The 144,179-nt window shown below is 50.8% G+C and overlaps 5 protein-coding genes and 1 pseudogene across 6 annotated transcripts in view; 3 read left to right on the forward strand and 3 right to left on the reverse strand.

Annotated features, from left to right (window-relative positions):
- LOC142917909 (N-myc proto-oncogene protein-like) overlaps positions 1–11,659 on the reverse strand; it is a 20,771-nt gene extending 9,112 nt beyond the window's left edge. For both annotated transcript variants that reach the window (XM_076062252.1, XM_076062251.1), the window contains exons 1-2: positions 11,571–11,659; positions 7,599–7,714 (exon numbers count right to left, since the gene is read on the reverse strand). The gene's annotated coding sequence lies outside the window, so the exon portion shown is untranslated. The remainder of the gene's footprint in view (positions 1–7,598; positions 7,715–11,570) is intronic.
- Positions 11,660–11,870: 211 nt separating this feature from the next.
- On the forward strand, positions 11,871–31,323 carry LOC142917910 (uncharacterized). The gene is made up of 2 exons (XM_076062253.1): positions 11,871–11,991; positions 27,646–31,323. Exon 2 carries the CDS (start codon positions 27,834–27,836, stop codon positions 28,611–28,613), a length of 780 nt encoding a protein of 259 aa, XP_075918368.1. The 5' UTR covers positions 11,871–11,991; positions 27,646–27,833; the 3' UTR covers positions 28,614–31,323.
- Positions 29,350–33,186, forward strand: LOC116958727 (protein Wnt-7b-like). The gene is made up of 2 exons (XM_032981455.1): positions 29,350–29,565; positions 32,707–33,186. Exons 1-2 carry the CDS (start codon positions 29,350–29,352, stop codon positions 33,184–33,186), a joined length of 696 nt encoding a protein of 231 aa, XP_032837346.1.
- Positions 33,187–62,077: 28,891 nt separating this feature from the next.
- On the forward strand, positions 62,078–108,105 carry LOC142917905 (protocadherin Fat 1-like). The gene is made up of 16 exons (XM_076062247.1): positions 62,078–62,194; positions 75,860–79,232; positions 79,362–79,486; positions 79,591–79,783; positions 80,080–80,144; positions 86,363–86,674; positions 86,833–87,046; positions 87,538–87,677; positions 91,901–92,191; positions 96,468–96,678; positions 97,002–99,592; positions 100,433–100,832; positions 101,133–101,335; positions 101,544–101,697; positions 106,610–106,852; positions 107,822–108,105. The coding sequence occupies exons 2-16, from the start codon at positions 75,980–75,982 to the stop codon at positions 108,016–108,018; spliced, it is 8,592 nt and encodes a 2,863-aa protein (XP_075918362.1). The 5' UTR covers positions 62,078–62,194; positions 75,860–75,979; the 3' UTR covers positions 108,019–108,105.
- On the reverse strand, positions 69,003–69,323 carry LOC142917906 (selenoprotein W pseudogene; annotated as a pseudogene).
- Positions 108,106–138,375: 30,270 nt separating the features above from the next.
- The window catches only part of LOC142917911 (uncharacterized), a 7,932-nt gene continuing 2,128 nt past the window's right edge, over positions 138,376–144,179 (reverse strand). The window contains exon 3 of the mRNA XM_076062254.1: positions 138,376–141,482. Within this exon, the coding sequence (XP_075918369.1) occupies positions 140,564–141,472 (909 nt within the window). The 5' untranslated portion in view covers positions 141,473–141,482 and the 3' untranslated portion in view covers positions 138,376–140,563. The remainder of the gene's footprint in view (positions 141,483–144,179) is intronic.

Here is a 144,179-nt window from a genome sequence, read left to right on the forward strand (position 1 = left end):
CCACCACCACCATCACCACCACCATCACCACCACCATCACCACCACCACCATTACCACCACAATCACCACCACCATCACCACCACCATCACCATTACCACCACAATCACCAGCACCATCACCACCATTACCACCACTATCACCATCACCACCACCACCATCACCACCACCATCACCACCACCATCACCACCACCACCAAAATCACCACCACCATCACCACCACTTCCATCACCACCATCACCACCACCTCCATCACCACCACCACCATCACCACCACCATCACCACCACCTCTATCACCACCACCATCACCACCACCACCATCACCACCACCACCACCTCCATCACCACCACCATCACCACCATCACCACCACCATCACAACTACCATCACCATCACCACCATCACCACCACCATCACCACCACCATCACCACTACCATCACCACCATCACCACAACCTCCATCACCACCACCATCACCACCTCCACCACCACCTCCATCACCACCACCTCCATCACCACCACCATCACCACCACCATCACCACCACCATCACCACTACCATCACCATCACCACCACCATCACCACCACCACAACCTCCATCACCACCACCATCACCACCTCCACCACCACCTCCATCACGACCACCTTCATCATCACCACCTCCATCACCACCATCACCACCACCACCATGACCACCACCATCACCACTACCATCACCATCACCACCACCATCACCACCATCACCACCACCATCACCAGCACCATCACCACTACCATCACCATCACCACCACCATCACCACCACCACAACCTCCACCACCACCTCCATCACCACCACCTCCATCACCACCACCTCCATCACCACCATCACCACCAGCACCATCACCACCACCACCACGATCACCACCACCATCACCACCACCGTCACCACCACCACCATCACCACCTCCACCACCACCTCCATCACCACCACCTCCATCACCATCACCACCATCACCACCACCATCACCACCACCACCATCACCACCATCACCATTACCACCACAATCACCATCACCACCACCATCACCACCATTACCACCACCTCCATCACCACCACCACCATCACCACCACCATCACCACCACCTCCATCACCACCACCTCCATCACCACCACCATCGCCACCATCACCACCACCACCATCACCACCTCCATCACCACCATCACCACCACCATCACCACCACCATCACCACCACCATCACCACCACCACCATTACCACCACAATCACCACCACCATCACCACCACCATCACCACCATCACCATTACCACCACAATCACCATCACCAGCACCATCACCACCATTACCACCACTATCACCATCACCACCACCACCATCACCACCACCATCACCACCACCATCACCACCACCACCAAAATCACCACCACCATCACCACCACCATCACTACCACCACCACCATCACCACCACCATCACCACCACCTCCATCACCACCACCTCCATCACCACCACCATCGCCACCACCACCACAACCTCCACCACCACCTCCATCACCACCACCTCCATCACCACCACCTCCATCACCACCATCACCACCAGCACCATCACCACCACCACCACGATCACCACCACCATCACCACCACCGTCACCACCACCACCATCACCACCTCCACCACCACCTCCATCACCACCACCTCCATCACCATCACCACCATCACCACCACCATCACCACCACCACCATCACCACCATCACCATTACCACCACAATCACCATCACCACCACCATCACCACCATTACCACCACCTCCATCACCACCACCACCATCACCACCACCATCACCACCACCTCCATCACCACCACCTCCATCACCACCACCATCGCCACCATCACCACCACCACCATCACCACCTCCATCACCACCATCACCACCACCATCACCACCACCATCACCACCACCATCACCACCACCACCATTACCACCACAATCACCACCACCATCACCACCACCATCACCACCATCACCATTACCACCACAATCACCATCACCAGCACCATCACCACCATTACCACCACTATCACCATCACCACCACCACCATCACCACCACCATCACCACCACCATCACCACCACCACCAAAATCACCACCACCATCACCACCACCATCACTACCACCACCACCATCACCACCACCATCACCACCACCTCCATCACCACCACCTCCATCACCACCACCATCGCCACCATCACCACCACCACCATCACCACCTCCATCACCACCATCACCACCACCATCACCACCACCATCACCACCACCATCACCACCTCCATCACCACCACCACCATCACCACCACCATCACCACCACCATCACCACCACCACCATTACCACCACAATCACCACCACCATCACCACCACCATCACCATTACCACCACAATCACCAGCACCATCACCACCATTACCACCACTATCACCATCACCACCACCACCATCACCACCACCATCACCACCACCATCACCACCACCACCAAAATCACCACCACCATCACCACCACTTCCATCACCACCATCACCACCACCTCCATCACCACCACCACCATCACCACCACCATCACCACCACCTCTATCACCACCACCATCACCACCACCACCATCACCACCACCACCACCTCCATCACCACCACCATCACCACCATCACCACCACCATCACAACTACCATCACCATCACCACCATCACCACCACCATCACCACCACCATCACCACTACCATCACCACCATCACCACAACCTCCATCACCACCACCATCACCACCTCCACCACCACCTCCATCACCACCACCTCCATCACCACCACCATCACCACCACCATCACCACCACCATCACCACTACCATCACCATCACCACCACCATCACCACCACCACAACCTCCATCACCACCACCATCACCACCTCCACCACCACCTCCATCACGACCACCTTCATCATCACCACCTCCATCACCACCATCACCACCACCACCATGACCACCACCATCACCACTACCATCACCATCACCACCACCATCACCACCATCACCACCACCATCACCACCACCATCACCACTACCATCACCATCACCACCACCATCACCACCACCACAACCTCCACCACCACCTCCATCACCACCACCTCCATCACCACCACCTCCATCACCACCATCACCACCAGCACCATCACCACCACCACCACGATCACCACCACCATCACCACCACCGTCACCACCACCACCATCACCACCTCCACCACCACCTCCATCACCACCACCTCCATCACCATCACCACCATCACCACCACCATCACCACCACCACCATCACCACCATCACCATTACCACCACAATCACCATCACCACCACCATCACCACCATTACCACCACCTCCATCACCACCACCACCATCACCACCACCATCACCACCACCTCCATCACCACCACCTCCATCACCACCACCATCGCCACCATCACCACCACCACCATCACCACCTCCATCACCACCATCACCACCACCATCACCACCACCATCACCACCACCATCACCACCACCACCATTACCACCACAATCACCACCACCATCACCACCACCATCACCACCATCACCATTACCACCACAATCACCATCACCAGCACCATCACCACCATTACCACCACTATCACCATCACCACCACCACCATCACCACCACCATCACCACCACCATCACCACCACCACCAAAATCACCACCACCATCACCACCACCATCACTACCACAATCACCATCACCACCACCACCACCATTACCACCACAATCACCACCACCACCATCACCACCACCTCCTCCATCACCACCACCACCATCACCACCACCATTACCACCACAATCACCATCACCACCACAATCACCATCACCACCACCATCACCACCACCACCATTACCACCACAATCACCACCACCACCACCACCATCACCACCACCATCACCACCATCACCATGACCACCACAATCACCATTACCACCACAATCACCATCACCATCACCACCACCATCACCACCACCACAATCACCACCACCACCATCACCACCACCACCACCATCACCACCATCACCATTACCACCACAATCACCATCACCACCATCACCATCACCACCACCACCATTACCACCACAATCACCACCACCATCACCACCACCATCACCACCATCACCATTACCACCACAATCACCATCACCACCACCACCACCATCACCACCATTACCACCACCTCCATCACCACCACCACCATCACCACCACCATCACCACCACCTCCATCACCACCACCTCCATCACCACCACCATCACCACCATCACCACCAACACCATCACCACCTCCATCACCACCACCACCATCACCACCACCATCACCACCACCATCACCACCACCACCATTACCACCACAATCACCACCACCATCACCACCACCATCACCACCATCACCATTACCACCACAATCACCAGCACCATCACCACCATTACCACCACTATCACCATCACCACCACCTCCATCACCACCACCTCCATCACCATCACCACCATCACCACCACCATCACCACCACCACCATCACCACCATCACCATTACCACCACAATCACCATCACCACCACCATCACCACCATTACCACCACCTCCATCACCACCACCACCATCACCACCACCATCACCACCACCTCCATCACCACCACCTCCATCACCACCACCATCGCCACCATCACCACCACCACCATCACCACCTCCATCACCACCATCACCACCACCATCACCACCACCATCACCACCACCATCACCACCACCACCATTACCACCACAATCACCACCACCATCACCACCACCATCACCACCATCACCATTACCACCACAATCACCATCACCAGCACCATCACCACCATTACCACCACTATCACCATCACCACCACCACCATCACCACCACCATCACCACCACCATCACCACCACCACCAAAATCACCACCACCATCACCACCACCATCACTACCACAATCACCATCACCACCACCACCACCATTACCACCACAATCACCACCACCACCATCACCACCACCTCCTCCATCACCACCACCACCATCACCACCACCATTACCACCACAATCACCATCACCACCACAATCACCATCACCACCACCATCACCACCACCACCATTACCACCACAATCACCACCACCACCACCACCATCACCACCACCATCACCACCATCACCATGACCACCACAATCACCATTACCACCACAATCACCATCACCATCACCACCACCATCACCACCACCACAATCACCACCACCACCATCACCACCACCACCACCATCACCACCATCACCATTACCACCACAATCACCATCACCACCATCACCATCACCACCACCACCATTACCACCACAATCACCACCACCATCACCACCACCATCACCACCATCACCATTACCACCACAATCACCATCACCACCACCACCACCATCACCACCATTACCACCACCTCCATCACCACCACCACCATCACCACCACCATCACCACCACCTCCATCACCACCACCTCCATCACCACCACCATCACCACCATCACCACCAACACCATCACCACCTCCATCACCACCACCACCATCACCACCACCATCACCACCACCATCACCACCACCACCATTACCACCACAATCACCACCACCATCACCACCACCATCACCACCATCACCATTACCACCACAATCACCAGCACCATCACCACCATTACCACCACTATCACCATCACCACCACCACCATCACCACCACCATCACCACCACCATCACCACCACCACCAAAATCACCACCACCACCACTTCCATCACCACCATCACCACCACCTCCATCACCACCACCACCATCACCACCACCATCACCACCACCTCTATCACCACCACCATCACCACCACCACCATCACCACCACCACCACCTCCATCACCACCACCATCACCACCATCACCACCACCATCACAACTACCATCACCATCACCACCATCACCACCACCATCACCACCACCATCACCACTACCATCACCACCATCACCACAACCTCCATCACCACCACCATCACCACCTCCACCACCACCTCCATCACCACCACCTCCATCACCACCACCATCACCACCACCATCACCACCACCATCACCACTACCATCACCATCACCACCACCATCACCACCACCACAACCTCCATCACCACCACCATCACCACCTCCACCACCACCTCCATCACGACCACCTTCATCATCACCACCTCCATCACCACCATCACCACCACCACCATGACCACCACCATCACCACTACCATCACCATCACCACCACCATCACCACCATCACCACCACCATCACCACCACCATCACCACTACCATCACCATCACCACCACCATCACCACCACCACAACCTCCACCACCACCTCCATCACCACCACCTCCATCACCACCACCTCCATCACCACCATCACCACCAGCACCATCACCACCACCACCACGATCACCACCACCATCACCACCACCGTCACCACCACCACCATCACCACCTCCACCACCACCTCCATCACCACCACCTCCATCACCATCACCACCATCACCACCACCATCACCACCACCATCACCACTACCATCACCATCACCACCACCATCACCACTACCATCACCATCACCACCACCATCACCACCACCACAACCTCCATCACCACCACCATCACCACCTCCACCACCACCTCCATCACCACCACCTTCATCACCACCACCTCCATCACCACCATCACCACCACCACCATGACCACCACCATCACCACTACCATCACCATCACCACCACCATCACCACCATCACCACCACCATCACCACCACCATCACCACTACCATCACCATCACCACAACCATCACCACCACCACAACCTCCACCACCACCTCCATCACCACATCCTCCATCACCACCACCTCCATCACCACCATCACCACCACCACCATCACCACCACCATCACCACCACGATCACCACCACCATCACCACCACCGTCACCACCACTACCATCACCACCACCATCACCACCACCTCCATCACCACCACTATCACCACCACCATCACCACCACCATCACCACCACCTCCATCACCACCACCATCACCACCACCGCCATCACCACCACCTGCATCACCATCATCACCACCACCATCACCACCACCTCCATCACCACCACCCCCATCACCACCACCACCTCCATCACCACCACCATCACCACCACCACCACCATCACCACCACCACCATCACCATTACCACCACAATCACCATCACCACCACCACCATCACCACCATTACCACCACTATCACCATCACGACCACCACCATCACCACCACCATCACCACCACCATCACCACCACCATCACCACCACCACCATGACCACCACCATCACCACCACTACCATCACCATCACCACCACCATCACCACCACCATCATCACCACCACCACCATCACCACTATCATCACCACCATCACCACCACCATCACCACCACCATCACCACTGACCTGAGTGTTCCTGCGTGACTTCTGCATGACCTTGAGTCTCTGGTGGAGGTCGTAGACATCACTGGATCCCACGGACTTCCCCTTCGCTTCCAGACGGCAAACTCTCCCACTTTCTCCTGCAACATCATCAACATCATCATTGTCGTCAACATCGTCAACATCTTCAACATCAACATTGTCAACATCATCAGTCGTCAACATCGTCAACATCATCATTGTCGTCAACATCGTCAACATCTTCAACATCAACATTGTCAACATCATCAACATCATCATTGTCGTCAACATCGTCAACATCTTCAACATCAACATTGTCAACATCATCAACATCATCATTGTCGTCAACATCGTCAACATCTTCAACATCAACATTGTCAACATCATCATTGAGATTGACACGGGGAGACAGAGAGAGACACGGTGAGACAGAGAAAGACACGGTGAGACACAGAGAGAGACACGGTGAGACAGAGAGACACACTGGGAGACAGAGAGAGACACGGTGAGACAGAGAGAGACACGGAGAGACAGAGAGAGACACGGTGAGACAGAGAGAGAGACACGGGGAGACAGAGAGAGACACGGGGAGATGGAGAGAGACACGGGGAGACAGAGAGAGACACGGGGAGACAGAGAGAGACACGGGGAGATGGAGAGAGACACGGGGAGACAGAGAGAGACACGGGGAGACGGAGAGAGACACGGTGAGACAGAGTGAGACACGGGGAGACAAAGAGAGACACGGGGAGACAGAGAGAGACACGGGGAGACGGAGAGAGACACGGGGAGACAGAGAGAGACACGGTGAGACAGGGAGAGACAGGGAGACAGAGAGAGACACGGTGAGACAGAGAGAGACACGGGGAGACAGAGAGAGACATGGGGAGACAGAGAGAGACACGGGGAGACAGAGAGAGACACGGGGAGACAGAGAGAGACACGGGGAGACAGAGAGAGACACGGGGAGACAGAGAGAGACACGGGGAGACGGAGAGAGACATGGTGAGACAGAGAGAGACACGGGGTGACAGAGAGAGACACGGGGAGATGGAGAGAGACACGGTGAGACTGAGAGAGACACGGGGAGACAGAGAGAGACACGGTGAGACACAGAGAGAGACACGAGGAGACAGAGACACGGGGAAACAGAGAGAGCCATGGTGAGACACAGAGAGAGACACGGGGAGACAGAGAGAGACACGGGGAGACAGAGAGAGACACGGGGAGACAGAGACACGGGGAGACAGAGAGAGACACGGGGAGACAGAGACACGGGGAGAGAGACACGTGGAGAGAGACATGGGGAGACACGGGGAGAGACACGGGGAGAGAGACACGTGGAGAGAGACACGGGAAGAAGACACGTGGAGAGAGACATGGGGAGACGGAGAGAGACACTGTGAGAGAGACACGGGGAGAGACACGGAGAGACACGGAGAGACACGTGGAGAGACACGTGGAGAGAGAGATAGGGAGACACGTGGAGAGAGACACGTGCAGAGACACGGGGAGAGAGACACGGGGAGAGAGAGAGACACGGGGAGAGAGACACGTAGAGAGAGACACGTGGAGACACGTGGAGAGAGACAGGGAGAGACACGTGGAGAGAGACACGGAGAGAGAGGCACGTGGAGAGAGACACGGGGAGAGAGACACGTGGAGAGAGAGACATGGGGAGAGAGACACGTGGAGAGACACGGAGAGAGAGAGACACGTGGAGAGAGACACGTGGAGACACGGAGAGAGAGACACGTGGAGAGAGACACGGGGAGAGAGACACGTGGAGAGAGACACGTGGAGAGAGACACGGGGAGAGAGACACGTGGAGAGAGAGACACGTGGAGAGAGACACGGGGAGAGAGACACGTGGAGAGAGACACGTAGAGACACGGGGAGAGAGAGACACGTGGAGAGAGACACGTGGAGAGAGACACGTGGAGAGAGACACGTGGAGAGAGACACGTGGAGAGAGACACGTCGAGAGAGACACGTGGAGAGAGACACGGTGAGAGAGACACGGTGAGAGAGACACGTGGAGAGAGACACGTGGAGACACGGGGAGAGAGACACGTGGAGAGAGACACGTTGAGAGAGACACGGGGAGAGAGACACGGAGAGAGAAAGAGACACGGGGAGAGAGAGACACGGGGAGAGAGAGACACGTGGAGAGAGACACGGAGAGAGAGACACGTGGAAAGAGACACGTGGAGAGAGAGACACGTGGAAAGAGAGACACGTGGAGAGAGACACGGGGAGAGAGACACGTGGAGAGAGACACGTGGAGACACGGGGAGAGAGAGACACGTGGAGAGAGACACGGGGAGAGAGACACGTGGAGAGACACGGGGAGAGACACGTGGAGAGAGACACGTGGAGAGAGACACGTGGAGAGAGACACGTGGAAACACGGGGAGAGAGACACGGGGAGAGAGACACGTGGAGAGAGACACGTGGAGAGAGACACGGGGAGAGAGACACTTGGACAGAGACACGTGGAGAGAGACACGTGGAGAGAGACACGGGGAGAGAGACACGGGGAGAGAGACACGTGGAGAGAGACACGTGGAGAGAGACACGTGGAGACACGGGGAGAGAGACACGTGGAGACACGGGGAGAGAGACACGTGGAGAGAGACACGTGGAGACACGGGGAGAGAGACACCTGGAGAGAGACACGGAGAGACACGTGGAGAGAGACACGGGGAGAGAGACACGGGGAGAGACACGTGGAGAGAGACACGGGGAGAAAGAGACACGGGGAGAGAGAGACACGTGGAGAGAGACACGTGGGGAGAGACACGGAGAGAGAGACACGTGGAGAGAGACACATGGAGAGAGAGACACGTGGAGAGAGACACGTGGAGAGAGAGACACGTGGAGAGAGACACGTGGAGAGAGACACGGGGAGAGAGACACGGGGAGAGAGACACGTGGAGAGAGACACATGGAGAGACACGTGGAGAGAGACACGTGGAGAGAGACACGTGGAGAGAGACACTGGGAGAGAGACACGTGGAGAGAGACACGTGGAGACACGGGGAGAGAGACACGTGGAGACACGGGGAGAGAGACACGTGGAGAGACACACGTGGAGAGAGACATGGGGAGAGAGAGACACGGGGAGAGAGAGACACGGGAAGAGAGACACGTGGAGACACGGGGAGAGAGACACGTGGAGAGAGACACGGAGAGAGAGACACGTGGAGAGAGACACGTGAAGAGAGACATGTAGAGACACGGGGAGAGAGACACGTGGAGAGAGACACGTGGAGAGAGACACGTGGAGAGAGAGACACGTGGAGAGAGACACGTGGAGACACGGGGAGAGAGAGAGACACGTGGAGAGAGACACGGGGAGAGAGACACGTGGAGAGAGACACGGGGAGAGACACGTGGAGAGAGACACGTGGAGAGAGAGACACGTGGAGAGACACGTGGAGAGAAACACGTGAAGACACGGGGAGAGAGACACGTGGAGACACGGGGAGAGAGACACGTGGAGAGAGACACGTGGAGAGAGACACGGGGAGAGAGAGAGACACGGGGAGAGAGAGACACGGGGAGAGAGACACGTGGAGAGAGACACGTGGAGAGAGACACGTGGAGAGAGACACGTGGAGAGAGAGACACGTGGAGAGACACACGTGGAGAGAGAGAGACACGTGGAGAGAGACACGTGGAGAGAGACACGTGGAGAGAGAGACACGTGGAGAGAGAGACACGTGGAGAGACACACGTGGAGAGAGACACGTGGAGTGAGAGACACGTGGAGAGACACACGTGGAGAGAGAGAGACACGTGGAGAGAGACACGTGGAGAGAGACACGTGGAGAGAGAGACACGTGGAGAGAGAGACACGTGGAGAGACACACGTGGAGAGAGACACGTGGAGTGAGACACAGGGATGTTTGTACTTCAGGTGTACCGCACACACTGTACGCACTGTAAGTGCACGTCACAAACTGTACGTACCGCAAGCACAGTGCACACTGTACATGTTGTTGCGACTGCACTGTACACGCCGTGCTTGCTGCTGAGGAGCAGACAGCGATCCCAGCGAAGCGAAAGTGGACGAGCGAGACCACGCCCACGGGGCGGTCCGACCACGCCCATAGGTGGCAGAGACCACGCCCACGGGGCGCTCCGACCACGCCCATAGGTGGCAGAGACCACGCCCATGGGAACAGCGCCAACGCCCACGGAGACAGAGACCATGCCCACGGGGGGGGGGGGGGCAGAGACCACGCCCACGGGGGGCAGCGACCACGCCCACAGGAAACACGATCACGTAGCAATTTGGCTGCGTTCCAACCCGCTCTGAAAAATTCAGGGATTTTATATCGTTTAATAATACCAACAACAACAAAACTACAACAACAAGTTTATCCCGCAGGTGAGGTCTCTGGAGAGCAGGAGAGAAGTCTCGTGGCTGGGTGAGATGGTGGTGGGGCAGAGTGGTTAGATTATTGAGTTCAGATGATGAGAAAGTTACAAGTGCTGAATTATTTGTGTGTTTAAAACCACGTGTGAGCAAACTACGGAGACCCAGGGCAGGGGGCTAATTGGCAAAAGTTGAGTGGCTTGGCTTGAGTGAGATGGCGGGTGGGTGGGTGAATTAACCTGTGGATGATTGAGACGCTGGGTGGGTGAATCAACGTGTGGTTGAGTGGATGATTGAGACGCTGGGTGGGTGATTGAGACGCTGGGTGGGTGAATCACTTTGAGTAGTCGCGTGAAGATGGATGAGCGCTGAGTCGCTGGGTGGTGGACCGAGCAAAGATGGCGAATTTGAGAGCCACGAGGTGTCAGGGGGAGGGGCTTCAGGGGGAGGGGGGTCAGGGGGAGGGGGGTTCAGGGGGAGGGGGGGTTCAGGGGGAGGGGGGGTTTAGGGGGAGGGGGCTTCAGGGGGAGGGGCTTCAGGGGGCTTCCGGGGGCTTCTGGGCGCTGTTGATTGGGCCCGAGGTCTCCATTCTGCTGCTGCGAGGTGTGTGGTGTGTCTGGTATGTGTGGTGTGTGTGTGGTGTGTAGTGTGTGTGTGGTGTGGTGTGTGTGTGTGGTGTGTGTGTGGTGTGTGTGTAGTGTGTGTGGTGTGGTGTGGTGTGTGTGTGGTGTGTGTGATGTGTGTGTGGTGTGTGTGGTGTGTGTGTGGTGTATGTGTGGTGTGTGTGGGGTGTGTGTGTGGTGTGGTGTGTGTGGTGTGTGTGTGGTTTGTGTGGTGTGTGTGTGGTGTGTGTGGTGTGTGGTGTGTGGTGTGTGTGTGTGTGGTGGGTGTGGTGTGTGTGTGGTGTGTGTGGTGTGTGTGTGTGGTGTGTGTGGTGTGTGTGGTATGTGTGTGGTGTGTGTGTGGTGTGTGTGGTGTGTGTGTGGTGTGTGTGGTGTGTGTGGTGTGTGTGTGGTGTGTGTGTGGTGTGTGTGGTGTGTATGGTGGTGTGTGTGGTGTGTGTGTGGTGTGTGTGTGGTGTGTGTGGTGTGTGTGTGGTGTGTGTGGTGTGTGTGTGGTGTGTGTGTGGAGTGTGTGGTGTGTGTGTGGAGTGTGTGGTGTGTGTGTGGTGTGTGTAGTGTGTGTGGTGTGTGTGTGGTGTGTGGTGTGTGTGTGGTGTGTGTGGTGTGTGTGTGGTGTGTGTGTGGAGTGTGTGGTGTGTGTGTGGTGTGTGTGTGGTTTGTGTGGTGTGTGTGGTGTGTGTGTGGTGTGTGTAGTGTGTGTGGTGTGTGTGTGGTGTGTGTGTGGTGTGTGTGGTGTGTGTGTGTGGTGTGTGTGGTGTGTGTGGTGTGTGTGTGGTGTGTGTGTGTGGTGTGTGTGATGTGTGTGTGGTGTGTGTGGTGTGTGTGTGGTGTGTGTGGTGTATGTGTGGGGTGTGTGGTGTGTGTGGTGTGTGTGGTGTGTGTGGTGTGTGTGGTGTGTGTGTGGTGTGTGTGTGGTGTGTGTGTGGTGTGTGTGGTTTGTGTGGTGTGTGTGTGGTGTGTGTGTGGTGTGTGTAGTGTGTGTGGTGTGTGTGTGGTGTGTGTGTGGTGTGTGTGGTGTGTGTGTGTGGTGTGTGTGGTGTGTGTGTGGTGTGTGTGTGTGGTGTGTGTGGTGTGTGTGGTGGGTGTGGTGTGTGTGTGGTGTGTGTGTGGTGGTGTGTGTGGTGTGTGTGTGGTGTGTGTGGTGTGTGTGGTGTGTGTGTGGTGTGTGTGTGTGGTGTGTGTGTGGTGGGTGTGGTGTGTGTGTGGTGTGTGTGGTGTGTGTGGTGTGTGTGTGGTGGTGTGTGTGGTGTGTGTGTGGTGTGTGTGGTGTGTGTGTGGTGTGTGTGTGGTGTGTGTGTGGTGTGTGTGGTGTGTGTGTGGCGTGTGTGTGGGGTGTGTGTGGTGTGTGTGGTGTGTGTGTGTGGTGTGTGTGTGTGGTGTGTGTGGTGTGTGTGTGGTGTGTGTGTGGTGTGTGTGGTGTGTGTGTGGTGTGTGTGGTGTGTGTGTGTGGTGTGTGTGTGGTGTGTGTGACTGTGTGTGTGTGGTGTGTGTGACTGTGTGTGTGTGGTGTGTGTGTGTGGTGTGTGTGTAGTGTGTGTAGTTTGTGTGGTGTGTGTGTGGTGTGTGTGTGGCGTGTGTGGTGTGTGTGCGGTGTGTGTGTGGTGTGTGTGGTGTGTGTGTGGTGTGTGTATGGTGTGTGTGGTGTGTGTGGTGTGTGTGTGGTGGGTGTGGTGCGTGTGTGGTGTGTGTGGTGTGTGTGGTGTGTGTGTGGTGTGTGTGGCTTGTGTGGTGTGTGTGGTGTGTGTGTGGTGTGTGTGTGGTGTGTGTAGTGTGTGTGGTGTGTGTGTGGTGTGTGTGTGGTGTGTGTGGTGTGTGTGGTGTGTGTGTGGTGTGTGTGTGTGGTGTGTGTGTGTGGTGTGTGTGTGGTGGGTGTGGTGTGTGTGTGGTGTGTGTGGTGTGTGTGTGGTGGTGTGTGTGTGGTGTGTGTGTGGTGTGTGTGGTGTGTGTGTGGTGTGTGTGTGGTGTGTGTGTGGTGTGTGTGGTGTGTGTGGTGTGTGTGTGGCGTGTGTGTGGGGTGTGTGTGGTGTGTGTGGTGTGTGTGTGTGGTGTGTGTGTGTGGTGTGTGTGTGGTGTGTGTGTGGTGTGTGTGTGTGGTGTGTGTGGGGTGTATGTGGTGTGTGTGGTGTGTGTGTGGTGTGTGTGGTGTGTGTGTGGTGTGTGGTGTGTGTGTGGTGTGTGTGTGTGGTGTGTGTGGTGTGTGTGTGGTGTGTGTGTGGTGTGTGTGACTGTGTGTGTGTGGTGTGTGTGACTGTGTGTGTGTGGTGTGTCTCCTGGCCAAACCCCAATTGGCGGAGCCAGGAGATTGAATACCTACCCTCGGGGCTACTCCAGAAACAACGAAAAGCCACTACGGTTGGCCACGTGGAATGTTCGAACGCTCATTGCAGAGGAGAGGCTGCCACTCCTCTGTCGGGAGCTGGACCGGTACCGCCTGGATCTATGCGGCATTCTGGAGGTCCGGTGGACCGGCTCTGGCTCCTGCCACCATGAGGGGTGGACAGTCCTCTACTCGGGGCAGCAGACTGCCAAACAACAGGGTGTGGGTCTTCTTTTGAACAAAAGAATGAAGGGGGCGTGGGAGCGTGGCGGTGAGGTGTGGGAAGCTGTAAGCCCCAGGCTACTTTGGGCTCGCCTTCCCATCAACCGGAGGCGAGGAATGGTGGTCGTGGTTACTTATGCCCCCACCGAAGATGAACATCCGTGGAGGGATGCAGGCAAAGCCGATGAGTCAGATGCCTTCTATGACCTCCTGTCACAGGTGCTGGCTAAAGTGGCCCCTCGGGATAGAGTCATCATGTTGGGTGACTTCAATGCCCAAGTTGGTCATGATACTGGCACCTGGTCTGGAGTGATTGGAGGGCATGGGCCAGATCAGCTCAATAACAACGGTAGGAGGCTGCTAGATTTTTGTGCAGCCCATGGGCTTGTAATTACCAACACGCTGTTCCGGCATCGGCGCATCCACACAACATCATGGATGCATGCCGGGTCCAAGCAAGAACATCTGCTGGACTACATAGTGACGGACCAGCGAATGCGAGCCCATGTCCTTGACACCAGGACCTACCGTGGAGCTGATCTGCCCTCTGACCATCGACTAGTCATCTGTAAGATGCGCCTGCCATTCTTCCACTCCGGTGGTGGGTGTACACCCAGGACCCCATTCCAACCTAAAGTGGCCTGGTCTCAGTTATCTGATGAAAGTTGCAAGCGAGAATTTCATCATCGCTTGCGGCTGGGATTGGCATCGTCCCCGACTCCTCCTGATGTCGAGGGTAAATGGGCGAGGTTTAGGACTGTGATTCATGCAGCTGCAATGGCTGCTTTGGGTACGCGGTCCAGACCTCCCCAGACACCCTGGATGACAGAGGAGTTGTTCACGATGGTTGAGAAAAAGCGACAGGCCCACTGTCATCGGCTACAGAATCCCACGTCAGAGAATGAGGAGGCTTACCGCAGCCTTCGCTCGGAGGTTCGGAGAGCCGTGAGGCGCTGCAAGGATGGGTGGTGGTCGCGGGTTGCTGAGGAGATCGAGTCTGCCTCAGTGGCCCGTGATCACAAATCTCTATTTAACTCCATCAAAAAAGTAACCTGCAGCGCCACACCTATTACCATCATTAGGGGAAAAAACGGTGATCCAATTTCCGACCCCCAGGAACAGGTTCGCAGATTTGCTGAGCATTTCTGTGAGGTCCTGGGGGAGGGAAAATCCCTCAGCCAGGAAAACATCATGGCACAAAGTGAGGATGACCCTGCTGAGGCTGCGGTGCCTCAAATATTGGATGAAGTCACCCCCTGTGAGTGGCTGGCTGAGGTGCCATCTGCTGAGGAAGTATTGAAGGCGATCCGGAGTCTGAGACCAGGAAAGGCAGCGGGCAGAGATGATCTCCCAAGCGAAATGCTGAGGGAGGGTGGCGTTTGTGCACAGACTGCCCTATATGACATCATAACAACAGTCTGGACCACTGGACGGGTTCCGCAGGATTGGAAGGATGCCCTGGTGGTCCCCCTTTTTAAGAAGGGGGACCGCACAGACTGTAACAACTACAGGGGCATCTCACTCCTCAGTGTGCCGGGAAAGGTCCTGGCAAGGATTATTCAGCATCGCCTTGCCAGGCACGCTGAGGAGAGGCTTGCGGAGCCCCAATGCGGTTTCAGGAAAGGGCGGTCCTGCACAGATGCCATATTTTCTGTCCGTCTGCTACAGCAGAGGTGTAGGGAATTCCAACAAGACCTACATCTCTGCTTTATTGACCTGGTCAAGGCCTATGATACCATCAGTAGGCCTGGGCTCTGGGTCGTTCTTCGTGCTTTTGGAGTACCTGACCCTCTGCTCACGATCATTAAGGACCTTCATGATGGTGAGCGGGCCCGGGTAAAACTACGTGGCCGGGAGTCAGAGCCATTCCCTGTACACCTTGGGGTGCGACAGAGATGTCCTCTGGCTCCCACATTATTTAACATCTATTTTGACCACGTAGTTCGTGAAGCCTTCAATAGCTGTACCGGGGGAATCTCCATATGGTACAGATATAATGGGAGGCTAATCGATGCCCGGGTGCGGTCAAGGGATGGCTCCCTATTGCTCAACCACGTTATGTATGCTGATGACTTGGTAATAGCTGCTCAGTCAGAGGAGGAGTTGGAGACGCTGCTGCTGAGACTGGAGCGTGCCACTAAGAGGTGGGGCCTTACCATCAGCCCCACCAAAACTAAGCACCTGCCTGGGTATTTTGTACCATCGGACACTCCACCCCCACAACTCCCAATCGGTGATGGGGCAGTTGTGGAGAGAGTGGAGAGTTTCCCATACCTGGGCAGTGTGCTTATGACTGGCTCCAGTTTAACAGCAGAGGTCTCACTCCGAATCAGTCGAGCGGCAATATCTTTTCATCGGTGGCGTAATGCTGTGTGGAAGCTACCTGGTCTGTCGCTCCGCACTAAGCTTCAGGTCTTCTCGGCCACGGTCATTCCCTCCCTTCTCTACGCTTGCGAAACGTGGACCCCCCTAATGGAACATCTTCGCCGGTTAGAAACATTTAGGCTGGCCTGCCTACGATCCATCCTGGGTTTAACCAGACTGGATTGTGTGAGGAGCTCACAAATCCTTGAAAGATCTGGGCAGGGTCCCATCGGTGAGCTCCTCCGGCAGGCAAGGCTGCGATGGCTGGGTCATGTAGCCCGCATGCCCAGCCACCGCATGCCGAAACAGCTTTTGTTTGGCCGGATTGAGGGGGCTAAGCGGGCGCGGCACGGGCTAGAGAAGAGATGGAGTGATGTGGTACAGGAGGACGTGGAGCTGAGTGGACTTGCCGATGACTGGTACCAGCGGTGTCAAGATCGGCCTCTGTGGAGGAGGCTCGTGAAGGATGCTACTGGGCAGTTGGAGGCAGTCGCCCTCCAACAACAACGGAGGGCGGAGGAGCGACGCTCATAACAGCGAGCGGAGCGCCGGGTGGCTAAAGCACAGCAGGTTGGCACAGTAGGGGGCACAGGTGGTGCATCAGCCAGTCATCTCAGTCAGTCGACCCGTGGCACCTGGGTCTGCCCCGTGACCTCCTGCCAGCGGGCGTTCGACACTTCACGTGGCCTCAGGGTGCACATAGCCTGGCACAAGCGTCGTGGTGACGTCACCGCCACTTAGTGGCGAATGGCGGTTGTTGTTGTGTGGTGTGTGTGGTGTGTGTGTGTGGTGTGTGTGGTGTTTGTGTGTGGTGTGTGTGTGGTGTGTGTGTGGTGTGTGTGTGGTGTGTGCCCAGGCATGGTGTGCGTGTGGTGTGTGTGGTGTGTGTGTGGTGTGTGTGTGGTGTGTGTGTGGTGTGTGTGGTGTGTGTGTGGTGTGTGTGGTGTGTGGTGTGTGTGTGGTGTGTGTAGTGTGTGTGGTGTGTGTGGTGTGTGTGTGGTGTGTGTGTGGTGTGTGTGTGGTGGGTGTGGTGTGTGTGGTGTGTGTGTGGTGGTGTGTGTGGTGTGTGTGTGTGGTGTGTGTGTGGTGTGTGTGGTGTGTGTGTGGTGTGTGGTGTGTGTGGTGTGTGCCCAGGCATGGTGTGTGTGTGGTGTGTGTGGTGTGTGTGTGGTGTGTGTGTGGTTTGTGTGTGGTGTGTGTGGTGTGTGTGGTGTGTGTGTGGTGTGTGTGTAGTGTGTGTGTGGTGTGTGTGTGGTGTGTGTGTGGTGTGTGTGGGGTGTGTGTGGTGTGTGTGTGGTGTGTGTGTTGTGTGTGTGGTGTGTGTGGTGTGTGTGTGGTGTGTGTGGTGTGTGTGTGTGGTGTGTGTGTGGTGTGTGTGACTGTGTGTGTGTGGTGTGTGTGACTGTGTGTGTGTGGTGTGTGTGTGTGGTGTGTGTGTAGTGTGTGTAGTTTGTGTGGTGTGTGTGTGGTGTGTGTGTGGCGTGTGTGGTGTGTGTGCGGTGTGTGTGTGGTGTGTGTGGTGTGTGTGTGGTGTGTGTATGGTGTGTGTGGTGTGTGTGGTGTGTGTGGTGTGTGTGTGGTGGGTGTGGTGCGTGTGTGGTGTGTGTGTGGTGTGTGTGGTTTGTGTGGTGTGTGTGGTGTGTGTGTGGTGTGTGTGTGGTGTGTGTAGTGTGTAAGGTGTGTGTGTGGTGTGTGTGTGGTGTGTGTGGTGTGTGTGTGTGGTGTGTGTGGTGTGTGTGTGGTGTGTGTGTGTGGTGTGTGTGGTGTGTGTGTGGTGGGTGTGGTGTGTGTGTGGTGTGTGTGGTGGTGTGTGTGGTGTGTGTGGTGTGCGTGTGGTGTGTGTGGTGTGTGTGTGGTGTGTGTGGTGTGTGTGTGGCGTGTGTGTGGGGTGTGTGTGGTGTGTGTGGTGTGTGTGTGTGGTGTGTGTGTGTGGTGTGTGTGGTGTGTGTGTGGTGTGTGTGTGGTGTGTGTGTGTGGTGTGTGTGGTGTGTGTGTGGTGTGTGTGGGGTGTATGTGGTGTGTGTGGTGTGTGTGTGGTGTGTGTGGTGTGTGTGTGGTGTGTGTGTGTGGTGTGTGTGGTGTGTGTGTGGTGTGTGTGTGGTGTGTGTGACTGTGTGTGTGTGGTGTGTGTGACTGTGTGTGTGTGGTGTGTGTGTGTGGTGTGTGTGTAGTGTGTGTAGTGTGTGTGGTGTGTGTGTGGCGTGTGTGGTGTGTGTGTGGTGTGTGTGGTGTGTGTGTGGTGTGTGTGTAGTGTGTGTGGTGTGTGTGGTGTGGTGTGTGTGGTGTGTGTGGTGTGTGTGTGGTGTGTGTGGTGTGTGTGTGTTTTGTGTGTGGTGTGTGTGTGGTGTGTGTGTGGTGTGTGTGTTGTGTGTGGTGTGTGTGGTGTGTGTGTGGTGTGTGTGTGGTATGTGTGGTGTGTGTGTGTGGTGTGTGTGTGATGTGTGTGTGGTGTGTGTGTGGTGTGTGTGTGGTGTGTGTGGTGTGTGCCCAGGCATGGTGTGCGTGTGGTGTGTGTGGTGTGTGTGGTGTGTGTGTGTGGTGTGTGTGGTGTGTGTGTGGTGTGTGTGGTGTGTGTGTGGTGTGTGTGGTGTGTGTGTGGTGGTGTGTGTGGTGTGTGTGTGGTGTGTGTGTGGTGTGTGTGGTGTGTGTGTGATGTGTGTGTGGTGTGTGTGTGGTGTGTGTGTGGTGTGTGTGGTGTGTGCCCAGGCATGGTGTGCGTGTGGTGTGTGTGGTGTGTGTGGTGTGTGTGTGTGGTGTGTGTGGTGTGTGTGTGGTGTGTGTGGTGTGTGTGTGGTGTGTGTGGTGTGTGTGTGGTGTGTGTGTGGTGTGTGTGTGGTGTGTGTGGTGTGTGTAGTGTGTGTGGTGTGTGTGTGATGTGTGTTTGGTGTGTGTGGTGTGTGTGTGTGGTGTGTGTGTGGTGTGTGTGTGGTGTGTGTGTGTGTGGTGTGTGTGGTGTGTGCGGTGTGTGTGGTGTGTGTGTGGTGTGTGTGTGTGGTGTGTGTGTAGTGTGTGTAGTGTGTGTGGTGTGTGTGTGGTGTGTGTGTGTGGTGTGTGTGTGGCGTGTGTGGTGTGTGTGGTGTGTGTGTGGTGTGTGTGTGGTGTGTGTGGTGTGTGTGTGGGGTGTGTGTGGTGGGTGTGGTGCGTGTGTGGTGTGTGTGGTGTGTGTGGTGTGTGTGGTGTGTGTGTGGTGTGTGTGGTGTGTGTTTTGTGTGTGGTGTGTGTGTGGTGTGTGTGTGGTGTGTGTTGTGTGTGGTGTGTGTGTGTGGTGTGTGTGTGGTGTGTGTGGTGTGTGTGTGTGGTGTGTGTGGTGTTTGTGTGTGGTGTGTGTGGTGTGTGTGTGGTGTGTGTGTGGTGTGTGTGTGGTGTGTGTGGTGTGTGCCCAGGCATGGTGTGCGTGTGGTGTGTGTGGTGTGTGTGGTGTGTGTGTGGTGTGTGTGTGGTGTGTGTGGTGTGTGTGTGGTGTGTGGTGTGTGTGTGGTGTGTGTGGTGTGTGTGTGGTGTGTGTGGTGTGTGTAGTGCGTGTGGTGTGTGTGGTGTGTGTGTGTGGTGTGTGTGGTGTGTGTGTGGTGTGTGTGGTGTGTGTGTGGTGTGTGTGGTGTGTGTGTGGTGGTGTGTGTGGTGTGTGTGTGGTGTGTGTGGTGTGTGTGGTGTGTGTGATGTGTGTGTGGTGTGTGTGTGGTGTGTGTGTGGTGTGTGTGGTGTGTGCCCAGGCATGGTGTGCGTGTGGTGTGTGTGGTGTGTGTGGTGTGTGTGTGTGGTGTGTGTGTGGTGTGTGTGGTGTGTGTGGTGTGTGTGGTGTGTGTGTGGTGTGTGTGTGGTGTGTGTGTGGTGTGTATGGTGTGTGTAGTGTGTGTGGTGTGTGTGTGATGTGTGTGTGGTGTGTGTGGTGTGTGTGTGTGGTGTGTGTGTGGTGTGTGTGTGGTGTGTGTGTGTGTGGTGTGTGTGGTGTGTGCGGTGTGTGTGGTGTGTGTGTGTGTGTGGTGTGTGTGTAGTGTGTGTAGTGTGTGTGGTGTGTGTGTGGTGTGTGTGTGTGGTGTGTGTGTGGCGTGTGTGGTGTGTGTGGTGTGTGTGTGGTGTGTGTGTGGTGTGTGTGGTGTGTGTGTGGGGTGTGTGTGGTGGGTGTGGTGCGTTTGTGGTGTGTGTGGTGTGTGTGGTGTGTGTGGTGTGTTTGTGGTGTGTGTGGTGTGTGTGTTTTGTGTGTGGTGTGTGTGTGGTGTGTGTGTGGTGTGTGTTGTGTGTGGTGTGTGTGTGGTGTGTGTGTGGTGTGTGTGTGTGGTGTGTGTGGTGTTTGTGTGTGGTGTGTGTGTGGTGTGTGTGGTGTGTGTGTGGTGTGTGTGGTGTGTGTGTGGTGTGTGTGTGGTGTGTGTGGTGTGTGCCCAGGCATGGTGTGCGTGTGGTGTGTGTGGTGTGTGTGGTGTGTGTGGTGTGTGTGTGGTGTGTGTGTGGTGTGTGTGTGGTGTGTGTGGTGTGTGGTGTGTGTGTGGTGTGTGTGGTGTGTGTGTGGTGTGTGTGGTGTGTGTAGTGTGTGTGGTGTGTGGTGTGTGTGGTGTGTGTGTGGTGTGTGTGGTGTGTGTGTGGTGTGTGTGTGGTGGGTGTGGTGTGTGTGGTGTGTGTGTGGTGTGTGTGGTGTGTGTGTGGTGTGTGTGGTGTGTGTGTGGTGTGTGTGGTGTGTGTGTGGTGTGTGTGGTGTGTGTGTGGTGTGTGGTGTGTGTGGTGTGTGCCCAGGCATGGTGTGTGTGGTGTGTGTGGTGTGTGTGTGGTGTGTGTGTGGTTTGTGTGTGGTGTGTGTGGTGTGTGTGTGGTGTGTGTGGTGTGTGTGACTGTGTGTGTGTGGTGTGTGTGACTGTGTGTGTGTGGTGTGTGTGTGTGGTGTGTGTGTAGTGTGTGTAGTGTGTGTGGTGTGTGTGTGGCGTGTGTGGTGTGTGTGTGGTGTGTGTGGTGTGTGTGTGGTGTGTGTGTAGTGTGTGTGGTGTGTGTGGTGTGGTGTGTGTGGTGTGTGTGGTGTGTGTGTGGTGTGTGTGGTGTGTGTGTGTTTTGTGTGTGGTGTGTGTGTGGTGTGTGTGTTGTGTGTGGTGTGTGTGGTGTGTGTGTGGTGTGTGTGTGGTATGTGTGGTGTGTGTGTGTGGTGTGTGTGTGATGTGTGTGTGGTGTGTGTGTGGTGTGTGTGTGGTGTGTGTGGTGTGTGCCCAGGCATGGTGTGCGTGTGGTGTGTGTGGTGTGTGTGGTGTGTGTGTGTGGTGTGTGTGGTGTGTGTGTGGTGTGTGTGGTGTGTGTGTGGTGTGTGTGGTGTGTGTGTGGTGGTGTGTGTGGTGTGTGTGTGGTGTGTGTGTGGTGTGTGTGGTGTGTGTGGTGTGTGTGTGATGTGTGTGTGGTGTGTGTGTGGTGTGTGTGTGGTGTGTGTGGTGTGTGCCCAGGCATGGTGTGCGTGTGGTGTGTGTGGTGTGTGTGGTGTGTGTGTGTGGTGTGTGTGGTGTGTGTGTGGTGTGTGTGGTGTGTGTGTGGTGTGTGTGGTGTGTGTGTGGTGTGTGTGTGGTGTGTGTGTGGTGTGTGTGGTGTGTGTAGTGTGTGTGGTGTGTGTGTGATGTGTGTGTGGTGTGTGTGGTGTGTGTGTGTGGTGTGTGTGTGGTGTGTGTGTGGTGTGTGTGTGTGTGGTGTGTGTGGTGTGTGCGGTGTGTGTGGTGTGTGTGTGGTGTGTGTGTGTGGTGTGTGTGTAGTGTGTGTAGTGTGTGTGGTGTGTGTGTGGTGTGTGTGTGTGGTGTGTGTGTGGCGTGTGTGGTGTGTGTGGTGTGTGTGTGGTGTGTGTGTGGTGTGTGTGGTGTGTGTGTGGGGTGTGTGTGGTGGGTGTGGTGCGTGTGTGGTGTGTGTGGTGTGTGTGGTGTGTGTGGTGTGTGTGTGGTGTGTGTGGTGTGTGTTTTGTGTGTGTGGTGTGTGTGTGGTGTGTGTGTGGTGTGTGTTGTGTGTGGTGTGTGTGTGTGGTGTGTGTGTGGTGTGTGTGTGTGGTGTGTGTGGTGTTTGTGTGTGGTGTGTGTGTGGTGTGTGTGGTGTGTGTGTGGTGTGTGTGTGGTGTGTGTGTGGTGTGTGTGGTGTGTGCCCAGGCATGGTGTGCGTGTGGTGTGTGTGGTGTGTGTGGTGTGTGTGTGGTGTGTGTGTGGTGTGTGTGGTGTGTGTGTGGTGTGTGGTGTGTGTGTGGTGTGTGTGGTGTGTGTGTGGTGTGTGTGGTGTGTGTAGTGCGTGTGGTGTGTGTGGTGTGTGTGTGTGGTGTGTGTGGTGTGTGTGTGGTGTGTGTGTGGTGGGTGTGGTGTGTGTGGTGTGTGTGTGGTGTGTGTGGTGTGTGTGTGGTGTGTGTGGTGTGTGTGTGGTGTGTGTGGTGTGTGTGTGGTGTGTGTGGTGTGTGTGTGGTGTGTGGTGTGTGTGGTGTGTGCCCAGGCATGGTGTGTGTGGTGTGTGTGGTGTGTGTGTGGTGTGTGTGTGGTTTGTGTGTGGTGTGTGTGGTGTGTGTGTGGTGTGTGTGGTGTGTGTGACTGTGTGTGTGTGGTGTGTGTGACTGTGTGTGTGTGGTGTGTGTGTGTGGTGTGTGTGTAGTGTGTGTAGTGTGTGTGGTGTGTGTGTGGCGTGTGTGGTGTGTGTGTGGTGTGTGTGGTGTGTGTGTGGTGTGTGTGTAGTGTGTGTGGTGTGTGTGGTGTGGTGTGTGTGGTGTGTGTGGTGTGTGTGTGGTGTGTGTGGTGTGTGTGTGTTTTGTGTGTGGTGTGTGTGTGGTGTGTGTGTTGTGTGTGGTGTGTGTGGTGTGTGTGTGGTGTGTGTGTGGTATGTGTGGTGTGTGTGTGTGGTGTGTGTGTGATGTGTGTGTGGTGTGTGTGTGGTGTGTGTGTGGTGTGTGTGGTGTGTGCCCAGGCATGGTGTGCGTGTGGTGTGTGTGGTGTGTGTGGTGTGTGTGTGTGGTGTGTGTGGTGTGTGTGTGGTGTGTGTGGTGTGTGTGTGGTGTGTGTGGTGTGTGTGTGGTGGTGTGTGTGGTGTGTGTGTGGTGTGTGTGTGGTGTGTGTGGTGTGTGTGGTGTGTGTGTGATGTGTGTGTGGTGTGTGTGTGGTGTGTGTGTGGTGTGTGTGGTGTGTGCCCAGGCATGGTGTGCGTGTGGTGTGTGTGGTGTGTGTGGTGTGTGTGTGTGGTGTGTGTGGTGTGTGTGTGGTGTGTGTGGTGTGTGTGTGGTGTGTGTGGTGTGTGTGTGGTGTGTGTGTGGTGTGTGTGGTGTGTGTAGTGTGTGTGGTGTGTGTGTGATGTGTGTGTGGTGTGTGTGGTGTGTGTGTGTGGTGTGTGTGTGGTGTGTGTGTGGTGTGTGTGTGTGTGGTGTGTGTGGTGTGTGCGGTGTGTGTGGTGTGTGTGTGGTGTGTGTGTGTGGTGTGTGTGTAGTGTGTGTAGTGTGTGTGGTGTGTGTGTGGTGTGTGTGTGTGGTGTGTGTGTGGCGTGTGTGGTGTGTGTGGTGTGTGTGTGGTGTGTGTGTGGTGTGTGTGGTGTGTGTGTGGGGTGTGTGTGGTGGGTGTGGTGCGTGTGTGGTGTGTGTGGTGTGTGTGGTGTGTGTGGTGTGTGTGGTGTGTGTTTTGTGTGTGTGGTGTGTGTGTGGTGTGTGTGTGGTGTGTGTTGTGTGTGGTGTGTGTGTGTGGTGTGTGTGTGGTGTGTGTGTGTGGTGTGTGTGGTGTTTGTGTGTGGTGTGTGTGTGGTGTGTGTGGTGTGTGTGTGGTGTGTGTGTGGTGTGTGTGTGGTGTGTGTGGTGTGTGCCCAGGCATGGTGTGCGTGTGGTGTGTGTGGTGTGTGTGGTGTGTGTGTGGTGTGTGTGTGGTGTGTGTGGTGTGTGTGTGGTGTGTGGTGTGTGTGTGGTGTGTGTGGTGTGTGTGTGGTGTGTGTGGTGTGTGTAGTGCGTGTGGTGTGTGTGGTGTGTGTGTGTGGTGTGTGTGGTGTGTGTGTGGTGTGTGTGGTGTGTGTGTGGTGTGTGTGGTGTGTGTGTGGTGGTGTGTGTGGTGTGTGTGTGGTGTGTGTGGTGTGTGTGGTGTGTGTGTGATGTGTGTGTGGTGTGTGTGTGGTGTGTGTGTGGTGTGTGTGGTGTGTGCCCAGGCATGGTGTGCGTGTGGTGTGTGTGGTGTGTGTGGTGTGTGTGTGTGGTGTGTGTGGTGTGTGTGTGGTGTGTGTGGTGTGTGTGTGGTGTGTGTGGTGTGTGTGTGGTGTGTGTGTGGTGTGTGTGTGGTGTGTGTGGTGTGTGTAGTGTGTGTGGTGTGTGTGTGATGTGTGTGTGGTGTGTGTGGTGTGTGTGTGTGGTGTGTGTGTGGTGTGTGTGTGGTGTGTGTGTGTGTGGTGTGTGTGGTGTGTGCGGTGTGTGTGGTGTGTGTGTGTGTGTGGTGTGTGTGTAGTGTGTGTAGTGTGTGTGGTGTGTGTGTGGTGTGTGTGTGTGGTGTGTGTGTGGCGTGTGTGGTGTGTGTGGTGTGTGTGTGGTGTGTGTGTGGTGTGTGTGGTGTGTGTGTGGGGTGTGTGTGGTGGGTGTGGTGCGTTTGTGGTGTGTGTGGTGTGTGTGGTGTGTGTGGTGTGTTTGTGGTGTGTGTGGTGTGTGTGTTTTGTGTGTGGTGTGTGTGTGGTGTGTGTGTGGTGTGTGTTGTGTGTGGTGTGTGTGTGTGGTGTGTGTGTGGTGTGTGTGTGTGGTGTGTGTGGTGTTTGTGTGTGGTGTGTGTGTGGTGTGTGTGGTGTGTGTGTGGTGTGTGTGGTGTGTGTGTGGTGTGTGTGTGGTGTGTGTGGTGTGTGCCCAGGCATGGTGTGCGTGTGGTGTGTGTGGTGTGTGTGGTGTGTGTGGTGTGTGTGTGGTGTGTGTGTGGTGTGTGTGTGGTGTGTGTGGTGTGTGGTGTGTGTGTGGTTTGTGTGGTGTGTGTGTGGTGTGTGTGGTGTGTGTAGTGTGTGTGGTGTGTGGTGTGTGTGGTGTGTGTGGTGTGTGTGTGGTGTGTGTGGTGTGTGTGTGTGGTGGGTGTGGTGTGTGTGGTGTGTGTGTGGTGTGTGTGGTGTGTGTGTGGTGTGTGTGGTGTGTGTGTGGTGTGTGTGGTGTGTGTGTGGTGTGTGTGGTGTGTGTGTGGTGTGTGGTGTGTGTGGTGTGTGCCCAGGCATGGTGTGTGTGGTGTGTGTGGTGTGTGTGTGGTGTGTGTGTGGTTTGTGTGTGGTGTGTGTGGTGTGTGTGTGGTGTGTGTGGTGTGTGTGGTGTGTGTGTGGTGTGTGTGTGGTGTGTGTGTGTGGTGTGTGTGTGGTGTGTGTGTGGTGTGTGTGTGGTGTGTGTGGGGTGTGTGTGGTGTGTGTGTGGTGTGTGTGTTGTGTGTGTGGTGTGTGTGGTGTGTGTGGTGTGTGTGTGGTGTGTGTGGTGTGTGTGTGTGGTGTGTGGTGTGTGTGTGGTATGTGTGACTGTGTGTGTGTGGTGTGTGTGACTGTGTGTGTGTGGTGTGTGTGTGTGGTGTGTGTGTAGTGTGTGTAGTTTGTGTGGTGTGTGTGTGGTGTGTGTGTGGCGTGTGTGGTGTGTGTGCGGTGTGTGTGTGGTGTGTGTGGTGTGTGTGTGGTGTGTGTATGGTGTGTGTGGTGTGTGTGGTGTGTGTGGTGTGTGTGTGGTGGGTGTGGTGCGTGTGTGGTGTGTGTGGTGTGTGTGTGTGGTGTGTGTGGTGTGTGTGGTGTGTGTGTGGTGTGTGTGTGTGGTGTGTGTTGTGTGTGGTGTGTGTGGTGTGTGTGTGGTGTGTGCGGTGTGTGTGTGGTGTGTGTGTGTGTGGTGTGTGTGTTGTGTGTGGTGTGTGTGTGGTGTGTGTGTGGTGTGTGTGGTGTGTGCCCAGGCATGGTGTGCGTGTGGTGTGTGTGGTGTGTGTGGTGTATTCGTATTTTGCTCGTTGACCCAGGAAAGCCTCACAACCAAGACTTTTTTTTGTCAGGACGGGGTCCTTCCAGGTTTTTTTACAGCAGGTAGGGGATGACGTCGCCGATGCTGCTGCGTGTAACCCCGTTGAGTGATTTAATACGGGAGGTGCCAGAGTCAGGAATCGAACCCAGGCCTCCGCTTGTTTGGGCACGAGAGTGTCACCGCCGTGTGTCGCGACGTAACTTCTACGTCCGCGCGTGTGCGGCGCTCACCCCCAGGTGCGAGCGAGGGGCCCCGATGGCGGACGGGGACCTGATCTTCATCAGCCAGCCGCACGGCTCCGCCCTGTGCCGCCTCCTCAACCAGCTGCGCGTGCCGGGGCCGAGCGCCGCCGCCTTCGAAGACTTCCTGACCCCGCTCTACACGGGGCACCTGCGGGCGCCGCCCGCTCGCTTTCCGCGCCGCGATGGGGTACGCGCGCCGCCTGGAAGTGCGGTTCGTGACGGACGGCGAAGACGACGACGACGACGACGACGACGGCGACGGCGGCCCGCGCGAGCCGGCGGTTCTACGGCCCTGCAGGAACCGCTCGGACGACGGGAGAGCTCCGGCGACGGCGGCGGCGCCGGGGGCGCCCGGCGCGAGGGGACGGCGGCGCGACGGGCGCGTTTGCCGGGCGTCGGTGGCGGAGCAGGCGAGGCTCGGGCAGGAGAGGTACGACAGGAGGAACGCCGTCGGCCTGGCGGGCGGTCGCGCGGAGCCTCCCGCGGAGCCGCCGCTGAAGAAGGGGGCGGGAGCGAGCGCGACAGGCCGCCGGCACCGGCGGCGGGCGCTCCCCGACGCCGCGTCGGTCGAGCAGCGGAGGCCGGACGAAAGCGACGTTTTCGCCGGCGACGGCGGCGGCGGCGGCGACGACGCCGCCGCGGAGGGGTGCGTCGGAGCGACGGTGCCGAGGGACGGAGGCGGAGCGGGGCGTCGCGGCCACGCGGCTGGCCCCGGCGGATGCGACTTCGCCCGTGGCGACGCGGGAGGCGGAAGCGGCGGAGGTCTCGACGCGGGGAGAGCCGGCCGAGGCAGAGGCGGGGGTGGCTTCGACTGGGGTGGCGTCGACTGGGACTGTACAAGCGGAGGCGTCGACGACGATGTGGAGATCGCCGCAGCGGCGGCGGCTGACCTCGTCGCAGGTGACGCCGGTGGTACCCTGGTCGGCGAAGCGGCCGCCGCTGTCGCGTCCGTCGTCGATTGAGTACGGGGCCGGTTGCGGAGACTGCGGCGATTGTTCGGGAGGTCGCGTAGGCGGTGACGGTGTCACGGTGGTGGTGACGGTGTCACGGTGGTGGTGGTGACGGTGTCACGGTGGTGGTGGTGACGGTGTCACGGTGGTGGTGGTGACGGTGTCACGGTGGTGGTGGTGACGGTGTCACGGTGGTGGTGGTGACGGTGTCACGGTGGTGGTGGTGACGGTGTCACGGTGGTGGTGGTGACAGTGTCACGGTGGTGGTGGTGACGGTGTCACGGTGGTGGTGACGGTGTCACGGTAGTGGTGGTGACGGTGTCACGGTGGTGGTGGTGACGGTGTCACGGTGGTGGTGGTGACAGTGTCACGGTGGTGGTGGTGGTGGTGGTGACGGTGTCATGGTGGTGGTGACGGTGTCACGGTGGTGGTGACGGTGTCACGGTGGTGGTGGTGGCGGTGGCATCGCCGGCCTGGAAGCCACCTCGGATGAGACTGCACCGCCCAATTGGGCACGCCTCTGCATCGACCCGATCGAGAAAACCGGGAAATCCGCGATGAGTCTCGTCGCCACAAACGACGGCCACCACCGTTACCCATTACTCCGAAGCCGAATTTTGCCGCTTCGCCGACATCGTTGCCGGAATCGCCACGACTGCCACCACCACCACCAGCAGCAGCACCGACGGTGTCACCGTCACCGGTGGCGGAAGCAACACCGCCTCCGGCATCGCTGCGCCACCGTGCGATGGCTTTCGACGACAGGCGCACCTCCGACGGTGTCCACGTGCGTGACCGATCCAGCTGCGACGACCTGCCCGCGGTCATGGTGGAGGTGCAGCTGCCGGACTGGATCCAGCAGGGCCTGACGTCGCTCCGCCGCCACCGTCACCTGCACCACGGTCCATCGGCAAACTTTCCCGACGTCTGCGGAGGTGACGGTGGAGGTGACGGTGGTAGTGAGGTTGCGGCCACGAGCTCTCTGTAGTTTTGTGCGGATGTGCTGACGTGTGGCTATTGGCTGATGTCCGTTACCGCTACCGGGCAGCGCCATCACTACCGACAGAACCATCGCTACCGCCACTATCGCCGACACCACCACCACTATCACGACGGCCATCTCCACGGCCACCACAGTCACCGACGACACCACCACGACTACCACCACTGACGCTGATCACCACTGCCATCGTCTCAACATCCCCCACTCATTGCCATAAGCCAACAAAGAGGGTTTTTGGGTTAGATCGTGTAAATATATAAATGTTGTGTCGTTAAACCCGCCACCACCCGACACAACCAACTAGTAAGGGTTGTCACGTAAACAGAACGTGGCCAATTCGTCACTAGTACAGCACGAGTGTATAGTGTAGTGTAGTGTGTAGTGTAGTGTATAGTAGTGTATAATGTAGTGTAGTGTATAGTAGTGTAGTGTATATAGTAGTGTATAGTGTAGTGTACTAGTACAGCACACCGATTGTGTGTTGGAGAGCCAAGCCACAAATGACACATTTATATATTTACGCGATCTAACCCAAATGCCTCTAATATGGATGATATTGGTCGCGAAAGCCTACGTGTTAAACTAATTGCCATAAGTAGCACCACCACCACCACCGCCGTCATCGTCGCCATCACCGCTCACCACAACCAGGGCCGGATTAAGATTGTGTAGGCGCCTGGGCTACAGGTACTGTGAGGCCCCCGGTAAAATTTTCAAAAGGAAAACAAAGTAAAAAAAAAAAGATTATTTTTTTACAAGGCTGACGACAAACAAAATTCAGCATTCACAAACGAAACAACTTTTAACTTAACCTCTGGAAGGCCCTCCAGCTGGCGGAGGCCCCTGGGCTGCGGCCCCTAAAGCCCCCCGTGCCTTAATCCGGCCCTGACCGCGAGCGTGACTTGCCACTATCACCACGACTGCCACCGTCGCTGCTACCGCCGCCGCCGCCGTTAACCACCGCGGTGGGTGGTGGGGGGGGGGGGGGCGGCCAGGCCCGCGTCCTCCGTGTTGCAAGCCGCTGCCTTTGAACCCACCCCGTGCCGTGGTTTAGAGAAGCGGCTTGGGTGGGCGGGTGGGTTAAGCGTGTCTCGTGATACGGACGACGATGCCGAGAGCTACCTGCTCGGCAAGACGGCTTGTGACGTCGTCTGGGAAATCGTCTTGCGGTCCGCCGTGGTGTGCCGTGTTGCGTTCATTGTAAAACACACGCTCTTTTTGTTGTACTTTGTGTGTGTTATACGTATATATAGATACGTCCTTTGTTTCCCGCATTTTTGCAGGAAGGACCAACCTTGTATTTTTGTGGAAAAGCGAAGTGGGGGGGGGGTCTGTGTTTTTTTTCTCTCGAAACTACTCCGCAAAGTTAACTTCCCACGCGCATCTTGGAACGACGATCCGGAGAATACGGCGGTGCGAAAAAAAAAAGAGATTTATATTTGCCGGAAATGCATTTTTTTTTTCCAGTAAAAATTACCACGAATACATTTCAGTTGTAAACGGTAAAGGGGGGGCACTCGGTTACATTGCAAGTTTGGGTTGACGTTTTCCCCGCACAGCCCCCCCCCACCTCGGTCGAGTTGCATCGCTGCGTAGCCGCTGCCGCAGGGAGCTTGGACACCCTTCTGGTTTCTTTGGGGGTCGTCGTTTCCCCTGCGAAGATTTTGACCGAGAAATGTTTTGAAATGCGTTGCGTTGGGGTTTTTTTTGTGTGTGTGTGGGGTGGGGGGTTTTGGGGGGGGGGGGAGACACGGGTGGGTGGGAAAAAAAAATCTGCCGATATCCCAACGGCGGGAGTTTTTGTTGCGTTTAAAACAACCCGCGTGTTTGTGAACGTTGAATTAAAACGGGTTTGTCCGTTGTTTAATGCGTCACCCCCGAGTGTGTTTGCGTCACTTAACGCGTCCTGCGGATTGTAATGGGGCGCTGTTACCGCCACCCCGTATATTTTCTAAGCGATAGTTTGGGGGGATACGTCAAATAACCGAAAGTTCGATTCCCAACACCTGGTCCTGGGCCGACCCAGCGTGAAATGAGCGGCATGTGAAAACATCGCTAGCGCCGGGGAGACAAAGGCGGCCGGCCGTGGTGCTGCTGGCCACCCACCCCCTCGTGTGCCGTGTCAGCCTTCGCAAGTCGCTTCCTCAGCACTTGCCCCAACAGTCTGGAAAAGCCGGAGGAGCCGCAGAAAAATCCACGCGACCACGGGGAGAGAGAGAAGCAGTCTCCAAAATATACAGCAGCAGCACCTGCAGGTATTGTCAGGGTGGGGATCGAATCCACGACCTCCTGTAGACCAGGCGAGGTAGTCAACATCTAGTCACTGTGATGATGATGAGAGACCCTGTCTCATACAGCAGCAGGCATCGTCAGGGTGGGGATAGAACCCACGACCACCTGTATACCAGGCGAGGTAGTCAACATCTCTTAGCCACTGTGATGATGGTGATGAGAGACCCTGACTCATACAGCAGCAGGTATCGTCAGGGTTTTGGATGGAATCCACGACCTCCTGTAGACCAGGCGAGGGAGTGAACATCGGGCCACCCTCTTCTCAACACCTTACAACGACCCATCCCAACAACCAACATCCACCCCAGCGCTACCCACAAGGCACGTTCCCTCCTGTGGCTGCACTCCATCGTTTTATCTCAGCAGAGGGCCGTCATCCCTTCTAGTGAGGCGTTCTGCCCAAGCTCACACACTCCATTTCTACCCCCCCCCCCCCCCAGGCGTCCAGAACCTTCTTACCCACACTCCCTCGCTTGACCTCTCCACCCGCCACCCCACCCCTTCCCTCCCCACTCTACTCGCCTCTCCCCCCCCATTCTCCTACCTCTTCTCGTCATTTTTCCGGCACAATGCCTATTTCTTCCGCAGCATTTAGCTGGCACAAAGCGGATCGGAGAGGATCAACGCCAACAGCGGTTTTGTAAGAAACACAAAAACATTTGACCTCCTCTCCTTCACTCGTACGAGCGACGCCGCCGTTAGCGATGCCTTCACCGCTCACCTCTCTCTGTCTCTCTCTGTCCACTTGTCCCCACCTACCTCGCCGATGCTCTCCCGCCCTCTGTCTCTCTCTCCCCCACTCGGCGCCAGGTCCTGGAGGAGAAGATGAAGCCGGTGTGCAAGTGCCACGGCGTGTCGGGTTCGTGCACCACCAAGACGTGCTGGACCACGCTGCCCAAGTTCCGCGAGGTGGGCTCCGCGCTCAAGGACAAGTACGACGAGGCGGTCCACGTGGAGCCGGTGCACGGCGGCCGCTACCGCTACCCCCTCTTCCTCAAGTTGAAACGCTCGCGCGCCCACCGTAAGCCTCTCGACACGGAGCTCGTGTTCACCGAGCGCTCGCCCAACTACTGCGAGGAGAACCTGCTGACGGGCAGCTTGGGCACGCGCGGCCGCCTGTGCAACCGCACGTCGCTGCACGCCGACGGCTGCGAGCTGCGCTGCTGCGGCCGCGGGTACAACACGCGCGAGTACACGCGCTCGTGGAATTGCAACTGCAAGTTCCACTGGTGCTGCCATGTGCTCTGCGGCACGTGCAGCGGGAGGGCAGAGGAGTACACGTGCAAGTGACGGCGGCTCGCTGGGAAGCTGGCCCCGACTCTTCCACTGGCTCGATCGCTCGCCAGGTCGATTGTCGGCCGTTGCCCCCCACGAGCCTCGCCCCTGGCCAACAATCATGCCCGGACAAAAGTGTCAGCGGATGTCACTGCCTGATGGAGATGGCTGTCGTTCCGCACCTGGCAGTTGCCCTCAACTCCCCCCCCCACCCCACTCACCACCCCACCCACCGCCACCCTGCGTGATTGCCGACGGGGAGGGGCGGGGCTGCAAGAGTGAGCTCTGCAATCGGCTCCCAAGCCTGGGACAAAGTAGCCACCGAGATCTCAGCATGATGGGAGAGTGAGGAGTCTGCATATCGATTGCGAAAAAGCCAACGCTGTTTTCTTTCTCCTCGTGATTCGTCACTGTATATTTTCTCGTTTCGATTATTTATTGAGCGGCGCGGCGAGCACAGACCTCTGTAGCTCGGTGGCCCTTACCTGCTGACATCAAATAAGTATTAGATTTTGTTTTCAATACCCCACATGTCTCGCCCTGTGTCCACCCTGTGTCCACCCTTGTCCACCACGTGTCCACCACGTGGGTGCGCCCAGAGCTGGTCCATCAGCAGACCTCTGTCGAGGTGTTTGGCCAGCTTGGACGAGGGGGTCAAAACACCCTCAAACAACACTGAAGCAATGACACAACGGAGTGATGATGATGGGTGGCCATACTTGTCCTTTGTTTTTACAGTGAAAGAAAACAAAAGTGAGGATGTTTAAAGACAATGACGGCAGTGTACCTCGCCTCGTCTGTTGTAGTAATTTGCTGCAATACAAATTCAATTACCTATAAAATAAATAAATAATAGCCTGCCAGTACGCTCGCGCAGCTTAATAACCAGGCTCCAGTTGTTGGAGAGGCTGACCCCCGGCTCCTCGCTCACGTGGGATCCACTGCTCCCCTCTTCCGTGTCCTGGGGAGGGTTACTGCTCACCGACTCCCCCCCCCCCCCCCCCTTTGCTGCGGCCCCTCGGGGCATGATTCGTGGCTGGCGCTTAGCCACCTAGGATCAATTACTCACAGGCACGCCGCCCGTTCACCCCACGCACACGCTAAACAAAAGGTCGCACGAATAATCTCGCGTGTACGCCGCCCGTTAGCCTCACGCACACATTAAACGAAAGGGCGTATGAGTAATCTCACGTGCCCCGGTACGAGTCTGCCGCCGCTCACCACATGCACACGCTAACCACGAGCTACACGCATGGGCAAGCGCAAACACGTGAGTAAATACACCCTCATGCACAAACACACGGCGCACACCAACATGCATCCGTTCCACCCTCGCAGAAACCACACGACAAGGTTTATTGATCCCCAGCAGTTTATTCTCAGCGAGTCCGAGGCTAAATTACCAGAGTCAGTTTGAGTCAGCAGGGCAGGTCTAACCTATCTCCCGATGGTCTAAGACCCGATCTGTATCGCCTCTTTCAAATCACTCTCCTAAGACAATCTCCCAATGGCCTCGATATCTTACTCTCGGGAACTCACGGTTCGACTCGTACGGAGCTGCTAGGTCGGATCCTCGCTGCACTTCGACTCGTCACACGGACGTTCGAGTGGATGGGAAGTCGACCGCCCCAAGTGCTGGCTTGAGTAGAACACGAACTAACTCTCCCTACCTTCTCTACCCTTTTTATTGTACTCTACATCAAAGATAAATGAGCGCTGATCTGCTGGCCTCCCGTCCAATCAGGTGGCTCGGATTTCCCGCCACTCTCCCCGGACCGGTGCCCTCTCAGACGTCCGCTTTTCACCCTCTAAACAAGCGCATCTGTCCCACCAATCAGAGGACCGGCCCTGTTTTTCCCGCCGTTCGTGACTCCGTACCCCCCCCTACCTGCCTGCTGACCCGTGTGTGTTGTGGGTGTTTTCTATCCGCGTTGGCTCAGCAGCCCCGTCGTTGCCACATGATTACAACCCAAGTCACGGCGCCGCGGTGCACGTTAGCCTCGGGGGAGGTCGCCCAATTCCCTGGTCGCAGGAAACCGTAAAGTTTGGTCCCATGTGAGGGCTTCTGGGGGAAAACCTGTCGGCCAGGTGACCTTCCCTCGGGGCTCTATGTGGGGGTGTGTGTGTGTGTTCATGTGGGGGGTGGTGAGGGAAGAGCAGCGTCGGCCCCGTCGCTCGGAGGTGGCGGCGTCGAGGCCATGGAGTCGGCAGGAGGGCTCCGCTGCTGCGGCACCACAATGTCGTTGTCCATGTAGGGAGATGGAGCGCAGTGGATCGTATCGTCTCTGCTATGTTTCGGAATCCGTGTGATCACCCAGTCACATCGCCTACCTCCAGTCACAGCTCCTTAAACAAACTACATCTCCCCAACAAGGCAGCCTTCCCGCTGCCGTGTATTGTGTTTATGGGATAACAGAGGTGTCTATTATCCCATACGCCTTGACCAAAACGACTGATTGTCCGCTTAACACCCTAACCCATAAACCACTATTGGTGACAGTGTTGTTTGACAGCAGCTATTAAAGTCGCTGCGGCAAATGAGGTGGTGGCTGGCCGAACCATGACTCGCTGTTTGTCTCCGGCGTGATGATGGATACAGACCAGACCAAGCGGAGGCCATGTACCAGATCGGATTTTGGTTACTGATGTTAAAGTGATTGCGTTGCAAATGTGGTCACAATGCTTCTGTACGTGCTCACTCCTGAAGCTCGGCGGGTGTGGGCAACTCCACGGGACTGCATTCACTTTAAATCGAGGACATGGGGAACGTGTTTTTCCAGCGCTAATCCCATTTATTCAAAATAAGTGCGCAATTACACACTGAGATGCTCTTACATATTCAGGCATGAAGCACAATGGGCACATTACCTTTCGGTATGTTAATAGACATACGGATTGTACCTTCAAAATTAACAATCGAATGCTAATATCCTTAAAGACAAAGGATTGGATTCTAGGGGGGAGTTATAAGGCGGCTCAGAAGCAGAGCTCAATGCCATTTCGAGAGGAAACTTGATTAGGCTGGACGCTCGACTCGTCGTTCTGCTGATCGCCCTTCTACCACGAGACAACGCAGCCTGGCGAGCACAATTGCGTGGCGACAGACAGGCGACTTTGCTTCGGGAGAGTTAGTGTGGACATCTTCAGACGGGTTCCTGACATCGATACACCGTGAATCTATTTTAATGGATAATCTTTAAACATGTTCATCGTCAAATTGGCGTGATTTTCTTGTATTCGACGCGAGTGTCATTCTTGTATTAGCAGTTAACAAAATCAAAACTCAACGCTAAACATACTTGCGGCCAATAGCATATTTTTGACTCCATTACACAGCTACTGTTACGACGCTCACATGGCGCAGAAACACTCTCCACAGCCCCACGCATTCAGGGGCAAGAAGCCATTCCTGTGTACTGTGTGTGGGAAGGCATTTGCACATTCTTCAACTCTTCAAGCTCATCAGAAAACACACACGGGCGAGAAGCCATTTCCGTTTTCTGTGTGTGGGAAGGCATTTGCACGGTCATCAATTTTTCAAGACCATCAGAAAACACACACGGGCGAGAAGCCATTCCCATGTTCTGTGTGTGGGAAGGCTTTTGCATGGTCATTAATTATTCAAGACCATAAGAAAACACACACGGGCGAGAAGCCATTCCCATGCTCTGTGTGTGGAAAGGCATTTGCACAGTCATCAAAACTGAACAGGCATCAGAAGATCCACGATGATAGGAAACTGAAATCAAACGTTGAACTTCAAGGTGCTGCAATGAAACCTGAAGAAGATTCCACCTTCGATCCCATGCAGTTGGATCCCGAGAGATGGCTGGATGTAATGGAGTGGCTCGAGAGTCAAACCGAGAGCTCGGAATGACTGAAAAATAATGTTGCATGCGGTTTACCTAATTAAGCTGTATTGAGTACATTTGTGTGTTTATTTTAGACCAAGTAATACATTACAATTGAATATATCCGTAACCATGGGGACATGATGTCACCGTCCTGCCCCCTGTGCATGACGTCACCATACGTGACATCATCGTACCGGAGGCGAGCGTGACATGACATCACTAACTACTATACATCACACCTCCCCGTGAAAAAAAATCAGCCGACCCGGCTGCAACCCTTACAAAAGTGGAGCCCCGGCAACCCAGATAGATAGACATTAATGTAACAACAATGGTAACCGACACGCAAGAACGGGCAGACACGCATCAATCAGAAAACCGCGGTGTCTTAGAGCGTGTCCGTGTGGCCGGTCCATCTGCATGGCTCAAGTCCAACTTCGGAGAACAACAGGTAGAGCAGGAGTGACGAACAGGCGCTCCACTCCACCTTCAAGTCCACATCCGGTCAGCACGACCGGTGACTCCAAGCGTGGCAGGCGCCGGAAATCTGTGATGAGAGGGAGAACCCAACCTCCTGAGGCACAGCACCATAAAACGCGCCTCAGCATGTCGGACACGACAGCCACCCTGCCCCAGGGAGTAGAGAAGATTGTATACCGCCCAGCGGGAGAAAAGAAAACAAAAATATATAGATTCCGACGCGTTGGATGCACAACCAACACCGGTAATCGAACCGAAATCACACAATCACCCCATGGATGGCAGGGTCCCACACCACCCTGCCACCGTCCCATCCGTCAGGTGGTGAGAAGGCACCCATCTACACACACCAATGAATATTCCGGACGTCTGTCTACGTCCCGGGTCGAGAAGTCATACTTCAGGGTCGACCCATGTACTGGGCAAAGAAGTCGCACTTCAGGGTTGTTCCAGTATCTACATTTTAAAATGTATATATAAAATCGACATGACACAAAAAATATGCCTGCTCTTGCCCAGAAATGGCGACCGCACGCGCGAACCGCATCTTCGTGGTTTCCCGCGCTTGCGTCCCAGCAGCCCTCACTGAGGACCACCACAGACATTACATGTCACCTGTTAGCTACCATCCTAAAACCGCACGCGTCGGCCATATCGGGGGGAATTTCCATGTTACCACCCCACAACCTTTCCAACGCAGCGTCACAACCAGTTGCACGCGTCGGCCGTATCGGGGGGGAATACCACGTCACCACCCCACCGCCTTTCCGACGCGGTGTTACATTGGAACAGTTTCACGTGTCAGCCGTATCGGGGGGAATTTTAAAGCGCATTTCTCTCCAAGACTCGCATTGCAGCATTCGGTTGTACACAATCGAGCGGAGAGAGCGATGCGATCTGGAGGCAATCCACAGCCCAACGCACCCCTGATCCATACAGAACCCAAGGGGCACCCTCGAACCCACCAGCGAGTTCGAACTGCACCGGTCATGTATATTTCAAAAATCCCACACAACCGCAACCATGGGATTTCCACGGGGCTTCGGCACAAAACTCAAGAACCACGCAACACTCAGTCATTCCACCCACAATCGCAATTTTGCAACATCACAACACATACAAATGTTTTAAATTAGGATCCCCCCATGAATCAATCCAATGCCGAATGGTCCAAATAATCGACGATGTCGTGCAATGCGGTACATGCAGTATATGCAGTATACGCAGTCCGTACATTGTCAATCATTTGGAGCAATGCTCCATCCAGTCCGCACATGGCAACACACACAAGCAATACTCCAGACAATCCGTACATAGTAAATAATCACAAGCAAGTACCCAACAGTCCATACACTGTTAACACTCTCGAGCAAGGATCCATAAGTCTATAAATTGATAACAATCACGAACAAAGCTCCATATGGCCTGTACCTTGGCAACAATGACGATCAAAGTTTCTCCCAGTCACACATGAACAATCACGAGCGAAGCTCCATACAGTATACACAATAACAACCGCGACTCCGCAACAACAAAAACGATGTAACAACGCGAGTCGTTAACACGGCAACCCACAGGATGTTAATGGGGCTCGGGACACCCGACAACAAATTAATCATTAACTGCCCCCTGAAGATAACGATCCCGACGCCGTAATTAACAACAACCACTGTTACAAAGCAGACACCCGCCACACACACAACCTGACTAACACGCTCCGCAACCCAGCGAGGTTAAAACAAAACACACGCGCAAACGCAACCCGGCGCACGCGAGATGGGTGAAGTTATTTTTTTTTTTAGGGCCGGGTGCTTATTGTCATGTCACGACTCGCCTGTGAGGCTGTGACGAGCAGAGGACGCCAGGGTGGAGACTTTAACACCGTGAAAGATCTTGGACGGTGAGCGTGGCATCCTCTTGCGACCCGAACCGGCCCCCCGGACTCGAACAGAAGACGGGGGCGTCACCAAGATGGCCGGAGATCCCCTCCCGCCGGTGTAGAAAATGACGGGGACATGTTATTGGCGGTGAATGGCGGCCACTCGTGCAGCGTTTTTTGGGTTTCCCGCACGCACGGGAACAGCGGCAATGGAGCCGTCTCCCCGCGGCCCCGGCATCCCGACTCGTTCGACCGGCTCCTCCAGCTTGGAGCTCGGTGAGTAGTGCCGCCGCCCCAAGCAAAACAATAAAATAAAAATAATCGGTGGGGTGGCGCTGTGCTGCGCGGCGCTCTCACCCAGGTGTCGGCGGCGGCGTGGAGACGCAGCCCCCGACCCGCTGTACGCCGCCAGGCAGTGGGTAACCGGGCCGCAAACCCCCGGGGCCACGTGGGGAATCTTCCCTCGCCGTCTTCCTCCATCAAAGACGTCTTGGTAAGTCGTCGTCTTCTTAACAGGTTTTACTTCTGACACCAGTTGTTGAGGCGTCAATGACGGCTCGGAGGCAGATCTTCGTGCAGGGGCTTGCGCCAGTTGTTTTATTAAAGACTTCTCTTCGCACACGACTCTGTGTACTGCCCACTCACCGCTTACACTCCACACCCCAGGGGAAGGGCACTGGGGAGATCCCTAGCACACCCACAGGCTCCCCGAGCCGGGTGCTAATTTTCCCCTACCCTGGGTCCCAACTTGCAACTTCACATGTTCCTGTCTCCCCGCAACGACCTCGAACCCGTCACGGGTCCCAACCTAAATATCCCAGGGGGACATGATGTCACCGTCCCGCCCCCTGTGCATGATGTCACCATACGTGACGTCATCATACCGGAGGGCGAGCGTGACATGACGTTACTAACTACTACCCTACAGAAGTATTAGAATTACACCGTGGTCATATTAGAATCGCACTTTGCTAATATGTATGTATAGTGTACGTGCATGTGAACTGTGCTCGTATGTACGTAGTATGTATGTATGCCATTTGGCCTTGCGAACCAGGGGTCAGATATGCGAACTCTGGGGTGCGAGATTAGGATCGATTGAAAATTATTAGAATAACACTATGGTAGTATTAGAATTACACTGAGCTAGAGTGTATGTTATATGTAGATGCGCATTGGGAGTAATAAATGCATCCTGTGAGGTGCGTGGTTTAGATTAGCATCAAAATAAGTAACAATGTGGTCCTATTAGAATCTCACTATCTACTGCTGCTGTTTTGCGGGTGGCGGCTTCCGATTCTGGCTCTGCTCTTCCTTTCCTCGCCTGGATGGTGCCGCGGGACGCAGCATCTCTTCCGACAGGCGTTGCAGCAGCTGGGTGATGGCATCCGAGAGTTTGTCAACTTTCTGTTCAAGTTGAGGCCGTCTCCCTCGTGGTCTCCTGTCTCCGGGCATGCTGTGGGTTTCCCATGGCCGATGTGGAGCTGCATGTTGAATCGGGTGTAGACGTTATTTTAGCAATATATTTAAGGACAGTGTTGTGTTTAGAATGCGTCTAGACAAGGAAGGTGACTTGTTCTGCACGGGCAGCCCAAATGATTACAATTTCTGTCATTAAACAATTTACTCTTGAGTAGCATTCGTTTAGCCCCGCTGTTACGAACCTAAACGCAGTAATGTTGAAACAAAGTAAACTTTAGTCGCTCACATCTCAGCTCAGACATGATCATCGCAATTATTTCCAAAGACGTGTGGGGTCCCGCAAAAGTAGTGCCCGGCCACAAATAGCGGGAATCAGAATTGGGTGCATCACCCTCGCAGGAAGGTGGTGTTCCGTGATGGGATAACGTCTTTGATCAAAGACTCTGATCAAACGCATCCGATTGATGCCCTTGATCGATGCTTTGCTCAACTCTGACGCTGTTAACTCTCACATAATAAGCTCTAACAGTGTGAACACTGCAACCTATACACTTCAACCTATCCATTGTAACGGTATTAAAATAAATACTATAAGCTGCTAAAGTTTTGAATAACATAAATGTAGGTGCGGGATTGTAATCGCATGAGAATAATTTGAATCACACTGTGTGCGTAATGGCATCATACAAACATGGTTCCTCCAGTCTATCATATTTATTTCAATACAACACGTATTTACAGTCAATATTAACAGCTGTGCACGTTTATTGCTCGAACTGCCTGGTTGCGATACACCTGACGGTCAAAAAGGTGACGCATCTGTGGGCTTCAACTCACCGCCTTATCTGCAAACAACCAGCCGTTAGCGGCACAGTGCTAAGGTGCCAAGGAAGCATCCATCGTGTGGCCTGAGCGAGAGCCCGCAGCAAGCACTCATGAGGTGTTGGCCAGGCTTTGGCTACACGCAGGTTCAGCGCTGCTGAGAGTGAAGCCTCCTGTAGACGCTCACTACAGGGCTTAACAGTCACCGACGGTCGATCTTCATTGGTATGCACGTCAATCCAACTCCGCGGAGACATTTCCACACGTTCCTAAATCCTTTACTGGAGAAGAAGGTTCTACAGATCACCCCTGGTGCGTTCTAAACAGCGCTGCAACTGTGATTCTGTGAGAAGCCTTAGGCTACTGCAAGTGGCTATTTCTAACCCCCACAACGAGCACAGCCAAACCTGGACGAATTTCTCAGCCTAGGTCTATTAAAACGGTGCAGTAAACTGCCATAAGGTTCACCACAATACCTGTACCACAGCTCGGCACAAATACATTTCTGCCATCCGAACACAGATGCCGATTCCCGGACTGCAGGATTCAAACCTCGGTCCATTTTTGCCGCGAGGCACAAATGCCGCAAATTTCCCCCCACTTCTGATGAGCACAGTTGCCTACGTACGGCACGAAAGAAGTTTGACGTACGTCCAACTGTGCTGCCACCCTGCCACTCCGAACACGGCAGTGACTGCTTCACATCGAGAAGACGCCGATCGTTTCAATGTTGAAGACAATGTGTGAGCTAGAGAGACGACTTCACATCCCAATGCGGGTGGATCGAACCGATCGCGCGTCGTCCGGGGGCGGTGGCGGTGGGGGGGAACTCGATGCAGAACAAACCGTCACAGTCCCTGTGGCCACTTATCCACCCACTCCCAAAGTCCCCGGGGCCGCTGCCCTGACCAGCACATGCAAGCAGCATCTTCAAAGTGGGTTTGGAGTCGTTTTATTTAGAGAAGCCGGTGGGGGGGTGGGGGGGCTGTAGCGAGACTTGTAGTATGATGGTGGGGGTGGTAGGGGTGGTGGGGGAGCGATGGTGGTGGGCAAACATTGAGGGTGCGAGAGGGCCGACGATGGCGGGGGGGAAAGGAACACGGCACAGACCGCGGGGCCGTCATCTGGGGCGCCGTTCTGCGTTTATACTTTGCGCAAAAGTGCATGTTTTTTTGTCAACCTTGTGGTCTGGGCAATACTCGGCTGTTTTTAACAACTCAAAACGCTAACTAAAAACTTTCGGGAAAAACCACCCACTAATTATTCACAGATATTTATTTCGTTAAAAAAAACCCATCAGCTCTGTGTTCAATGATTACATTATTAAAGCACTATCCAAACGTCTTCACCTCAAGTATTGTGATATGGAGTTCTTTAACCCTTTCAGTGCAGGCGTTGGCCGCTGACTGGTTGGGCTAGAGCTGGCCCAACCAACGCTTCTTGTCGAGGAACTTAAATGCGGCGACTACAGCGGGCCCAGCTGTGTTGATGAGAATGTCCTACAGAGGCCGATGTGAGCACGATGCTACGTAAAGTTTTAAGTGGGCACACAGAGAAAGCTGCCAGACTACGTGCGGAATCGACAGCGAGGACACTGGACGGCCTCAATAGGTGCGCATTCAGCAGCCGTCGCAAGCTTTTAGAATGGACCATGACAAAAATGTAATGAACGTGTGTGAACAGTACTCGTGTGTGTATAGTGGATTTTTCTCTAATATTAAGATATTTTTTAAGACAAGAATGTGATTTAGAATAAGCTTGACTTGTAATTCCGATTATAATGACCTTTGTTTTTAGCACGCAATACATTTTATGTACATCGTTGTTTGCCGGCAGATTACGTGGTTCATTGTAGAGGGAATCAATAGACTGGATTCAATGTCCGTGACGATAGAAACTCAATGGATGGATCAACAGGTAATCTACATTGCTCCGTCGCCAGTGCTGCAACGTCACGGCGCACTGTGAAATCATGGTACGGGAGCCTTACTTCATGAAAATGTCTCCTTAATCTAAAACCCAACTCATTTATCCAGCACATGCTCCCAGTCAGTTTATATTAGTTTGGCGCAGGAGAGAACGGACCTCAATGGTAATACAAACGAACAACAATAACTTCCGATTTAAAACTTTTGTGACTGCAAGGATTCATCTTCTTTGGTTCTTTCGGTAAAGTCACGTAGAATTAGAATAAAATAATGAATTGATAAAATAAAATAACACAATAATATTCTCACGACGTTTCGGCCACAACACAAGCGGCCTTCATCAGGTGAAGGGACGAGACTGTCTGGAGGACAGCGCTGGAGTGAAAAAGCCACGCTCAGATCACGACCTTTAAGCTGTGTGAGAAGAAACAAAGCGCTTTGACAAAGGAATTAGCATATAATTTAGCATTGAGATGGCTGAGTGATTAGCTTGTGACTGGTCACAGAAATGGCTATGTTAAAGTTAAAGCATACACATCCGCAAAGGCACCCCTTGACAAAGGAATTAGCATAGAATTTAGCATTGAAATAGCTAAGTTAAAGTATACACATCCGCAGAGGCACCCCTTGACAAAGGAATTAGCATAGAATTTAGCATTGAAATAGCTGAGTGATTAGCTTGTAACTGGTCACAGAAATAGCTATGTTAAAGTCAGAGCATATACATTCACCGAGGCACCTAGTACAAATCAAACATGAGAATTTAGCATTGAAATAACTAGGCGAATTTAGCATTGAAATAACTGAGTGATTAGCTTGTGACTGGTCACAGAAATGGCTATGTTGAAGTCAAGGCCTACACATCTGAGCTATTCACAGTAACTGGGTATACAATACAATATATAATGAATACTACATAGTGAACCAATAAAAAACTAAAATATAAATCACCTCAATGTTATCAATAAACTCTATATTCTCCAATCAACTAAGCCACCAACAATAAGTCGTTATATATCACGATGCTATATGGCAAAAAAATGGGTGGATTCTTACCCTCAACTTTAGCAACACGGATAGCTACGGGCCCCGTTCAGACGGACGAGTTCATCCATGGTCGGAACAGAGGAGGGGGAGAGAGACAGCTGCGAGGCGCTGTTATACTCCATGTTGTAAACCATACCATTAACCGTGGTGTGAGAGGTATTAAGAGTCAATGCCAGCGAAAGAGCTGCGGTCTGAAGGTGATTGTAAGATACAATTAATTAAGAACGGAAATGGTTTAAAACATCTTTCCAATGGTTACTAAGCCAGAATCCATCTTCTCGGTTGAAATTGTCTCTGTGCTTGTATATGTGAATGGCCTCATGAACGAATCTCTCATGGTAGCCGGTTGGTTTGCAAAGAACCTCCGTCTTGGAGAAGTCAATGTCATGTGAGCCCACTGAATTATAACAGTGATCTGCCACGGCAGAGGAGTTCGTTCTACCGTGTTTCAAGTCTGCTTTATGTTCGCGGATGCGGTCCGAGATATGTCGTTTGGTTTCTCCAATGTAGCGGGTACCACAGAGGCACTTTAGTTTGTAAACGCCCGGGTACTGTATGTCTGGAACAGCATCTTTTACAGATGGAACTAGATCACAGATTTTATGTACTGTGTTGAATCGGACCTGGATCTTGTGTTTATTCAGGATTTTGGAGATCTTTTTAGTGACCCCTGCAATGTAGGGTAAGGTGATGGTTTTGAATGGCTCCACAAGAGGATCCTTCTTCATGACTGGAGTGATGGCTTTGCAGATTGTGTAGTCGGAGTAACCATTAGCCCTGAGAGCCTGGTGTACGTGCTTGAGTTCACTGGTAATGTGTTCCTGGTCGGAAATGCATTGGGCTCTATGGTATAGAGTCTTGATGAGGGAGTTCTTCTGGGATGGATGGTGGTGGGAATCCGGTTTCAAGTAAGCATCTGTATGGGTAGCTTTCCTGTAGACAGAGTGGCTCATTGAACCATCATGTCTTCTTATTCTTAGTTATTTCGGTAAAGTCACGTTGAAGGGAAACAATAAAATAATAAAATAATAAAATATATATTTTATTGTTTCCCTTCAACGTGACTTTACCGAAAGAACTAAGAATATGAATTACTGCAGTCACGAAAGCTTTAAATCAAAATTTAAAATCATGTCTTCTTTTAATTAAGACATCCAAAAAGGGTAGTTTGCCATCTTTTTCGACCTCCATGGTAAATCTGATGGCTGGGTGTATGTAATATTTCTGATGGTCTGAAATCCGTTTTAGCTAAAGGTCTAAACTTTGCTGTCACACCGAGACACTTACCGGTTAATGATATCATTGCCTATGTCGACGTTGCACTCAAGGGCTTGAGTCACATCTCTGCAGACGTAGCAAGATCTGAAATCGCTGCAACCCTCAAAAACGCTAAGTTGCCACCCAGCAACATCAGCAAAGACGAACGTTTTGAATTATCTCAATTAAAAAAGAAAAGTGATATTGTCGTCCTCTCAGCCGACAAGGGCAATGCCACTGTCATCATGGACAAAACAGAATATAACAACAAAATCAATTGAGTGTCCTTGTTGACAAGCATGTTCTGCCACTGCCGACAGTTGTGTTTGAGATAATTTAATATTTCTCTGATGTTCTTTTAGTCTTACGCGGATGTTACGTCCCGTCTGTCCAATGTAGCAGCTGCCACATAAACAATTAATCCGATATACACCTTCTGTTGATAATTTATGTAATGCATCTTTAGTGCAAGATACTAGTTTTTGAATTTTGTGTACTGTACCAAATCTTACTGTAATGTTTTGCTTTTGCAAAACACGGGCTAATTTGTCAGTTACTCTTGAGATATATGGAATTTTTATTGTTTTAACAATCTGGTCGCTTTCAGCAGTATTGCTTTGCGATCGTGATTTGGCATTCAGTGCTCTGTTAATTTGAGCATTATTGTAGCCATTCTGTCGTAGTGCATCTTTAACGTGTTTAATCTCTCTCACTAGACTCTCATCATCTGACACTGTTTTAGCCCGATGTATGAGCGTCTTGATAAGAGAGGATTTCTGAGCTGGATGATGATGTGATTCTGCATTCAGATAGGCATCAGTGTGCGTTTGCTTTCTGTAAACGCTGTGTGTTATTTTACCGTTTAGGCCATGTCCAAGCAAAATATCTAGGAATGGGAGTGTGTTATTCACCTCCATTTCCATGGTGAACTGGATGGCCGGGTTTTGTGCATTGAGATGATTTAGAAAATCATTAAGTGTATCTTTACCATGTGGCCAGACAACCAAAGTGTCATCCACATATCTAAACCAAAAGGATGGTTTTAATGTGCTCGAGGCAAGTGCTCTTATTTCAAAGTTTTCCATGTACAAATTTGCTATAGCAGGGGATAAAGGAGAACCCATTGCTGCTCCTTCCTTTTGTTTATTTACCAGCGAAACGTCCTACTCAAACTGTAAATGTGGATTCACTCTTCAACACACCGGTGGGCTAAAGTATTGAATTGTCTTTTGTCAACGTGACACTTTTTTTGCTGATTGGCCCTGTCGGGTGGTGGAAGGTTACGACACATTTATAAATAAACGCGATCTAACCCAAAAACCTTTATTATGAATACAATAACGGTACTGACTGGGCTAATGATAAAATAACGGTACTCACTGGGCTAATGATAAAATAACGGTACTCACTGGATTAATGATAAAATAACGGTACTCACTGGGCTAATGATAAAATAACGGTACTCACTGGGCCAATGATAAAATAACGGTACTGACTGGGCTTATGATAAAATAACGGTACTCACTGGGCTAATGATAAAATAACGGTACTCACTGGGCTAATGATAAAATAACGGTACTCACTGGGCTAATGATAAAATAACAGTACTCGCTGGGCTAATGATAAAATAACGGTACTCGCTGGGCTAAGGATAAAATAACGGTACTCGCTGGGCTAATGATAAAATAATGGTACTCGCTGGGCTAATGATAAAATAACGGTACTCGCTGGGCTAATGATAAAATAACGGTACTCACTGGGCTAATGATAAAATAACGGTACTCACTGGATTAATGATAAAATAACGGTACTCACTGGGCTAATGATAAAATAACGGTACTCACTGGGCCAATGATAAAATAACGGTACTGACTGGGCTTATGATAAAATAACGGTACTCACTGGGCTAATGATAAAATAACGGTACTCACTGGGCTAATGATAAAATAACGGTACTCACTGGGCTAATGATAAAATAACAGTACTCGCTGGGCTAAGGATAAAATAACGGTACTCGCTGGGCTAATGATAAAATAATGGTACTCGCTGGGCTAATGATAAAATAACGGTACTCGCTGGGCTAATGATAAAATAATGGTACTCACTGGATTAATGATAAAATAACGGTACTCACTGAGCTAATGATAAAATAATGGTACTCACTGGGCCAATGATAAAATAACGGTACTGACTGGGCTTATGATAAAATAACGGTACTCACTGGGCTAATGATAAAATAATGGTACTCGCTGGGCTAATGATAAAATAACGGTACTCACTGGATTAATGATAAAATAACGGTACTCACTGGGCTAATGATAAAATAACGGTACTCACTGGGCCAATGATAAAATAACGGTACTGACTGGGCTTATGATAAAATAACGGTACTCGCTGGGCTAATGATAAAATAATGGTACTCGCTGGGCTAATGATAAAATAACGGTACTCGCTGGGCTAATGATAAAATAACGGTACTCACTGGGCTAATGATAAAATAACGGTACTCACTGGATTAATGATAAAATAACGGTACTCACTGGGCTAATGATAAAATAACGGTACTCACTGGGCCAATGATAAAATAACGGTACTGACTGGGCTTATGATAAAATAACGGTACTCACTGGGCTAATGATAAAATAACGGTACTCACTGGGCTAATGATAAAATAACGGTACTCACTGGGCTAATGATAAAATAACAGTACTCGCTGGGCTAAGGATAAAATAACGGTACTCGCTGGGCTAATGATAAAATAATGGTACTCGCTGGGCTAATGATAAAATAACGGTACTCGCTGGGCTAATGATAAAATAATGGTACTCACTGGATTAATGATAAAATAACGGTACTCACTGGGCTAATGATAAAATAACGGTACTCACTGGGCCAATGATAAAATAACGGTACTGACTGGGCTTATGATAAAATAACGGTACTCACTGGGCTAATGATAAAATAACGGTACTCACTGGGCTAATGATAAAATAACGGTACTCACTGGGCTAATGATAAAATAACAGTACTCGCTGGGCTAATGATAAAATAACGGTACTCGCTGGGCTAAGGATAAAATAACGGTACTCGCTGGGCTAATGATAAAATAATGGTACTCGCTGGGCTAATGATAAAATAATGGTACTCGCTGGGCTAATGATAAAATAACGGTACTCACTGGGCTAATGATAAAATAACGGTACTCACTGGATTAATGATAAAATAACGGTACTCACTGGGCTAATGATAAAATAACGGTACTCACTGGGCCAATGATAAAATAACGGTACTGACTGGGCTTATGATAAAATAACGGTACTCACTGGGCTAATGATAAAATAACGGTACTCACTGGGCGAATGATAAAATAACGGTACTCACTGGGCTAATGATAAAATAACAGTACTCGCTGGGCTAATGATAAAATAACGGTACTCGCTGGGCTAAGGATAAAATAACGGTACTCGCTGGGCTAATGATAAAATAATGGTACTCGCTGGGCTAATGATAAAATAACGGTACTCGCTGGGCTAATGATAAAATAACGGTACTCACTGGGCTAATGATAAAATAACGGTACTGACTGGACTAATGATAAAATAACAGTACTCACTGGGCTAATGATAAAATAACGGTATTCGCTGGGCTAATGATAAAATAACGGTACTCGCTGGGCTAATGATAAAATAACGGTAATCACTGGGCTAATGATAAAATAACGGTACTGACTGGACTAATGATAAAATAACAGTACTCACTGGGCTAATGATAAAATGACGGTACTCACTGGGCTAATGATAAAATCACAGTACTCACTGGGCTAATGATTGAATAACGGTACTCACTGGGCTAATGATAACATAACGGTACTCACTGGGCTAATGATTAAATAAAGGTACTGACTGGGCTAATGATAAAATAACAGTACTCACTGGGCTAAAGAAAAAATAACGGTACTCACTGGGCTAATGATTAAATAACAGTACTCGCTGGGCTAATGATAAAATAACGGTACTCACTGGGCTAAAGAAAAAATAACGGTACTGACCGGGCTAATGATGAAATAACGGTACTCACTGGGCTAATGATAAAACAACGGTACTCACTGGCCTAATGATAAAATAAGGGTACTGACCGGGCTAATGATAAAATAACGATACTCACTGGGCTAATGACAAAATAACGGTACTCACTGGGCTAATGATAAAATAACGGTACTCACTGGGCTAATGATAAAATAACGGTACTCACTGGGCTAATGATTAAATAACAGTACTCGCTGGGCTAATGATAAAATAACGGTACTCACTGGGCTAAAGATAAAATAACGGTACTGACCAGGCTAATGATGAAATAACGGTACTCACTGGGCTAATGATAAAACAACGGCACTCACTGGCCTAATGATAAAATAACGGTACTGACCGGGCTAATGATAAAACAACGGTACTCACTGGCCTAATGATAAAATAACGGTACTGACCGGGCTAATGATAAAATAACGGTACTCACTGGGCTAATTATTAAATAACGGTACTGACTGGGCTAATGATAAAATAACGGTACTCACTGGGCTAATGATAAAATAACGGTACTCACTGGGCTAATGATTAAATAACAGTACTCGCTGGGCTAACGATAAAATAACGGTACTCACTGGGCTAAAGATAAAATAACGGTACTCACTGGGCTAATGATAAAATAACGGTACTCACTGGGCTAATGATAAAATAACGGTACTGACCGGGCTAATGATGAAATAACGGTACTCACTGGGCTAATGATAAAACAACGGTACTCACTGGCCTAATGATAAAATAACGGTACTCACTGGGCTAATGATAAAATAACGGTACTAACTGGGCTAATGATAAAATAACGGTACTCACTGGGCTAATGATAAAAAAACCATACTCACTGGGCTAATGATAAAATAACGGTACTCACTGGGCTAATGATAAAATAACGGTACTCACTGGGCTAATGACAAAATAACGGTACTCATTCGGCTAATGATAAAATAACGGTACTCACCGGGCTAAAAATAAAATAACGGTACTCACCGGCCTAATGATAAAATAACGGTACTCACTGGGCTAATGATAAAATAACGGTACTCACTGGGCTAATGATAAAATAACGGTACTCACTGGGCTAATGATAACATAACGGTACTGACTGGGTTAATGATAAAATAATGGTACTCACTGTGCTAATGATAAAATAATGGTACTCACTGGGCTGATGATAAAATAACGGTACTCGCTGGGCTAAGGATAAAATAACGGTACTCGCTGGGCTCATGATAAAATAACGGAATTCGCTGGGCTAATGATAAAGTAACGGTACTCGCTGGGCTAATGATAAAATAACGGTACTCACTGGGCTAATGATAAAATAACGGTACTGACTGGACTAATGATAAAATAACAGTCCTCACTGGGCTAATGATAAAATAACGGTACTCACTGGGCTAATGATAAAATAACGGTACTCACTGGGCTAATGATAAAATAACGGTACTCACTGGGCTAATGATAGAATGACGGTACTCACTGGGCTAATGATAAAATAACGGTATTCACTGGGCTAATGATAAAATAATGGTACTCACTGGGCTAATGATAAAATAACCATACTCACTGGGCTAATGATAAAATAACGGTACTCACTGGGCTAATGATAAAATAACGGTACTCACTGGGCTAATGATAAAATAACCATATTCACTGGGCTAATGATGAAATAACGGTACTCGCTGGGCTAAGGATAAAATAACGGTACTCGCTGGGCTAAGGATAAAATAACGGAACTCGCTGGGCTAATGATAAAATAACGGTACTCGCTGGGCTAATGATAAAATAATGGTACTCACTGGGCTAATGATAAAATAACGGTACTCACTGGGCTAATGATAAAATAACGGTACTGACTGGACTAATGATAAAATAACAGTACTCACTGGGCTAATAATAAAATAACGGTACTCACTGGGCTAATGATAAAATAACGGTACTCACTGGCCTAATGATAAAAAAACGGTACTGACTGGACTAATGATAAAATAACAATCCTCACTGGGCTAATGATAAAATAACAGTACTCGCTGGGCTAATGATAAAAAAACGATACTCGCTGGGCTAATGATAAAATAACGGTACTCACTGGGCTAATGATAAAATAACGGTACTGACTGGACTAATGATAAAATAACAATCCTCACTGGGCTAATGATAAAATAACGGTACTCACTGGGCTAATGATAAAATAACGGTACTCACTGGGCTAATGATAAAATAACGGTACTCACTGGGCTAATGATAAAATAACGGTACTCACTGGGCTAAGGATAAAATAATGGTACTCACTTGCCTAATGATAAAATAACGGTATTCACTGGGCTAATGATAAAATAATGGTACTCACTGGGCTAATGATAAAATAACGGTACTCACTGGGCTAATGATAAAATAACCATACTCACTGGGCTAATGATAAAATAACGGTACTCACTGGGCTAATGATAAAATAACGGTACTCACTGGGCTAATGATAAAATAACCATACTCACTGGGCTAATGATAAAATAACGGTACTCACTGGGCTAATGATTAAATAACGGTACTCACTGGGCTAATGATAAAATAACGGTACTCACTGGGCTAATGATAAAATAACGGTACTCACTGGGCTAAAGATAAAATAACGGTACTCACCGGCCTAATTATAGAATAACGGTACTCACTGGGCTAATGATAAAATAACGGTACTCACTGGGCTAATGATAAAATAATGGTACTCACTGGGCTAATGATAACATAACGGTACTGACTGGGTTAATGATAAAATAACGGTACTCACTGTGCTAATGATAAAATAACGCTACTCACTGGGCTAATGATAAAATAACGGTACTCACTGGGCTAATGATAAAATAACAGTACTCGCCGGGCTAATGATGAAATAACGGTACTCGCTGGGCTAAGGATAAAATAACGGTACTCGTTGGGCTAAGGATAAAATAACGGTACTCGCTGGGCTAATGATAAAATAACGGTACTCGCTGGGCTAATGATAAAATAACGGTACTCGCTGGGCTAATGATAAAATAACGGTACTCACTGGGCTAATGATAAAATAACCATACTCACTGGGCTAATGATAAAATAACGTTATTCACTGGGCTAATGATAAAATAATGGTACTCACTGGGCTAATGATAAAATAACGGTACTCACTGGGCTAATGATAAAATAACCATACTCACTGGGCTAATGATAAAATAACGGTACTCACTGGGCTAATGATAAAATAACGGTACTCACTGGCTAATGATAAAATAACCATACTCACTGGGCTAATGATAAAATAACGGTACTCACTGGGCTAATGATTAAATAACCGTACTCACTGGGCTAATGATAAAATAACGGTACTCACTGGGCTAATGATAAAATAACGGTACTCACTGGGCTAAGGATAAAATAACGGTACTCACCGGCCTAATGATAGAATAACGGTACTCACTGGGCTTATGATAAAATAACGGTACTCACTGGGCTAATGATAAAATAACGGTACTCACTGGGCTAATGATAAAATAACGGTACTGACTGGGTTAATGATAAAATAACGGTACTCACTGTGCTAATGATAAAATAACGCTACTCACTGGGCTAATGATAAAATAACGGTACTCACTGGGCTAATGATAAAATAACAGTACTCGCCGGGCTAATGATGAAATAACGGTACTCGCTGGGCTAAGGATAAAATAACGGTACTCGTTGGGCTAAGGATAAAATACCGGTACTCGCTGGGCTAATGATAAAATAACGGTACTCGCTGGGCTAATGATAAAATAACGGTACTCGCTGGGCTAATGATAAAATAACGGTACTCACTGGGCTAATGATAAACTAACCATACTCACTGGGCTAATGATAAAATAACGTTATTCACTGGGCTAATGATAAAATAATGGTACTCACTGGGCTAATGATAAAATAACGGTACTCACTGGGCTAATGATAAAATAACCATACTCACTGGGCTAATGATAAAATAACGGTACTCACTGGGCTAATGATAAAATAACGGTACTCACTGGGCTAATGATAAAATAACCATACTCATTGGGCTAATGATAAAATAACGGTACTCACTGGGCTAATGATTAAATAACGGTACTCACTGGGCTAATGATAAAATAACGGTACTCACTGGGCTAATGATAAAATAACGGTACTCACTGGGCTAAGGATAAAATAACGGTACTCACCGGCCTAATGATAAAATAATGGTACTCACTGGGCTAATGATAAAATAACGGAACTCACTGGGCTAATGATAAAATAACGGTACTCACTGGGCTAATGATAACATAACGGTACTGACTGGGTTAATGATAAAATAACGGTACTCACTGTGCTAATGATAAAATAACGCTACTCACTGGGCTAATGATAAAATAACGGTACTCACTGGGCTAATGATAAAATAACAGTACTCGCCGGGCTAATGATGAAATAACGGTACTCGCTGGGCTAAGGATAAAATAACGGTACTCGTTGGGCTAAGGATAAAATAACGGTACTCGCTGGGCTAATGATAAAATAACGGTACTCGCTGGGCTAATGATAAAATAACGGTACTCGCTGGGCTAATGATAAAATAATGGTACTCACTGGGCTAATGATAAAATAACGGTACTGACTGGACTAATGATAAAATAACAGTACTCACTGGGCTAATGATAAAATAACGGTACTCACTGGGCTAATGATAAAATAACGGTACTCACTGGGCTAATGATAAAATAACGGTACTCACTGGGCTAATGATAAAATAACGGTACTCACTGGGCTAATGATGAAATAATGGTACTCACTGGGCTAATGATAAAATAACGGTACTCACTGAGCTAATGATAAAATAACGGTACTCACTCGGCTAATGATAAAATAACGGTACTCACTGGGCTAATGATAAAATAACCATACTCACTGGGCTAATGATAAAATAACGGTACTCACTGGGCTAATGATAAAATAACGGTACTCACTGGGCTAATGATAAAATAACAGTACTCGCTGGGCTAATGATAAAATAACGGTACTCGCTGGGCTAATGATAAAATAACGGTACTGACTGGGCTAATGATAAAATAACGGTACTCACCGGCCTAATGATAAAATAACGGTACTCACTGGGCTAATGATAAAATAACGGTACTCACTGGGCTAATGATAAAATAACGGTACTGACTGGGTTAATGATAAAATAACAGTACTCACTGTGCTAATGATAAAATAACGGTACTCACTGGGCTAATGATAAAATAACGGTACTCACTGGGCTAATGATAAAATAACGCTACTGACTGGGCTAATTATAAAATAACGGTACTCACTGGGCTAATGATAAAATAACGGTACCGTGCATTAGTGCACCTGTGTGGTGCCACAACAGCGAAGCCGCTCCGTCGAAACCGGGGGAGTCGCTGTGCTGCTGCGACCGAGAAGCCACCCGGCTCCCGTCACAGCACTTCCCCCCCCCCCCCCACATAAACACACACACTCACGTAGGGCCTCGTGGGGAGGGGGCGGGCACCTGCCCTGAGTTTTTACCCGAGAGGCCCCCTCGTGGGGGTGCTCCACGGTTTCTAAGGGCCAGGGAATTGGCAGGCACCCCCCCCCCCCCCCAGGCCAAATGACACTGGGGCGCCGTGGCTTAACTTAAATGACCACGGCGAACTCGCTGAGAACCGCAGTGAGGAGATGCCCAGGACACACGCGGACCAGCAGGCAGGTGGGGAGTGGGGCAACGCGGGTTTAAGCTTCTCTACCCATGGTGCACCACGGGTTAGCATCTCTACCCATGATGCACCGTGGGTTAGCGTCTCTACCCATGATGCACCGCGGGTTAGCGTCTCTACCCATAATGCACCGCGGGTTAGCGTCTCTACCCATGATGCACCGCGGATTAATGGTTCTACCCGTGATGCACCGCAGATTGGCGGCGCGAGGGCTTTGAAGATCAACAGGAGGGAGGGATCGAGGAGCCGTCACCTCACTGTTACTCGCACGTCCGTGAGACGGGGCAGAGAGCAGCCAGATTCCGTTTGCAGCATCATCTTGCCGCGACCTCCATCGCCGCGAGGTCGGACCGCAAGTACGAGGGAGAGGGGTAAGACTAAAGGTGGCGAAATTCGGAGAGAAAATAGAGAGAGCGGACAGGTCGATTAAGCATCGGGCAGTAGAGAGATAGGTTAGACCTGTCCTGCTGGTCCGCACTGACATGCACAGTCTAGTCTTCTTTGGTTATTTCGGTAAAGTCACGTAGAATGAGAATAAAATAATAAATTGATAAATAAAATAACACAATAATATTCTCACGACGTTTCGGCAACAACACAAGCAGCCTTCATCAGGTGAAGGGACGAGACTGTCTGGTAGGACAGCGCTAGAGTGAAAAAAGGCCACGCTCAGATCACGACCTTTAAGCTGTGTCAGAAGAAACAAAGCACCTTTACAAAGGAATTAGCATATAATTTAGCATTGAAATGGCCGAGTGATTAGCTTGTGATTGGTCACAGAAATGGCTATGTTAAAGTTAAAGCATACACATCCGCAGAGGCACCCCTTGACAAAGGAATTAGCATAGAATTTAACATTGAAATAGCTAAGTTAAAGCATACACATCCGCAGAGGCACCCCTTGACAAAGGAATTAGCATAGAATTTAGCATTGAAATAGCTGAGTGATTAGCTTGTAACTGGTCACAGAGATAGCTATGTTAAAGTCAGAGCATACACATTCACAACACACATACTTCACCTGGAATGGAACTTTCTACAAACAAACTGAGGGCACCCCAATGGGCTCCCCTTATCTCGGGTTGTAGCCAACGTATTCATGGAAAAATTTGAAACTGACGCCATCCAGACTGCCACTCTACGCCCGACCTTATGGAAGAGGTACGTGGATGACACCTTTGTCAGCTGGCCACATGGCCAGCCTGCTCTAGACCAATTCCGCGACCACATCAATTCCATATACCCAGCCATCAGATTTACCATGGAGGTCGAAAAAGATGGCAAACTACCCTTTTTGGATGTCTTAAGTAAAAGGAGACATGATGGTTCAATGAGCCACTCTGTCTACAGGAAAGCCACCCATACAGATGCTTACTTGAAACCGGATTCCCACCACCATCCATCCCAGAAGAACTCCCTCATCAAGACTCTATACCATAGAGCCCAATGCATTTCCAACCAGGAACACATTACCAGTGAACTCAATCACGTACACCAGGCTCTCAGGGCTAATGGTTACTCCGACTACACAATTCGCAAAGCCATCACTCCAGTCATGAAGAAGGATTCTCTTGTGGAGCCACTCAAAACCATCACCTTACCCTACATTGCAGGGGTCACTAAAAAGATCTCCAAAATCCTGAATAAACACAAGATCCAGGTCCGATTCAACACAATACATAAAACGACATATCTCGGACCGCATCCGCGAACATAAAGCAGACTTGAAACACGGTAGGACGAACTCCTCTGCCGTGGCAGATCACTGTTATAATTCAGTGGGCTCACATGACATTGACTTCTCCAAGACGGAGGTTCTTTGCAAACTAGCCGGCTACCATGAGAGATTCGTTCATGAGGCCATTCACATATACAAGCACAGAGACAATTTCAACCGAGAAGATGGATTCTGGCTTAGTAACCATTGGAAAGATGTTTTAAACCATTTCCGTTCTTAATTAATTGTATTTCACGATGACCTTCAGACCGCAGCTCTTTCGCCAGCATTGACTCTTAATACCTCTCACACCACGGTTAATGGTATGGTTTACAACATGGAGTATAATAGCGCCTCGCAGCTGTCTCTCTCCCCCTCCTCTGTTTCGACCTTGGATGAACTCGTCCGTCTGAACGGGGCCCGTAGCTATCCGTGTTGCTAAAGTTGAGGGTAAGAATCCACCCATTTTTTTTTCACCATATAGCATTGTGATATATAACGACTTATTGTTGGTAGCTTAGCTGATTGGAGAATATAGAGTTTATTGATAACATTAAGGTAATTTATATTTTAGTTTTTTATTGGTTCACTATGTAGTATTCATTATACATTGTATTGTATACCCAGTTACTGTGAATAGCTCAGATGTATAGGCCTTGACTTCAACATAGCCATTTCTGTGACCAGTCACTAGCTAATCACTCAGTTATTTCAATGCTAAATTCGCCTAGTTATTTCAATGCTAAATTCTCCTGTTTGATTTGTACTAGGTGCCTCGGTGAATGTGTATGCTCTGACTTTAACATAGCTATTTCTGTGACCAGTTACAAGCTAATCACTCAGCTATTTCAATGCTAAATTCTATGCTAATTCCTTTGTCAAGGGGTGCCTCTGCGGATGTGTATGCTTTAACTTAGCTATTTCAATGCTAAATTCTATGCTAATTCCTTTGTCAAGGGGTGCCTCTGCGGATGTGTAAGCTTTAACTTTAACATAGCCATTTCTGTGACCAGTCACAAGCTAATCACTCGGCCATTTCAATGCTAAATTATATGCTAATTCCTTTGTCAAGGCGCTTTGTTTCTTCTGACACAGCTTAAAGGTCATGATCTGAGCGTGGCTTTTTTCACTCCAGCGCTGTCCTACCAGACAGTCTCGTCCCTTCACCTGATGAAGGCCGCTTGTGTTGTGGCCGAAACGTCGTCAGAATATTATTGTGTTATTTTATTTTATCAATTTATTATTTTATTCTCATTCTACGTGACTTTACCGAAAGAACCAAAGAAGATGAATCCTTGCAGTCACGAAAGCTTTAAATCGAAACAGTCTAGTCTGTTTATTCGTGGAGAATAAATAATCGACGGTAAAATAAAACAAGATTATGCAATTCAAGTGCGTGATGCTGCTGCTGGCGGTGGTTACCGCGTGTGTGTAGAGCTGCGCCGTGAGGTACCCGGGTACGCGCGTGCATAATCATACAACGGTTGTTGCGGTTGTGGCAGTGGTAGTTGTGGCTATCGTGGTGGTGGTGGGCATTGTGGTCGGTGGCATGACTGGTGGTGCTCGTGCGGAGCCGCGGTCGCGCATCTTTACACGGCTATTTATAGCGCGAGTCGTAGCGGACGAAGGGAGCGACGCGCGGGCAGCCGCCGCGCTATTTTTAGCGTGGGCACGTGGTGGGTAACCGCGCATGGCCGAGTGTGGGCAGCGGCGTATACCTGGGTACGTGTAGGGGAAATGCACGCGGGGAGCGTGTGTGTGCGAATGACCCGAGGTGGCCGAGAGCCAGCCAAGAGACGTGTCTCGTAGGAGTTTGCGCGGAGGCAGCGAGCTCGGAGCTGCGAACGGCAGCAACGAGGAGGGAAGAGGAGGAGGAAGAAGATGAGGGGCAGCAGCCCCCACGCACTTGCCACTAACAGAAAATCAATCTCGTGTTCCGGTGCCACAGCCGTTCCGTGTATTTGGACTCTTTCAGCTCGCTGTCGCATCAATGCGCACGCCTCCAATGCCCCGGAGGAGAACTCATTAGCAAGCACGGCCAACGCCACTGCCTGGGAATGCGCTCCAACAGGACAAAATTAATCCGCGACAGAATGAATAATAAATTACGGTCGCATTTTAGGCCCACGTATGGAATAATCAGGCGTGGATTTACCCATATGTGGAATACCGCTACGGGAATCGACGTATTTTAACGACCCAACAATCTTCAAATAAACGGGGAATCGACCGATTTTTTTTTTTACCATGCAAAATCTCGAACACTGCTTGATCCATGCTCGAGCAGAAAGAAACAGGTGTTCAAAATATCACAGCTTGATCCATGCTTGATCATTCCGCCGCGGATTCATTATCTCCCGTTACAGCGCGCCTGTCGCAAACACGTGTTTTATTACAGAGTGCGGTGTAGCACATGCGCCTGCAGACATTACGTAATCCACCGGGCATTAATAATAGCAACTCTGCCCCTGCCACGCGCATGTCACTTGCGGAGATGCGAGAGGCGCGCAGAAGTAAAACTATGACCCAGTTCAAAATGTCCATAAAGATTGATTCCTTTGAGAGAGAAAAAAATGCCGTGCCATTTTATTACTTACTTATCCATCTCTTATCCATCTCTAATCCGCCACTGTGCCATCACTCCTGGCATGAATCGTCCATGCAGCCATTATTCATGAGCTGTAAAAATAATAATGTACAGCCTTTAGTCAATCCACTGCTGAACAACATACAGCGGTATACAACAACATACCTGTCCTGGGCCTTCCCAAGGTCAACTCAGCCTTAAATATCTGACTGATGTCGTGTGTGAACATCAGCAATGGGGAGACAAAGGTGGCGAGGCCATGCTGCAGATGACACCACAATTGATGTGCTATGCTGGTCTTTATAGGTGCCTGCAGTCTGCATGTGGCTCTGTGGTATATTAAAAGCCAAGTAAGAGATCTGGGTATTTGTTTGCTTGATGTATGCGCTATGCAATGTCAGACTGAAGCACACATTAACATGAATAATAAATGTAATTTAACATTTATATACAGCCTAAAACCAAAACAACAGTGAATCTTCACCCACTCACCACTCACTCACCACACTGCAGGTCACAACAACACTCACTCACTACTCACTCACCACACTGCAGGTCACGACAACACTTACCCACTCACCACCCACTCACCACACTGTAGGTCACAGCAACACTCACTCACCCACTCACTCACCCACTCACCACACTGCAGATCACACCAACCACTCACCACACTGCAGGTCACAACAACACTCACTCATCCACTCACCCACTCACTCACCACTCAGGTCAGGACAACGCTCCCTCACCCATTCACCCAGCCACTCACTCACCACACTGCAGGCCAAGATGATGATGATCATCATGTCACTTGCGGTGGACTGACAGAGTGATGTGAGAGAGACAGAGAGAGATTAAATGAAAGCCATTTCATTTAATCTCTCTCTGTCTACTCGTATTTAGATGGATTCACACTCTGTTGATATTCTCTGTCAGACACTCAGATATCTCTCTCTCTATCAATATAGATGGATATTTAAAAAAAAACCTGCGTGTGACGCTGTTGGGCCACAAGGGCTGTTAGAGAGGCACCGATGGAAGCTCCCACACCCGTCCGCCTTTGTCTTCCCAACTGCGGATATTAAAAAAAAAGTTTTTTTTTTACTCCACCCGCACTGAAGGCCAAGGGGCGCTCTATGGGACTCACAGAACCGGTTCCGACACCATTCGCCACTGATGACAGCCGTGGTCAGTAATGGAACTGCTCTTAGTAGAAGCTGCTGCTGGGTTCGTGGAGCGTAGATGCGCTAACCACTGCGCTACCGCTCCCCGTACACACACACACATATATAAAACTACACGCGTGTCTATTCGTACTTCATGTGTACATGACGTTATCATCATGCACACTCGACGTGGTCAATCCACTGCTGGATGAAGTCTCCGTGGGCTCCATGCTACAGCCATATCCCACCATCCTGCCAAGCGACACACACACACAAATATAATAATTATTATTTTTTTACTTAAAACTTTCGTCAATGCCGACATTCGTAATTCTGGGTTGTTTCGGTAAAGTCACGTAGAAGGAAAATACAAAATAAGTTTGAAATTAAAAATAATAAATTTAAAATAATAAAAGCTGTTCCTTTAGGTCATTCGGTAAAGTCACGTATAAAGGTTTAAAGGAAATAACAAAAAAAAGTTGTAAGTCTAAAATTGTATTTCTTACACTTGGCCAAAAGAATGGGGGAGGGGGGTATCGCGTGATTTCAAGAGGACATTTGGAAACCATATAAAGTAACACAGACGGTCGCGGTCTGTGTTGCTTTATATGGTTTCCAAATTTTTCTAAAACCTGTTTGATTTAGTGTGCTCCTCTGTGTATATATCTGCAGTTATGTGTTTCCTCTCTCTCTTAAATTTAGCTCTTCTGTACCTGATGATTGCTTTTGTTGCAATCGAAACGTCGTATGCTATTATGTAATTTTATTATTTCTTATGCCTACGTGACTCTACTGAATGTTATTAATTAGGAACGGGGGCGTGACCAAGGGCGGAGCCTGAAAAGGGGGCGTGGCCAATGGATGGTCCTGGAAAGGGGCATAGTCAAGGGGCGGGGCCTAAGGAGGGGCGTGACCAAAGGGCCACGCCCACGAAGGCCGAGTCCCAGGAGCGATGGCGTCTGTTCGCCGTCTCTGAGAAGGATTCCGCCGGCTCCGACCGCGGCTCCTCGGCGTCGGCCTCTTCGGTCTCCGCTCTTTGCGCAGCAGGTAGAGTGTCACGACGAGGAGCTGTCCTCGTCACCATTGCATCGTCATCCCCGTGGAGTGTGTGTGTCTCGTTACCCGTGGTGGTCACCACACACACGCGGCACGCAGTAGTGAGCTGCTAGATGCCAGCCAAGAGCAGCACAAAGTGGAGCCCTCTCTCTCTCCATCTCTCTCTCTCCCTCTCTCTCTCGCCCTCTCTCTCCCTCTCTCTCTTTTTTTACGATCAGAAGAAACAAGGAGATGCTCGGTGTAGTCGGCTCTTTGCTCCGTTCATCATTTCGGTTTTTTTGTGTTTTTTTAATGCTTTGCTTTATATAAACCACCCCCCTTTTAAGTGAAAGACCCAAAAAAAATGTCTTTCCCCTTCCCTCTCTCTCTCTCTCCCTCTCTCTCTCCCTCTCTATCTCCCTCTCTCGCTCTCTCTCCCTCTCTCTCGCTCTCTCTCTCTCCCCCTCTTTCTCTCTCTCCCTCTCGCTCTCTCTCCCTCTCTCTCGCTCTCTCTCTCGCTCTCTCTCCCTCTCTCTTTTTTTACGATCAGAAGAAGCAAGAAGATGCTCAGTGTAGTCGACACTTTGCTCCGTTCATCATTTCGTTTTTTTTAATCTTTGCTTTTTGTAACCCCCCCCCCCTTTTAAGTGAAAGACCCAATTTTTTTACTTTTTTTCCCCTTCCCTCTCTCTCTACCCCCTCTCTGCCCCCCCCCCTCTCTCTCTACCCCCCTCTCTGCCTCTCCTCTCTCTCTACCCCCTCTCCGCCCCCCCCCCCTCTCTCTCTGCCCCCTCTCTTCCTACTCCATTTGGCTCTCTATCGCTCTCTATTTTCTTTATAACTACGACAAGTGCTGCACCTGCACGCAGCCCTTCCCACAGTCAAACGGCCTCCGACGGGTAGCTCAGATCTGCATGCAGAGCTCTCCGTCATCTGCCACCGAGCACACGGCCTCCTCCAGCGCCCACTGCTCCTTGAAGGCCGGCACGGCGTGGGTCAGCCGGGCGTGGCGGAACTCCAGCCACACCCTGGCTCCGACTAGAGCGCGGAAGATGCCCAGGCTGCTGGCCGGACGTTGCCCCTCCAGGGCCACCTTCCTCGCCCTGTATATGGCGAGCTTGGCGTAGCCGAAGAGCACGTTGACCAGCCCCTGAAGATGTTGGGGTCCGTCGCCCTTCGGGTATCCAAAGATGAGGACCATCGGGGAGAAGTGGAGGCTGAACCTTAGGAGGATGTTTCTCAGGACCTTGAACAGCGAGTCCAGGCTCTTGCACTCCACGTATTGGTGCGCCACCGTCTCCACTTTACCGCAGAACCGGCACTCCGGGGACGTGTCGGTGAAGCGCGCCAGGAAGACGTTGGTGGTGACGGTGCCGTGGGCGATGCTCCAGCTGAGGTCGCCGATGCGGTTGTGCGTCGGTCTGCAGTAGAGTTGCCTCCAGCGAGGCCTCTCCGGAGAGACGCAGGGCAGGGCTTTACTCCAGGCATGGTCCTTGTGGCTCCTCAGGGTGTCCTGTTGGTGGAACCGGACCATGTAGGAGTAGAGCACCTTCCTCTTTACATTTGCGAAGGCCACCTCCGGTAGGTCTTCTAGCCGGCACAGGTTGTGATCCGCCTTCGTTTGTCGGCATTGGCGATGCAGTGGCACGACTGAGAGCTCCGGTGGAGGGGGATCGAGAGGGGCCTCGTCATCCCCAACGCCGATGGGGGGCGTTCTCCCCGCTGCCGCTGAGAAGGCCCCTTTGGCTTCGGCCAGGATCCAGACAACCACCCGGAGCGACTGCAGCCCTGTCTTTGCGGCCACGTCTGCTGGTCCGAACCACCGGCCCCTTGTTTCAGGCTCCACAAGATCTCCCATCCTGGTGAGCCGCGCGTTGGCGAGGCGCCTCTCTATGCCAGGGGTGGTGGTGGTGGATGGCAGCTTTGTCTGTGGGTTCCTGAGGATCGGTTCGAAGACCAGATCCTCGGCCGATTGCAGTTGGTTCAGCCTCCTGACGGCGAGGGAGCTCCATGTCTGCAGGATGCTTCTGTAGAAGGGTGGCAGCTGTCCCAGTGGGAGGCCCTGCAGGTCCATGTAGAATAGTTACTTGGAGCACTGCAGACCCCCCAGCTGTTTCAGGAGGAAGGAGGCCGTGACGCTCCAGGCGGGTGCAGGGGCGGCGTGCAGGAACTTTTGCGCTGCCTGCAGTCGGAAGGTGGCCAGCTGACTCCGCACGCACACCAGCCCATGACCGCCCTCGTCCAGTGGCAGGGCCAGGACCCCAGCCGCGACCCGGTGTCCTCCACCCGACCAGAAGAAGTCGAGGACTCGCTTCTGAAGTGCGTTGACGAGGCTCATGGGGGGGTGCAGGGAGAAGAGTCGGTGCCACAGCATGGACGTCACCAGCTGGTTCACCACCAACGTCTTTGTCCTGAAGGTGAGGAACTTGCACAGGCGACTCCAGGTGGCCAGCAGCTCCTTCACCTTCTCCAGCTCGACCCAGTTCCTCTGCGGTGGTTCCTCCTCTGGTCCGAGGAACACCCCCAGGTGGTGCAGCGATGTTGTGCTCCAATTGATGGCTTTTGCCTTCTCGGGACACTCGGTCATGTCCCACGCTCCAACCAGCAGGCCGCTGCACTTTTGCCAGTTCATCTTTGATGAGGAGGCTTTCGAAAAGACCTCCTGGCACTCATGCAGCAGGGCGACATGAGCCAGGGAGCGCAGGATGAGGAGGACGTTGTTGGCGTATACCGTCAGGACCAACTTGACGCTTGGTTCCCTCAGCACCAGGCCGCTGAGTCTCCGCCTTATGAGATTCAGGAAAGGCTCTAATGCCAGGGCATAAAGTTGGCCCGACAATGGGCATCCGTGTCTCATTCCTCGCTCGAATTTGACCGGGGCAGTGAGGGCGCCGTTGATCTTGATCATGCACTCCGCCTTGGTGTAGAGTAGGCGGATCGTTCGGACAAAGGCATCCCCAAAACCCAAGGTCTTGAGGGTTCCCAGCAGGTACTTGTGGTCCACTCTGTCAAAAGCCTTTTCCTGGTCAAGAGCAAGAAACGCAATTGGGATGCCCAACCTCTGGGACACCGCGATGAGGTCCCTGACCAGGAAGATGCCGTCGTGGATGGTTCGTCTGGGGATGGTGTAGGACTGGTCCCCGTGTACGACTTGTGCAATCACCCCTTTCAGTCGCAGGGAGAGAGCCTTCGTCAATATTTTGTAGTCTGTGTTCAGGAGGGAGACCGGACGCCAGTTTTGTAGGTGCCTCAGGTCTCCGTTCTTGGGAAGCAGAGTGAGCACCGCCCTCCTCCAAGACTGAGGCATCACCCCAGTGACTGAGGCTTCCTCCAGCACCTCTCTGTAGTCCTCCCGCAGGGATGGCCAAAAAGCGGCGTAAAATTCCCCTGTTAGGCCGTCTAACCCTGGGGATTTATTTGGGGCCAGTCCTCTTACAGCTGCGTCAAGGTCAGTCCTGGTGAGCTTTTGCTCTAGCAGCTCTTTCCCGTCTTCCCCCAGGGTGGGTAGACCACTCCATGCCTCCGCCTGGGCCGGTTCTGATGTTTCTTCAGGGGAGAACAGGCTGCCATAGAAGTCTCTGATGATGGTCGACTTCTGCTGGAGTTCGTGCACCAGGACACCGTCACCATCAAAGAGGAACTCCATGGATTTGCGTCTCCCATTCTGCCTCCCGAGGGAGTAGAAAAGTGGGGATCCCGTGTCGAGGTCCGTGATGAGCTTCACCCGGGATCGCACAAACGCTCCCCTCGTCTGCTCCTCATGTAGCCCTTTGAGACGCTCCCTATTCTCCTCGTATTCTTGGAGAAGAGCAGGGTCGCTGTCCTCGGCGAGGCGACCCTCCAAATTGAGGACTCGGGCTTCCATGTCGGTGATGTCCGCGTTCTTCAGTCTGGTGCTCCCCCAGGTGTATTGTTGGCACAACAGCCTGGTGTGCACTTTGCCCATATCTCTCTCTCTCTCTCTCCCTCCCCCTCTCTCTCTCTCTCTCTCCCTCTCTCTCTCCCTCTCTCTCTCCCTCTCTCTCTCTCTTTCCCTCTCCTTTTTTTAGAATTCGGTGTTTGATGGTCTGCAACCTTTTATACATCTTTAAATGAAAATAACTGAAAGTTACAATCTCCTGTATACATTGGCAAGGTTTGTTATTCGAAAAACACGACTTGCACGAAATGCTATTTTTTTTTTACTCGCGGCTCGTAACTGTAAAGTAAATTGTGACAAGCAATTTGGCAGTAGACTCGCAACGATTGAGGGTTGAGTCTTCTCCATGTAGAATTATTCAGCGGGAAAGTCTGTCAAGTACTTCTTTAGCTCGTCAGCCCAATGGTTTGTCCATCAGAATTTTCTCGAGGGCGTCGTTCACGACGGACGCGTTCCCTGGTGATGGCTCTCGTCACGACCGCGAGCTTCTCCAGGGACTCTGAGACCGAGGAGGACGCATTCCCTTTAAGAGTGTGCCCCTAATCTCAGCTCGTTACCTGTATAAAAGACACCTGGGAGCCAGAAATCTTTCTGATTGAGAGGGGGTCAAATACTTATTTCCCTCATTAAAATGCAAATCAATTTATAACATTTTTAACATGCGTTATTCTGGAATTGTTTTGTTGTTATTCTGTCTCTCACTGTTCAAATAAACCTACCATTAAAATGATTGACTGCTCATTTCTTTGTCAGTGGGCAAACGTACAAAATCAGCAGGGGATCAAATACTTTTTTCCCTCACTGTACATAGGCGTTAAGACAAAATCCCTGCCGAGTACAGTGTAGCTTCACTGTAATACAGTAGGCGACACTGCTAATGTAAATGGCTCCGTTGTGATCAGGGGAACCAAGTGTGTGGGATTATTTTCAGCAGTGTGAAATGCACTGCACGACGACTCCACTGCAGCAGCATACTTGAAATTGGTTTTGGCTAATCAACGTTGATATAAATGGTGCAATGTATGCTCAATTAAAAAAAAGTGTTGTCAAATATCAGACTGGCCCAGTCCGGAATGGTTTTTGAAACTCGTGAATGTTTATATGTATTGAAGACTCTGAATGCATTGTGTTTACTGCCAATACCAATTAGGACATGTATGCATGCCATTACTACAAAACTTCATTAGTTTGGGACAATGATTAGCCAAAGTTAAACCCCTGCAACTCGTGTTTTCAATTATTTGCTTTTTCGAAGAAACAGTTAACAGTTAAGCCCAACAATTGAAACTATTAAAAAAACACATACTTTAGAACAGTAAACACAACAAAGTCTTGCTTCTGATTCAATGCATTCTATCAAGATCGCGGGTTTATTGAAGACCAATTTTCGAAGTAAAGTCTGCGCGGGAATTAAACGATACAATTGACAACATACCTACCCCCAAGTGAAATTTAAAATCAATAAAAAAAACACCAGCTTCTCCTCCCCAGTTGCAACAAAGTGATAGATGTGTATGCAGAGGAGACGGTTGACAAGAGTTTAACTCGTTGGTGGTTTGTTCATCGTGGCAGGGCGCTGAGAGCCATCTCCTTCATCCGGCGCCGGCTCACGGTGAAACGACCACGAGTCCTGTTAAAGCTGTCACCATAGGGGGTCACAAAAACAAGTTTTCAAGTTTCAAGTTTTTCAAGTTCCATTTATTAGGTATAGCCCTGTGAGCCATGCGGCTCTTAAGTCGGGTGCAACCGCAAACACACAAAATATGAATCTACATCGCAGAAAACTATTACACCACAACCAGACCAAAATAAAGCTACAAAAACAATGTAACTACAGTCATCATAGGAACTGTGATTTAAAATTTAACAATAAACGACATACATAACACGTACGACAAAAACCTGCAGCCATAGCTGGCAGCACGACACTCCCAGTGTATGATGTGTGAGTGAGTCAGCAGCAGCGTGAGTGAGTGTATGATGTGCGAGTCAGCGTATGATGATTGAGTCAGTATTAGCTTTTTTTTTAGGATCCAGAACTAATTTATATTTGTCCAGGAAAAGCCTGGCTGGGTCTCAAGCTAAACGATGCACATTCGCGAACAACGAAACCTCCCATTAGCAATGTATGAAACAAACCCATTTTTTATGACGATTAAGGCACTGGAGAGCAAGAGGAGGCAGTGGTTAAAACAAAAATCTAGATTTTTAAAAAAAGATTTATGGAGCTGTTAATCAGAACAAAGGATGTGTTTGCATTTTAGTCAGAGTTAACTTTAAAAAAGAGCAAATGAGACGTGGAAACCAAGTACATTTGTTGGTAATGATTAATAATTTGGATATATATAAACTCCCAGAAAACAAATTGTACGTGCTAATGTAAGATATTATTTTCATGTAATAATATTCACTGAAAAGTTACATTTGCTCTTGTGCCAGTTTAACTAAAGCTTTGTATACAGCAGTGGACTATTTAACACATGCTGACTGATTTCTTACTATAAATGTGCTAGCTTTGAATCATACATTATTTTAACATCAATACATTTCTTTAGAACTAGCGACACAGACAAGCCTTTACCTCTGTTAAGAAGCAAAGCATGTTTTGATTTTAAGCCTTAGTGACTGCAGGGATTCATATTCTTGGTTCTTTCGGTAAAGTAGAAGGGAAACAATAAAATAATAAAAATATAAAACAATAAAATGATCACGACGTTTCGACTGCAACACAAGCAATCATCATCAGGTGTTTTCACAAGTCGAAAACGTCGTGAGAAAACACCTGATGATGATTGCTTGTGTTGCAGTCGAAAACGTCGTGAGAATTGTATTGTTTTATATTTGTATTCTTTTATTGTTTCCCTTCTACGTGGTGACTTTACCGAAAGAACCAAGAATATGCAAAGCATGCTTCTGCTTCAACACATTCTGGCTACTTCTTTTCGAGGGCTTTCTCCACTCCACTGAAGAAGATCTTTTGTAGCTTCTCATCCGAGTCTACAAACCCATCGCCGTTGGCCTTGGAGTGGAGAAGTTTCCCTCCCACAATCTGCACCTCCTGGAAGACAGTCTGTGTCGGGGTCCCCTCACCAGTTATCTCTCCAGGGAACTCGGTTGCAAGTTCATCCTTGAGGTGGTGAAACCGACTTCGGTACCCTCAGGCGCCAACAATAAACGATGTGTATTTTGAGCGGCATAGCTGCTGTAGAGGTGGTTGAGGCCGAAACGCCTGTTCTGCACCGTCACTGAAACCGCGTCTTATCTCCCTCGCTCTCTCCCTCTACCCTCTCTACTACCACCACTATCACTACTACTACCACCACTATCACTACTACTACCACCACTATTACTACCACTACTACCGCCACTATTACCACTACTACTACCACCACTATTACTACTACCACTAACTACCACTACTACTGCCACCACTCTTACTACCACTACTACCACCACTATTACCACTACTACTACCACCACTAACTATTACTACTACCACCACTATTACTACTACCACTACTACCACCACTAACTACCACTACTACTGCCACCACTCTTAATACCACTACTACCACCACTATTACCACTACTACTACCACCACTAACTACTATTACCACCACCACTATTACTACCACCACTAACTACCACTCTTACTACCACTACTACCACCACTATTACTATTACTGCTACCACCACTAACTACTACTACCACTACTTCCACCACTAACTACTACCACCACTCGTACTACCACTACTATTACTGTCACTACTACCACTACTATCACTCACTGTTTGCTGCTTCTGTCAGCAGCGAAGTGCCACATCAGCTGATATCGTCCGACAGCGAGTAATGTGGTGTAAAATAATGTAGTATTTAAGTAAACATGAATTGTTAAGTGAAAAATGTGAAGTTTAAGTTAGTGTAATTTGGTGTTTAAGTTCTAATTTAGTGATAAAGTGAACAGTATGTGCATTGAGCCTCCCTCCACAACCTCTGTCACGTACCAAATGGAACCTACCAAATCCTCCTTCACCTGCAGTGCTGGTTACTACAGGACGTGTGGGGGGCCTTCAAGACGTGTGGGGGGGCCTACGAGACGTGTGGGGGGGGGCCTACGAGACGTGTGGGGGGGCCTACAGAGAGCCGCTGTGCCGCTACGACGCCCTCACGCTGCACGACGGCGGCACGGCGGCGGCGCCGCGGCTGGCGCGCTACTGCGGCGCGGCGCCGCCCGGCAGCGTGCACTCGACGGGGCCCGCGCTGCTGCTGCGAATGCAGCAGCAGCGCGGGCCCGCGCAGCCCGCAAGATGGCCACCTGAGGCGCGCGCGGCCAGCAGCGGCTGGCGAGGCCGTTTGTGAGGGGGCCGAGGGAGCCGACGGAGGGGGCCGACGGAGCCGGGGGGGCCGGGGGGGGCCGACGGAGCCAGGGGGGGCCGACTGAGTCGGGAGGGGGCGACGGAGCTGGGGGGGGGGGGGCGACGGAGCCAGGGGGGGGCAACGGAGTCGGGGGGGGGTGACGGAGCTGGGGGGGGCCAACGGAACCAGGGGGGGGGCGACGGAGTCGGGGGGGGGGGCCGACGGAGCCAGGGGGGGGCCGACGGAGCTGGGGGGGGGGGCGACAGAGCCAGGGGGTGGCCGACGGAGGGGGGGGGCGGGGCCGACGGAGCCAGGGGGGGGCCGACGGAGGTGGGGGCGGGGCCGACGGTGTCGGGGGGGGCGACGGAGCCGGGGGGGGCGACGGAGCCGGGGGGGGGGGCCGACGGAGTTGGGGGGGGGCCGACGGAGCCAGCGGGGGGGCGATGGAGCCGGGGGGGGGGGCGACGGAGCTGGGGGGGGCCGACGGAGTCAGGGGGGGGCGGGGCGACGGCGCAAGCAGAGGGAGCCGACACTGACTTCTCACACCATGCACTGACTCACTCACACACCATACACTGACTCACTCACACATCATGCACTGACTCACTCACACACCATACACTGACTCACTCACACCATGCACTGACTCACTCACACACCATACACTGACTCACTCACACCATGCACTGACTCACTCACACACCATACACTGACTCACTCACACATCATACACTGACTCACTCTCACATCATACACTGACTCACTCACACCATGCACTGACTCACTCACACCATGCACTGACTCACTCACACATCATACACTGACTCACTCTCACATCATACACTGACTCACTCACACCATGCACTGACTCACTCACACCATGCACTGACTCACTCACACATCATACACTGACTCACTCACACACCATGCACTGACTCACTCACACCATGCACTGACTCACTCACACATCATACACTGACTCGCTCACACATCATACACTGACTCACTCACACATCATACACTGACTCACTCACACCATGCACTGACTCACTCACACCATGCACTGACTTTCTCACACATCATACACTGACTCACTCACACCATGCACTGACTTTGTCACACATCATACACTGACTCACTCACACATCATACACTGACTCACTCACACATTATGCACTGACTCGCTCATCATGCGCTTACTCACTCACACATCATATACTCGCACAACCACTGACCCATTCACTCATCATACACAGGTTCACTCATTGTTTGCTGGCTCACTCGCTCATCATACACTGACTCATCATGCGCTGACTAACACATCGTGCGCTGACTCACACATCATTCACTCACACTGCCACTGGCTCGCTCACACATCATACACTCGCTCACACATCATTCACTGACTCACTCTTCATATGCTGACTCGCACATCATACGCTGACTCGCACATCATACACTCACTCACACTGCCACTGACTCGCTCACACATCATACACTCGCTCACACATCATTCACTAACTCACTCTTCATACGCTGACTCGCACATCATACACTCACTCACTCTGCTGCTGACTCACACATCATACACTGGGAGTGTCGTGCTGCCAGCTATGGCTGCAGTTTTTTTGCCGTACGTGTTATGTATATCGTTTATTGTTCAATTTAAATTCACAGTTCCTATGATTACTGTTGTTACATTGTTTTTACAGCTTTATTTTGGTGATTCGAAAACATATGGTTAATCTAAATTGTCTTATGGTTGTTGTTGTTGGCTTGCACCACATTGATTTAACACACAGCGTTTTAATAAGTTTTTTTGTGTAGAATATTTGCTGGTTTATTCCAGGATGTTTCTGTTGCGCGTCGTCGCTTTGGGATGTTCTGTGTTCAAATTTTGTTTGTTGCGGTTGCACCCGACTTAAGAGCCACATGGCTCACAGGGCTATACCTAATAAATGAAACTTGAAACTACCACTATTACTATTACAACTACCACTACTACCACCACTACTACCACCACTATTACTACCACTACTATGATCACCACTATTACTACCACTACTATGATCACCACTACCACCACTATTACTACCACCACTACTATCACCACTAACTACCACTACTACCACCATTATTACTATCACCATGACTACCACTACTACTACCGCTACTGCCACTGCTACTACACTCTATAATAATGTGTAGTGTACTCTATACACGACTGTGCACAATTCTGAGTCACTTATAACTGCTTTGCCGTTACTTATTGCCAATTATGGACTGGGACTAATATCCTATCATCTCATAGAGTCCCTGGCACGTAATAATAAAAATTAAATTAAATTTGGAAAAATGTGTAATTATCCGAAATTATGTAATTTGATGTAATTATGTGCATAAATTATGCTAATTGGAGAATCGTATAAATGTATGCGAGTATGCTAATGTGGGCAGTTATGATAATTGGGCTTTGCTTTGTTGCTCAGGGTCGTATCATCAATCGGGATCATAAAATGAATTGTATGAAGTTATGCAGGTGTGCTGTAAGTATGCTAGATTAAGCTCGGCTTCGTTGTCTATGTTTGTATTATCAATCAGTATAATACGATTATTCTTGCTTTAACATTTGCTGATTATGTATTAGTGTGTATGTCAGGTCTCCAAATTCAAATCTCACCGCAGGATACAGTTATTAAGATTATTACGCATGAACTCAAGAAAGAAACACTCAAACACTTCTGTGTTTGCGAACTCTCATGCTTGGAATTACCCCCGGTACCATCGGGGAAATTTCCCTCAGTGAGCGGTACATTTAACCATCAATGGTTGCGTTGTTTCACTTTGGCAACCGCACATATGATTAATTCAACCACGTAACTCGAGCTTAGTTGGTGATAGGGAGAGTCTTTAAAACAGGCACGCAACGATATTTATACGAAAGGCAATAAAAGCAAATTATACCCCAAAGGCAAAAGTATACGTCAATAGATTCATCGGCAAGATTATATAATTAACTAAATGTCTTGGAATAAGGGTATGCGACGGGGTGCGTGCCCTCCTACGGGAGATTCTTATCTTTGGCTAAGCTTTAATTAATTCGTAGACAAGATTACATGCTAAAGAAATGGGTTTAACACGATGTTATCTCTGTGAGCGTGTAGATTCGTGACGAAGGTTTCAAAAGTTTAGTTTGTATCGATGAATCTATTGGTAATTTATGCGATTAGAAGTAAATTCTTATCACTCGCTGAGCCGCGGATGCCTTCACGGCCAGCTGATGGTTCATGCACTTTTATAATTAGTCTTCTTATTGTGTGGGTGCGTTGGATTGTCTCTTTGGTAAATTATTGTGTGAGCAGACGCCGGGTGCGTCGTGGGTTTGTGAGGGTGGGGGAGGGTATACGAACGACGGCTGGTTCCCTATCTCTTGTCTTGGTTCCCAGCTGGTGCTGGTCGGTGTGCGTGTGGGTCGAACCCACTGCGCGCTCGCTGGCGCTGACACTCTTACTCACGGGCGGCTGGTCAGGCTCTTTCCCCTGCTGGATGAGCCAAGTTGGCACAATGCTTGGCAGCTGGCACCCTTGCTTGGTGGCGCTGGTGGCGCTGCTGCGTGCTCTTGCTCCGTCTCTCTCTGGCGGTGCCGATTGCTCGTGCAGATGGTTTTCTACAAGGCTGGCTTGGCCGATGCTTGACCCTCTCCGCCCTTTTCTAGAGGTTGATTGCTTGACGCTGAGAATAACTTTCAGCGATACTCTGTCGGTCCATGCCGAACTCGGCACAGAGCATCACCTCGCCCCTCTTCTCTGCGATGCACCACACGCATTGTTGCTCTCGAGGCCATGACCCGGAGCTGGCTTGCTGTCCTCTTCCGAGCTGCTGTGTGTCTTCTTGTCGAGCTGATGGTCGCCGTCTTCTGCCGCTGGTAGCTGCGATAGTGATGCATGGCCCGTGTCTCTCTTTTTATGCCAAAATTTCTTTCTCTGCTCGCCTTCTTCACAAAGGACCGGAACTTCCTTTGATCTCGCTCTGTGTTGTGGTGGGGGGGGGGGTGTCAGTGTGTCCGTGTGTGTGTGTGTCATTTATTAAGCCATCTGTGTCTCTCCCCAAGCCATCTTTTCATCCGTGGAACACAGATGCCCCCCTGCAATAAAAGAGTAATTTCCCTCGCTCTGGGCGTTACATTCCTTGCTATCCCGTGCTGCGGGAAGACAAAGAAGGTTGGGAGGCTCTTTTCCTATGGGATACAGTTTATCTTGGTTGTGTAAGTTTTACCTATTTCGCCTCATCTCTTCCGGATAACCCTCGGTTCAATACTGCATAATGATTATTTGGTTTGTTTCCCAAGATTTGTGATTTAACATTATCATCACGTATTTCTCAGGGTAAATTTTTTCTCCACCGTCTGTATCCTGGGTTTGTGCTGTTTGTTCTCGAGTTATTGTTAGTATCTGATATCCCCAGGATAGAGGATTCGTTTTGGCTTAGGAATAACCCTGACTGCTAGAATTATTCTTGATGCTTCGGTCAGGTGTAGAAAATTATTAAAGGTGAAAATAACATTAGTATTGAATTAATAAATGAGTAATGATCCACTGATGTAGATTGTGGCTTGGTTTTTAATTGGAGTGAGTGTGAGGATCGATAATGTTAGCTTCATCTTTGGTCGCTAAGTTTTGGAATTTTTACCATTTAGCAGAAGCATGAAAAAATTAACCAAAACGAAACGCCTGTTTGTTATCCTTCGTCCGGGGGGGGCGTGTGTGTTTTTTTATTTGACTTTATGACTGACCGTTTCCGTTGGTGGGAGGGGAGGGTGTTATTATCTTTGCGAGAGTGATAAGACAGCTGCTCGAAAGGAGGGGGGGGGGGTTCCGTTTGTTTGTGCTCCCAGTGACCCCGCAAGTGATTATATGAAAAAAAAATATTGGCAAAATCATTAATATCAAAAACAAAAAATGGAAAAAGGCCTATATATGCAACAGTGCCACCCGAACCCCCACTGGCTCCGCCACTGCGAACGAGCGACTGTTGAGGAGTAATTTGGCCGCCGCAAATGTCCACGTTGGGAATGGGTCTCTGGAAAAGGTGGTCGGGAGATGTCACCTCCCTCGCCTGGTACGCAGGAGGTCGTGGGTTCGATCCCAACCCTGAAGACGCCTGCTGCTGTAGATTTGGAGTTTGCATCTCTCATCATCATCACGGTGGCTAGGAGATGTTAACTACTGCGCCTGGTATTTGGCCACGTGACGACGATGATGAGCCACTTTGCTGAGCTATCGTTTACGACGGCCAGTTCGCTACTGAAAAAGCGCTACCCGGTAGCTCGGTGGGGGGCGCCTTGCCTGGCAAACTTAAAATTGTTTGGTTTATATTTGGTCTTGATCTGACATGTTACAGGATGAGGAGGACCCATACCCCATTGGGAGCACCGAACGGACCCGGAGACTTTCGCGGCACCCGCCTTTCCGACCGCTGCTCGGTGTCATCATTGTCGTCATTGCCTCTCGAGTGCAGACCATGACGCCCAACAAGATGGCTTCGGCGCTCCTCCCGCTGCTGCTGCTGCTGCTGCCGCCGTGCGGCGGCCAGCCGGAGCCGCCCTTAGCCAGATATTTCTACAATGCCACCGTCTACGAGAACTCCGCGCCCAGGACGTATGTGGAGAGCCACAGCAGGATGGGGTTCTACATCGGCCTCTGGGGCTTCATACCCACGTACTCCATCGTATCCGGGGATGAGGGGGCCGGGTTCACGGCAGAGGGGTTGCACTTGGGTGACACTTTAATCTTGCGCATCCGCACGGGGAATGTGCCGTTGAACCGCGAGGAGCGCCCCGGCTACGTACTGGGGATAAGGGCGGTCACCTGGAGCCGCCGTTGTCTGGCGTTCATCACGGTCTACGTCCGGGTGATGGACCGCAACGAATTCAGCCCGCTGTTCTCGATGTCATCGTACGGCGCGAGCGACTTCAACGCGCCGGCGAGCACCGTCGGCCTTTTCGTCACCGACGACGCGCCGGCGGGCACCGTCGTCGTTCGCGTCGCCGCCACGGACGCTGACGAGGGCCCCAACGGGCGCATCCGTTACGCCATGGCAGATCGCGTGTTCGCCGTGCACCCGACGAGCGGCGCTGTGATGCTCGTCAAGAGGCTGAAGCCCGATGATTGGGGGATGTACATATTGAAGGTGCTGGCCGTCGACAGCGGTGGCCTGTCCAGCTCGGCGCGCATCACGGTGAACGTGGTCTGGGCGAACCAAGACCCCCCGCGCATTGCCGTCGTCGCGACCCACGGGCCGCGGGCGTCATTTGCCGACCCCGCCGCCTCGTACGCGGAGCTCGCCGTGGAGGACAACGACGGCGGCCCCGCGGGGGAGATCAGCGCCGTGGAGATCATCGCCGGCGACCCCCTCCGGGCGTTCTCCGTCGCCCCGACGGACGGAACCGACCCCGGCTCGACCTACGCGGTGAGGCTCTCGGGGCGGCTGGACTGGGCGGACTTCCCCTTCGGGGTGAACCTCACCGTGCAAGCGCGCGACGGGGGGAGGTCGCCCAAGCACTCGCGGCCCGTCAGGGTCACGGTCCGGGAGGGCGGCGCCACTGGCGCCGCCGGCGCGTTCGAGCGGAGCGTCTACGCGGGCGCCGTCGAGCGGCGGTCTCCGCCCCGCGCCGTTGTGCTCGCGGTCAGAGCCTCTTGCGGCGCGCGGAGCTGCCGGTACGTCGTCCGAGGCGGCGCCGACGGCTACTTCTTCGCCGTGAACCCCGCCACCGGGGTCGTCTCCGTCCGCAAGTCTTTGGCGGCGGTCGACAGACGCCGCCTCGCGTTCAACGTCGGTACCGACGTCGGCTCGGGCGTCGCCAGCGTCACGATTGACGTCGTGGACTACAACGAGCACGCCCCGGTCTTCGAGCGGCCCAACTACTTCGCCTCGTTGAGCGAGGACGTCCCGACGGGCACGTTCGTGCTCGTCGTGCACGCCACGGACAAGGACGAGGGGTACGACGGCCGCGTGACGTACGGCCTGGCGGACGCCGAGCCCGGCCCATTCACCGTTGACCCCTTCACGGGCATCATCGTCACGACGGGGCCGCTGGACCACGACGAGACGGCGGGGGTCTACTGGCTGCACGTGCGAGCCTCGGACTGGGGGACTCCGTTCCGCCGGGAGGCGGAGGTGATCGCGCCTGTCCGCGTCGCCAACGTGAACGACAATGCGCCCGTCTTTGTGAGGAACTGCGTGGGTGAGATCCCCCGGGACCTCCGGCCTGGCGAGCCGATCTTCACCGTGTTGGCCATCGACGCCGACGACCTCCGGCCAGTGCTCTATGGCATTGCGTCCGGGAACGAGGGCGGCTTCTTCGCGCTCGACGACGCCCTTGGCGTCGTGACGCTCGCGCGTTCCCTCGCCGACGTCGCCGTCGGGCCGGCGGGGGCCTTTCACCTCGGCCTCACGGCCACCGACGGGGAGCTCTCGGCAGAGACGTTCCTGAACATCTCGGTCCTGGACGCCCGTCCCGGTTGGAGGCCGTCATTGCAGTGCGTGGCGACGGAGATCGCCCAGAGGATGGGCGAGATGCTCCACCGGGCGGACCAACGGCGAGACCGCCCGCGCCCTGTCGCCGCCAGCACCGTCAATCGGCACGCGCCGGCGTTCGCCGCCCCGGCGGCCGCCGTGGAAGTCCGCGAGGACCTGCGCGTCGGGGCAGAGGTCATCCGAATGGAGGCCGAGGATCCGGACGACGGCTTCGAGGGGAAGCTGCTGTACGCCCTGACGGACGGCGGGGCGAGCGGCTTCGCCGTGGACGCGGAGACCGGCGTCGTGAGGGTCCTGGTGCCGCTTGACTACGAGACCGTCACCTCCTACTCCGTGAACGTCGTTGTCCACGACCTGGGCACGCCGCGGCGTTCCGCAAGCGCCACTGTCCGGGTCGTCATCTTGGACGTCAACGACAACCGGCCGGAGTTCTCGCGGCGCGCCTACGCGGTCCGGGTGCCGGAGAGAGTGCGGCCGGGCCACGAGGTGCTCCGGCTGGAGGCCGCCGACGGCGACGAGGGCGACGCGGGCTCCGTGCGCTACCGCCTGCTGTCCGACACCGACCTCTTCCGCGTGGACGCCGAGACGGGCGCCTTGGAGGTGGCGGCGCCGCTGGACCGCGAGCGGCGCGCCGAGCACACGCTGCTGGTGGAGGCGTCGGACCTGGTGCCGGAAGAGAGCCGCCTCTCCTCCGTCGCCGCGGTGATCGTGACGGTGGATGATGTGGACGACCACACGCCCACGTGCGCGCCGGACCCCCTCCGTCTCCGCGTGCCCGAAGACGTCCCGGTGGGGGCCGTCCTCGGCTGGCTGGACGCTCGAGACCCCGACGTGGGGCCGGCCGGGGAGGTGCACTACACGCTGGTTAGCGTGGACGAGGGGGACGGCACGTTCACGGTGCATGAGACGAGCGGGGCCCTGCAGCTGGCACGGCCGCTCGACTTTGAGAGACGACGCCGCTACGACCTAACAGTGGCCACGCACGACGGCGACCCCAGGGGGCCACCGTCGACCGTCTGCCGGGTGACGGTGGAAGTGACGGACGTGGACGAGAACAACCACGCCCCGCGGTTCGCGTATTCCATGGACAGCAAACGCGTGCCAGAGGACATCCCCGTGGGGACTGCCATCTTCACCGCCACGGCCACGGACCACGATGAGGGTCTGGACGGGGAGGTGCGGTACTCCCTCGTGGGCGGATCCGACCTGGGGGTCTTCAGCATTCATCTGGAGACCGGTAGACCGCACCCACTACAACCACCACTACTACCCTCCTCCCTGCTCCTCATGGTTCATGACGCCGGCTGACGGCTCACGCTGGCGCCCGTCTCTGCTGCGTGTCATTCACGGCGTTTCGTGACGGCAGGGGTGATCGTCACGATGCGGCCGCTGGATCGCGAGACGGTGAGAAGCTACTGGCTCGAGGTGCGCGCTACGGATCGCGGAGTCTTCCAACGCTTCTCTACACTGCACATCTACGTGGATGTGCAGGTACGGAAACTCGCGCGCACTCAACACGTGCGTACGCGCCGCTGCGTTTTAAAACGGCACGATGAGAGTACCGTGTGTGGTTTCCCCCCCCCCCCCCACCCAAGGACGTGAACGACAACCCCCCGTGGGTGTCGCAGACGTGGAACCAGGCCGACGCTATGGAGAACTCTCATTCTGTTATATTCCAAGTGAAAGCCTGGGACCCAGACAAGGACAGCGTGCCCCGGGGCAAGGGCCTCACATTCAACATCGTTAGTGGAGACCCACAGGGAATGTTCACCGTAAACAAAACGTCAGGTGCGTCCGGTGGTGGGGGAGGAGAGCAAATTCACAACATTTACAATTGTAGTGTATGGTGGACACTACACGACACTTCTATACACCACAGAACGTGCCAATTCATTACTAGTACAGCACTAACATACAGCAACATTTACTATCGACGCATTTCCATTTGACGCGATGTGACTCAACAGAGTCCGACATCACGATAACGAACTCCCCCCACCCCCCCCCCCCCGCCCCACCACGTGCGTGCATGTGCCGGCCGGCATATGGTTGTGGTTGACCTCCGGTGAACCGACTCGGCACAGGCGTCATATCTAACACCCCCGACAAGTCGCTGGACAGAGAGACGCAGGCGGAGTACGAGCTAGAGGTGAGAGAGTCACTGTGAGGGTGGTGGTGGTAGTGATGGGGAGTCCCTGACCCTTCATGATGGTGAGCGGGCCCAGGTAAAATTTCGTGGCCGGGAGTCAGAGCCGTTTCTGCGACAGGGATGTCCTCTGGCTCCTACAGTATTTTATCTAACCTACTAGCAGGAAGTACCCGGCGTTGCCCGGGTAAAAAAAAATATATTTCAAAACTTCTCTTAAAAACCTTACATATACATACACAGATACTAAGGTATTGTGAAAGCCCGGTGGGCCGTTTGTCCATTTCTCCACCAACAAAATTATAAGAGGCTTGCACAAGTCCAAAAAGTCATAGAAAGTGTGGGGTACATAGTTGATCTAAAAGGTTTCTGAAAATTGTCGACCCACCCCCTCAAAAAATATCTTTATCCCCGCGTAGGTATATATACCTACACACCCTTAATACAATAGAGTAAGTAGTATCTCTTGCCTCTGTAGTTGTATCTACTGACTGTATAGTAGTATCTACTGAGCCAGTAGTAGCTACTGCCTGTTTAGTAGTATTTAGTGACTGTAGTAACTACTGACTGTAGTAGTATCTACTGGGCCTACAGTAGTATTTACCGACCCTATAGTAGTAACAACTAACTGTATAGTAGTATCTACTGACTGTGTCGTAGTATTTACTGACTGTAGCAGTATTTACTGACCGTAGTGGTATATACTGACTGTTAGTATCTACTAACTCTATAGCAGTATCTACCAACTGGATAGCAGTTTCTACTATCACTACAGGAGTGCATACTGGCTGTGGTTGGACCTGCTATGATTACAGCAGTGCATACTGTGGTGGTTCCTGCTTTCACTACAGCAGTGCATACTGACTGGTGGTATCCTGCTATGACTACAGCAGTGCATACCGACTATGGTGGTTCCTGCTATGATGACAGCTTTCACTACAGTAGTACATGGTGACTTTATCTTATATATGAAAGGGAAATTTGTGAATGTGTGTCTGTTCGAATTGTTTAGCATACTTGCCGACATGCAACCAACTTACTGTATATTAAACGAGAATATGCGATTCTAAAAAAATCTACAATCTTCGATTCCTTTGTGCGATTTAAAGAATCGATTCTTGGTGCGCTCAGGTTGAATTTAAAATTACTGAGTTATATATTTGCATTGGTATGTTATGTTTTTAAGTTTTCAGAAGTTTTAAAATATATTTTTGCCCCGGGCAACGCTGGGTATATCGACTCTATAGCACAAAGTCCTCACCTGACAAGAGTGGCGTGTTGAGGCCTAGTACCATGCAGAGCCCCCGGCCTCGCCTAGATTGCCCCCCCATGCTAGAATAATCGTGTAAAGGCACGATAATTTTAGTATCTACCGACCCTATAATAGTAATTGCACACATTGGGGTGGGGGGGGGAGAGAAGAGGACGTGACACTTTGATGAATTTACCTCGGCGTCGCGTGTAAATTTTGTTTGCATTTAGAAGGTGAGTGAGAAATGGCGTCCACCCTGCAGCGACGGCGTGCGCGCCCGTTGCCGGGGGAAACTCGCGTCAGCGTTTCGCGCATGTGCAACGGCGTGCTTTGTTGCGAGCCGGTCGGCAAAAGTAAATTACTAAATTAAGATAGATCGCACCAAAACGCGATTTTAACCACTTTTAAGGTGACGGATGGGAAAACGAAATGGCCTAGTCCCACCGCGGAGCCTGGGGCGTGCCGCCCGGCAAATTTTTTTCGACGTCAATCCCACGGTCCGAGAGCCAAATCCCTCGCAATTGAGCGTATGCAGACAGACAGACAGAGAGACAGACAGACAAAAAATGCCTTTTATAGGTTAGACTAGCGGTTAGTACCCGGTGTTGCCCGGGCGAAAAAGGCAGACACACATGGACTTACAAACAGACATGGACCCATACACATAGAAACCCACTGACTTACACGCACGCAAACACATGGACTCACACACACAGACATCAACTTGAGAGACACATGTAGTTATATACACAAATCGACTCAAACACACAGAGTTACACACATATCAACTCACACATACATACATAGACTGCACAAGAACAGCCGCCATTCGCCACTAAGTGGCAGTGACATCATCACAACGCTTGTGGCAGGCTATGTGCACCTTGAGGCCACGTGAAGTGTCGAACACCTGCTGGCAGGAGGTCACGGGGCAGACCCAGATGGCACAGGTCGACTGAGATGACTGGCAGATGCACCACCTGTGCCCTGTACCCTGCTAACTTGCTGTGCTTTAGCCACACGGTGCACCGCTCGTTTTTGTGAGCGTCGCTCCTCCGCCCTCCGTTGTTGTTGGAGGCCGACTGCCTCCAACTGGCCTGTAGCATCCTTCACGAGGCTCCTCCACAGATACCGACCTTGACACCGCTGGTACCAGTCATCGACAAGTCCACTCAGCTGCACATCGTCCTGTAGCATATCACTCCATCTCTTCTCTAGCGCCCGTTTAGAGACCTTCGATCCGGCGGAACAAAAGGTGTTTAGGCATGCGGTGGCTGGGCATGCAGGCTACATGGCCCAGCCAACGCAGCCTTGCCTGGCCATGCAGGTTACATGGCCCAGCCAACGCAGCCTTGCCTGGCGTAGGAGGTCACCAATGGGACTTTGTCCAAATCTTTCAAGTATTTGTGAGCTCATCACACAATCCAGCCTGGTTAAACCCAGGAAGGATCGTAGGCAGGCCTACCTAAATGTTTGTAACCGGCGAAAATGTTGCATTAGGGGGGTCCAAGTTTCGCAAGTGTAGAGAAGGGAGGGAATGACCATGGGCGAGACGATGTGGAGCTTCGTGCGGAGCGAGAGACCAGGTAGCTTCAACGCAGTGTTACACAGCCGATGAAAAGATAATGCCGCTCAACTGATTCAGAGTGAGACCTCTGGTGTTAAACCGGAGCCAGTCATGAGTACACTGGGCAGGTATGGGAAACTCTGCACTCTCTACAACTGGCCCATCACCAATTGTGAGTTATGGGGGTGGATTGTCCGATGGTACAAAATACCCAGGCAGGTGCTTAGTTTTGGTGGGGCTGATGGCAAGGCCCCACCTCTTAGTGGCAAGCTCCAGGTTGAGCAGCAGCGCGTCCAGCTCCTCTTCTGAGTGAGCATTAATTACCAGACCATCGGCATACATAACGTGGTTGGCCAATAGGGAGCCATCGATTGACCGCACCCGGGCATCGATGAGCCTCCCATTGTATCTGTACCAGATGTTAATTCTTCCGGTAGAGGCATTGAAGGCTTAACGAAATACGTGGTCCAAATATATGTAAAAGATTGTGGGAGGCAGTGGACATCCCTGTCGCACCCCAAGATGTACAGTGAGTGGCTCTGATTCATGGTTACGTAGTTTGATGTGGGACCGCTCACTATCATGAAGGTCCTTAAGGATCGTGAGCAGAGGGTCAGGGACTCGAAAAGTACGAGGAGCAACCCAGAGCTCAGGCCTAATGATGGTATCATAGGCCCTGAGCAAGTGAATAAAGCACACATGGACTAACACGCACACATGGACCTACAGGCATGCAACGAAATGGACTAACACTGACTAACATGGAGCCACGCACACACAGCGACAAACACACATGCACATGGACTGACACACACACATATCAAGTCACACACACATTGACTTACACACACACATCGAGTGACACACACACACATACATAGACTCACACACACAGACATGAACTTGCACACACATACATATCGACGCGCACACACACGGACTGCCACACATAGACACATTGCCATACACACATCGACTGACACACAGACTCCCACACAAACATACATGGACTGACACACGGACATAGAGGCACACAAACATGGACTGAGACACACACATGGACGTACGCACACACATGGACGTACGCACACACACACACACACGTACGTACAGACACACACACATGGACTCACACGCACACATGGACCAAAAAACACACAAATAGAAAGAAATTTACTTACACTGACTGACAAGGAGCGACGCACACACACACACACATTGACTCACACACACACATGGCCGCAGACATGCACATCGACCCACACACACACATGGAATTAGACACAGGCATTATTACTGTGAAAGAAGTAACTTAATTAAAAAAGAGTAGTTTTTTTACACACACACACCACGCACACACATGGACTTATGCACACACCACGACGGTATGCACTATGACTACAGCAGTGCATACCGACTGTGGTGGTACCTGATTTCACTACAGCAGTGCACACGGCCTGTGGTGGTACCTGCTTGAACTACAGCACTGCACACGGACTGTGGTGGTACTTGCTTGAACTACAGCAGTGCAAACCGACTGTGGTGGTTTGTGGTATCACTACAGCAGTGCCTCGTGACTGGTGGAACCTGCTATCACAAAGGCAGTGCATACTGACAGTGGTGGTAGCGGCTTTTACAAAAGCAGTGCATACTAACTGCGGTGGTAGCTGCTATGATAACAGCAGTGCATACTGTGGTGGTACATGGTTTAACAACAGCAGTGCATACTGAATGTGCTGGTACCTGGTATGATTACAGCAGTGCATATCGTGGTGGTACCTGCTTTCCCTGCAGCAGTGCAAGCATATTGTCGTGGTAGCTGGTATGATTACAACAGTGCATACAGTGGTGGTACCTGCTTTAGCTACTGGAGTGCATACGGACTTTGGTCCCTGCTTTTACTACAGCAGTGCATAGTGACTGTGGTGGTCCGTGCTATTACTACAGCAGTGCATAGTGTGCTTTCCCTACAGCAGTGCATGCAATTGGCGTCAGTTGGTACGGTCGAGCTCGTGCAGTAAGTAAATAAAATAAGAATGCCACTAAATCGCTAATTAAACTAATTTTAAGTTGACGGCTGGGAAAACGGAATAGCCTATACCAAGCATGGGGCTCGGGGCGTGCCACCCGGCAATTTTTTTCGGACTTGAACCCCACCGTTTGAGAGCCAAATCCCCCGCAAGCGCGCGCACGCGAAGACTTTTATATATAAGATGGCGTATGTGGGGATAATGGGAAAATGTCGTTCGTCGCCAAACAAATGGCAAAGTCGTGTCGGTGGGGGCTAAGTCGACTCTGGGAATCGACACCGAAGCGTAGGTTTGCAGTGGCCCCTGCATGAAAACGACGGAAAGTGCAGCGGATAGATAAAGTGCGCTTATTTATATAAATGGCTATTATTGCGACCACGTCTTTATGCGCGAGGGAATGACACTTATGCAGACGTTTTCTCTTTCAAAATAGCTACTTTTCTAAATATCACTGTCCTGCTCACAAAACAACTACTCTGAGGGGAATCATCGCATTTCCTGTACTTTGGAGGAACCAGCAGCCACCTCATATCCCTGCACTGAATGCTATTATTACGTCTTCTTCATTCTAACATATTTACAATTGCCCCCTCAGTACGGGGGTTGAGCGGTGACATGTCAATTATGCTTAATTGGTGCACATCAGCTCATAGTTACAGGTAGGATAATTAGATGTTTTCGTTGACTTTCATTTATTTACCAATTTATTTATTTTTTGCTCGCGCAAAATGTTTGCACAAAAATGTTGGGACACCATCGCCCTCACTCTGAATTACTCATGGCAGACGCCTGCATTTCCCCCCCTTGCTTCTTTCACTTAAGTCACGCAGATAGAAAACTATTATTTTAAAAGTTAGTAAATATGAAAGTAATGTGTGTGCGAGTCCATATGCGTGTGCGTCGTATGAGTGTGCAAGTCGATGTGTGTGTGTGTCTTTTTAGGGCAGTTGTGGGTTGGAGAAGAGATAGAGTGATGTGGTATAGGAGGGTGTGGAGCTGCGTGGACTTGGTACCAGAGGTGTCAAGATCGGCCTCTGTGGAGGAGGCTCGTGAAGGACGCTACTGGGCAGTTGGAGGCAGCCGCCCTCCAACAATGGAGGGCGGAGGAGCGATGCTCAACAACGAGCGGAGTGCCGGGTGGCTAAAGCACTGCAAGTGGGCACATGTTGTGCATCAGCCAGTCAGTTGACCCATGGCACCTGCTGGGTTTGTCCCGTGACCTCGTGTCAGCAGGCATTCGATGCTTCACGTGGCCTCAACGTGCACATAGCCTGGCACAAGCATCGTGGTGATGTCACCGCCACTTAGTGGCTGAATGGCGGTTGTTGTTGTGCATGTGTGTCTGTGCGTGCGTCCGTCCCACCGGTGCCAGGTGTCCATCGTGGATACCGGCGTGCCCCCGCTTGAAACGAGGGTGGTGGTGTCGGTGAACGTCTTGGACAGAAACGACCACACCCCACGCTTCCCCAGGGACCTCCAGCACGTCTACGTGGTGTTGGCGGATGACGAAACGGAGGTGGAAATCGCACGTTTCTATGCCACCGACGCCGACTCGGGCGACAACGCCAGGATAGCGTACGACATATCGCCACAAGTAAAATATCGCATGGACGGCTATCAAGGAATCGGAATCCTCTTCACCCGGAGAAACTTGCACCGTGCGGGGACATCCGACACCATGGAGGTCAGGGACATACTCCATCCTCCACCCTGTTCCCCCCGCATCCCGCTTCCTCCCTCCTCCACACGCAGACACGCGTGATGATATCACTCCGACCTCTTATCACCGCGATGATTCGACCGCGAAACGGAACTCTCCAATCTCTGTTGCTGGCCCCGCAGCTCACCGCCATGAACACGGATTTGGACGCAAGAAAGGTGTCTACCAAACTGCGTGTGGATTGGGTCGCCACTCCTCTGCCGCCAGAGACGCCCCCGGCCTTCGCCCAGAGGTATCATGCGGTCACCGTGGCGGAGACGGCCGCCGTGGGCTCCGTGGTGATTGCCCTGCCCACGCAGAGCACGGCGGGGAGCCTCCTCTGGTTCAGCATCACAGGTCACGTGGTGCCACCACACACATCCCCCCACCCCAACACAACCCAACCCATCCCAACCCACATCATGATGTGTTAACGGTGACATGATGATGGGTTAACGGTGACATCATGATGATGGGTTAATGGTGACATGATGATGATGGGTCAACGGTGACATCATGATGATGGGTTAATGGTGACATGATGATGATGATGGGTTAACGGTGACATCATGACGATGGGGTTAACGGTGACATCATGTTGGTGGGTTAACGGTGACATCATGATGATGGGGTTAACGGTGACATGTTGATGGGTTAACGGTGACATCATGATGGTGGGGTTAACGGTGACATCATGATGATGGGGTTAACGGTGATATGTTGATGGGGTTAACGGTGACATGTTGATGGGTTAACGGTGACATGATGATGATGGGGTTAACGGTGACATGATGATGGGTTAACAGTGACATGATGATGATGACGGTAGGGGCACCGCGTGTTGACAGGCGGTAACGTGGAGGACCGCTTCTATGTGACCCAACATGGCGGTGTTGTGGAGTTGGCCCAGCCGCTGGATGCCGAGCAGCGCGCCTCCTATGAGCTCACCATCAGGCTCACCGACGGGTCCAACGCTGTAACCACCCTGGTGGGTGGCCACGCGTGTCTGTGTGTCTGTCTCTGTGTGACTGTGTGTGTCCGTCTGTGTGTGTCTGTCTCTGTGCGACTGTGTGTGTCTGTCTGTGCGTGTCTGTCTCTGTGTGACTGTGTGTGTCTGTCTGTGTGTGTCTGTCTCTGTGTGACTGTGTGTGTCTGTCTGTGTGTGTCTGGCTCTGTGTGACTGTGTGTGTCTGTCTGTGTGTTTCTGTCTCTGTGTGACTGTGTGTGTGTCTGTCTCTGTGACTGTGTGTGTCTGTCTGTGTCTGTCTGTCTCTGCGCGACTGTGTGTCCGTCTGTGTGTGTGTCTGTCTCTGTGTGACTGTGTGTGTGTCTGTCTGTGTGTGTCTGTCTCCGGCAAAACAACCCCCTACCTCCTCGCGGTGCCGGACGGGCAACTCTGTCGTGGGCAGTGCTGTGGGGGGAGGTCCAATTTCGATTGGCTCCTCCCCTCATGGCATCTGTGTCCACCACAGGGGCTAAACAGAGGCTCTGGATGGGTGCGAGGGGCTGGTAACCCCTCCACCTTCAATTAATTACCACTAAACCGCGAATTAAGTATATAACTAATAAGCTTGTGCCGGAGGCCCCGGGGGGCCAGGCGTCTATGACGTCTCCTGGCCAAACCCCAATTGGCGGAGCCAGGAGATTGAATATGTACCCTCGGGGCTCCTCCAGAAACAATGAAAAACCACTACGGATGGCCACGTGGAATGTTCGAATGCTCACTGCGGAGGAGAGGCTGCCACTCCTCTGTCGGGAGCTGGACCGGTACCGCCTGGATCTATGTGGCATTCAGGAGGTCCGGTGGACCGGTTCTGGCTCCTGCCACCATGAGGGGTGGACAGTCCTCTACTCGGGGCGGCAGACTGCCAAACAACAGGGTGTGGCTCTTCTTTTGAACAAAAGAATGAAGGGGGCGTGGGAGCGTGGCGGTGAAGTGTGGGAAGCTGTAAGCCCCAGGCTGCTTTGGGCTCGCCTTCCCATCAACCGGAGGCGAGGAATGGTGGTCGTGGTTGCTTATGCCCCCACCGAAGATTAACATCCGTGGAGGGATGCAGGCAAAGCCGATGAGTCAGATGCCTTCTATGACCTCCTGTCACAGGTGCTGGCTAAAGTGGCCCCTCAGGATAGAGTCATCATGTTGGGTAACTTCAATGCCCGAGTTGGTCATGATGCTGGCACCTGGTCTGGAGTGATTGGAGGGCATGGGCCAGATCAGCTCAATAACAACGGTAGGAGGCTGCTGGATTTTTGTGCAGCCCATGGGCTTGTAATTACCAACACGCTGTTCCGGCATCGGCGCATCCACACAACATCATGGATGCATGCCGGGTCCAAGCAAGAACATCTGCTGGACTACATAGTAATGGACAAGCAGATGCGAGCCCATGTCCTTGACACCAGGACCTACCGTGGAGCTGATCTGCCCTCTGACCATCGACTAGTCATCTGTAAGATGTGCCTGCCATTCTTCCACTCCGGTGGTGGGTGTACACCCAGGACCCCATTCCAACCTCAAGTGGCCTGGTCTCAGTTATCTGATGAAAGTTGCAAGCGAGAATTTCACCATCACTTGCGGCTGGGATTGGCATCGTCCCCGACTCCTCCTGATGTCGAGGGTAAATGGGCGAGGTTTAGGACTGTGACTCATGCAGCTGTAATGGCTGCTTTGGGTACGCGGTCCAGACCTCCCCAGAGACCCTGGCTGACAGAGGAGGTGTTCAGGATGGTTGAGAAAAAGTGACAGGCCCACTGTCATCGGCTACAGAATCCCACGTCAGAGAATGAGGAGGCTTACCGCAGCCTTCGCTCGGAGGCAAGGATGGGTGGTGGTCGCGGGTTGCTGAGGAGATGGAGTCTGCCTCAGTGGCCCATGATCACAAATCTCTATTTAACTCCATCAAAAAAGTAACCTGCAGCGCCACACCTATTACCATCATTAGGGGAAAAAACGGTGATCCAATCTCCGACCCCCAGGAACAGGTTTGCAGATTTGCTGAGCATTTCTGTGAAGTCCTGGGGGAGGGAAAATCCCTCAGCCAAGAAAACAACGTGGCACAAAGTGAGGATGACCCTGCTGAGGCTGCGGTGCCTCAAATATTGGAAGAAGTCACCCCCTGTGAGTGACTGGCTGAGGTGCCATCTGTTGAGGAAGTACTGAAGGCGATCCGGAGTCTGAGACCAGGAAAGGCAGCGGGCAGAGATGATCTCCCAAGCGAAATGCTGAGGGAGGGTGGCGTTTGTGCACAGACTGCCCTATATGACCACTGGTCGGGTTCCGCAGGATTGGAAGGATGCCCTGGTTGTCCCCCTTTTTAAGAAGGAGGACCACACAGACTGTAACAACTACAGGGGCATCTCACTCCTCAGTGTGCCAGGAAAGGTCCTGGCAAGGATTATTCAGCATCGCCTTGCCAGGCACGCTGAGGAGAGGCTTGCGGAGCCCTAATGCGGTTTCAGGAAAGGGCGGTCCTGCACAGATGCCATATTTTCTGTCCGTCTGCTACAGCAGAGGTGTATGGAATTCCAACAAGACCTACATCTCTGCTTTATTGACCTGGTCAAGGCCTATGATACCATCAGTAGGCCTGGGCTCTGGGTTGTTCTTCGTGCTTTTGGAGTACCTGACCCTCTGCTCACGATCATTAAGGACCTTCATGATGGTAAGCGGGTCCGGGTAAAACTACATGGCCGGGAGTCAGAGCCATTCCCTGTACACCTTGGGGTGCGACAGGAATGTCCTCTGGCTCCCACATTATTTTGACCACGTAATTCGTGAAGCCTTCAATAGCTGTACCGGGGGAATCTCTATATGGTACAGATATAATGGGAGGCTGATCGATGCCCGGGTGCGGTCAAGGGATGGCTCCCTATTGCTCAACCACGTTATGTATGCTGATGATTTGGTAATAGCTGCTCATTCAGAGGAGGAGTTGGAGACGCTGCTGCTGAGACTAGGTGGGGTCTTACCATCAGCCCCACCAAAACTAAGCACCTGCCTGGGTATTTTGTACCATCGGACACTCCACCCCCACGGCTCCCAATCGGTGATGGGGCAGTTGTGGAGCGAGTGGAGAGTTTCCCATACCTGGGCAGTGTGCTTATGACCAGCTCCAGTTTAACAGCAGAGGTCTCACTCCGAATCAGTCGAGCGGCAATATCTTTTCATCGGTTGCGTAACGCTGTGTGGAAGCTACCTGGTCTGTCACTCCGCACTAAGCTTCAGGTCTTCTCGGCCACGGTCATTCCCTCCCTTCTCTACGCTTGCGAAACGTGGACCCCCCTAATGGAACATCTTCGCCGGTTAGAAACATTTAGGCTGGCCTGCCTACAATCCATCCTGGGTTTAACCAGACTGGATTGTGTGAGGAGCTCACAAATCCTTGAAAGATCTGGGCAAGGTCCCATCGGTGAGCTCCTCCGGCGGGCAAGGCTGCGATGGCTGGGTCATGTAGCCCGCATGCCCAGCCACCGCATGCCAAAACAGCTTTTGTTCGGCCGGATTGAGGGGGCTAAACGGGCGTTGCACGGGCTAGAGAAGAGATGGAGTGATGTGGTACAGGAGGACGTGGAGCTGAGTGGACTTGCCGATGACTGGTACCAGCGGTGTCAAGATCGGCCTCTGTGGAGGAGGCTCGTAAAGGACGCTACTGGGCAGTTGGAGGTAGTCGCCCTCTGTTGTTGGAGGGCGAAGGAGCAACGCTCACAACAACGAGCGGAGCGCCGGGTGGCTAAAGCACAGCAGGTTGGCACAGTAGGGGGCACAGGTGGTGCATCAGCCAGTCATCTCAGTCAGTCGACCCGCGGCACCTGGGTCTGCCCCGTGACCTCCTGCCAGCGGGCGTTCGACACTTCACGTGGCCTCAGGGTGCACATAGCCTGGCACAAGCGTCATGGTGACGTCACCGCCACTTAGTGGTGAATGGCGGTTGTTGTTGTTGTCTGTCTCTGTGTGACTGTGTGTGTGTACGTCTGTGTGTGTGTCTGTCTCTGTGTGACTGTGTGTGTCTGTTTGTGTGTCTGTCTGTCTCTGTGCGACTGTGTGTGTCCGTCTCTGCGGGCGACGTGGTGACGTCACGAGGCAGGGGACGGCCGCGGTGGCCACGTGAGACACGCGGGGGGCATTGTCACCTCTCACCACTTCCTCCTCACCGCCACCCACATCACCGCTGTACTCACCCCCGCTACCCTCGCCCCCCCACTCCCCGCTAGGTGGAGGTGACGGTGCTGGACATGAATGATAACCGGCCCCGTTTCTCCCACGGCTTCTACAATGCGACCGTCGCCGAGGACTCTCCTGGCGCCGTCGTCAGCCTCCGGCTGGAGGCGACTGATGCCGACGCCGGCGACGCCGGCCGGTTATTCTTCTCGCTCGTCAGCTTAGGCGGCAATAACGCCGCCGAGAGCATGCGTCTGTTCCGCATTAACCCCGTCACCGGCGAGGTCACAGCTGCCGAGGAGCTGGACCGAGAGGCCAAGCAGAGCCACGTACTCACCGTCATGGTGAGGGGGCGCCACGCCGGGTGTGTCTGTGTGCGCACCATACGTAGCCGACTGCTGATCGAAGTTGCCGACGATGATTATGACGACGACGATAACGACGACGCCGTGACCATCGTCTTGCGTGGTGACCATAGTGTACTGTATAGTAGCGTGTTGTTGTGTATATAGGTGTTATGAAAATTGATGGAAATAATGAAAATTAAATGAAATTTGAGATTTGCATAATTTATCCGAAATTATGTTAATTGGTGTAATTATGCGCATAATTATACTGATTCGAGAGATAATCGTATTCATTTATGCGAGTGGGCGTGGTTAGGATAATGCAGGTCGTTATGGATTATAAGGTCGAGCCTCGGTGACGAGGATTGTGTTATGAATTGGAATAACGCAATTAATCGTATGCAGTGACGCAGGCGTTGTGAGCGTGAATGAGAGAGAGTCGATTCGACTCTGCTCTTTAATTCCGTATTATCGATAAGGGTACGATTACTCTCGATTGAACATTACGAATTATGCGTGTTATGGATTATGTGTGGTGATAGTGTGCTTTTGATAGGTCCCCAGGATTCAAATCTCATACGCAGAACAATATTATGCAGAATTTCAGGAAGAATCACACACAAACCTTCTGCTTTAATCAATTTTATTTCTAGCTAACTTTCATTTTTGGATAATATAAAAACTCAATCTCGGGATTTTGGAATTTCAACACAGCGTTAACATGATACCACCACGATTGCGTTGTTTCACCTCGATAGCGGCACCTGTGGTTAATTCCCGACGCGTAACGCAATCGATCGGTTGTTGAGAGAGAGATTGAAAACATGCGAACTATTCTATCAAACCTTAACTTTATAATATGCAAACTCGTATGCTTGAATTGTTACACAACACGGCACTTGGTCTTTGATTCGTATCCAATCCTTAATACATTCTGATATGCGAAGTTATTATGCTTGAAATCGTCAGCACAGTACCACGTTGATGTTTGTTCATTGATTCATAACGATTATGAATTTAAAGCGTTCGACTGAAATACTTCGAATTGCCTTATCAACACCACTCGATGGCCGCAATGCTTCGTTACTTGAATTGTCACACAACACAGCATTCGGTCATTGATCATGCGCGGCCCTTAATGCAATTATTGTCACGTTGTTAACAATAGGATGACTGATTATTATGCAACGCTACTCGTTGACAGGGCACTCCAACCAGTATTATTCTTGGAGGCACAAATATGCGTTTGAATTCGTTATTTCAGTCGTGGATACCAGCAAGATTATGCAGAAAGACAAATATTAACGAACGACTCAAGTATTTCTAATCAACTTCTCAAGGCGACTCAATGGGTGGCGATGTTTCCTTTTGAGATCCTTATCTCGGGCCAATCTTTTAATTAATTGTGGCCAGACCCCTGACAGGGAACCGGTTGAACACGCTCTCTATCCCCGCGAGCGGCGCTCCGTGGTGAGGTGTCAAGAATTAATCCTTGTTAATGGGTCAGTTGGTAATTTATGCGGTTAGAAGTACAGCCCCATCACAATATTACAGAGGAAAATTATGAACACTCTTAAAAACGATGGATTATTCACTCGGTCGTTGCGATGTTTCCACAATCACGGATGGTTCAATGGCTTGAGGTTTTAGGCTTTGTTAATGACCCGTGTGTGTGTGTGTTGAATGGTATGAGTGGTGAAAGAGTAGGCCAATGTTCGGAATCGATTCTTCGAGTCAAGCAGACGTCTGGTTTGTCGTGTAGTGGGGGGCAGTGTATCATACGTATCAGTTGATTCTTCTTTCAGTAGTTGGTTCGGACTCGACGGACGTTGGTGAACGAGTAGATGCGTTGTTGTAGCTGAGATGACCGTCTGGTAGACAGCGTTAGAAGCACGCCCGCAGCGGCGCGGTTGTACGCGGACTCGGTAGGTAATGCGCGCAGTACGTCTGCGAGCAGCTGGCACGCTGGTGCTCCGTCGTCGGCGGTTGTAGATTACAGGCTCACGATTCGCTCGTGGTGGCGCTGGCCGCTAACAGCGGCAGCGGGACGCCAATCGGCGACACTCGCCAATTCGGCGAGTTGTAGAGGAGTCTCCGGCGTCGGTGATGGCTGGTCTTCTGCTGAGATGAGTTGAGCGGGTCTTCTGCTGAGATGAGTCTTCTTCTGTTGAGCTGAGTTGAGATGAGTCTTCTTCTGTTGAGCTGGCCCTGAGGGCTGATGAGCTGATTTCAATGCTGAAACGGCTCCTTTTTATGCCAAAAATCTCTCTCCTTCTCGGCTCCCCTAACGAGGCGGAGCTATCTTTGATCTGATCGTATGTCGGTGGGGGGGGGTTCGTGTGTCGGTGGTGGGGGGGTTCGTGTGTCAGTGTGTATGTTTGTGTGTGTGTCATTTATGACACGGTCCTGTTCGGGTCTTTCCTCAAGCCATAAACATCAAGACAACAGACACCTCGATTCATCTTGGTGGCGTCTGGTTGTCTACTCCATCCACCCAGAGAGAGGGGCGGGTTCCCCCCCCCCCCCTTTTCCGTACGCGTTCCGACGCACAAAGAAATGGTTAAGATTTTTTTTTTAAGTTTAACATTTCACATCATAGTTGGTATCTTATCATACACAGTTATGATCCTGCTTGTGATTCATAGTATTTGATTTATTTCCAAGTGAAGATGCTCTTCCGAGCGTATGCATTTTATCACGTGCTGCAGGGAAAGACAAAGGTGGCCAGGATCTTCCCATCTCTCTATACTTTGCAAATATCATTTCGACTCCACATTCTACCAGCCTAATCCACCCCGTTACCTTGGCTCTTACTTAGTTTATTAATTTTCGTCACTTTGTGCGTTTATAAATGTGTGACAGTTTAACTTAAAGCTCGCTCGCTCTTTTGCTGCCCGTGTGCAGGGTGGGGTGGGGGCTACTACTAAGTTCCGTGTGTGGCAGATGGTCCCCGCGATAACGATCTTGTTTGCCCTGGCGTAAAATTCCTCTCTCGCGCTCTTCGGGAGAGACAAAGGTGGTCGGGAGCACCTCTTTATACTTTCGACTTATATTTCTCAAATACCATTTGGTCCCATGTTCGCCAAGACTCGTGCTTGTAACTACGTCCTCCCGACACCTCTCGGTTTTACCGAGGTTCGAATTGTTATGATGGAATTATTAAAAAGAAAAATAATTATCATCCTGAGTTTAAGAGGTCCGTTTCTTGATTGTTGGAATCCATATCCCTTGGTTCTGTAAGGTTCTATAATGGAATGTCGTGTAAGGTTAATACGTTATTATTAATATTATATTGCAATTTCCTTTAAAACTTTCTTTACCTGGTTGCCGTGTGTGGGGTGGGTGTGTCTCCTCATCAAACCCGGCTGGCTTTTCCAGATGGCCCCTTGTGATAAGGTGTAATTCCTGCTTCTCCACGCTGTGAGAGAGACAAAGGTGGTCGGGGTTGCTTGGGATATTGTTTAAACTCTTTCGCAAGTTTGCCCGTTGTCTCATTCCTTCTCGATAACCTTTGATGTGACTCGGTATTCCTGCTCCAAGCTTTGTTTTAACAGTAAAAGTATTAAAGGTGAAAATCATTTGATAGCGAATTAATCATTGGATAATAATTCACTGATGTGTCTGGTGGCCTGTTCTTAATTGGAGTGAGCGTTAGGATCTCTAATTTTATCTTATTCTTGTTGTTGCCTTTTCATTTTTTAGTTGTTTTACTGGAAAATAAGAAAAAGAATATGTATACGATTTACCCTGTTGGCGTCTCCGTGTCTGCTCTCTTGGTGTTCTGACCTCGGAGGGACCTTTCCTAAGGGGCCCATCAAACTCTTGTTCATCTGGAGATTTTCGCCGATAGCTGTTACATCCTCGCCTTGAGAGTTTTATTATTTCTTTATATCTCTATATGGCCTGTTTATGACCGACATCTGTTTTTTCGTGTTTCTGGCTTACGGGTTTGATTCATTAAAAAAATATATATATTGTTTGTCACGAAAGAAAGGAAAAATAAATCTAGGTGTATGCATCCGTAAATATTCTTATGGATATTAATTGTGGAAAAAGGGCCGTATACAACAGTGTAGTGTAGTTTGTCACGTAAACAAACCGTGTCACCGATCGCCACGTTTCATTAAGGTGACACCAAACCTTGCCGATTGGCCGTGTCGAGCGGCGGTGACGCAGTTTGACGGCACCGCAGCGCCGGAGAAATGGAGGCTGAACCTTAGGAAGATGTTTCTAAGGAGCTTACTCTCTCACTCACTCTCTCCCGCGCGAGCAGGTGCAGGACGCCAGGATCCCCGTGAGGCGAGCGTACACCACGGTGTTGGTGAGCGTCATCGATGACAACGACCACACGCCCGTCTTCACCGTCGACCCCTACGAGGCCTACGTGGCGGAGTGGGCGGCCGTGGGCTCCACCGTGATACGCGTCAATGCGTTCGACCGCGACGACGGCCCCAACGGCAACGTCAGATACAGCATCAAATCCGGTTACCGCTTCACCACCACTCCCTCTCCCGCCGCCACTCCCATCCCACCGTCGCCACTCCCACCCACCCGGGGGGAGTTTCTGCACCGGGGCACATTTCCAGCGTCGTGGTTTCTTCGTGGCGACGCTCTGTCGCGTCTCTCTCCCCGAGCGAGTCGCGGGTCCAACTCGGATCGCCGGGGGGTGGGGGGGCCAGGCAGCCGACGGGGCGCCGAGGCTTCCCCCGCGTCATTTGTCCTCAACAGCTCCTTTCAGTTTTGACGACGTGAACTGGCGCTCGTCCGACGACGACGATTCAAGACGCCCTCCGAATTCCCCCGACAGGAAACGTGGGGAATTCCTTCGCCGTCCACCACACGCTGGGTGTCGTCTCTGTGGCGCGGAAGCTGAACGGTTCTGCGGTGGAGAGCTACGAGCTGATGGTAAGGGCGGAGGACCACGGGCGCCCGCAACGCTCCACGGTCGCCACCGTCCGCATCGTCGTCAACGCGTACGGCGTTCCCCCCAAATTCGCCCCCGTCGGCGTCGACGGCTCGGCGGAGGTCACCGAAGGCGCCGTGCCCGGGAGCTTCGTGCTCGCAGTGAGCGCCTCCGGCCGGTCGACGGTCACCTACGAAATACGGGAGGGCGATCCCGAAGGCGCCTTCGACATCCACCCGACGTCCGGGGTCGTCGCCACCAAACGGCCGCTGGACCGCGAGCGGACGCTGTCGTACCGGCTGACGGTGCGGGCCACGGACGCGGCGAGCCTCTCGGCGGACGCGTCGGTGTCGATCCGCGTGCTCGACGAAAACGACAACGCGCCCGTCTTCGATCGCCCGCGCTACCGCGGGGCCGTCGGCGAGGAGGCGGTGGCGGGGACCCCGGTGCTGGACCCCGACGGCGTCCCGCTCGTCATACGAGCCGCCGACGCGGACGACGGCGAGGGGCGCGCGACGGTCGCCTATCGGATCGTCGAGCGCGAAGCCAGAAAGTACTTCTCCGTCGACCCACGCACGGGGGCCGTCAGGATGGCCGGGGCCCTCGACCGCGAGACGACGGCCGAGTTCCGCTTCCGGGTGACCGCGTCGGACGGCGGCAGCCCGAAGATGTCCGCCAAGACACCGGCCGAGGTGACCGTCGCCGTGCTGGACGCCAACGACTGCCCGCCGGCGTTCTCGACGGCCGCGTACGAGACGACGCTGATCGTGCCGACCCGCGCCGGCGTCCGCCTGCTGACCCTGGCGGCCTCTGACCCGGACGTCGGCGCCGTGTTGACCTACCGCGTCGCCTCGGGAAACGTCGGCGACGCGTTCGCCGTAGACACGCGCACCGGGGACGTCGCGGTACGGAACGCCTCCCTCCTCGCCGCCGGCTATTACCTGCGGGTCGAGGTGTCCGACGGGAGGTTCTCGAGCGCCGCGCGGGTGAAGGTCTCCGTGCGGGCGGTCGGCGGCAGGCTGCGGGTTCCGCCAAAGTACTCGGCGCGCATCCCCGAGAACAGCACGGCGATCGCCGCGGTCGCCGTGGTCGTCGCGACGGGTGGAGATCTCAACGAGCCGCTCGTCTTCGGCTTGCTCGACCCGAGCGGCACGTTCCGGATGAGGCCGACGGCGGGCATCCTGGAGACGGCCGGCGTCGCGTTCGACAGGGAGGAGCGCGATCGCTACGAGCTGCTGGTGGAGGTGAGGGGCGGCCCGAGCGTCGCTCGCACCTTGGTCGAGGTGGACGTCGAAGACGTCAACGACAACGCCCCGGCGTTCGTCGGCCTGCCGTACCGCGCCGTCGTCAGGGCGGCGGCGGCTCCAGGGAGCGCCGTGCTCACCGTGGCGGCCCTCGACCGGGACGTCGGCGAGAACGCCAGGGTGAGGTACTCCTTGAGGGACGACCACGATGGCCGCTTCGTCGTCGATCACTCCGGCGGCAACGTCTCGCTAAGGAGGAGCTTCGCCCCGGACGCATCGGGCGAGGACTTCGTCGTGACCGTGGTGGCGACGGACTGCGGGGTTCCTCCGCTGTCGTCCGCGGTCGACGCCATGGTCACGGTGCTCGACGAGGACGCGCCGGCGTTCGAGAGCCTCTCCCACGTCGCGTGGGTGCCCGAGGACGTCGTGCCGCCCGCGCCGATCGCTCACGTCCACGCGACGGCTCCGGGGGGCCCGCCTCTCGTTTTCTCCATCGTCGACGGCGACCCCTTCGAGCAGTTCTCCGTCGACTTCGGCACGGGCGTCGTGAGCGTCGTCGGCCCTCTGGACCGCGAGACGCGGGCCAACTACCGCCTCGCGGTGCGGGCCGCATCCCCGGCGACGGGCCTGTACGCCGACACGAGCCTGGACGTCGTCGTCGGGGACGTCAACGACAACCGGCCGCTCTTCGCGCGGGGCGCTTACGCCGCCACGCTGTCCGAATTCGCGCCCCCGGGGACCTCCGTCGTCCAGGCGAGAGCCGCCGACGCCGACTCGGGCTCCAACCGGGCGCTCCGCTACGAGATCGTGGACGACGGGGAGAAGGGCGGCGAGGGATTCCACGTGGACCCGGACGGCGGGCTGGTCGTGACAACGGCGCCCCTGGATCACGAGCGAAGCCGGCTTCATCGTTTCTCGGTGCGGGCGACGGACGGCGGCTCCCCTCCCCTCGCCGCCTACGTTCCGGTGACCGTCACCGTCGAGGACGAGAACGACAACGCCCCGGTGTTCGAGCGGCCGCTGTACGAGGCGTCCGTGAACCGGCTGGTCTTGGCCGGGCACTTCGTGGCCGCGCCGAGGGCGTTTGACGCCGACGCGTCGGACGCCCACCGGCTCCGATACGCCATCGTCTCCCCCTCCAGGGACGACATTCGTGAATCATATCGCGACATCGAGACCAGCTTCGCGATCGACGTCGAGACAGGCGTCGTCTCCGTCATCGGCGACAGCCTGCGATTAGGCCTCGGCAAGGTAAGGTAATTTACCTTTTTTACCGGGTAAAATGGTAAAGGCTAAAGGTGTCGACATGCCAAGGGGTAAGGTAGTTTAAAGGTAGCTCGGAAGAATTACCCGATAGGGTAAAGATAGAGCGAAGTATTACCCGGTAAATACGGTGCCTTGTTTACTGCTAAAAGCTCCGTGGCGCAGTCCGTGGCCTTCATTGAATAAGTCATATTTTTTTTAAACTTTTTTAAAGCACGCTGTTATGAAATGTACCGTAGAAGTAATGTAAGAACTCCAGGAAGTGGCCCCGAAGCTTGCCACAACGTAAGGGGCCGTGGCCAATTACAGCCAACGTCAGTTGACAGTGGGCAATTAGACCCAAGCCGAAACACAACATATAAAAAATAATGTTTAAAAATATTTTATTTTATTTTTAATGATAGTATATAGTATTGTCATCAGTATGACATAAGTATACCAAGTTTGCAGTCGAAACCACATTGGGAAGTAGGTTAAAATTGAGTTAAAAGATTTGAGGCTACAACAATGACAACAACAGAGTGAGTTAATAGAAAGCGTGTAAAATTGGAATAATCGAGAATATTCTATATGATAAAAGCGCTCTACCTAGCATTTACCTGTTTTAAACCTTTTTCATGTGTAGTACCCCAGTAATTACTACCCTGTAATCGGGTAATTTGTATGGGGTAAGGGTAAAAGGTAGGGTAAAGGTAGGCTCGTTGCTTTTAACCTTTTACCTTACCTGCTGAAGGGTAAAAGGTAGGGTAGAGTGATTGTATTGTGGTAAGGTAAAAGGTTGGGTAAAGGTAGGCTCGTTGTTTTTACCTTTTACCTTACCTTGCCGAGACCTACCTGCGATGGCAGCTGCCCGCCCTCTACCGCTTCCGGGTCTCGGTCACGGACGGAACGTTCGTCAGCGTAGCCACGGTGGCGGTCGACTTGCTGCCCGCCTTCGAGTGGCCCAAGTACGCGATGGAGATCCCCGAAAACTCAGAGGCAGGGACCCCGGTGGTCTTGCGGCGGGCCATGGACGCCGACGCGAGCGGGCGCATCTTAGGGAGGGCGCCCCCCGCCGAGGTGATCTTCGCCACGGGCTACGCCAACGACCGCCCCCCGCGGTTCTTGGACTCGGTGGTCTACGTCCGCGTGCCGGAGGACGCGGAGCCCGGCCTGGCGTTGGCCGTCATCCGGGCGGACGACGCGGACGCCACGTCGGAACACCTGCGGCTTACGTACCACCTGACGGGTAGTGTATAGTAGTTAGTAGTGTATAGTGTAGTATACCGGTACAGCACGACACACGTTGCGTTGGAGAGTGAACCCACCGCTACATTTACAGTTGGCTGCGGAGACCCCCCACGTTAAACCGACTCTCGTCGTCAAACTCTCGGTCACATTCTTTGGGTCTTTCGGTAAATTAAAAAATTATAATAATAAAATATCATGACGTTTCGATCGCAACACAAGCAATCGTCATCGTGAGAGAGAAATTAAAACTCCCTGTCCGTCACGACGGCGATCGCCGACCGCGTCCTACCCACCGCAGGCGGCGACCCGCTGGGCCACTTCTCCCTCGGCCCCGTCAACATGGGGGGCGAGTGGACGCTGCGCCTGGAGCGGCCGCTCGACCGCGAGGAGAAGGAGTACCACATCTTGCAGGTGACAGCCACGGACTGCACCTACGCGAGGACGGTCGTCGTGGTCGTCATTGTGCTGGACGTCAATGACAATGACCCCGTGTGTGACAAGGTACCGGTGGCCGTAGACTCGCCGCACAGACCCACACACTATAACGACCACCGCCATTCGCCACTAAGTGGTGGTGACGTCACCACTAATACGTGACCTCACCACTAATACCAACACCACTACAAACACTAATACCACCACCACTACTACCACGACTACCACCACCACTACTACCATACTACTGCTGTGCCCCACGGTGCCCCCCCAGCTGTGGTACAACGTCACCGTGCTGGAGGATGTCGCGCCAGGATTCTTCATGCTGAGCGTTTCCGCCCGTGACTCCGACCTCGGCCCTAACGGCACCGTCAGATACTCGCTGCACGACGCCGGAGCAACGCCCTTCCGCTTGCACCTCGTCAGCGGTAACACTTATCCTGTCACTCGCATAGTCACACTCCTCTCACACCCCTCTCTCATAGTCGTTAGGGTCGGGATCGAACCCACGACCTCCTGCGTACCAGGCGTGGTAGTCAACATCTCATGGCAACCGTGGTGATGATGATGAGAGAGACACAAACTCAAAATTTACAGCCGGGGTCGGGGTCGGGATGGAACCCACGACCTCCTGCGTACCAGGCGAGGTAGTTATCATCACCACAGTGGCCATGAGATGTTGAGAGACGCAAACTCCAAATATACAGCAGCAGGCATCGTCGGGGTCGGGATGGAACCCACGACCTCCTGCGTACCAGGCGAGGTAGTCAACATCTCCTAACCATCGTGGTGATGATGATGAGAGAGACGCAAACTCCAAATATACAGCAGCAGACATCGTCGGGGCCGGTGTTGTATATGTGGTGTGTGAAATTTTTTAATTTGCATAATGTATCCGAAATTATGTTAATTATGCATATAAATTATGCTAATTTGAGAGATTATTGTGTTAGTTTATGCGAGTGGGTGTGGTTATGTTAATGACAGCCTTTATGATAATCAGCCCCCGCCTCGTAGACGAGGTGGGGTTATCAATCTGGATAATGCAATCAATCGTATGCTGTTATGCTAGTGTCAACTCGGCTTCGTTGTCTAAATTCGTATTATCGATCAGTGTAATGCAATTATTCTCGCTTTAACGTTTACTGAGTGAATTAGTGTGTTTATATTTTAGGTCCCCAAGTTCATATCTTGTCGCAGGATACAGTCCTTATGCAAAAATTATAGAAAAGAATCACACGACCACTTCTGCATTAATCAATTTATTTTCTAATTAAACCTTAACTCTAATATAGTATGTGACTCTCAATCTCGGAATTTTTAACACTGTATCAATACAGTATCATCAACATCTGTATGATTTCACTTTGACAATGGCACATGGATTCCTTTCCCCGCATGACGCGAGCCATTGTAGAGATAGAAATTTAAAACATGCATATAATATTCGAACCAAAAACCTTCACTTATAATATGCAAGTTCATATATTTGAACTTATATATATAGCCCACACCGTCCTGCATTCATTTATAGTTCCATAAGCAATTCTTGCAGGCAATTCTTATCCATTGTTTCCCTTTTGGTATCGGAGCTATTAATTCTTATACAGCATAACACGAGCGTATAGAAAATATGAATAAAGTCCTTAAGATTATGCGACGGTATTCATACGAAAGACAATCAAAAAGTTATTTCCATTCCTAAAGGCACGAATATACGTTCATAGATTCATCAGCGATGTTGTATAATTAAGAGATGGCTTGGTGTGCGGCGGGACGTGCTTCTCACGGGAGATTAATTAATTCGTTCCGACCATGGATGAACTCGTCCGTCTGAACGGGCTCGTAGCTATCCGTGGTGCTAAAGTTCAGGGTAAGAATCCACCCATTTTTTTCGCCATATAGCATTGTGATATGGTAGCTTAGCTGATTGGAGAATATATAGAGTTTATTGATAACATTGAGGTAATTTATATTTTAGTTTTTTTATTGGTTTACTATATAGTATTCATTATATAGTGTAGTGTATACCCAGTTACTGTGAATAGCTCAGATGTGAAGGCTGTGACTTTAACATAGCCGTTTCTCTGACCAGTCACAAGCTAATCACTCAGTTATTTCAATGCTAAATTCTCCTAGTTATTTCAATGCTAAATTCTCCTGTTTGATTTGTACTAGGTGCCTCTGTGAATGTGTATGCTTTGAATTTAACATAGCCATTTCTGTGACCAGTCACAAGCTAATCACTGAGCTATTTCAAAGCTAAATTCTATGCTAATTCCTTTGTCAAGGGGTGCCTCTGTGGATGTGTATGCTTTGACTTTAAAATAGCCATTTCTGTGACCAGTTAAGCTAATCACTCAGCTATTTAAATGCTAAATTTTATGCTAATTCCTTTCTCAAGGCGCTTTGTTTCTTTTCACACAGCTTAAAGGTCGCGATCTGAGCGTGGCTTTGTTCGCTCCAGCACTGTCCTCCAGACAGTCTCGTCCCTTCACCTGATGAAGGCCGCTTGTGTTGTGGCCTAAACGTCGTGAGAATTTCATTGTGTTATTTTATTTTATCAATTTATTATTTTATTCTCATTCTACGTGACTTTACCGAAAGAACCAAAGAAGATGAATCCTTGCCGTCACGAAAGCTTTAAATCGAAATAAGTCGTTATATATCACAATGCTATATGGCGAAAAAATGGGTGGATTCTTACCCTCAACTTCAGCACCACGGATAACTACGTGCCCCGTTCAGACGGACGAGTTCATCCATGGTCGAAACGGAGAAGGGGGAGAGAGACAGCTGCGAGGCGCTGTTATACTCCATGTTGTAAATCATACCATTAACCGTGGTGTGAGAGGTATTAAGAGTCAATGCCAGCGAAAGAGCTGCGGTCAAGGTCATCGTAAAATACAATTAATTAAGAACCGAAATGGTTTAAAACATCTTTCCAATGGTTACTAAGCCAGAATCCATCTTCTCGGTTGAAATTGTCTCTGTGCTTGTATATGTCAATTGCCTCATGAACGAATCTCTCATGGTAGCCGGTTGGTTTGCAAAGAACCTCCGTCTTGGAGAAGTCAATGTCATGTGAGCCCACTGAATTATAACAGTGATCAGCCACGGCAAAGGAGTTAGTTCTACCCTGTTACAAGTCTGCTTTATGTTCCCGGATGCGGTCCAAGATATGTCGTTTGGTTTCTCTAATGTAGCTACTACCACAGAGGCACTTTAGTTTGTAAACGCCCGGGTACTGTATGTCTGGAACTGCATCTTTTACAGATGGAACCAGATCACGGATTTTATGTACTGTGTTGAATCGGACCTGGATCTTTTTTGTGACCCCTGCAATGTAGAAGGCCACTTGTGTTGTGGCCAAAACGTCGTGAGAATTTTATTGTGTTATTTTATTAATTTATTATTTTATTCTCATTCTACGTGACTTTACCGAAAGAACCAAAGAAGATGAATCCTTGCAGTTACGAAAGCTTTAAATCGAAAAATAGGTTGGCGTAGGTCGACCAGTTGACACGCTGTTGCAGTTGTGGAACTCGGTCGGTAGATGGCGCACGCAGCTTGCTCGCAGCGTGCTCGGTGGTGTTGTAGAGTGTTGACACCGGTTGCGCAATCGGCGCTGGCGATGCACGTTCGTTGCATTACTACTTTTGATGATGCTGACTCGCACCATGTAGCCTCGTCGGACGAACTCAGTTGAGGTGATGATCTCCTTGCTGGTGAGCTGAGGAGCTGAGGAGCTCCGTTGAGGAGCTCCGTTGATGAGTTCCCCCGAACTGAGGTTTCAATGCTGCAGTGTCCTCTTTTATGCCAAAATCCTTCCTGTTGGCTCCTCCCCACCAGGTGGGGCTTCTTTTGATTTAGCGGTGTGTCATGGTCTGGAGCGCGTGTCCGTATGCGTGTCCGTATGTGTGTCCATCCGTATGTGTGTCCTTGTCTGCGCCATATGTTGTCCTCTTTCTATAAACCACCAAAAGTAAAACAAACATGTTACAAACCGTCTCGAAGGCGTCTCTCTGTCTGCCGGTGCGAGAGGGAGGGCAAGCTTCCCTCCCTGCATGTCATATTCCCGACACACAAAGGAATGGTTAAGGTCTAAAGTTAACACTTATCCCTCACAGTTTGGTATCGCACCACCCGCAGCCATGATTCTGTATGTAACCCAAGGTCTGTGTCAGCTTTCCATTGTGGTATTTGACTCATGTCAAGGGAAGGTGTTTTCCCGAGCGTATGCACACTCCTACCCCGCGCTGCTGGGAGACAAAGACGGCCGGGATCTCTTTCTCTCTCTGACCCTGGGTTTAACATCACTTAAGTCATGTAGTTTACGTTTAACAAAGTTGTGTAAGCGGAGTATAGTTTACGGTGAACAGCGTTAGCATTAATGTTATGTATGAAATTTTGTATTGTGATTTTTTTTTTACTTAACTTTGCCTGGTGTCTTGGCTGACACGCTGCCATTCCAAGCATCTCTTCCCCCCGCCCTTGGGTTTTCCAGGCTCTTTAGCTTACGTTTGCAGTTTTGCTGTGCGCTTGTTTTTTCCTCTCTAACCTTATATTAACTCTACTTATTATGTCTGGAGGTTAGAGAATTCATTTAGACTTAGGAAAATTCTTATTGTCATATGCTTCGGGTCAAGTTGTATAGAAATGATTAAAATATGGAAATAACATTTCATATTGAATTAATAGATGGGTGATGGTTCCATGATATAGCTTGTGGTCTGGTTGCCAATTGGAGTGAGCGTGAGGGTCGATAATTTAGCCTATTCCTGTTGTTGAATTTCGAACTGTACGTTACTTTAATAGTAATGCAGGATAAATGGTTGGCTGTTTGGCTTGGCTGTCTGCGGCTAGCACAAACTCTCAGTGACCCTGGCTTTGTGTTTACGTCAGTCTCTTGCAATTCGCTGCTCTGCACTCTGTCTGTTCCCTTGACCCTGGGAGTTTGTAACTGTCAAAATCATGTCAGTAGGTCATGGTAAATGGCTTTTCCATGACCTCCACATACCATGCTGAGGGCCTGGGTTGGTGTTGTTTTTATTCATTATATAAAAAAAAAACAATAGAAATATGCATCTATATGTATGGGAAAATTACTTGTTAATATTAAGATGGAAAAAGGGCCTATATACAACATCGGGATGGAACCCACGACCTCCTGCGTACCAGGCGAGGTACTTAACATCTAGCCATCGTGGTGATGATGATGAGAGAGACGCAAACTCCAAATTTACAGCAGCAGGCGTCGTCGGGGTAGGGATTGAACCCACGACCTCCTGCATACCAGGCGAGGTAGTTAACATCTCTTGTCGGCGTGGCCCCGCGTAGGGAAGCTCTTTACGCGGGCACCGCTGGACCACGAGGCCGCCCCGGTCCACGCGCTCACCGTGGTCGCGAACGACCGGGGCGGCCGCTCCTGCCGGGCGGAGGTCCTCGTGAGGGTGGAGGACATGGACGACTCGGCCCCGCGCTTCCTCGCGGGGTCGCCCCCCCGTGCCGTCGCCCTGCGTTGGCGCCACGCCGGCGTGGGGACGGCGGTGACGAGCGCGCGCGCCGTCGACTCCGAACTGGGTACGGTGACGACGAAGTTGACGATGACGACGAAGATGATGACAATGACGACGATGACGTACATACACACACGTGAGTGTGTACATTATGGGGAGCGGTGGTGTAGCGGTTAGCGCTACGCCGCGCTACGAACCCGGTGACCGGGGTTCGATTCCCGCTCACGGCCAACACCAGTGACGATTATCTAAACCGGTCCCGGGCCTCCCCTAGGTCGACTCAGCCTCAAATGAGTACCTGGTGCGGTGTGTAAACATCGCCAGTAGGGAGGCAAAGGCGGCCGGGCGTGGTGCTGGCCAACCACCCACTCGAGTGCCACAGTGCCGGCCTTTATAGGTGCTACTCGCTGACAGCACTTGCCCCAAAAGTCTGAGGCTACACGTGGGATCTTTAGCTTTGGCGATCTGGACACATTCCCATCGGTGAGCTCCTCCAGCAGGCAAGGCTGCGTTGGCTGGGTCATGTGGCCTGCATGCCCAGCCACCGCATGCCGAAACAGCTTTTGTTCGGCCGGATCGAGGGGGCTAAACGGGCGCGGCACGGGCTAGAGAAGAGATGGAGTGACGTGGTACAGGAGGACGTGGAGCTGAGTGGACTTGCCGATGACCGGTACCAGCGGTCTCGAGATCGGCCTCTGTGGAGGAGGCTCGTGAAGGACGCTACTGGGCAGTTGGAGGCAGTCGCCCTCCAACAACAACGGAGGGCGGAGGAGCGACGCTCACAACAACGAGCGGAGCGCCGGGTGGCTAAAGCACAGCAAGTTGGCACAGTAGGCGGTACAGGTGGTGCTTCAGCCAGTCATCTCGGTCATCTCAGTCAGTCGACCCGTGGCACCTGAGTCTGCCCCGTGACCTCCTGCCAGCGGGCGTTCGACACTTCACTTGACTGCCTCAAGGTGCACATTGCCTGGCACAAGCGCCGTGGTGACGCCACCGCCACTTAGTGGCGAATGGCGGTTGTTGTGTGTTTTAGGCCGCCGCCGCAGGGTGACTCACTTTCTGCTGGACTCGGCCGGCTACCGCTTCGCCATCGACGTCCGTTCGGGCCTCATCGTCGTCAAGCGTCCGCTGGAGCGCCGTGCCCTCTACAACCTCACGGTGCTCGCCCGCGCCGGGGGGGGGGGGCTCGGCGCCTTCCGCCACCGCGGCGATTTCCGTGTCCCTCCGTGACGACGATGACGTCGCCACCCCGGCGTTCCGGCGGCCGGCTTACCGCGTCACCGTGCCGGAGGACGCGGCGCCGGGCACCACGGTCGTCACCGTGGCGGCCACCTTCGGCGGGGCGGGCGCGCCGAGCTACGGCATCGCCAGCGGCAACGAGCTCGGGGCGTTCGGGATCGACCGGAGGCTCGGTGAGAGACGCGGCACGGGGCACAGACGGCGGCCCTCTTGGGTCTCTGTCTCCCATAGAATCACGCAGAGGTGCGTTTTGTGTGTGTGCTGTGTGTGTGCTGTGTGCATGCTGCGTGCGTGCTGTGTGCGTGCTGTGTGAGTGCGTGCTGTGTGTGTGCTGTGTGTGTGCTGTGTGTGTGTGTGTGCTGTGTGCGTGCGTGCTGTGTGCGCTGTGTGCGTGCGTGCTGTGTGTGCCGTGTTGCCCCAGGCGTCATAAGCGTCGTGGCGAGGGCCCTGGACTACGACAAGCGCCGCCACCACTACCTGACGGTGTGGGCCGCCGCCGCCAGCGACGGCGACGGCGACGACGCCGGAGGGGCGGCGACCTCGCCGAGCGCCGTTACCGTGGTGACCGTGGACGTCACCGACGAACCGCGGTTCGCCGCGAAGAGCGCCGTCGTCGGGGAGGAGGACGCCCTGCCTGGTGACGCCATCGTCACGGTAACGGCGTCGACCCGTGACGATGCCGGTTACGTCGTCGTCAGATCGTCGTCACGGTGACGGCGTTAACCTGTAACATCGCGTTTAGGTCGTCACTAAACCAGCAGAAGCAGCAGCAGCATGATGATGATCATGGTGGGTGGTAGGGTTTGTATCGTGGTTAAAGCTGTCTCTCTTGCGGTGTTTGTGTTGTGGTTGAAGCTGTCTCTCTTGCGGTGTTGTGGTTAAAGCTGTCTCTCTTGCGGTGTTTGTGTTGTGGTTGAAGCTGTCTCTCTTGCGGTGTTATGGTTAAAGCTGTCTCTCTTGCGGTGTTTGTGTTGTGGTTGAAGCTGTCTATCTCCGGTGGTTGTGGTTGAAGCTGTCTCTCTTGCAGTGTTGGGTTGAAGCTGTCTCTCTGCGGTGATTGTGTTGTGGTTGAAGCTGTCTCTCTTGCGGTGTTGTGGTTGAAGCTGTCTCTCTTGTGGTGTTTGTGTTGTGGTTGAAGCTGTCTCTCTCTTGCGGTGTTTGTGTTGTGGTTGAAGCTATCTCTCTTGCGGTGTTGTGGTTGAAGCTGTCTCTCTCTTGCGGTGTTTGTGTTGTGGTTGAAGCTGTCTATCTGCGGTGGTTGTGGTTGAAGCTGTCTCTCTCGCGGTGTTGTGGTTGAAGCTGTCTCTCTTGCGGTGTTTGTGTTGTGATTGAAGCTGTCTATCTGCGGTGGTTGTGGTTGAAGCTGTCTCTCTCGCGGTGTTGTGGTTGAAGCTGTCTCTCTTGCGGTGTTTGTGGTTGAAGCTGTCTCTCTCTGCTGTGTTTTGTGTTTTGTGCCACCGCCGTCTGTCTCCTTCACCGTCGCATCATCCGTAGAGCGGAGCAGCCGGCGACGCCAGCAGCGAGGAGGAGGAGTAGGAGGAGATTGCCACGTCCTCGCCGCTGCCGGCCGGTGGGCGGCGGGTCCACGTTTGACCGACGGAGCCCCTCGCTCGCTCGCTCGTTGCGGGAGCGTGTCCGCGTGCAGATCACTCAACTCGAGGCTGACGGATGTTGTTTTATTGTTGGTGCCTAATTGTACGTCGCCGCTTGGGGGATGCACCCCGCCAGGCGAGGATCGCACGCCTCCAACGTATCCGCTGTCGGTTAGCATCGGAGGGGACTTGTGGCTCGGCTCGGGCAAACGTTAGCTGCCACGGCAGTGCCCCGGTGCCATTGAATTAAAGCCCCTCCTCCTCGTTTTGTTTGTGTTGCAAGACAATTAGCATTTTGCTGTGCGGTGCGGAAACAAAAAACCGATTGCCCGCCGAGTAAGGGGCTGTTTATCTTTGTTTTTTGTTCAATGTTTTTTCTTCGAAACACATCGGCTCTGGTAGATGTTACTAAACCCGAAATCTTTTAATTTGCCACTGATAACGGTGCGTTGGATGCTCGCACTACTCTCTCTGTCCGCTGTAAAATTAACTCGATGCGTTCCCTTGACAGTTCTTTCCTCGGATTCTCTGCGAGCACCATCGACCCCCCCCCACCCCCCCCCCCCCCCCGTTGCACTGGAGCGGAGTGCCATTAAACAGCATCTCTTTTGTTTGCATTTTGACTGCTTGTGTTGTGGTTATTGCAAACACGATGCCTTGAATAAAGGTGTCAGTTTTTGTGCCAGTTAAAAGGGTAAAACCTATTTCTAAGTCACCCCCTGTGAGTGGCTGGCTAAAGTGCCATCTGTTGAGGAAGTACTGAAGGCGTTCCGGAGTCTGAGACCAGGAAAGGCAGCGGGTAGAGATGATCTCCCAAGCAAAATGCTGAGAGAGGGTGGCGTTTGTGCACAAACTGCCCTTTATGACATCATAACAACAGCCTGGACCACTGGACGGGTTCCGCAGGATTGGAAGGATGCCCTGGTGGTCCCCCTCTTTAAGAAGGGGGACCGCACAGACTGTAACAACTACAGGGGCATCTCACTCGTCAGTGTGCTGGGAAAGGTCCTGGCAAGGATTATTCAACATCGCCTTGCCAGGCACGCTGAGGAAAGGCTTGCGGAGCCCCAATGCGGTTTCAGGAAAGGGTGGTTGTTGTATATATAGGTGTTATGGAAATTGATGAAAATAATGAAAATTAAATGAAATTTGAGATTTGCATAATTTATCCGAAATTATGTTAATCAGTGTAATTATGCGCATAAATTATGCTGATTCGAGAGGTAATCGTATTAATTAATGCGAGTGGGCGTGGTTATGATAATGCTGGTCGTTATGGATTATCAGGTCGAGCCTCGGTGACTAGGATTGTGTTATGAATTGGAATGACGCAATTAATCGTATGCAGTGACGCAGGCGTTGTGAGCGTGAATGAGAGAGAGTCGATTCGACTCTGCTCTTTAATTCCGTATTATCGATAAAGATACGATTACTCTCGATTGAACATTACGAATTATGCGTGTTATGGATTATGTATGGTGATAGTGTGCTTTTGATAGGTCCCCAGGATTCAGATCTCATACGCAGAACAATATTATGCAGAATTTCAGGAAGAATCACACACAAACCTTCTGCTTTAATCAATTTTATTTCTAGCTAACTTTAATTTTTGGATAATATGAAAACTCAATCTCGGGATTTTGGAATTTCAACACAGCGTTAACATGATACCATCACGATTGCGTTGTTTCACCTCGATAGCGGCACCTGTGGTTAATTCCCGACGCGTAACGCAATCGATCGGTTGTTGAGAGAGAGATTAAAAACATGCGAACTATTCTATCAAACCTTAACTTTATAATATGCAAACTCGTATGCTTGAATTGTTACACAACACAGCACTTGGTCTTTGATTCGTATCCAATCCTTAATACATCCTGATATGCGAAGTTATTATGCTTGAAATCGTCAGCACAGTACCACGTTGATGTTCGTTCATTGATTCATAACGATTATGAATTTAAAGCGTTCGACTGAAATACTTCGAATTGCCTTATCAACACCACTCGATGGCCACAATGCTTCGTTACTTGAATTGTCACACAACACAGCATTCGGTCATTGATCATGCGCGGCCCTTAATGCAATTATTGTCACGTTGTTCACAATAGGATGACTGATTATTATGCAACGCTACTCGTTGACAGGGGCACTACAACCAGTATTATTCTTGGAGGCACAACTATGCGTTTCAATTCGTTATTTCATTCGTGGATACCAGCAAGATTATGCAGAAAGACAATATTAACGAACGACTCAAGTATTTCTAATCAACTTCTCAACGCGACTCAATGGGTGGCGATGTTTCCTTTTGATATCCTTATCTCGGGCCAATCTTTTAATTAATTGTGGCCAGACCCCTGACAGGGAACCGGTTGAACCCGCTCTCTATCCCCGCGAGCGGCGCTCCGTGGTGAGGTGCCAAGAATTAATCCTTGTTAATGGGTCAGTTGGTAATTTATGCGGTTAGAAGTACAGCCCCAGCACAATATTACAGAGAAAAATTATGAACACTCTTAAAAACGATGGATTATTCACTCGGTCGTTGCGATGTTTCCACAATCACGGATGGTTCAATGGCTTGAGGTTTTTAGGCTTTGTTAATGACCCGTGTGTGTGTGTTGAATGGTGTGAGTGGTGAAAGAGTAGGCCAATGTTTGGAATCGATTCTTTGCGTCAAGCAGACGTCTGGTTTGTGTTTAGTGGGGGGCAGTGTATCATACGTATCAGTTGATTCTTCTTTCAGTAGTTGGTTCGGACTCGACGGACGTTGGTGAACGAGTAGATGTGTTGTTGTAGCTGAGATGACCGTCTGGTAGACGGTGTTAGAAGCACGCCCGCAGCGGCGCGCTGGTGCTCCGTCGTCGGCGGTTGTAGATTGCAGGCTCACGATTCGCTCGTGGTGGCGCTGGCCGCTAACAGCGGCAGCGGGTCGCCAATTCGGCGAGTTGTAGAGACGTCTCCGGCGTCGGTGATGGCTGCTCTTCTGCTGAGATGAGTTGAGCGGGTCTTCTGCTGAGATGAGTAGAGATGAGTCTTCTTCTGTTGAGCTGAGTTGAGATCAGTCTTCTTCTGTTGAGCTGAGTTGAGATGAGTCTTCTTCTGTTGAGCTGCCCCCGAGGGCTGATGAGTTGGCCCCGAGGGCTGATGAGTTGATTTCAATGCTGAAACGGCTCCTTTTTATGCCAAAAATCTCTCTCCTTCTCGGCTCCCCCTCACGAGGCGGAGCTATCTTTGATCTGATCGTATGTCGGTGGGGGGGGGTTCGTGTGTCGGTGGTGGGGGGGTTCGTGTGTCAGTGTGTATGTTTGTGTGTGTGTCATTTATGACACGGTCCTGTTCGGGTCTTTCCTCAAGCCATAAACATCAAGACAACAGACACCTCGATTCATCTCGGTGGCGTCTGGTTGTCTGATCCCTCCACCCAGAGAGAGGGGCGGGTTCCCCCCCCCCCCCTTTTCCGTTCGCGTTCCGACGCACAAAGAAATGGTTAAGATTTTTTAAAGTTTAACATTTCACATCACAGTTGGTATCTCATCATACACAGTTATGATCCTGCTTGTGATTCATAGTATTTGATTTATTTCCAAGTGAAGATGCTCTTCTGAGCGTATGCATTTTATCACGTGCTGCAGGGAAAGACAAAGGTGGCCGGGAGCACCTCTTTATACTTTGACTTATATTTCTCAAATACCATTTGGTCCCATGTTCGCCAAGACTCGTGTTTGTAACTACGTCCTCCCGACACCTCTCGGTTTTACCGAGGTTCGAATTGTTATGATGGAATTATTAAAAAGAAAAATAATTATCATCCTGAGTTTAAGAGGTCCATTTCTTGATTGTTGGAATGCATATCCCTTGGTTCTGTAAGGTTCTATAATGGAATGTCGTGTAAGGTTAACACGTTGTTATTATTAATATTATTTTGCAATTTCCTTTAAAACTTTCTTTGCCTGGTTGCCGTGTGTGGGGTGGGTGTGTCTCCTAATCAAACCCGGCTGGCTTTTCCAGATGGCCCCTTGTGATAAGGTGTAATTCCTGCTTCTCCGCGCTGTGAGAGAGACAAATGTGGTCGGGGTTGCTTGGAATATTGTTTAAACTCTTTCGCAAGTTTGCCCGTTGTCTCATTCCTTCTCGATAACCTTTGATGTGACTCGGTATTCTTGCTCCAAGCTTTGTTTTAACAGTAAAAGTATTAAAGGTGAAAATCATTTGATAGCGAATTAATCATTGGATAATAATTAACTGATGTGTCTGGTGGCCTGTTCTTAATTGGAGTGAGCGTTAGGATCGCTAATTTTATCTTATTCTTGTTGTTGCCTTTTAATTTTTTTGTTGTTTTACTGGAAAATAAGGAAAAGAATATGTATACGATTTACCCTGTTGGCGTCTGGTGTCTGCTCTCTTGGTGTTCTGACCTCGGAGGGACCTTTCCTAAGGGGCCCATCAAACTCTTGTTCATCTGGAGATTTTCGCCGATAGCTGTTACATCCTCGCCTTGAGAGTTTTATTATTTCTTTATATCTCTATATGGCCTGTTTATGACCGACACCTGGTTTTTCGTGTTTCTGGCTTACGGGTTTGATTCATTATTAAAAAATATATATATTGTTTGTCATGAAAGAAAGGAAAAAGAAATCTGTGTATGCATCCGTAAATATTCTTATGGATATTAATTAGAAAAAGGGCCGTATACAACATTACACCCTTTTAAAAATGATCGGTGGTCTGCCACCGGTTATTTTTAATATTAAAGAAAAATGCCTTTTTCCACCATGAACCATCGACTGTCTTCCAGTTTGTGATTTTTCCTTACAACGCGCGCGTACGTGTCACAGCATGATTACATTTGAAATAAAAAATAAAAGAACAGGAAAAAAAAGGCAACATGTTACATCGGTTGTTATCAATTATTGCTTTGATTTTTGTTTCAGTTCCTGGGAAACACTGGATAGCGGTTTCGAGCCCGGTGGTACACCGTTTCCCTCCTGGCATCTCTTTGTTTAATGTTTACCAAGTTATTGGCAACCTTACTGCCACGTTTGGTCAAAAGTACAGAATAATTTTTCTCATGACCAGGTATTTTCGAGTAACCTGTGACCTTTCCATGCAACATCATCACATCGTCGTTTTGGTTCATCGTCGGTACGGCTTTAGCCAAATGAGCACGGTTCCTTGGTTCGTATCGGTAATTTTTTTTATCCCTCGCCTTCCCTGTGGGTTTATGTGGCGTGAAGCCATGTCGTACGCCACCAGGATTAGTACACAACACGAGTTTCCGTGCTCGACTGTTGGGGTCATTTGCCTTCTCCGCAGCCATGTGCAGATTTGCTGACTCCGTACCACGATCCGATTCCGTGCCTCGATTCGATTCCATGTTTTTGCGTGTGCTGGATTTCCACACATTCCCCAATCCATCATGGATTTTTGTCTCCGTAACGCGTTTCCCTGGCACTTTTACTGTACTCTCACGCAATGTTGCGACACAATTGATCGCGTTTCCATTTACCAAACAAGCATGTTCCTCCTCCCGATCCTGTTGGTTATCATTTCCTGTTAGATCACGCTTCATGGTTAATTTTCCTTGTTCAATAGGTGGGTTCACCACGGGAGCGACTCTCGCGTTCCCTACCACATCAAAGTGGGTGCATGACGCATTTAGTTTTCCACAATCATGGTTCCCCTCCTGGTTCTGTTTGTAACCTCCAGCCTGCTTGATTTTTTCGAAGGGGTGTGATTTTTTTTTCAGATCAGCGGACACCTCTTTCCCTGTCATTTTCCTCTCAACCAGTGTGAGCGATTTATCACGTGCCCATGTCACCCTCTTTGTTACAGCCAAGCCATGTGTGCCCCTTGTGTATCGTGGAATGGGGAATCGGCGTGATTCTGCTCTTGGCCTATATGCGCCATGATTCTCGCGATTATGTGTCTTTGTGTGTCGTGGCCGCCCATTCTCTATGTGCCACTGTCGACCGTAATTGTTATCTCGCCATCTGTGTGGGTAATTTTGGCCGGCTGTGTGCCGCTGCATTGGGTGAAGATATGGTCCTGCTCTTTGCTTCCACCCGTGGCGATTGTCGCAAATACGCGTCTCTGCACGCTGCGAACGCTCTCGGTCTGTGTGCCGTGGAATTGAGCACTGGTCTGACTTTGCTCGTGGTCTCCACACGTTGCGATTCTCGCAAATACGCGTCCCTGCATGCTGCGATCGCTCCTGGTCTGCGTGCCATTGTCTCGTGTAATTGTTATTTGACCACCCGTGTATGTAATTATGTTGGTAATCCATGGGTGCTTTTTGTTTTCTGCACTGTGGGCCTGCGTGCATCAAATGCCTCACATGTTTTTTATTTTCCTCTGATAGGCTGGTTGCCTTGTCCCGTTCACTGTGTGCTGTGAAATCATTGTTTTTAGCCCGGTACAGTCAAGCCATGTGTGCCCGATCCACTATGTGGTCTAAGGAGGCTGTCTCTGGATTCAAGACCATTCCCACAATTTCTGTAATCTCTGGACTCAAAGATCCAAAAAACATAATTTTGAACCTTTTGTCACCTTCGTGATACTGATCCACATCGCCCGCATAGTACGCTCTTTTAAACCGCATGAGGTAATCCCGAGGATCCTCGTCTGCACACTGGGTCATAGATTTTGCAGCGTTAAATCCCTCAGACAGTGTTGAATATTCTCCAAACTTCCGAATCACTGCCAGGCTCAGCTTTTTAAAATCGTTCCGAACCTCGTATGGTAGCGATTTTACCCATGATATGGACTGTCCATGCAAGCTGCGTTTCAGCAAACTCGCTTTTTCATCCGTTTTCCTCAGACCCCTGATCATTGCTTCTGCTTCTACCGTTGCGATGTGAGTGTGAATGTCCCTGTTCTTATTGTGTGGATCAAAATAGGGAATTCTGACGAGAGCTTTGTCCATCAATTTCAGAGTGTTACTACTGAACGAGTATTCGGAAAGTTGATCATCGTCATCCGAGTCAGATTCGGATGAGTCATTAACATCACGGTGGCGTTGCTTAACATGATTTTTGTAGCGTATTTTGCGCCTGTAACGTGGGTCAACTTTGCTCGGTGACTCATGTTTGTCCCATGGCTAATACTTATGTGGTTTTTGTGGGGTGTTTGATTTATATTTGTCTGGTGCGTCGTGCCTGTCTCGATGTTTGTGTCGGCCGTCTGTGCGTGGTGTGCGTTTTCCTGGAGAGTTGCCTCGGAGCTTCGGCTCCGCCCTTTCTCGCGTTATTAGTACAGAATCTCCTGGTGATTTAGTTTTAATATTCTGTCTCACTCTGACTTCGGGGTTATCAGTCCCACCTGTTTCTTTTCCGAAATTTTCCTCCCATAATCTCTGTTTGTCTGTCTGTGCGAGAGGGTCTGAGTTCAGCGTAGTTATTCCTGATGTTTTTACATCGTGTTCGCTTTTCTCCCATTTTATCCAGTTCTTAAGCAGTGTCCCAATGTCATCAATACAGCTCCCCTTCCATGTGTCTCCCTGATTTGTTTGCTCTGTAGCAGATCGGCCTGACCATTTTGGTACAAGTTCCCAATATCCCGCAATCCACTCAAAAAATACTCTTAATACGAGCATCTCTGGAATTTCACTTCAGAGTGCATATCAAAACAGTTGTATCCAGAATGCATCAGTTCGACTCGTGTGACTCTGGTATTCCCTTCAGAGTACGTATAAAAACACTTGTATCACAGGATGTAGTCAGTTTGACTCGAGCAAATAATCTTACTTCAACTGTCTTTGTTATACCCTGTTACTCTGGAATTTCCCTTCAGAGTGCGTTTTTTTGTTTGTTTTACACCCGTTACAGTCACAGGGTAACGTTAGATCATAAAACCTTGGTTAATACAACAGTGATTTGTTCCTTAATTCGAGCATAAACTGTCTGCGAGAGATCCCGGACGACGCGCCCATTATGTTGTATATATAGGTGTTATGAAAATTGATGAAAATAATGAAAATTAAATGAAATTTGAGATTTGCATAATTTATCCGAAATTATGTTCATCAGTGTAATTATGCGCATAAATTATGCTGATTCGAGAGGTAATCGTATTAATTTATGCGAGTGGGCATGGTTATGATAATGCTGGTCGTTATGGATTATCAGGTCGAGCCTCGGTGACTAGGATTGTGTTATGAATTGGAATGACGCAATTAATCGTATGCAGTGACGCAGGCGTTGTGAGCGTGAATGAGAGAGAGTCGATTCGACTCTGCTCTTTAATTCCGTATTATCGATAAGGATACGATTACTCTCGATTGAACATTACGAATTATGCGTGTTATGGATTATGTATGGTGATAGTGTGCTTATGATAGGTCCCCAGGATTCAGATCTCATACGCAGAACAATATTATGCAGAATTTCAGGAAGAATCACACACAAACCTTCTGCTTTAATCAATTTTATTTCTAGCTAACTTTAATTTTTGGATAATATGAAAACTCAATCTCGGGATTTTGGAATTTCAACACAGCGTTAACATGATACCATCACGATTGCGTTGTTTCACCTCGATAGCGGCACCTGTGGTTAATTCCCGACGCGTAACGCAATCGATCGGTTGTTGAGAGAGAGATTAAAAACATGCGAACTATTCTATCAAACCTTAACTTTATAATATGCAAACTCGTATGCTTGAATTGTTACACAACACAGCACTTGGTCTTTGATTCGTATCCAATCCTTAATACATCCTGATATGCAAAGTTATTATGCTTGAAATCGTCAGCACAGTACCACGTTGATGTTCGTTCATTGATTCATAACGATTATGAATTTAAAGCGTTCGACTGAAATACTTCGAATTGCCTTATCAACACCACTCGATGGCCACAATGCTTCGTTACTTGAATTGTCACACAACACAGCATTCGGTCATTGATCATGCGCGGCCCTTAATGCAATTATTGTCACGTTGTTCACAATAGGATGACTGATTATTATGCAACGCTACTCGTTGACAGGGGCACTACAACCAGTATTATTCTTGGAGGCACAACTATGCGTTTCAATTCGTTATTTCATTCGTGGATACCAGCAAGATTATGCAGAAAGACAATATTAACGAACGACTCAAGTATTTCTAATCAACTTCTCAACGCGACTCAATGGGTGGCGATGTTTCCTTTTGATATCCTTATCTCGGGCCAATCTTTTAATTAATTGTGGCCAGACCCCTGACAGGGAACCGGTTGAACCCGCTCTCTATCCCCGCGAGCGGCGCTCCGTGGTGAGGTGCCAAGAATTAATCCTTGTTAATGGGTCAGTTGGTAATTTATGCGGTTAGAAGTACAGCCCCAGCACAATATTACAGAGAAAAATTATGAACACTCTTAAAAACGATGGATTATTCACTCGGTCGTTGCGATGTTTCCACAATCACGGATGGTTCAATGGCTTGAGGTTTTTAGGCTTTGTTAATGACCCGTGTGTGTGTGTGTTGAATGGTGTGAGTGGTGAAAGAGTAGGCCAATGTTCGGAATCGATTCTTTGCGTCAAGCAGACGTCTGGTTTGTGTGTAGTGGGGGGCAGTGTATCATACGTATCAGTTGATTCTTCTTTCAGTAGTTGGTTCGGACTCGACGGACGTTGGTGAACGAGTAGATGCGTTGTTGTAGCTGAGATGACCGTCTGGTAGACGGCGTTAGAAGCACGCCCGCAGCGGCGCGCTGGTGCTCCGTCGTCGGCGGTTGTAGATTGCAGGCTCACGATTCGCTCGTGGTGGCGCTGGCCGCTAACAGCGGCAGCGGGTCGCCAATTCGGCGAGTTGTAGAGACGTCTCCGGCGTCGGTGATGGCTGCTCTTCTGCTGAGATGAGTTGAGCGGGTCTTCTGCTGAGATGAGTAGAGATGAGTCTTCTTCTGTTGAGCTGAGTTGAGATCAGTCTTCTTCTGTTGAGCTGAGTTGAGATGAGTCTTCTTCTGTTGAGCTGCCCCCGAGGGCTGATGAGTTGGCCCCGAGGGCTGATGAGTTGATTTCAATGCTGAAACGGCTCCTTTTTATGCCAAAAATCTCTCTCCTTCTCGGCTCCCCCTCACGAGGCGGAGCTATCTTTGATCTGATCGTATGTCGGTGGGGGGGGGTTCGTGTGTCGGTGGTGGGGGGGTTCGTGTGTCAGTGTGTATGTTTGTGTGTGTGTCATTTATGACACGGTCCTGTTCGGGTCTTTCCTCAAGCCATAAACATCAAGACAACAGACACCTCGATTCATCTCGGTGGCGTCTGGTTGTCTGATCCCTCCACCCAGAGAGAGGGGCGGGTTCCCCCCCCCCTTTTCCGTTCGCGTTCCGACGCACAAAGAAATGGTTAAGATTTTTTAAAGTTTAACATTTCACATCACAGTTGGTATCTTATCATACACAGTTATGATCCTGCTTGTGATTCATAGTATTTGATTTATTTCCAAGTGAAGATGCTCTTCCGAGCGTATGCATTTTATCACGTGCTGCAGGGAAAGACAAAGGTGGCCGGGAGCACCTCTTTATACTTTTGACTTATATTTCTCAAATACCATTTGGTCCCATGTTCGCCAAGACTCGTGTTTGTAACTACGTCCTCCCGACACCTCTCGGTTTTACCGAGGTTCGAATTGTTATGATGGAATTATTAAAAAGAAAAATAATTATCATCCTGAGTTTAAGAGGTCCATTTCTTGATTGTTGGAATCCATATCCCTTGGTTCTGTAAGGTTCTATAATGGAATGTCGTGTAAGGTTAACACGTTGTTATTATTAATATTATTTTGCAATTTCCTTTAAAACTTTCTTTGCCTGGTTGCCGTGTGTGGGGTGGGTGTGTCTCCTCATCAAACCCGGCTGGCTTTTCCAGATGGCCCCTTGTGATAAGGTGTAATTCCTGCTTCTCCGCGCTGTGAGAGAGACAAATGTGGTCGGGGTTGCTTGGAATATTGTTTAAACTCTTTCGCAAGTTTGCCCGTTGTCTCATTCCTTCTCGATAACCTTTGATGTGACTCGGTATTCTTGCTCCAAGCTTTGTTTTAACAGTAAAAGTATTAAAGGTGAAAATCATTTGATAGCGAATTAATCATTGGATAATAATTAACTGATGTGTCTGGTGGCCTGTTCTTAATTGGAGTGAGCGTTAGGATCGCTAATTTTATCTTATTCTTGTTGTTGCCTTTTAATTTTTTTGTTGTTTTACTGGAAAATAAGGAAAAGAATATGTATACGATTTACCCTGTTGGCGTCTGGTGTCTGCTCTCTTGGTGTTCTGACCTCGGAGGGACCTTTCCTAAGGGGCCCATCAAACTCTTGTTCATCTGGAGATTTTCGCCGATAGCTGTTACATCCTCGCCTTGAGAGTTTTATTATTTCTTTATATCTCTATATGGCCTGTTTATGACCGACACCTGGTTTTTCGTGTTTCTGGCTTACGGGTTTGATTCATTATTAAAAAAAATATATATTGTTTGTCACGAAAGAAAGGAAAAAGAAATCTGTGTATGCATCCGTAAATATTCTTATGGATATTAATTAGAAAAAGGGCCGTATACAACACAGATGCCATATTTTCTGTCCGTTTGCTACAGCAGAGGTGTAGGGAATTCCAGCAAGACCTACATCTCTGCTTTATTGACCTGGTCAAGGCCTATGATACCATCAGTAGCCCTGGGCTCTGGGTCGTTCTTCGTGCTTTTGGAGTCCCTGACCATCTGCTCACGATCATTAAGGACCTTCATGATGGTGAGCGGGCCCGGGTAAAACTACGTAGCCGGGAGTCAGAGCCATTCCCTGTACACCTTGGGGTGCGACAGGGATGTCCTCTGGCTCCCACATTATTTAACATCTATTTTGACCACGTAGTTCGTGAAGCCTTCAATATCTATACCGGGGGAATCTCCATTTGGTACAGATATAATGGGAGGCTGATCGATGCCCGGGTGCGGTAAAGGGATGGCTCCTTATTACTCAACCACGTTATGCATGCCGATGATTTGGTAATAGCTGCTCATTCAGAGGAGGAGTTGGAGACGCTGCTGCTGAGACTGGAGCGTGCCGCTAAGAGATGGGGCCTTACCATCAGCCCCACCAAAACTAAGCACCTGCCTGGGTATTTTGTACCATCGTACACTCCACCCCCACAGCTCCCAATCGGTGATGGGGCAGTTGTGGAGAGAGTGGAGAGTTTCCCATACCTGGGCAGTGTGCTTATGACCGGCTCCAGTTTAACAGCAGAGGTCTCACTCCGAATCAGTCGAGCGGCAATATCTTTTCATCGGTTGCGTAACGCTGTGTGGAAGCTACCTGGTCTGTCGCTCCGCACTAAGCTTCAGGTCTTCTCGGCCATGGTCATTCCCTCCCTTCTCTACGCTTGCGAAACGTGGACCCCCCTAATGGAACATCTTCACCAGTTAGAAACATTTAGGCTAGCCTGCCTACGATCCATCCTGGGTTTAACCAGGCTGGATTGTGTGAGGAGCTCACAAATTTTAGAAAGATCTGGGAAAGGTCCCATCGGTGAGCTCCTCCGGCAGGGAAGGCTGCGTTGGCTGGGTCATGTAGCCCGCATGCCCAGCCACCGCATGCCGAAACAGCTTTGGTTCGGCCGGATCGAGGGGGCTAAACCGGCACGGCACGGGCTAGAGAAGAGGTGGAGTGATGTGGTACAGGAGGACGTGGAGCTGAGTGGACTTGCCGATGACTGGTACCAGCGGTGTTAAGATCGGCCTGTATGGAGGAGGTTCGTGAAGGACGCTACTGGGCAGTTCGAGGCAGTCGCCCTCCAACGACAACAGAGGGCGGAGGAGCGACACTCACAACAACGAGCGGAGCACCAGGTGGCTATAGCACAGCAGGTTGGCACAGTAGGGGGCATAGGTGGTGCATCAGCCAGTCATCTCAGTCGACCCATGGCACCTGGGTCCTCCCCGTGACCTGCCAGCGGGCGTTCGACACTTTACGTGGCCTCAAGGTGCACATGGCCTGGCACAAGCGTCGTGGTGACATTACCGCCACTTAGTAGCGAATGGCGGTTGTGTGTGTATGCATGATGGTGTGTGTTGGTGTGTGTGTGCGAGTATTTGTGTAAGTGTGTGTTGGTGTGTGAGTGTATGATGGTGTGTGAGTTTGTGTGTGCGAGTGTGTGTTGGTGAGTGTGTGATGGTGTGTGAGTGTATGATGGTGTGTTTGTGTGCGAGTGTGTGTTGGTGTGTGTACGATGACGGAGTGCACCTATCCTGGCACAAGCACCGTGGTGACGGAACCGCACTGCGCTATAAACCTGGGCCATTTGAGTTCGATTCCCGACTACGGCTACCATCAATGGAGAGTGATTTCTGAACTATCGTGGGTCTCGCCTAGGTCAACTCAGCCTTGAATAAGTACCTGCTCGGGTTCATTAAAATATACCGGCGGAGACAAATGCGTCCACGCGTGGTGCTGGCCAGGCCAAACCAACCCCTCGTGTTCCACGCCGGCCTTAATAGGTGCTCGCTAACAGCCCTTGCCACAACAGTCCGTGCAGGCACTCTGGAGGTGCTTTGCATTCGTCTGCGAGTCTGTGTGTTGGGTGAACACGGCCGAGTGAGTTTTGCGATGCAAGTGAGTGGTCGTGTGCGTGCGTTTCATTTCATGATCCCAGCGACTCCGATCACGGCCACCAACACACGAGTGACCATTATCCGAAGCCAGTTTCGGGGTCTACCCCTAGGTAGACTCGGCCTGAAAACGAAGGCCCGGCACGGTGGGTAAACATCGCCACGTTAGGGAGACAAAGGCGGCCGGGCGTGGTGTTAGACACCCATCCCTTCGTGTGGCGTGCCGGCCTTCACAGTTGCTCACTGACTGCACTTGTCCCAAAGTCTGGTCAGGCTCTACGGGGGATCTTTGTCTTTGTATGTGTGTGTATGTGTGTGTACGTGTATTTGGGTGAATGGGTGGGTGAACGGCTGGGTACATTCGTTGGAGGTTAGATGAGTGGACGGGTAGGTGAGTGCGAGTTTGGGTGAGGGGGTGGGTGAGTGGATGGGTAGATGAGTGGTAGATGGGGCGAGTAAGCGGGTGAGTGAATGAGTGAGTGGGTGTGCATTGGCGAGCGGATGGGTAGATGAGGGGTGGGTATATAGATGAGTGAGTGGATGGGTGAGTTAGTGGGTCAGTGGGTTTAAGCAGGTCTGTGGGTAGGTGGATTAGTGGACGGGCAAGTAGGCAGGTGAGTTGGTGGGTGAACGGGTAAGTGCTAGAGTGCGTGGCTAAGTGAGTGGGTGAGTGAGCGTATCAGGTGGGTGAGTGAGAATCGGGGAGTACGAGTGGTTGGGTGGGTGGATAGGTCGGAGTGTAGCTGAGTGAGGGCTAGGCAGCTTCGGTGAGTGGGTCGGGCTTTCACGACCAACATTATTATTCATAATTGGTTTTGTCTGGGTTAGGTCGAGTAAAAATGCGTTGAAAAACCGAACACAGGCAATGAATAACAAGCATCACGTGACTCAAACGTTAGCCAGATGTATCGCTGCTTCAGCGTTTCGCTGGAGGTGACACCCAGCACCATTGGGCTGTCAACAGGAACTCGGATCTCGCGTGAAAGCGCATCCTGATCCAGGTCCTGGAGTGGATGCCAAGACGCCAATGGCACAGTCGTGCACGTGGACCGAATTGAGGAGTTGGTTGTCGAATTTACTAGTTGGTTTCTAGTTGATTGGCCGGCTAGGTTAATGTAACAACCATATTCATTACTCTTTGGGTCTATCGGTGAAGTCACGTAGATATGAAAAAATCACGACGTTTCGATCGCAACGCAAAGCAAAGCAATCGTCTTCAGGTGAAAAAATACAGCGGGAGAACTGCTGAGGCAGGAGAAATATCACCTCAGCAGTATTTTTTCACCTGAAGACGATTGCTTGTGTTGCAATCGAAATGTCGTGATTTTTTATTATTATTTTTCTATCTACGTGACTTTACCGAAAGACCCAAAGAGTGTGAATTCCTGAAGTCACGAAAGCTTGAAGTCAAGATTTAACCTTATTAATTGTTATACAGCACAACCGTGAAAACCTACACAGTAGTTACTATGACTGTCTATGTTATCCATATGTGTAGTGGAGTAAACAATACGCAAAGGAATTTGCCACATACAGTACATACAGACAGACAAGGAGAACGGGTCACATGAGGTTGAACAGGTGGTCGAGTCACGGGTGGCGTAAACAACCCGAAGTAATTAAGGGAGTCGTGGCACGAGGGCTGTGATTGGTCGAGAGGCTGTTAGCGTTAAGTGGTGGCGTCTGAATGTCTGATGAAGGGGACAGGTGCGGGCTGGCGGAAAACGGCCAGCGAGCCATGTGGCAATTAAAGCTAATGCGAAAGGGGATAAAACGCGAGGTGATTTGAACGGAGAGAGAGTTGTTGCTGGGCAGTTGTTGGCGAGAGGTGGAGTGATGTGAAGAGGACAGCTGGCAATGTTAGGGAAGAATAGATAGAGCCGAACCCCAAAGACAGTAAATAGCAATAGGGAGAGTTAGCATTAGCGGAGAAAAATAGAGTCACTGTTTGTGAATAGATAGATGGAGTCATTGTGTGTGAATAGATAGATGGAGTCACTGTGTGAGAATAGACAGGCAGGCTACTGTGTGTGAATAGATAGAAGAAGAACCACTGTGTGTGGAAGGGAAGTCACTGCGTGTGAAGAGATAGCGGCGATACTGTGTGTGAGGGGATAGAAGACAAACCACTGTGTGTAGAAGGGAAGACATTGTGTGTGAAGAGATAGAGGAAGAAACACTGTGTGTGGAAGGGGATGCACGGACGATGCTGAAGTAAATCGGAGTGTCCGAGTTGGCGGAGCGCAAAGAGAATTACTGTGTGTACGGAACGATGGAATAATAGTGACGGCGGAAAAAGAGACGGTTGTCGTCCGAGTGAATTGCGGCCTGGAAGCGTATTATTAAATAATACACATTACATTTTGATTTAAAGAATTACTAATCTACAACTCATTACTAATCATAACCAATGACTGATTACTAATCGATTATATAATTACATTACCCCCCCCTCCTCCGCCTCTAATCACTGCACCTGATGAGTTAAGTGATGACGTCACCCTGCTGCTCTATATAAAACCGGGAGCAAGCGAGGGCTTTACCATTCTGACGAATTGCCCGATGATGCTGGAAGTATTTACCAGCGAAACGTCGTACTCAAACTGTAAATGTGGATTAACTCTTCAACACAGCGGTGGGCTGAAGTAGTGAATTATTTGTCTTTTGTCAACGTGACACTTTTTTTGCTGATTGGCCGTGTCGGGTGGTGGAGGGTTACGACACATTTATAAATAAACGCGATGTAACCCAAAAACCTTTATTATGAATAATATTGGTCGCGAAAGCCTACGTGTTAAACTTATTATGGACTACATTTGGTGTCAGAAAAAGTACGGAACACGCCACGATGTCAAGGAAAGCGGCAAATAAAATAAATGTGCCAGTGGACTCGGGCGGCGACAGCGACAACGACAATTTGCAGCCCGGCCAGATGGCCGGCAGTACTCCGGACGGCGACAGCGGTTCGGGTGGTGCTGAAGGCCTGGGATCGCCAGAGGATTGGCGAGTCCTCATGACCCAGTGGGAGGCCAGGATGGAGAAGTTGTCGGAGGAGTTCCAGAACTTCTTGACGGAGAACCGCATTCAACTACCCGTACCGGGTCCACCGCCAGAGGTTGCCGCTCAGCCGGAGTGGTTGGAAGATTCTGACGACGAAGACGACCAGTCAGCGGGACCGCCACGACGGCTACACGTACAATGATTTGAGGCCAAAGTGGGAGATTGGACGGCGTTCATACGAAGATTCCGTGCGGCTTACGAGTACCTGAATTGGACGGAAAGTGCCGCGTTACGAGCACTGCCGACGGCATTGGATGATGACTCCTTGGCGACTTTTAACGGACTCCCTGCCGCTGTCAGAAAAACATTGGACGGTGCTATTGCGGCAATGAGGAAGGTCTACGAGCCGCGGTCGGTCGCCAAACGTCGATTTCAACAGAGGAAACGGGAGGCCACGGAGTCCCCCCTGGCATTTCGCAGCGCCTTGCTGGCCCTCGCCCAGGTTGCGTACCCGGCGATGGACGAGGAGGGCTGGGACTCCCTGCTGCAAGAGAAGATGATACAGCTGGCAAAGGAACTGAAAGTCGTCTTGTTGCTCCCAGACAAGGATGATGACGACGACGTGTCATCGTTGCTGATCGCCAGGAACATACAAGTCAACCTTGATATACGAGATGAACCAGCGGCGGCGGTAGCGCAGCCGTCGCTGACGACCCCTGCCGGGGCTGCGAGCACGGTGGCGGTGGTGGTGGACGAGGCGCCGCCGATGGCAGCGGCGGCCGGGGTGTCGACCGGAGACCGACGGCATTGTCCCGGGGCATTTGGAGATGGCGTGCATCGGACATGCTACGAGTGCGGGCGGAGGGGTCATCTCGCCCGCGACTGCTGGAGACGAAGAGGTTGTCCTCCATGGGCGCCGAACTACTACAGCGGGCGGTTCCCCCAAGACCAAAGATCCCGGGTGAGTCGAGATGCATTCAATACAGGGCCGCCCTATCCACATCACTCATCCGCGTCATCTCACCCGTATTCATCGGGTTCGGATAGTACGCATGGCCGGGATACGTGCGGCGTGTTGGTACATCGTGTGTTGGGGGCCGCGCCAGGATCGTTGGATGTGATGGGGCGTCGGCGACTCTCATTTCGTTGCAAACTTTTCGGTCGCTGCCGACGTCGCCTGGCTCATTAGCGCCAGTGGAAGGGCCATGCGTAGCGGCAATCGGGGGTAGTTTGGGCATTATGGGCTGCGTGGTTGCGACAATTCAAATTGGGGAGGTGATTGTGACGGGAAGTGTTTTGGTTTCAACGGCCTTGGCGGTACCGTGTTTGTTGGGCACAGATTTCTTGCAAAAGATGCCAATTAAGATTTCAGTGGAAAGAGGTTGTTTGGAATTACCGTCGGGGAGATGTATGAAATTTTTGGGGATACCTTCGAAATTTGCGGTGGTGAACGCTGTGGTGCAGGCCGTGGTGAGCCGCACCGTGCGTGTCCCTCCTGCATCGCAAATTTTGATACCTCTACGGTTAAAGAAGGAATTGCCTTGGGATGAGCTGCAGGAGGGATTGCTGTTAACACCCTCAAATGCTGTATCGAGAATGCCCACCGTGGTAGGGGCTTTGACCATAATACCAACGTATTGCGATCCTTTCATTCAAATTGTAAACACGGGGCACGAAGAGGTTGTTATTCAAGAGGGCACTACGTTGGCGCACGCGATGGGTGCGCCGGGTCCAGAAACGAAAACATGCTTGCCTAGGGGACAGGATGAAATGTTGTCAAGGGAGGAAGACGATCCGGAATGGTTAAGGGATCTTTACAAACAAAACCCAGAGTTATCGCCTGTGCAGCGGTCGGGTTTGCATGCGTTGCTAGTGGAATTTAAAGATGTGTTCATTTCAGGGAAATACGACGTGGGTCGAACGATGTTGTTGCAGCATCGTATTGACACGGGGAACGCACCCCCGATCAGGTTAAATTCACATCGTGTAGGTCCTCTTGAGAAAGAATGTATTCGGCGATCTGTTGATGAAATGCTAGAGCACGATATTATCGCCCCATCGTCCAGCCCCTATTGTCCTCGTTAAAAAACGTGACTGAACCATGCGATTTTGTTTTGACTATCGGAAATTGAATAAAGTTTCGGTGGCGGAAGCGTACCCGCTTCCACGAATTGATGATTCGCTGGACACCCTGTCCGGCGCCAGAATCTTTTCGACCCTCGAATTGTTGTCGGGCTTTTGGCAATTGCCCCTGGATAAAGAGTCAAAACCTAAAATGGCATTTCGGACACCACAAGGATTGTATCAATTTAACGTGCTCCCGATGGGACTCCACTCAGCGCCGGCGACCTTCCAGCGATTAATGGAACTCGTGTTGTTGGGCCTGCAGTGGGAGTCGTGCTTGATATATTTAGATGATGTGATTGTTTCAGTAGGAATTTCGATGAACATTTGCAACGGCTGCGCGCCGTTTTTGGCAGAGTGCGGCGCGCTGGATTGAAATTTAAACCACAGAAGTGCCAATTGTTGAGAACATCGGTGAAGTATTTGGGGCACGTCGTTAGTGCGTCAGGAGTGGCCACTGATCGGGAAAAGACGAGTTGTGTGCGTACATGGCCAGTGCCGAAAACAGCAGGGGAAGTGCGTAGCTTTGTGGGCTTTGCATCGTATTATCGGCGGTTCGTTAAGGATTTTGCCACGATTGCTCGACCATTGCATACGCTGACCGGGAAAGGTGTAAAGTTTCAATGGGGGATTGCTGAACAAAAATCGTTTGAAGCGTTGCGGGCCGCACTGGCGGACGCACCGCCGTTGGGATACCCAGATTTTACGAAGCAATTTATACTTGACACGGATGCCTGTGATACGGGCATAGGCGCGGTTTTGTCACAAAGGTTGATGGCGTCGAGAGAGTGGTGCCATATGGCAGCCGGGTGTTATCGCCGGCGGAGCAAAAATACTGTGTGACGCGTAGGGAATTATTGGCGATTGTCCATTTTGTGCGCCAGTACCGACCGTATCTATACGGCAGGGAATTTTTGATCCGCACTGATCACGCGGCGCTACAGTACTCGCTGCGCATGGATCAGCCATCGGGGCAAATGGCTCGCTGGATTGAGACCCTCCAGGAGTACTCTTTCACGATCCAGCATAGGAAAGGGACGCACCATGTAAACGCGGATGCTTTGTCGAGGTTGCCGCGACCGGCTGAGACGTGTCGGTGCAAAGAGGGCTCGGTGCGTTGCGGCCCGCCGCTGCAGGAGGTTCCGCAAACGGTCGCTGCAGCGGGTTCGGGGGTGCCAGGGATAGTCCCTGGAGCAGAAATTGGACTGTTGGGGTTGTCATTGAAGCAGTGGAAGCAACTGCAGGTGGAAGATTCCTCGCTGACCAGGATGAGGCTGCGTGCCTCTCATTCAAGGGGATCGGAGGATCGCCAATTTTTGATGTTAACGGAAGGGTTGCTTGTTTGCTGGGATGTGGAAGCACAAAAATTTTGTATTGTTGTCCCGAAGGTGTTGCGGGGGAAACTGATTAACGAGGTACATGAGAAATTGCTGCATCTGGGGGAGAAGAAGACCGCGTTGATGGTGGGGAGTGAATTTTACTGGCCGGGAATGTTTAACGATGTGAAACAGCATGTAAAAGCGTGCCAGGAATGTGCACGGAGGAAAGCGCCGGCACGGCCATATCGTGTCCCTTTGCAATCGATTCAAGTTTCGAGAGTGAACGAAATTGTGGCACTGGATATTTTGGGTCCGTTTCCCGTCACCCCCCGAGGGCACAGATATTTGCTCGTCGGGGTGGAATACTTAACTCGTTGGCCGATGGCATGGCCGCTAGTAGACCAGTCAGCGACGTCGATCGCTGAGGCTTTATTGAATGGATACGTATTAGATAAGGGGGCCTCGGAACATTTGCTTACTGACCAAGGCAGAAATTTTTCATCTAAATTGATTAAGGACGTGTGTGACTCGATGGGGACCAAAAAGATTCGGACGTCCCCGTACCACCCGCAGACTGACGGGATGGTCGAGCGGCTGCATAGGACGCTGACGTCCATGCTTTGTCACCAAGTAAACACCGCTCAAGATGATTGGGATCTGCATGTGGCAGCGACGCTGGCCGCGTATAGATTGGCCCCGCATGCCTCAACGGGGTACTCGTCATTTTTTCTGATGTATGGACGGGAACCGGAAGCGCCGGCTATTGTGAAATTGGGAATTCGAAAACGGGAGAAATCTACGACGGTGCCTGCTCCGATGCAGGTGGCTTTAGACCGTCTGAGGGAAGCCCGGGAGGCTGCATTGAAAAATACAGCACAACGACAAGCCGCTAACGAAAGATTGTTCGGCAGGCAGCGGCCACGAGAGCCGTGGAGTGTTGGAGATAAAGCCTGGTTGCACTGCCCCATGGTGCCGGTGGGAACGTCCCCGAAATTTCACCGCCCCTGGCAGGGGCCCGTTGATATTGTGGAGGTTTTACGGGATCAGAGTGTGCGAATAAAATTCGGTCGTCAGACATGGTTTGTTCACTCGTCGCGCCTGAAGAAATTTGTGTTACCATATGATGCGTCATCCCCCATCCGAGAGCGGCCTGTATTGGATGTGTCCGACAAACCTGTAGGGAGGTCACAAGTGCGCGTGTCCCAGAGATCTGCCCCCCATGTGCCTGCAGGATCGCCCTTTTTGGGCAGGGTTACCGACCGCACGCCGATTGAACGGCCACAGATCCGGACCAATGGCCGTCCCGACCGGGAACGACGGACAGCCCCGCCAGCTGAGTGTCGCTGGGACAGGGATGGGCGCAGGGTTCATTGGCAAGACGAGCGAGGCCCTCCCTTACCACAGGGTATCCCCTGCAGGGGAGATGGACCGGCAGCGGGAAGCCGTTCCAGGAGGAATACAATACATTGACTTTGGGGGTTGGGAATTCTGTATAAAGGTGTGTGTGCATGTCATTGCGTGATTGTACAAAATGGTTGTATATTGCAAATACGTTATGTATATATGTTGTCATCGTTCCGTCCGCTTCACTCCACTACTCCAATTCGAGTATATCGTAGCCGGGGACGGCTAGGTTCTTTCATCACGGGGTGGGGGGGGGGGTGATGTAATGGAGTAAATAATACCCATAGGAAATGGCCATATACAGTACAGACAGACAAGGAGAACGGGTCACATGAGGTCAAACAGGTGGTCGAGTCGCGAGTGGCGTAAACAACCCGAAGTAATTAAGGGAGTCGTGGCACGAGGGCTGTGATTGGTCGAGAGGCTGTTAGCGTTAAGTGGTGGCGTCTGGATGTCTGATGAAGGGGACAGGTGCGGGCTGGCGAGAGACGGCCAGCGAGCCACGTGGCAATTAATTAAGGCTAATGCGAGAGGGGATAAAAGGCGAGGTGGTTTGAACAGAGAGGAGTTGCTGCTGGGGAGTTGTGCTGGAGAGTTGTTGCTGGGCAGTTGTTGGCGAGAGGTGAAGAGATACGAAGAAGACAGCTGGAAATGTTAGGGAAGAATAGATAGAGAGCCGGACCCCAAAGACAGTAAATAGCGATAGGGAGAGTCAGCGTTAGCGGAGATAGATAGAGTCACTGTGTATGAATAGATGGAAGTCACTGCGTGTGAAGAGATAGCGGCGATACTGTGTGTGAGGAGATAGAAGACGAACCACTGTGTGTGGAAGGGAAGTCACTGCGTGTGAAGAGACAGCGGCGATACTGTGTGTGAGGAGATAGAAGACAAACCACTGTGTGTGGAAGGGAAGACACTGTGTGTGAAGAGATAGGCGAAGAAACACTGTGTGTGGAAGGGGATGCACGGACGATGCTGAAGTAAATCGGAGTGTCCGAGTTGGCGGAGCACGGAGAGAATTACTGTGTGTACGGAACAATGGAATAAAAGTGACGGCGGAAAAAGAGACGGTTGTCGTCCGAGTGAATTCACGGCACTACATATATATGAAAGGGAAATGTGTGGATACGTGTGTCTGTTTGAAATGTTTAGCATACTTCCCAACGTGCCACACACTTGAAATTTGGCATGTGGGTATGTTCCATACTGTACACAATGTAAAAAAAATATAAAAAGTCTTTTGTATTTTGGGGGGGGGGGGGGGAATGACCATGAAGTGTCTGGCGTCAACCCGCAACACCTCTGAGTTAAGTGCTCTGCAATGCTTAGAGCTGTTAACAGCGTGCCAGGAGATTTTAGGTGGCGCATCGCTCCTGGCCGATGAAGCCATTGGTTTCTCGGGAGTTCAATACATATCCTCCGTGCGAAGAACGGGTAGAACTGCTATCTTAAATATGAAGCAGAACATTCCATCTGTTTGTTTGTGTGAAGCAGCAAAAACCTCTCCAACGCTGAGCTCTGGCGTCGTGAAAATTTGCACAGCTGACGCTGTCTGGAATTTCTAAGTGAACGTGACTATTTTCAGCTCGCCACGTCATTATTCCCTTCCCCGAGTGGCCAAAATCGACCTTACGTAGAAGTGGGGTAAGGTTGAATTTCCTTGAGTGAAAACATCCGATTTTGATAAAATGATGTTTCGGCTTTTTTCTTTCTTGCAAGCATCAATTTTTTCAAGGGTTTTTCAGTGAAATAGAAGGGAATGTGAAATTAATCAAAGACAAGAATCCTAGTCCCGGGCGAAGCTGGGAGAGAGAGTCGGGCTGTTGAACCGGATGCCATCGGTTGGCGACACACTCTGACATTGCAGTTGCACGGAGTTCGCCAGACCGAGTGTCGTGCACTTACACGCAGAATGTCACCCCTGTCACCCCCCCCCCCTGGCTCCGCCTCTGGATCGTGGTATATGCAAATCCTGGCCATTTGCACAAGACACCGGGGTCAGCCCTTACCACAGCCACCGCGTCTCCCCCGCCTGCAGGCCCCAGACTTGATTGGCCGGTGGGACGTGCTGCTGGTTGGGCGGCGATTCTCAAGGCCCGCGCGGCGCACGGAAGGGTGGCGTGGCCAACTCCATTCCCGGTTGCCACCTTTGTCTCCCCATGCCGAGTAGACCCAGGGGAGACCCAGGACCGGGACTAACAGAATCCTCCACTCGTGTTAGCCGTGGCCGGGAATGGAGCTGGGGTCGCTGGGGTACATCGTGCAGTTGTCTCGCTACTGCACCCACCACTCCCCCCATAATAGATACACACATGTATCCCTTGTACAGCATTAACACACTTTAGGGGGAAGTGCCGTTATCGAGTGGCGCCGATGAAGGCCGGCACATCACACGAGGGGGTGGGTGGCCAGCACCATGCCCGGCCACCTTTGTCTCCCGAGTGGTAATATACCCCTGCATACACACACACACACAACAAAACCTCGTTGGACATGTGTGTTTTGTTTTGTTGTAGTACTGATGGCCTTAATCTAAGTTTTTGTGGTCGTTGTTGTTGTTGTTGTTTGACTTGCATCCCACTGGGATTTTTTGCACACAGCGTTGGTGGTGTATGGTGATTTTTTTTCAGGAATATTTTTGCTGGTTTTTTTTTCCATGGATTTTCTGTTTTGCACAGTCAACACAAAGTAGTCACTGTAAAATGTGTTTCTTGTTCGTGTTTTAGTTTTTTTGTTTGTTGTGGTTGCACCCCGATTCAAGAGCCGGATGGCTCACAGGGCTACACTCTTTGGTTCTATTCGGTAAAGTCACGTAGGTAAAAAATAAAACAACAAAAATCACGTTTCGGCCACAAAACAAGCGGCCTTCATCAGGTATGGCAGAAACGTCGTGATTTTTGTTGTTTTATATTTTTCCTACATGACTTTACCGAATAGAACCAAAGAGTATGGATCCTTGCAGTCACGAAAGCTTTAAATCTAGAACATTCACAGGGCTATACCAAAATAAACTGAAACTGAATAAAACTGAACTGATGACGACCGTTTGTGTTATGGTCGAAACGTCGTGAGAATTTTTATAGTTTTATATATATTTTATTGTTTTATTGTTTCCCTTCAACGTGACTTTACCGAAAGAGCTAAGAATATGAACTGAACCTACTATTGAAGGCACCGCTTTGTCTGATGCCCAATTCGTGTTCGCCCCCTGGCGGACTGAATGTGAAACCACTGGCAGGCAGTCGGTGCGCCCTCTCACACCTAAGTGGAAATTCCACACTCGCGCGGCAGGGACGAGTGTTTCAAAAAGGACAAACGCCGTTGACCTCTCACCAAGTCGTTGTTTTTTGTATCGACGCCGCGCCAAGGCGATGGCTGCCCGCGACGATTGAACCGTCCACGTGACGATCGCGACGCAGTCCCCGTGTCAGTCGCTGATGGATCAATTCGGGTGCGCATCGGCCTGGTGATGTTCTGATGCGGTTGTCGATGAAACAGGTGTCTTCCGAGGAACGCCAAAGCCAGGAGGGTTGCCGTGTTTTGGGGTTTTTGAACGAGTTTTTTTTTTATTCTGGACGTCCGCGCTAATAATGGTTGATGTTTTTTTTTTCCTGCATGCCGGTCGTCCAGCCCGCGTGAAGCCTGGAAGAGTTTCGATTTAAAGCTTTCGTGACTGCAAGGATTCATCTTCTTTGGTTCTTTTGGTAAAGTCACCACGTAGAATGAGAATCAAATAATAAAATAAAACAATAAAATAACACAACGTTCATTGAAGCTCTGTCGTCCTGACAGGTATGTTCCTTTCACCTGAAGAAGGCCACTTGTGTTGTGACCCGAAACGTCGTGAGAATTTTATCGTGTTATTTTATAAATTTATTACTTTATTCTCATTCTACGTGGTGACTTTACCGAAAGAACCAAAGAAGGTGAAGCCTGGAAGAGTTTGTTGTTTGTCTGGGCGACCGTCCGCGTGGCGAGCACAGGGCTGTTTGTTTCACCCGCCCTCCTGCAGCCTCTTGACAGGGCAATGTAGACGCCCTGAATGCGCGTGGAGTTATTCACGTCCCCGGGATCTAGTGTGCCTGCGCCGGTGGCCTTTAACTGCCCAAAATAAATCGAGCTCATCTCCTTTGGTTCTTTCGGTAAAGTCACCAACACGTAGAATGAGAATAAAATAATAAAATAACACAATAAAATTCTCACGACGTTTTGGCCACAACGCAAGCGGCCGTCTTCAGGTGAAAGGTACAGAACTGTCGGGACGACAGAGCTTCAATGTACCTTTCACCTGAAGACGGCCGCTTGCGCTGTGGCCAAAACGTCGTGAGAATTTTATTATTTTATTATTCTATTCTCATTCTACGTGGTGACTTTACCGAAATAACCAAAGAAGATGAATCCTTGCAGTCACGAAAGCTTCAAATCGAAAAATCGAGCTCAGTTAATTGCATCGTCGCACCGCAAATCGACGGCGTGCTGTAATGTCTCCATCGTTACAATTCGCCGTGCGCCTGCGATTGTAATGATTTGCTATTATGGACCCGTATCCCTTGGGTGGGTGAATTAATCGCATCCTTTCAAATACTCTCCCTTGGTTGAATTCTGTTATGGAATGTTGGCCGATGGTTGGTTGAGGATAGTGATGGAATGACAGCCAAGGAATGGAATGCGGCCAATAGGATGCCCATCGAGACGACGGGATGATATCAGCTGATGAGTATCACCTGCAGGTACTGGGTGGATTAATACTTTTCGGGATCTTGGGAGATGGTGAGAGCTTTTTGGGAACCTCATCCAGCAGTGGATTGACCATGGATTCTGATGGTGATGGCACTGGACCACTCAGCAACTGTCGGTACAAAGGCACAATCAATGTTGAAGGCCTCTTTTTACCTGTGTTTCACAAAGCCAAGATAATATAACACATCTGTTCCATTTTTCGATTTAAAGCTTTCGTGACTGCAGGGATTCATCACTACGTTTAGCGTCTTTGACCGATAGACAGTGACACACGTATTCTTGTTTCTTTCGGTAAAGTTACGTAGATAGAAAATAACAATAACAGATAATACAATTACATTAAAGACCACTTGTGTTGCGATCAAAACGTGGGTTTTTTTGCTTTATTTACAATTTATTTTTTATTTATTTTCATTATGTTATTTTTATTAAATTTTCTATCTACGTGACTTTACCGAAAGAACCAAGAATATTAATTCCTGCAGTCACGAAAGTTTTAAGTCAAAACATTCACACACGTTGACAAAGCCTCACCTTGTGTTGTTGTGGGCAGGTTGCTTCTGATAACAAGAGCAGTATAGCAGCTCAAGCGGGCTTGGCCTGGTGAAAAAAATAAAAACTGAGTGAATATTTACAATAAAACAAAGTGGCGAGCCGGGTGAAGACAAATTAAACTTAAGCGAGATAATTAAAGTAAACGCAATCAGGCGAGGGCAGGAGGCAAGGACGAGCGTGGCTAGGCCCCGCGTTGTAAAGTTCCAACCTGGATATCGATTCCCATGCTCGCTGCTACTCAACTGGCATCCCTACGAGAGAGCGAGGCTCTACCTTGGTAAACAACAACAACCACCACGACTACCATGAGAATTTCTCACCTCGGATTTCAGTGCAAGCGTGGATTGGCAGCCTCCTGTTACCTCGCGACGTCACGCGGGTAAGCAGGTAACATGACGTCACTTCCGGGGTAAGAGACACGCCCCTCCCGTAAAGAGCGGCTCTGTAACTGAATAAATTATGTTTAATGTTAACTGGCCATATGTCGAGGGATGGGGCGTGGCTGCTGAACCCGACGGCTTCAACGGATACATTATGTTAATGAACCGCAGTCACTGGGCGTAGCTTTGCCCAAATAAGGATTGCCACTGGATTGATATCGGCAATGACCCAAGCGGAGGTGACGTCACGCTCAAGAGCGCTGTGGACGGGGTTGGGGGAGCGTGAATACCTTGGTGACATGACGTCACTAGCGAGTTACACCTCCCGCTGGCACTTCATGCCGTTGAGGTCATGCTGAGTGGTGACGTCACAGAGCGGGGATGGAGTTTAAGTTGATTTAGATTCATTTTCCATTGCCCCCTCCCTTGGGTGCATGAACTCAGCAACAACAACGTGGACATTATTGTGTATACACTGTGTGTGTGTACGTACACAACACAAGCGGCTTTGTGTTATGGCCAAAACGTCGTGAGAATTTTATTGTGTTATTTTATTTTATCAATTTATTATTTTATTCTCATTCTACGTGGTGACTTTACCGAAAGAACCAAAGAAGATGAATCCTTGCAGTCACGAAAGCTTTAAATCGAAATTTATTATTTTTATTTGTTATTTGTATTAACTTTTTCATTTTTAAATCTTTTATTGTTTATTTTTTGTTTTATATCTACGTGACTTTACCGAAAGAACCAGGAATATGGTAGCGCATTCTCTATTTATTGCTGAGGTTCAAGGTTCAAATCCGCCAGGCATATCTGGCTACCCCAGTAACATTCACCACAATATGCGCTGTCTGCTTAACAGCGGGTGTCAAACAAAACACTGTGTCACTCACAACGCACATTGCATGTTGGTGTCACAGTCAAAATTGTGGCAATTCCAGTAACACTATCCAGAAACTCCACAAAGGAGATGACGCGTCAATGATCGCCCCCTACCGACAGACTCATGTCCACGTGCAGGCCGGTGCAGGGCCACCTTGTGCCACACAGGGGCAGCTGCCACTAGGGGGCGCCCTTCGATTGTTTGAGATGAGGTTCGATACGAAACACCGAGTTGCTGAGGCAATTAGGCAAGCGACTTATAAGTGCAAATATGTTGTTTATAACGTAGTGAATGCTTGGGATCTTGTCTCTCGCTCCTGCTCACAGATTTACCCAGCCCACAGCTCCACAGATACCAGCCGCTCCTCCTGGGCAGGTTCGGTTACGTAAGGTGCGAAATAAGTTCCAGATACACAGAGACTCACACAGAGACCCATAGATTATCACGGTTGGCTACGTACGGTGCGAAATAAATTACAAATAAACACTCCTTTGAGCAAGTTTGAGTCACGGGCCGTGCAAGTTGACCGGGCGCGTGTTGCTACTGACAGTCGTTGAATACGGTTGGATAGACGCTGATAGAGAGACACACACAGACAGGACAGGCGGACAGACACAGACAAGAGGAACACAGAGACGACAGAGAGACAGGCAGAGAGAAACACAGAGGCAAACAGATGACACAGACGGACAGAGACAGAAAGATGTTGAATCGAACACACTGAACTCGCTCCATTGAAAGAGATTCCTCGATCTTCGCAATCCCCGGAAGTCGTTCTTATTTTTTATTTATTTAATTGCGTGTGATGTGTACGTGCAAGCAATGTGGGATATCGATGTACACAGATATGAACAAGATCAGCAGACAAGACGTCTTTAATTTAATCGGTCTCTCCACTAAACAAAGGAATGTTGAACACGAAATATAAATCCCACGGCCTTCGTGCGAGTCCATAATTACTGCAGCATTTATTCAGTGCAAGCCAACTGTGGACCGGTTTTGGTGGACACTGTGTGTGTACACTATGTGTGTGTATACACAATGTGTGTGTGTACACTATGTGTGTGTGTACACTGTGTGTGTATACACTGTGTGTGCAAGCCAACTGTGGACCGGTTTTGGTGGACAATGTCTCAACAGCAGTGGGGCTTGGTTCAACCCATGGTTGTGAACATCCAGACGTGAATCAGCAAGGAGCATTTCTAGTCCAAGTTCGACAAAATCTATGTCAACACGTAAGACAAAATTATAATTCGTGTTGCAGAGAATGTATCTCCTCTGCGTGTAACTTTAAGGTGGTATGTCTTGTAACTGATGAATGATCCGAGTGTGCTTCCTATTTCAAAGCCAATGAGTTGCTCCAGATGCTTCCTGAAACACAAAAGTACCCTTTGACCTGTATCACAAGAACAACGGGACTCACCTGAGTTATCTGTACAGGTTACTTCCAAAAACACACGCACTTTGTCCTAACATCACTTATTCAATGTTTGACCCTTATAAAAAAAAAGTGATGCATGTACACACAAAATCAGACAAGTGTTCATTCTAAATTTCGATTTAAAGCTTTCGTGACTGCAAGGATTCATCTTAAGTCATGTAGAATGAGAACAAAATAAAATAATAATAAAATAACACAATAAAGCTATTTCTATGACCAGTCTATTTCTATGACCAGTCACAAGCTAATCACTCAGCTATTTCAATGCTAAATTCTCCTGTTTTATATGTAAACCCCTTTGTCAAGGTGCCTCACCTCTCTAAACCAGCTTAAAAGACGCTACGAATCTTAACAGCGTTCATTGAAGCTCTGTCGTCCCGACGGATTTGTTCCTTTCACCTGAAGGCCACTTGTGTTGTGGCCGAAACGTCGTGAGAATTTAATCGTGTTATTTTATTAATTTATTATTTTATTCTCATTCTACGTGACTTTACCGAAAGAACCAAAGAAGATGTTCATTCTAAATTATTGACTGGAATTTTAACAAAATGTAATTACTGCAGTGAAATCTACTGCATCAGATAACATCTGATTAAAAAGCTATTTTAAAAAATATGCACCGTCTGCTTAACAGTGGATGTAAAACATACTATTGTGTCATTCAAAACGAGTAGGCCCTTGCATGCTGGCGAATTCTAAACATTAGTGACAAATTACAAAACTGAGATGAAACATCAATCATCGCCCTCTACTGACAGCCTCTTGTTCACATACTCTTTGGTTCTTTCAGTAAAGTCACGTAGGTAGAAAAAATAATAGATCACGACGTTTCGATCGTAACACAAGCGGTCGTCCTCAGGCGGAAAAAATAAATGCAGGCCGGTGCAGGGCCACGACCTTGTGCCACACAGGGGCAGCTGCTACTTGGGGATGCTCTTCGAGTGTTTCAGACGAGATACAAAACTCCGAGTTGCCGAGGCGATTAAGCAAGCACCGTGTAAATGCAATTATTATAACATAGTGAATGCTTGGGGGCTTCTTGGCTCTCACTCCTGGTCAGAGATCTCCACAATCCACGGGTCCACAAAGACTGGCCGCTCGCTCTTACTCTGCAGGTTGAACCTAGGAATTGAGTGTTCAACTTCACATTCTTTTCATTAAAGGCCTGTGACCGTCTCAAGCTTACACATCCACCGGGTCTCCATTTGACTTTGTATTGTCTAGGAGCAAGTCCACTCACACCTCCACTTCCATGAATTGCTGGGAGTTGCCTCGCTCTGCCTCAGTCAGAATTCACCTCTGGCTTCACATTGCCTCCATCAATGTGAAGGTCCGATTTTGGAGTTGAATCTTCATCTTCACATTTCACCATCACCTCTTCCCTCTTCACCATCACCTCTTCATATTTCACCATCACCTCTTCATATTTCACCTTGATACCTTTAAAAGTGTCCAAGCTGGGATTTTCTTCCGGTTCGTGTTTCATGAGGGATGGGCTTATTGCGGCACTTTGACTTTCACAAGCTGATTTCAGACTCCACTCCTTGCAGATCTTCTGATGCTTCTGTGTTCTCTGGTGTACTTGAAGATTTTATGAATGTGCAAACGCCTTCCTGCAGAGTGGACCTCAAGGGTTTCTCTCCCGTGTGTGTTCTCTGGTGGACTTTAAGATGTGGTGACTGTGAAAACGCCTTCCCGCACAGAGTGCACTTGAAGGGTTTCTCTCCCGTGTGTGTTCTCTCGTGTGCTTGAAGATGTGATGACTGTGCAAACATCATCCCGCACAAAAAGCACCTGAAGGGTTTCTCTCCCGTGTGTGTTCTCTTGTGTTTTTTAAGAACAGATGACTGTGAAAATGCCTTCCCACACACAGTGCACCTGAAGGGTTTCTCTCCCGTGTGTGTACTCTGGTGTCTTTGCAGACTTAATGAATGTGCAAACGCCTTCCCACACACAGTGCACCTGAAGGGTTTCTCTCCCGTGTGTGTTCTCTGGTGTCTTTGCAGACTTAATGAATGTGCAAACGCCTTCCCACACACACTGCACTTGAAGGGTTTCTCTCCCGTGTGTGTTCTCTGGTGCTCTTTAAGATGTGGGGACTGTGCAAATGCCATCCCACACACACTGCACTTGAAGGGTTTCTCTCCCGTGTGTGTTCTCTGGTGCTTTTTAACAACAGATGACTGTGAAAATGCCTTCCCACACACACTGCACTTGAAGGGTTTCTCTCCCGTGTGTGTTCTCCGGTGTCTTTGCAGATTTGATGACTGTGAAAATGCCTTCCCACACACAGTGCACTTGAAGGGTTTCTCTCCTGTGTGAGTTCTCTGGTGCTGTGTCAAATTTCCAGTCCGATCCGTGCTGTATGCACGCTGGTCGCATTGTTGACTTGTAGTACCGAGCTGCGCTGAGTGCATTTGCTCCATCAGATCAATTCTGCGGAGGAAGCATCAGAGGAAGCGTCAGCTGCAGACAGAAAAAAATAATATCCACACCATCTACACGTCAGTATCGAGGCACAGAGGAATGCATATATAGTCACATGTGACTTACACGTCTATATTAATATATTTATGATGTAGTAAAAACGTTTCCCAAATTCATCACAGGGCTGTTATGGCACACAATGAGAGGGCATATGGTTATAAACATGCCTGGAAGCCCTCGTATCTTCAAAATGAATGTTAATCCAAAACTCCGAGTACACAATTTCAGCTGTCTGGCTACAAAAGGAATATTTATGAAAGCTAAATTCAGCTGACATAGCAAAGAGTGTTGAAAACAATACTATTTGTGTTATGCAGAAATGCATAAATGAAAATTTTCACCTACGTGACTTTACCCAATAGAACCAAAGAGTATGGATCCTAGCAGTCACGAAAGCTTTAAATCTAGAATTGATAACCTCTATGGGGAGGGCTTTCAACTATCTGTTAGAGCTTTTAACAGACAACGGGACAAGAAGTCACAGCTCATCGAGACGCTGACCTTCCTCAAAAGATGCCGCGATCACAAGGTAATACCCATCGCTTTCACACTCACTTCTGCTGCTGTATCTTCTCCGAATTCTAAACAGATTCTGCTTAAGGCTAGCCTATCTTTAATCTCAGAGAGGATAAGGCTACTCCGATTTGAACTCGATACTTTAGACAGGACTCTCCTACAAGCTCATTTAATGTTAACACAAAAAATGTCACCTTCTGATTGGAATCACGTAGACAACATGACTGCTTCTTCTGCTGAGTCACTGTCAGTCAAATGTAAAGCTAACCTGATTTCTAAATTCAACCACCTATCAAAGAAGAACCCAGTTCCACATATAACAAAACTAGATGTTAACAAAATCGTCATTAATCAGAGTAGCACCCCGATTTCGGACAATCTGAAAACAGTACTGGCTAGGGGACTAAATTTTGATGTCACCCCAAAACACATACCAATAGATGACATCATCTCTCACGTCGATGTAGCCCTCAAAGGCGTAGGACACATCCAAGCAGACATTGCGAGAGCTGAAATAGCCACTATTCTTAAGAATGCTAAGAAACCCATTAGTAACATCAGCAAAAATGAACGCTCTGAACTCGCGAATTTAAAAAACAGAAGTGATATAGTCATCCTCTCAGCCGATAAAGACGCTACTGTTATTATGGATAAAGATTCATACAACAACAAAATCCAGAATCTGCTCAACGATGGAAGTTACTCAAAAATAAAAAAATGACCCTACTAATAGCCTAGCGATAAAAACCAACAAGGGCATCACAAGTTCGACCTCCCTAATCGACCCAACTAAACGTCCCTCCCTAAAACCTTCTGATGCAAGACCCCCTAGATTCTATGGTCTTCCCAAGATTCATAAAGAAGGCACCCCACTTCGACCCATCGTATCCACGATCAACTCCCCTACCTATAGACTAGCCCGTTTTCGGTCAGATACATTGTTGCCTTTCACTGGCAAGACCGCCTCAGCAGTACTTAACTCAGCCCAATTGGTCTCTATGGTCAAAGACGTTGTACTGTCCCCTGACGATATCCTTGTCAGCTTCGATGTGGTCTCTTTGTTCACCAAGGTCCCAGTACCTGATACCATTGAAATAATTGAAAATTTGGTCCATGGACTAGACCCCGACACACCTGCACTGGTTAGGCACTGCCTCAACAATTCCTACTTTACTTGGAATGGCTCCTTCTACAAACAAAATGAGGGTACCCCCATGGGATCCCCCTTATCACCAGTGATAGCCAATATTTTCATGGAGAAATTTGAATCAGACGCCATCCAGACTTCCACCCTCAGACCTTCCCTGTGGAAGAGATATGTGGGTGACACTTTCGTCATTTGGCCACATGGCCTCCCAGCTCTGAACCTTTTCCTACCACATAAATTCCAGACATCCCGCCATCAAATTCACCATGGAAGTGGAGAAAGATGGCAAGCTACCATTCTTAGATGTTCTGTTTGAGAGGAGACCTGATGGCTCATTGGGGCATTCTGTCTACAGGAAACCCACCCACACAGATTCCTACTTGAAACCTGATTCCCACCACCACCCAGCCCAAAAGAATTCTCATCAAAACTTTATACCATAGGGCTCATTGCATTTCGGACCAACACCACCTGACCAGTGAATTAAAACATGTACACCTGGCCCTCAAAAGGAATGGTTACTCTGACCGTACCATCCGCCAAGCTGTTTCTCCCTCCATACAGAAACAACCACTTGATATTCCGGTCAAAACCATCACACTTCCATATATAGCAGGCGTTACTAAAAAGATTTCCAAAATTCTAAACAAACACAAGATCCAGGTCCGGTTCAATACAGTACACAAAATTTGTGATCTGATCCCATTCGTGAAGGATGTCATTCCTGACTTACAGTACCCCGGGGCTTACAAATTGAGTTGTCCCTGCGGTGATTGCTATATCGGGGAGACAATGCGACATGTCTCTGACCGAATTCGCAAGCACAAATCAGATTTGAAACACGGCAAAACGAATTCTTCTGCCGTTGCTGATCACTGTTACAATGCTGTGGGGGATCACGATATAATTTTCTCCGATACCAAGGTTCTTTGCAAACCCACGGCCTTTTATCAGAGATTTGTTAATGAAGCAATTCAGATCTA

Source organism: Petromyzon marinus, unplaced genomic scaffold, assembly GCF_048934315.1.
Source record: "Petromyzon marinus isolate PM22_M1 ecotype Great Lakes invasive population unplaced genomic scaffold, UKy_Petmar_22M1.pri1.0 PM_G_Scaffold_55, whole genome shotgun sequence".
Taxonomy (NCBI): Eukaryota; Metazoa; Chordata; class Hyperoartia; order Petromyzontiformes; family Petromyzontidae; genus Petromyzon; species Petromyzon marinus.

What these genes read in the sequence shown, in the direction of transcription:
- LOC142917910 (XM_076062253.1), top strand. Translation starts at nt 27,834, where the DNA reads ATGGGGTACGCGCGCCGCCTGGAAGTGCGGTTCGTGACGGACGGCGAA.
- LOC142917905 (XM_076062247.1), top strand. Translation starts at nt 75,980, where the DNA reads ATGACGCCCAACAAGATGGCTTCGGCGCTCCTCCCGCTGCTGCTGCTG. An exon ending in CAGCATTCATCTGGAGACCG is followed by an intron (nt 79,233 to 79,361) that starts GTAGACCGCACC and finishes TCGTGACGGCAG; the next exon opens with GGGTGATCGTCACGATGCGG. An exon ending in TGCGATTAGGCCTCGGCAAG is followed by an intron (nt 99,593 to 100,432) that starts GTAAGGTAATTT and finishes TACCTTGCCGAG; the next exon opens with ACCTACCTGCGATGGCAGCT.
- LOC116958727 (XM_032981455.1), top strand. Translation starts at nt 29,350, where the DNA reads ATGGCTTTCGACGACAGGCGCACCTCCGACGGTGTCCACGTGCGTGAC. An exon ending in GAGGTGACGGTGGTAGTGAG is followed by an intron (nt 29,566 to 32,706) that starts GTTGCGGCCACG and finishes ACTCGGCGCCAG; the next exon opens with GTCCTGGAGGAGAAGATGAA.